The sequence below is a fragment of the Vigna unguiculata genome, chromosome 6, assembly GCF_004118075.2.
Source record: "Vigna unguiculata cultivar IT97K-499-35 chromosome 6, ASM411807v1, whole genome shotgun sequence".
Classification (NCBI taxonomy): Eukaryota; Viridiplantae; Streptophyta; class Magnoliopsida; order Fabales; family Fabaceae; genus Vigna; species Vigna unguiculata.
This window is the reverse complement of record NC_040284.1, coordinates 26286012-26412976: the sequence shown is the minus strand read 5'-3', so window position 1 is coordinate 26412976 and position 126965 is coordinate 26286012. Positions and strand designations below refer to the sequence as shown.

Here is a 126965-nt window from a genome sequence, read left to right as displayed (position 1 = left end):
TTATATGAAAGGTTAAAGATGTCTTTTACTTTTTTATCTTTTTATAAAAATTAGAATTAGTTTCTTCTCGGAATTTTGATCTGATTTAATTTTTTGATTTTATAAATGTGTAAATTTAATCCTTTAATCAAATTTTGTTAAATTTATGTGATATTTCAAATGTGTTTTATGATAGTATTTTGACTTATTTATCCTGTTTGATATATTTATATTTCAATATTAACTAAAAAACGCATGTAAAACGTGGAATAAACTTAACAATTTTTAATTAAAAAAAATAAATTTATACATTTTTAAAGTTGGAGACTAAATTTCTCTAAAATAAAAAAAAACTAATTCAAATTTTTACTAAAAATTAAAAACCAAAAACATATTTAACTTTTATACTAATTTAACCAAAACATTCCATTAACTAAAGTGTTGTAATTTAGAAAAAAAAAACTTTAGGATACCATGTGTCTCCATCATGTCCACTCACTCTTTTAGGCTGCTGTTCTCTTCCGATGATTTATTGTTTTCAAAGATTAGCAAGCGCGGATTTTAAAATATTTTTGTGTTCATTTTGCATCATTTGAGGGAGAGAGAAAGCAAGGAAATGAGAGATGTTCAATCTTTTTAATCTTAGCATCAGTGTGGAGATTTGAAATACATAACACTCCATTACTAAAAGACCTTTTCTTCATGTGCAGTTCTCCATTTTATTTTTTTAGTTTTGTTTTTTTAATTACAACCTGTGTGAGATTGCTCAAAATATATGGTTGGTGGAATTTTTCATGAAAGAGAGTGAAGAACTTGCATTATTGTGCCTATACTATTAAAAGTCATATATATATATATATATATATATATATATATATATATATAATATTAAGTAATAATAATAAATAATTATTATTATAAAAAAAATAATTTAATATAATATATATATATATTTTTTATTTTGTTATTAAAATTTATTAAATAGTATTTTTTACTAATCTAAAAAGTATTTTAAATATTTTTAGCATTAAGGGTATTTTGGTAATCTTCAAAATCTATCTATTAAAACAATTTTTTTAATTTATCACATAACTCAAATCATTCATTAACTTTCACACAATTCATCTTCAAATCCATTCACTTTATTCTCTAAATTCACTCAAAAAAACACATATATTCATCCGCTCAAATTTACACAAATTCATCTTCATACTCTCTCCCAAATTCATCTATCCAAATGAACAAAACCTTAGAGGTGCATCAGACCCAACAATTCTCAATTAACAAAAAATTTGAAACCAACTATATCAATTTATTTAACCAACTTGATCTAGTCCCCATATACAAATTTTGATAACTGATGTTGTATATTTTCACAAGGTTAGAGATAATCAGGGAATTTCACTAATAGTCATACCAATTTAACTAAAACGTTACACTAGTTTAACCAATATATTTTCCAAAAAATAAATAAATAACAGATGGAGGTGTAAAATGAGTGTGCATTACATAGATGTGTACGTTTATATTTTTCTTCTAGAATCGATTATTGGAAACTGAATTTTTGTTAGTTTACAAATCTTATTTTTTTTTATATTAAATAAAAATAAAAATAATAGAATAACATTGATTATAAATGGCATAGTCTTAGAAATTTAATTTTCACAGTATTTTATTTTTGGGCTAAATATGTTTTGGTTCCTTAAGTTTTAGTGAAATTTGAAATTAGTCATTCTTCAAAATTTTTGACCAATTTAGTCATTTATCTTTAAAAATATGTGAATTTAGCCATTTTAACCCAATTTTGTTAAATTTATCTGACATTTCAAGTACATTTCATGATAGTATTTGAATTATTTATATCGTTTGATATATTTTCGCTTCAATGTTAACTCAAATACTATCATAAAATGCGTTTAAAATGTCAAATAAACTTGAAAAACTTTGGTAAAAAAGACTAAGTTCATGCATTTCTAAAGATGAATGACTAAATTGGTATAAAGTTTCGAAAAAGGACTAATTTCAAAATTTACTGAAACTTAAATAACCCTTTATTTTCTTAATTAAAAAACTTTATTTTTCTTCTTTTATTTTTATTTTTGTTTTATTTACTCTCTCAATATTTATTTTCTACAACAGACACATCCTTAAAAACATTAATTAGCATTTAACTTGTAATAAATATATTAAAAAGTCATATATACAACCAATCATTAAATAAATGCAAAAACTGTTTTACACTCTTAACCTTTAATATGTGCATAACTGCTAGTACTTGATTAATTGATTTTATCATCCACATTTATTACTTTCTTTTCGGTTTAAACTTTTTATTAATATAATAAAAGTAACATAAATTTAATTCATTTAATGTTTGTGAAGACAATTACTCCGAGTGTATAATATCATATAATAAACCAATATAAATAAAGGCTTCATTTAATGAGTTTTTGCAATACAATGAACAAAACAAATCCTCAAAAGCATTACAAATTGATTGCTTACAGCATTTTCAATTTGACTGGCCCTCACCGATTACTTCCTTCAACCCAATAACATTAAATTAAAAAAGAATCCTATTTATTGCAATTGCAATAGCACAAGCTCAACCCCACCACTTTCATATTTCACAGAACCACGAACCCAAAACCAAACCAAAACCAAACACGCGTTTGAATCCACCAAATCCAAAATTCGGTTTCAGTGAGTTTGTTTTTTAGTTCACATTTTCCCACTTCTCTCTCCCTTTGCATGCAGATGAGTTGTCATGTGCTTGGCACGAATTCAAGGCTAGCAAAACCATCAGTTACACATATTCTGAGTTTTTTCATTCAATAATACATTTTTTTTTCCTAATTTCTGTAATTTTTGTTTTTTTCTACAGCATATAGCTGTGACTGGGTTGGAGTGATGATGTGTTAGTATGTGGGGTTATACAAGTTAAGACCTTTAATTTCCGTTCATCATTAATCTAAGGAAAAAGGTGGTGAAAATCTCATCATTATTTTCTTTATCAGGTTTTATTTCCTTTGGGATACTCAAATGCAAAGGGTGAGGTCATGCAAATTGGCATCTATAAAGTCCCTTCTTCAGAATTCACATAACTCACCACAAACTCAGAAGTTTAGTCTCTTTTGCAGGTGAATTGAGGAAAAATGGATTTTTCTATGGGAGCTGCAGGTGGTTCTGGAGATGATAAACACAATCACAATCACAAAAACAGTCACAATAAGAGCTCAAACAAAGGGAAAAAGGCTTACCATGGCCACAACTCTGATAGAACATCTAAGCTCGAAGAGTAAGACAGTTTTACTTCCGAACACGTTCTTTGTTTTATTTATTTCAAGTTTTCAATTATGAAAGACGAGTAAAAAGGGCTAATTAATTTTGTTTCGACCTAGATCTACCATTGTTGTTCTATATATCTCTTTCTATATCATAAAACTTTTACAGCAGTTTTGATCCGTTTCGATTATTTACGGTGAAAATTACTATTTTTCGTGACTTGTTCTTGCTTTTATTTTGTTTAATAATTTTAAAGGAAAAAGCTTTGTTTTTCGACCTTTTATTCAATCCACTTTTGTTTTGATTTAAGATCACGACTTGTTTTTCTTTTCTTATTTTTTTATTTTTGTTAATTTTAATTTTAATTTTTGAGTAATATTGTCTTTTCATTTATCGAGAAAACAAATTGATTTCATTTTATTTTTTTTATTTTTGATCTTGTAATAAATGAGAGTGAGTGTGACACGAGTTTAGAAATTTGAAATATAATTCATTTCCTTTGTATTTAAGAAGGTTTAGAAACCTTTTTCTTTTAATCAGGGTGATAAAATAGTTGAATAATATATTAAGCGAATTATCAGTGGAAAGAGATCGGTTCATTGACTAATATTTTAAACATTGAGATTAATTTCCTTTGTATTTGATCACGAGTTTTCTTAATTTAAATTAAATTATCATCCCTCAAGTGTTATATCTTTTCGTTGGAAAAAAAAACATATCTTTTCGCTGGAAAAGAATGTATATATTTTTCCATCTATATTTTTGAATTAGACATATTTTTTAAACATGCTATGGTGTCAACACTTACAATATTCCTATCCTTTGAGTATTTTTAATCTATTTTTAATATGCTATGTTGTAAAAAGAAATTGGATGTCCCAAAAAAGTATTTCAAAGCCCCACTTAAATACACTCCTTCTCATTTTTTGAATATGAAATGGTGTCAACAAAATTCTCTTAGCAAGCCTTGATATTTCATTTTATCCCAATTAATTACAAAAGAATTCTCTCAATTTTTTATTGATAATAAAAAATATATTACTATTTTACATGGCATATTTTCTCTCTAGATTCTTTGTTACTTGTGTGACTTTGTTTAGAGATATTCATCATTTATATTATTCTCTATTAATTGTGATATTTATTATCGTGTTAAAGAATGTTTCGCAAATGTCCACATCCAACTAAAAGCACAAGATGTCAAATAGCAGAAGAACTTGGACTCGAGCCAAAACAAGTAAAATTTTGGTTTCAAAATAAGAGAACTCAAATAAAGGTAGCCTATATTTTTTTTCATGTTTATTATTATTTTTTTAGTAGTAATAACCATTTTACATGTGTTTGATTGCAGACTCAAACTGAACGAACAAATAACAGTATATTTCGTATTGAGAATGAAAAGATACGTAAAGATAACCTCTTATTAAGAGAGGCATTCAAAAATATAATTTGTCCATCTTGTGGAGGTTCATCAAATGTTGATGAAAAGCGTAAACGTTCTCTGGAACAACTTCGTCTTGAGAATGCTTGTCTGAGAGAAGAGGTTTGTTCACTAATTTCCATTCTCGTACAAACTTACATATAACACATTTTTAATATTGTTAGTACAGTATTAATAAAAATATCAAATTTGAGATTTTAGAAATTAGGGGATATAATCCAGACAAATAAAGATTAGGGGATTAATTTGAGATTTTAGAGAAAAATGATAACAAAACATAATTAAACAAACTTTTTACCACTAATATATGATTCATGTTTATTTATGATTTTTGTTTTCAGCATGAGAGGGTGTCTAGTGCTCTTGCAAAGTACATGGGTAAACCAGGATTAGACCTAAACATGAACTCCACTCTTATGAGGGGATCTTCATCACGTGGTCCATTAATACCAAGAAGTTATCTGAAACTAAGTGCTCCATTTCAAGGTGAAGATACCATGTTCAACCCTGGGAGCAGAATAACACAAATGGAAAAAACAATGATGTCAAAAACTGCAGTGGCTGCTAAGGAAGAATTAATTAGACTTATGTGCACCAATGAACCCATATGGGTCAAATCTTCAAACCATCAAAGTTTTGTTCTTCATCTTGAAAGCTACGAAGCATTCTTTCCAAGGATTAATCACTTCAAGAATTCCCAAGCTCGTGTAGAATCCTCAAAACATTCACGACTTGTGAGAATTCAGGCAATGGAATTAGTTGAGATGTTTCTGAATTCGGTTAGTACTCACCACTTTAATGTTTTACCAGCAAATAGTTCCTTTACACAATCATATACATGATTTTTTATCCATTAATAGGAAAATTGGGCAAATCTTTTCTCAACAATTGTTAGAAAAGCACGCACAATCGAAGTACTTGCAAATGGTTCAAACCGAAGCGGAGTTTTGTTGTTGGTATACCTCGTGCAAACCTTGGTCTGTGTACTGAGTTTCTTTGTTACATTTATATAACAAGTGAATACCTTTTTTTGTTTTGCTTATGTAGATGAGCGAAGAGATGCATGTTCTTTCACCTTTAGTTCCATCTCGGGAATTGTGCTTCCTTCGTTATTGTGAACAACTTGAAGAACGTTCGTGGGTGATAGTGGATGTTTCGGTTGACAGCACCAACGGGAACAACAATCCTAAGTATTGGAGGTGCCCCTCTGGATGCATGATTCATGAAGTTTCAAATGAGTTGTGCTGGGTGAGTACATATATATCGATAAATGCATTGGAGAACTAAGTTACCGTATATATATTGCTATTATAATTTATGGTTAGATATAAGGTCATATTAAAGTTTTATATCGAGTGAACAAGTGGATATGCAAATATTATTTTATAAGTCGATCTTATAGGATCGAGTTAAGTTAAAAAGTGTAACATGATATTTGAACTATGTTAGAGTTTGTTGTTTGTTAGGTCTATTGTTTCATTCGCTGATCACTCACTAATGTAAAGTCTCATATCCGAAATGTATATAACTTGTCGTGAGGGAGATGTGATGAAAGTTTTATATATCGACTAGAAATACAGTCATAGTATATAAGTGAGTGCAAATCTCACCTTACAAGTCAGTTTTATAAAGTTGAATTAAACTTAAAGTTCACGTCCCAACCTTACAACCCATTAGTTTATATTTTTTTTTGGTCAATTTTCACTTGAGGATGTTTAACATCAATTAGGTCATCATTTTCATCATGTGGTTTTTATTAGCAAAGTATATATATACTTGAGGGTATACAAAAAGATATGTACAAAGTGTTCTATTATAGGGTCTCCATATAATTCATTGTTTAGACCTCAACAAATAAGATTCAAATATCCCTACCAATCTAGGTATCTAGGTTTTATACATTCAAATACTCATTCTAAACAGAGGATAATAAGCATTATCCTTGAGATATTATTTAAGTCTACTTTTCCAATATGACTACTTTTGCTTTCTGCATTTACACATCAATCTGTACCTAGTGTTTCTGTGGTCATTTTGTAATAGTAAACAACTTTTGTTTTCTCCATCTTCCAATTCATCCTTCTATTTAACCACACCCGCAAACAGAACAAGAAAACAGAACAAGAAAACAGAGCAAGAAACCTGGACTACATATATTAATTAATCCCCCTTACATGCTTCAAGCCAAGCAGGTACCTTCTGATCTATGTAGTCATATACGGTTGTGAATGACTATGATATAGATCTGATACAATGTAAAGGACATATGCACCAATCTGAAAAGGAGAATCTTACCTTTGTATTTTTATGCTTCAACTATGTCCATACTCTTAATTAAGCTATGCTAAATATTTCCTCTGCATTGGGTTTGGTATCATGTGTGTAATATCATATACTTCCTTCTAGATTTCTTGGATTGAACATGTAGAAGTGGATGAGAGGATTGAAACGCATCAACTATACAAAGATATCGTTAATAACAACATTGCGTACGGAGCAGAAAGATGGCTTTTGGAACTTCAAAGAATGTGTGCAAAATTTACAAGTGTTGGAGATGAAAACATGCCTGATTATGACATCAATGGAGGTTCTTATTTCTAGCTTTATTCCAAACCTATTAATATTTGTGCATACCTAATTAAGACTATATGTCATGAATTTTCAGTGATCCCTATTCTCGGAGGAAGGAAAAATATGATAAAGTTTTCTCATCAAATGGTAAAAAACTTCTATGGAGTTTTAAGCATGTCAAGTAAGCCAGAGTACCTTGAACATTTAGCTGAGGAGAATAACAATAACAATATTAGGATCGTTGTTCGTAAATACACAAACCCAAGTCAATCAAATGCCATGATTATATTCATTGCTACGACTTCTTTTCGACTACCATTGCCCTCAGAATACGTTTTTGACTTCTTTAGAGATCCAATAAAACGTGCTAAGGTTCAAAAACTCAACCCACTCTTTTCTTTTTATCAATGTATTATTCTTTGTACTGTTCCATTTATTTGTTATCTTATGTTTTTCAACAGTGGGACGTTATGTGTTATGAGAGTCCCGTGCATGAAGTTGCACGTGTCTCAGCTGGAACTAACCCTAGCAACTACATATCAATTATACAGGTACTCAAATACTATATTATATATTGAAATAATTAGAATAGAAAGTTAATTTGTAACAGCTTTGGTTGAGTTTTAAGAATGATCAAATCCTTAAATTTGTTGTTTTACTTTTTTTGGTATGAACTTGATTTTTTTATTATTATATATGAAACAGCCTCTTCATGGAACTACGAATAATATGGGCATTATTCAGGAGAGTTGTATTGATGATTTGGGATCATATGTTGTGTATTCCCCAGTGAATGTATCTGACATAAAAAGGACTATAAATGGTGAAATGTCCATTTTTCCATCTGGCATTGTGATCTCGAAGGATGTTCAATCTATTACAAATGCTTCTGCATGGAGTAGTGAAAGTGGTGGTTCCAGAACACACAGTACTTTATTGACGGTGGCTTTTCAAATACTGATGAATGGTCCAACAACTATGGTAGCAGAATCCAAGACCGTTGTTAACTCTCTCATGACCTCAACAATACAGAATATAAACTATGCTTTGATGAATGGTTCTAATTTAGAGTTGTAGTGTTTTTTACTTTTTATATGAAAGATGGTACGAATGGAAGTTTTGCTTCCAGAATTTGTTGGACTTGTTGGTTCTTGTTTATGTACCATTTTGCATAATAATAAAACAAATATTTGCTTACATATACTTTAATTTAAATTATTTAACCGTAGTTTTATTTTATACGTATTTTCTTATTAATAAAAATAAATATATTGAAGAGACAATCTAATTATCTCGATCTATCTATAAGAAATAATATACAATAAAGAAAGAAATTGCGACATGTGCAAAGAGTTCTACAACTCTTACCTTTCTTTTCTTCCCCTTAAAAAAATTCTCTGATATAAAAAAACTTTATTATGGGAGTGTAGTTAGTAATTGTTGAATGCAGAAAGTAACATCCATTGGGCCTAGTTTTATAAACTCTCTTTCCTTTTTGGTTTTAACTCCTTCCCTCTCTCATCTACAAGTTTTTCAATTCAAGTATTATTTTTTACAAAATCAAATTCTATCTCAGGGTAGTTAGTATATCAAAGAAAATTTTTCTTTAAATATTTCATATCATTTGTATATTCGTGTTTGAGTACAATATTAATTTGATCAGTTGAAAAAAAACACATTTTTTTTTGGTAATTTAACTTTTGATTGAATTTTGGTTTCAGTTACTGTTTTTTTTTAAGTCTTTAAAATTTTAATGTTTTTCAACCTTCTGTAGGTATTGTTTTAAGTGTAAGTAATTTTTAAGTAAGAAAATACTACAAGTGAGTTAGATCTACAAATTTAGTTGATAATCCTTTGCTGTACGATTTATGAATATCGAATGATTATGGTAAGTTAACTGAAATTAGGTGCATAATTTACTTTTAATTGAGTTTTAAAATTGGATTAAATAATTAAATTAGTTATATTGAATTGTGTTATTTATTGAATATTGAATTATTGATTTAATATAAATAAGGTAATTTAACTTTACATTATCATATTGAGTTGAAACAATTTGAAATAATATGTTCATAATTGTGCATTTGAAATTTGAAATTTGATGAAATATATGGAATGGCAATTTTAGTTTTTTTAGATTATATATATATATATATATATATATATATATTATATAAATTATTAAATATATTTTTTTGAATTCTTTTATTATAGTTATGAATAATAAGATGGCCAAATGTGTATAAATAATTAGTAAGTAATAAATAACTTTATATGACCTAGTAAATAAATTGGTATAATAAAAATAATGATCTAATAAATAAATTTAATACCTTAAATTAAAAGAAAAATATAAATACATCCTTAGAAAATTAAAACTATAATTAAAAAACACAATATATATATACATATATATATATATATATATATATATATATATTTAATTTAAGCAAGCCAAATGATTTAATGACTTTGGTGGTAGCGGAATGGTTAAAAGTTCAAATCTGACTTTTCTAATACTTTTGTTATTTTTTAAATGTTTAATTTTATTTTGAGGCAAAATGTGCCAAGTTTTTATAAGTATGAGATGAGATTTTGGATAAATGTTTTGTTCGATTATCAAATAAAGTATTTTTTTATATACACTGTCAGTAAAACTTATAACATATATCCAATTCCATTATTAGGTAAACTTTAAGTTTGAATAAATTAAGTTACTTTTTAACTGAAAAATGTAAAATTTGATTGATTTGTATAATTTATATCTTATTTTACATGCTACTTTGAAGGTTTTATTAATATAAACAATAAATAAATTAGACAATACATATTATGCACTATTTTGTATATAGTTCTTAACATATTTTAAAAAAAATTACATCACAAAATCGACATGAATAAGTTCTAAAACTATTATAAAATTATGGATGATTTGAGGGATGATAGAGTATATTTAATAAATTTCGTTAAAACAGAATTTGTTTATTTATTAATATTTATGTAAACGGACATATTTAATATTTGTCAAAAGCACGTATATAATTTAAAAAATATAAAGTTCTATCAAGTAAAGTATATAAGAATTCATTATCATTTAATATTTAATATTTCCAACATTAAAATGTCATCTTTGATTAATTAAATTGTCTATATTTTAAAAAAAACTTTGTAATATTTTTCCATGCATACTTTCTATAACTTTTGTTTAAACATACTATAGGATCTATTTTCCCATTATTATATGAGAATATTTAGTAATTAATATTAAATTCATTTGATTTTGGTACAAAAAAAATGGTTAATAAATATGGAAGATCGATAACATTACTTTGTATGAACACTTGTGATTCAATTACAGTAGCACATTCCCAAGAAATAAATATGATCACTTTTCCTTTATTGTTATCTGCATGATAAGATCTTCTTTAGATTTTTATACATATTGAAGCACAGACCATAGATTTATATTGTTACATTCTTCCAATAATGAAACATTGAGAATGATCTTATTAGGGAAGTGATTTCTAACCTTTGATCATGGTATGAAAACTCAACCTGGGTGCAACAAACTTGGTGTAGTTTGGTTGAGGCAGAAACCTCTACTAAAATCTCACAACTTGGAATCTTCTCTAACTACTACAAATTCTTAGACAGGCTAGTTTGTGTGTAAACTTTTGATGGGAAAATCTCAAACATGTGGTGGTTTGTAGCTAAGATCACTAAAGCTGTGGAGGATTTTCATTTAGTTCATTAGCTAAACTTTAAAGAAGGATTGCTACTAAAATGTGAACAAAAGATGTGAACAATAGTGAAGAAACAGTTTTCTTGCTATTTAGTTACTAAATTTTAGATACAAAGTTATGTTTTTGCTTTGTCCTTGTTAATTTTTGTAAAATGATTTTGTGAAACGGGGACTTATTTAGGGATTACTTTATCACAAACACCTTTTTTTTTTTTTTTGTAGTGTGAGATGCATAGTTGGTCAATTATGTTATCTTTGGTATGATGTTCAATAATTTACAAAGATATAAAAAAAATGATAAACATACACCTTTAGAAAATCTATCCTTGGAAGCCTGACTTATGGACTGCCTCTGACCCACTTTAAAACTAGGCCTTATTTTTTGGCCCACTCAACATGGGACATTTCTAAAGTCTCCAAAACCTTGTGTGAAGTGGGTTGGACCAGAGTTAGGGTGAGGTTGATCCTATAACTAATTAGTATAAATTATTTGTTCCTTGTGACTTTGTGAGCTATTGGAGTTTCTGGTGGCATGTTTCTTGTTTGAACCATGTGCAAATTAAGCAACTTACACATCTTCAATTTTTATTTAAACACCAATCTGGATTATCTTGTTAAAAGAAAAGGTCAATCTTTAACAAACCAAAAAGGAAAAAACTTTTTTAATCTATTAACAAGATAAATGGATGATGGACAATTTAAATACTTAATCGATCACTAAGAAATAGACTTTAATTGAAAGAAAGAGCAAGTACATCTAGTTTCCCTTATCAAACCACAACTAGAGAGTCTTTCTCACAACATATCTAAGGTTTACAAGATTTACAAAAACACGTAGAAAATCTTGACTCTAAAACAAGGAAAGGACACAAGTAAGACTATACCACACACTTTGCTTCAAACACAATCATCTTTAGAGTGAATTGCAACATATAACAGTATACAAAATTACAGCTTAGTAAACAAATTGCATACACCTTTGTTCAATTTTGATCTTCCTTCATCTTGTCAAGCCAAAATCCATGTTGTAGAAACCAATCTTGATGAACTTCAAATGAATCTTCCAAAATACTCCAAGAAAGTCTTCTCTGTCTTTTTCCAAAGAATCAAGATTGAGTTGTATGAAACTTAATCACAAATGCTAGATTTTAGGTTTAAATGGTTGTGCTCATAAAATTAATCAACTACACAGTAATTTTCTAATTGATCGTGTCTTTAATGAACTAGATTAATTACCTAATTATTAGTATCTCAGTTTTTTCAGCTAATTTTCAAATTTTTATGCCATATTAACTCATAATAGATTATGCACATGATTAATGAGTTATAATTTGATCTAATTCTAAACACATCTTTCATAATATTTGAACATCATAAAAAACCACCTGATCTTCTTTAATATAATATTATCTCTTTGTTTTCATTTATCATTCTGACTTTTAGGTGTTGCGTCCAAAAATGACAAAATCATAATACTATGTTACATTAATCTGCATATATCTGTGTTACACGTATAGTATAATATATATATATATATATATATATATATATATATATATATATATATATATATATATATAATCTTTAATTTATATAACTATTCCAATGTTATTGTACAACGGGTACAATTCTTTCGTATACAATTTGTTTCAAACAAAAATAGATATATATCGAAACTTTTAACAATATTTATGTCTTTTTTTCTTTTTAGTAATTATTATGTATTATAAATCCTCATAAAATTTATGTTGATGGACATATGCAATTTATATTTCCAAAAAATGCATAGAAGTAAAACCTTATTTTTTTTAAATTTATATTTTTTAAATTTTGAAAAAAAAAAACAACAACATGGTCATTAAACATGTTCCATTATAAAACTGTCTACGTCATTCACTTTTTATCTGATTCCGTGGAAAATTTGATGAGTATGTCCCTTTAATAATATATGCTGCAATTCAAGAATACTCCGTGCACAAAAATATTATCACTCCTATTGAATAAATTATTATGAATCTTCCTGGCTTCTACCACTATACTAATTTTTTTTATCAAATGTAATTTACTTAAGTGCTAGTTTCACTGCAATTAAAATAAAAAATCTGTCATTTTTTATTTAAAAACGGTAAAATTTAAGGTAGTATAAAACACATTAAAACAAAAATTGTCACATATTAAAAATCAATATTTTTTTGTGATAAAAAGAAGGTTCATGAATTAGTTCTAACCAAAAGAATTTTTGTGGATATTTTGGTCCTATGAATTTTTTCAGTGAGTTTTTTTAGTCCTGTGGACTTTTCTAATCTCAACCCATATGGGTCAAGACAAAACCATGTGAAGGAAACTAGATTGATAGATCTACCTATTTTACCCTTTAACATATTCGTTAGATTCGTGTAATTTATTAGTTAAATTATTATAATTATTTGTTAACTTCATATGTAAACTAATATGTAAATTGTAACACATTCAAACATTAGATAATCGTTAAAAGACCTTCATAAATGTCTATAATCATCACCAACTTTGTGATAACATCAAAATATCGATTATCATTTGGTTATGATATAGACACATGACATCCTAATTTTTTTCAAAACAAAAACACTTTGAATAAACAAATGCAATGTTTTGGTTAAATATAATAGTGGATTAAAATCTAAGTAAGTACCGTCAAGTTGGTGTATGCAATTTTGTGATGTACATCTATCATCACACATTTATAAATGGTTGACTTTCTAGGTTAAAGATTTGGAAATTTGGATTCCATATTTTATATGGATTGACTACTTCAACAAAATAAAACTTGTTATATGGTTGTTTCAGAAAATAGTTGAATGTGGCAATGTCATTTGAATTTGATCTCTATATGAATGAAATTAATTCTAAAATGCAAATAAACAATCACAATAAGATTTCAAACAAAGGGAAAAAGGCTTACCATGACCACAACTCTAATAGAACATCTAAGCTCAAAGAGAAAGATGAGTTTTACTTATGAACACATTCTTTGTTTTATTTATTTCAAGTTTTCAATTATGAAGGACGGGTAAAAAAGGCTAAGTAACTTTGTCACAATCTAGATCTGCTATTGATATTTTAGGTATCTCTTTCTGTATCATAAAATTTGTGCAGTTTTGCCAATTATTTAGGATATATATCACTAATTTTCGTGGTTTGTTCATGCTTTTGCTTTGTTTAATAGTCTTAAAGGAAAAAAGTTTGTCGATCAACCTTTCCTTTAACAGACATTTGGATTTAAGATTCCGATTTGTTTTTTATTTATATTTTTATTAATTTTAATTTTAATTTGTGAACAACATTGTCTCATTATTTAATGAGGAAAAATTGATTTTATTTTGACTTTTTTTTTTTATCTCGTGAAAGATGAGAGTGGGCATGATACGAGTTTAGAAATCTGAGATATAATTCATTCCTTTACATTTAGTAAGATTTATAAACATTTTTCTAAAATTAGAGGAGTGATAAAATAGTTGAATACAATGTATCATTGAGTGAAAAAAAAATAGTTCATTGACCCATATTTTAAAAAATGAGATTAATTTTAATGTTACTAATGTTGTTGAAAAAATCTTAATGATTATAAGTATTTTGGTCATGAGTTTTTTTAATTTAAATTAAATTACCATCCTTTGTGTTATATGTCTTCGTTGAGAAAAAAAAAAAAAACTTATATCTTGTCGTAAAAGAAATGTGTCTTTTCTATCTATATCTGAATTAGACATTTCTTTAACATGTTACGGTGTCAACACTTACAATGTTCCTATCTTTTGAGTGTTTTTAATTTTAGTACGTTATGTTGTAAAAACAAATTAGGTGTCCTAAAAAAATCTTTTAAAATCCCACTTAAATATAGTTATTTTCATTCTTTATGCAATGGTGTCAATAAAATTCTCTTAGAAAGCCTTTCATAGTAAGAGATAATTCATTTTACCCCGATTAATTATAAAAGAATTCTCCCAATTTTTTTATTGGTAATAAAAAATATGTTACTATTTTATGTGGCATGTTTTTTCATTCTATTCTTCATTATATGTATCACTCTTTTAAGGGAGGGGTATTTTTCATTTATATTATTCTCTATTAATTGTGATATTTATTATGGAGTTAAAGAATGTTTTGGAAGTGTCCACATCCAACTTAAAGCACACTATTTCAAATAACAGAAGAGCTTGGTTTCAGAATAAGATAACTCAAATAAAGACAATTTATATATTCTTTCATATTTATTATTATTTTTTCTTTGAGCGATAATAACCATTTTACATGTGTTTGATTGAAGACTCAACCTAAGCGAACAAATAACAATATCTTCCGTATTGAGGTATTGAAAATGAAAAGATACATAAGGATAACCTTTTATTAAGGGAGGCATTCAAAAATATAATTTATCCATTTTATGGAGGTCCATCAATTGATGAAAAACGTAAACCTTCTCTAGAATAACTCTTCGCTTTGAGAATGCTTGTCTCAGAGAAGAGGTTTGTTCACCAATTTCATTATTTTTTTATATTAACTTTTTATTTCAGTAACTTTTACGTTTAAGTATGTCATTCATCTCTATTCTTGCACGAATTTACACGTGACACATTTTTAATATTGTTAATATAATATTAAAAAAAATAATCAAATTTTTTATTTAAAAACGTAAACTTTAAGGTCGTATGAAACATATTAAAACAAATTTGGCATGATTCTTTCATTTAAAATTAATATTTTTTTCATGTTAAAAAAAGCTCATGGATTAGTCCTGATCCATGAAGCTTTTGTTGGTATTTTGACCCTATGAATATTTTTATTGGGTTTTATTTTGGTCTTGTTGGCTTTTCTAGCCCTAGTCCATATGAGTCAAGGCCAAATCATGTGAAGGGACCATATTGACATGCCTACATATTTTACACTTTCACATGTTCATTAAATTAGTGCAATTTATTGGTTAAATCATTACAATTATTGGTTAATTTCATATATGAATCAATATGTAAATTTTAACACATCCAAACATTGCATAATCGTTAAAAGACCTTCATAAATGTCCATAACCATCACCAACTTTATCATAACATTAGAAAATCAATTATCATTTGGTTATGATGAAGACACATGACATCCAACTTTTTTCAAGACAACAACACTTTGAATAAACAAATGCAATGTTTTGATTAAATATAATTGTGGATTAAAATCTAAGCAAGTACGTAAAGTTGGTGTATGCAATTTTGTGGTGTACATCTATCATCACACATCTATAATTGGTTGGCTTTCTAGATTAAAGATTTCGAAATTTGGATTTCAAACTTTATATGGATTTGCTACTTCAATAAAATAAGTCTTGTTATATGGTTCTTCCAGATAATAGTTGAACGAAAATGTTATTTAAATCTCATGTCTATATGGATGAAATCAATTCTAAGATGCAACTTTGATAAACAATCACCATTAGAGCTCAAACAAAGGGAAAAAGGCTTACCATGGTCACAACTCTGGTAGAACATCTAAGCTTGAAGAGTAAGGTGAGTTTTACTTTTGAATACTTTCCTTGTTTTATTTATTTCAAGTTTTCAATTATGAAGAATGGGTAAAAAGGGCTAATTAATCTTGTTTCGACATAGATCTATCATTGATGTTCTATATATCTTTTCCTATATCATAAAACTTTTGCAGTTTTGATCTGCTTCAATTATTTACGGTGAAAATCACTACTTCTCGTGACTTGTTCTTGCTTTTACTTTGTTTAACAATGTTGAAGGAAAAAACATTGGTACTTTCAGTATCTCTTTGTATATCATAAAATTTGTACAATTTTGATCTATTCCAATTATTTATAATGAAAATCACTACTTTTCATGGTTTGTTAATGCTTTTATTTTGTTTAATAGTTTTAAATAAAGAAAGTTTGTCGATCAACCTTTTCTTTAAGTGACATTTGGATTTAAGATCCCTTATATATTAATTTTAATTTTAACTTTAATTTGTGAGCAATGTTGTCTCGTCATAAGATGAGAAAAAGTTGATTTCATTTTGACTATTTTGTTTTTGTTTTGTGATTTTGTGAGGATGAGAGTGAGCATGACACGAGTTTAGAAATTTGAGATATAATTCATTTCTTTTGCATTTAATAAGGTTTAGAAACATTCTCTTTTAAATTGGGACTGATAAAATAGTTGAATACAATGTATTTAACGAATTATCATGGAGTGGAATAAATTGTTTCATTGACCCACATTTTAAAACATGAGATTAATTTTAATGTTATTAATGCTGTTGGAAATATCTTAATGACTATAAGTATTGGTCATGAGTTTTCTTAATTTAAATTAAATTATCATCCTTAATTAGTGTTAAATCTTTTTGACGAAAAAAACAAACTTATTGCAGAGAAAAAAGAGTGTATTTTTTCCATCTATATCTGAATTAGACATTTTTTCTAACATTTTATGATGCAACACTTACAATATTCCTATCCTTTGAGCATTTTTAATGTTTTTTATACGTTATGATGTAAAAATAAATTGGATGTCCCGAAAAAGTCTTTTAAAACTCCATTTAAATAGACATCTTTTCATTTTTTGAATATGCAATGGTGTCAACAAAATTCTCTCAACAAGCCTTTAATATTAAGTGATAATTTATTTTACCCCAATTAATTATAAAAGAATTCTCTCAATTTTTTGATTTTTAATAAAAAAATATATTACTATCCTAGTGGCATACTTGCTATCTCCATTCTTCCTTACTTATGTGTTACTTCTTTAGGGGTATTTCTCATTTATGTACTCTATTAACCGTGATATTTAATATATCGAGTTAAAAAATATTTTGCAAGTGTTCACATCCAACTAAAAGCATATGATTTCAAATGGCAGAAGAACTTGCACTCGAACTAAAACAAGTAAAATCTTGTTTTCAAGATTAGAGAATTCAAATAAAGGTAACCTCTCTATATATATATATATATATATATATATATATATATATATATATATATAATTTTTTTTTTCATATTTATTATTATTTATTTAGTGATAATAACCATTTTACATGTATTTGATTGAAGTCTCAAACTGAATGAATAAATAACAGAACAGTATCTTGGTATTGAGATTGAACAAATACGTAAAGGTAACCTATTATTAAGAGAGGCATTAAAAAATATAATTTGTCCATCTTGTGGAAGTCCACTAAATGTTGATGAAAAAGTAAACGTTCTTTAGAACAACTTCGTTTCAAAAATGGTCGTCTTAGAGAAGAGGTTTGTTCACTAACTTCATTATTATTTTTCACTAACTTTTTATTTCAATAATTTTTTGAGTTTAATCATGTCTTTAATATCCATTTTCGTACAAATTTACACGTGACACAATTTTAATGTTGTTAGTACAATATTAACGAAAATAGTCAAATTTTTTATTTAAAAATATAAAATTCAAGGTGGTGTGAAACACATTAAAACAAAAATTGCATGGTTCTTTCATTCAAAATTAATATATATTTTTTTTCATGTTAAAAAGAAGGTCCATGGATTAGTTCTAACCCAAGGAGCTTTTATGGGTATTTTGGTCCTGATTTTTTTAGTTGTTTTTTTTTTCCTATGGATTTTTCTAGTTCCAACCCATAGGAGTTAGGACCAAACCATGTGAAGGGACCAAATTGACAGGTATACCTATTTTACACTTTTACATTTGTTAATTTAGGTGCAATTTGTTGGTTAAATTAACTTCATACATGAACCAATATGTAAATTGTAACACATCCAAACATTACATAATCATTAAAAGACCTTCATAAATGTCCATAATCATCACCAACTTTGTGATAACATCAAAAAATCAATTATCATTGGGATATAGACACATGACATCCTAATTTTTTTCAAAACAACAACACTTTGAATAAACAAATGCAATGTTTTGGTTAAATATAATTGTGAATTAAAATCTAAGTAAGTACCGTCAAGTTGGTGTATGCAGATTTGTGGTGTACATCTATCATCACACATTTATAAATAGTCGGCTTTCTAGATTAGAGATTTGGAAATTTGGATTCCAAATTTTATATGGATTGGTTACGTACTTCAATAAAATAAATCTTGTTATATGGTTGTTCTGATACTAGTTGAATGTGGCAATGTGATCTAAATCTCATGTCTATATGGATGAAATTAATTCTAATATGCAACTCTTACACGACTAAGACACGTCAATTGAAGTTTAACTTAACTTTCACAAGCTTGAGATTGTGTAATTTAAATTTAACTCAATGTTACAAATATAGTTCATTAAGGTGAAGTTTTTGTCGAAAATGATACATCAATAAAATAACTTGTTATAGTGAAAATATACATGCAATCATAAGCATAAAATATAAATAACTTATCATCATGAAAGTTAAATAAAAGCACATATTAAATTTTATTTATTACTTCACTTCAAGGTTTACATCCACAAGTATTCAACCAAAGTATTATTCCATTTGTTCAGACAAAAATTGTAAACTTTCTTGTACAATCTTTCTAACAAAATCTGTAAAATTTTTAGTGTAATTTTTCTATAAGCAATTGTAAATCTTCTCCTTTAATCTTTATTATTGTATTTAATTGCAAACCTTGCTTTCACAACTACAAGTTTCTTATATACTCAAGAGACTCATTAAGTTATGGTGAAAACACAAATCAATTTTCTATTTTTATTATAGCTTCCTACTTTTTTTTTCTTTTTCATATTATTGAATGTGAAACTTGTATGAATACTCACTTGAAAACTAACATATCATCCTTTCTCTAAAAGTCTTAGATATAAAGAGAATAACTCCACAATGAAACTTGAACATCATCTTGTCTCATATATAAAAGAGTAATTCTACAATGAAGCTTCAACATCATCCTTTCTTTTTTTTCGTGCTCTAAAACAAACATTTGATATAATGCTTATGTCAAATTGTTTTTATTCCTTCCTTGGAACCTTAACTTTAATGTCATGGTTAGGAACCACCTAATAGAAAAAATATCACTTTAAATAGAAAAACACCTACATTTAGGTACATAAAATTTAAATAAGAAACAATAAATGTAACTTGGTTTGTCAACTCAAGGTGCCTTCATCAATAAATACTTAACAAAAGTATTCTCTGAAAAAACTATAAATTTTATTGTGTAGTTTTCTTGACAAAATTTGAAAATTTCTTGTGCAATTTTTCTAGCGAAAATTGTAGGTCACACACACTCAATGTGAATACTCAATGTCCTCGGTGTGAGGAGACACACACACACGTCCGATATCCTCAATGTGAATGCTCAATGTCCTCAGTGTAAGAAGATGTGATGAAAATATCGACTTGAAATATAATTATATTATAATATATAAGTGAGTGCGAATATCATCTAATTGAACTAGTGTTGCGAGATTTGTTGGTGGTGTTTTAGTATTTTATGAGTTTGTTTATGACTTATTGATATCAAATATCTTTTGTGTCTTCCCTTAAAGAACTAAACACGTGGTATAAGAGAGTTCATAATTATTTTTTATGATCATTCTAAAATAATACAATATAAAATGAATGATAAATCTTAGATCTTTAAAAAATTAAAATATGAGCTCAAATAATACATGAAAATGAATAATCTATTTAAGTTCAAAGTGGTAGTAAATAATGATTCTAAAATTAGTTTCTAAAAATATATGTAGTGAATCTCCACGAAATGCATTAACATATATTTTTGTCTTTACTTCTTCTTCTTTTTTTATCATATTTTTTAAAATAGAAATTAGGGTCTTCATAGTTGTCAAAATTTTCTTTGATGATATGGTATACCTAGATTGATAGGGTATGCATTTTAGAAATAGGAATGCTCTTTCCATATTCTCCTTTGCTTAATATTAATTTATTTTGTACCATAAATGTTGCCCTTATTATCCTACCCTAATCTATTTGTTAGCTTTTCTTCTTCATATATTTCATTGTTTTTTCTGCCTTTACAAATCATACCTTTTATAAAATTAGTTTGTTAAGGAATAATTAATGACAATAAATTTAATGGTGGAAATATTTGAAGATAACTTTGATTAAGAAACAATTAATTGCATTTTCTATATTATATACTAAATAGTCGGTATCAAATTGACACAAAGATAAAATATATATTAATAAAATATAAAAAAAATTAAACTCTATTAATTACTAGTAAATGATTTTTTTTAAGAATTATATTTTTATTAAATGATTTTTTATATGCATATTATAGGTAAAATAATCGTTTAATTTGTATGGATAATCAATTTAATCCTAAAAAATTAATATAAGGTAAAATAGTTTATCATATTATATTTTTTTAATGGCTTTAGCCCCTAAAATTTAAATGGACAGGGCATTCGATATTTAAAAATGAAAAAATGAAAAAATAATTAAAACTCAAATTATCAATCAATTCAGTCCCTAAAATTATTATAATAGATTAACTTAGTCCCATACCGATTAAAAAATTTAATGAAGTACATTTTTTTTACTGTTTTTAAAATTTTTAAGAATTTAATTTATTTTTCAAAATTTAATCATAAATTTATTTAATAGATTAACTTATTTTTTTACTTGATCATTATTGTTTCTTGGAATTCAAAGTCCTCCTTTCTTCTACAAAATCACTATAGACACGAAATCATTAATATATACCATTAATATATTATTAATTGGACTTTTGATTATTCATGTTTATTTATAATAATGTATACAAATAATAAATGTTAATATAGTACATTTATTTATTAATTATTTGTATTTTAACCATACTAATTTAAAATTACACAAATTTATTTATTAAATATTTATTATTATTTGAGTTATACAACATTTCATACATCTATTTATTTTTAAAATATGGTTAAAATACTTTTTTATCCTAATTTTCGTCAAGTTTTGTCAAATCAGTCCTAATTTTGTTTTTTCTGCTTAAATATAGGTATCAATTTTCTTCAATTTTGTTTAATTTGGTACTAAAATCGTTTAAATCATTAGCAGTTATGAATAGTGACTGTCACGTGTCATTTTGTAATTTTGTAATTTTTAATTATTTTAAATGTTCACGTGTCAACTCAGTAGCGTGCCCTGTGTTATAGTCAATGTTTTATATTCAATCTAGACCCTATATTTTTTTTTATTCAATTGAGTTCCAATTTTGTTTAAAAATGAACAATTTTGTCCTTCTCGAAATTGGGACCAAATTTAATTTTTATATTAAAATTCACATTTTTTAATAAATATTTTTATTAAATATATTAAAATTCATATCATTATAATTTTTATATAAATATTAAATTTTGGTTTCAATTTTAAAAGGGACAAAATTGGTCAATTTTAAATAAAATTGGGACTCAATTGAAAAAATTTACAGATATAGGAACTAAATTGAATATAAAATATTGATCTTGACACGTGATACGTTATTGGTTTAACACGTGAACATTTTTTAAAAATTTTTAGAAAATTAACAAATTAAAAAATATAAAATAAAAAACCACAAAGTGACATTACTTTTTATGGCAGTTAATTATTTGATCAGTGTTAGCAAAAACTGACCAAATTGAATAAATTTGACAAAAAATATGACCTATTTAAGTAAAAAACAAAATTAGGACTAATTTGTTAATGATAAAAATAAAGACCAAAAATATATTTGAACCTTAAAATATTTACATTTCCGAATAACTATTATACCCCACAAATAAAAGGGTAGATGATATACAAATTATTAATTAGCAATAAATGATTTCATATAATTAAGTATAAAAATTATAAACTGAAATAATATTTAATAAATAAATTTGACATCTTAGTTTGCCATAAGAGGTATACATAACTTGCATATAGAAAACTAAAAGTGTAATTAATAGATACAAATAATGATATATATATATATATATATATATATATATATATATATATATATATATATATATTATAATTTTAATATATAAATCAAACAAACTAAAGGATATCCACCGTTCATATACTATTGTCCTTAGAAGTCAAATGAGTAAATATGAAAAAAATTTAATGTGAATATTAAGATTAACAAAATGAATAACACTGATAGTTTCTGTAAAGACGCCCTTGGCCAATAATGTTCTGTTCATTTCAATCCCACCACCTGCATATTTCTTAAACCAAATTAAACCCTAAACTAAACGCGCGTTTCAATTCTCGAACTAAAAGATCCAGTTTTGGTTTGTTTTTTAGTCTGATATTTTCCCAATTCTCTCCCTTTGGCATGTAGAGGACTTGTCATGTTCTGAGAAAAAAAGCAAGGCTAGCAAAAGCATCAGTTACTAATATTCCGAGTTTTTCATTCAATAATAAATATCTTTTATTTTTCTAATTACTGTAATTTGTTTTTTTGTACAGCATATAGCAGTTACTAGGTTGGAGTGATGATATGTTAGTATGGGTTCCGTTCACCATTAATCTAAGGAAAAAGGTGCAGAAAATCTCATCATCGTCATTTTCCTTAGCCGATTTTATTGCTTCTGTGATAATGAAACGCAAAGTGCGAGGTCATGCAAATTGGCATCTATAAAGTCCCTTCTTCAGAATTCACAGAACTCAGAAGTTTAGTCTCTTCTTTTGCAGGTGAATTTAAACAATGGGTCTTGCTATGGAAGTTGCAGGTTGCCATGGTCACAGAGAGGTGATAGAAGATAGGGTTGAAGAGTAAGATGAGTTTTTCTTGTGATCAATTTTTAAGTATTTTATTATAATTTTAATTTGCTAGGTTTTGAAATATGAATGAAGAGGACTTAGATTGTTGTAATTCACAGCAGATACAAGAAGATCTACGATTGATATATATTTGGAGATGTTTTCATTATTGGAGCAAACTGTATCTATCTATGAATAGGTAATTACTGCTTTCTAAGGTTTGGCCACACATACATTTACATACATATGCATTATATTACATAACCAGTTATATATATATATATATATATATATATATATTATCAACTATATAAAGATATATTAACTAAAGAATTCTTAAGGTGCTCTGACTAAAAAAATATAATTAAATGGGAAGTTATAATAATCTATTATGTATAAAATATAATTGATTATACATCAGACATAATCGATTTTTTTTAATATAATTATAATTGTAATTTTTATTAAAATATAATAAATAGTTATTATTAAAAGTATTCAAATAATAAATAAAATATTTTAATTTTGATATTTTTTGAATTAATTTATTTTGAGATTTAATTTTGTTATTTATTGAAATTTTATAATATGTTTATTTTTATTTAACATTTATTTTAGTATTGATTTATATTTAAAAAATATTTTTTACATTAAATTATTTTAAAATTTAATTTATAAATTATTTTTTAAATATGTATTTTTTTTTCTATTACATCAATGAAGTACAAACTTTCATTTTTTTTTTCATTCTTTAAACTTTATTTTCACTCTCTTTCCTGATACAAACCGAAGTTCTTCACTTCTGGAATAATATTATTGCAAAATTTATATTTATATCATAATAGTTTAATACATATTTGTATTACAAACTAACCCAAACAAATCTTCGGACATATAAAGTTTCTTTCGATTTAATTTCTCATGATTGTTTTTTTCTTTTATTAATTTTTTTTAATTTCAGAACAATATCCCTACATTTTTGTTGTATATTTGGTACACTAGATAAATTGAAGTTAATTTGTCCCTTTTTTATTTTTCTATCTCATAAATGTTTTTTTTTTTTAAATGACGAGATGAGTTTGAGGATGGGTTATTAATATACAAACATTTTCTTGAGAATTTGTTAGGGTAATTAATTGTTGATTAGTTAGGTGATTGAGTCAAATGATGGCCAGTGATCCAATTTTTGAAGAGATAAATTTTCTCATTAATGTGCTAATAATTTTTTGAATGTATGAACCAAGGTAGAGATAGATCAAATAATATATATATATATATATATATATATATATATATATATATATATATATATATATATATATATATATATATATATATATATATATATATATATATAGTAATGGAATACAATGAGATTAGATTGCATTGATTTTGGAATACAAATTCAAATAGATTACATTACATATTAGCATGAAACTTCATCTCAAACCAAAAATATCTATGAACTTTGTTCAAGTTAGGATGGAGATATATAATAAAAGCTTATTAAATTATGGAAATTAAGGAAAAAATTTAAAAATGTGAAAAAAGGGTTGTTTATGCAGTGAATGAAGTTGAAGATGAGATCATAAAATTCCTTTCTTGTTTAAATAATACTATCTAGGTAGGCCAAGTCGGTTGAGTGATATTTTTAATGTTAATTATCATATGTTCAAGGTATTATTTGTTTTAGAATATAGAGTTCTGTCACAATTTTATTTTTAAAAAATATTTTTATTTTGGAGGAGTATAAAAAATGGAAGAAAAAAATTGTATTTAAATTGATTTACATCGACTCTTAAACGATATGAGACTATTGAATTAATAAATAATTACCAAATTTATTTATTCTACACAAATTCATTTGTTCCAAACACATCCTTAACTTTATTTTAATGCCACGTTATTCCATTTTGAAGCCATTAGTGCTAATTTAAGCAGACTTTTACTATAATATGATATATACTTTGTTCTTGATTTTCTTAGGTTGAACACGTAAAAGTGGATGAGAAGATCAATACACATTACCTATGTAAAGATCACATGGAGCAAAAAGTTGACTTTGGAACTTCATCAAATGTGCGAGAGCTTTACCAGTGTTGAAGCTCAATGCCACCTGATTATGAAATCGGAGGAGGTTACTCGTTTTAATTTTTACTGCAAAATATATCACTTTTTTTATTCATTTATTTGAATCTCTTTGACCATTAGTTAGATATATGGATATAGATGGCTATTGCAAAATCCAACTATGAAAGGATTTTGAAAAAATATTTTAAAATGTCAATATAGATATATCAAAATTTAGAGGTATTAAATACATAAAATATATTAAAATTAAGAAATACTTTTATTTATATGTATTCAAAAGAAAATAAGTAACAGCCAAGGTCCTGTAGACCTTCTAAGATCCGCACTGATTATATTTTTGGATGTTTTAGTTTAAACCATTAGTATGCACTAAATTTGTATCCCTAACTATGCCAAATTCAGTTCAGGTCTTACGTTGCAAGTTTTCAAATTAAAAAATACAACCTGAAATAATATAGATTAGTATAAAAAAATTTCACTGACGGAAAAAAAGTTGTTTAAAGAACTGTTGTTATTATTTGATGGTGTCAATGACAGTTTTAAAACAACCTTCGTCATAGGACATAAAAAGACTATAAATTACTTTATAATCTTTGTTGTATGATATATTTTAATTAATTTTTTTTACTGTATATTATATTTCCGATGACAGCCGATCAATAACCAGTTTTGGATGTCATTGATAAAAAAAATTGTTCTAATATTATTATATACCTTTTCTCTTTTTAATAACCTACTTATAAGCTTTTTGTGTGAGCAGATAAAACAAGGACGGTGGTTTTTGTGGTTTTATTTTTATGAATTTAAAATTGAATCATTTAAAAAGAAGTGGTTTTGTCTAGAAATTTTTTGTATCATTTCACCAGTCATCTTTTCAATTTATTATATATATATATATATATATATATATATATATATATATATATATATATATTTTATCGGCAAATATAAATATATTTTTATATGAGAACACTTAAGGTGTTTAGATCTATATACAAAATTATGTACTATGTTTCTCAAACAAATTATCCCCATGATATAAGATAATACCTTACATTTGCAATTTAAATATTTCTTTCCTATATATTCCAATCCTGACATTCATGATTCATAATAGATTGATTACACAAGTTATCTTTCTACATAATGTGCTTACTTCAATGACCATGGTCTTGTGCTATGTCCATGCAGTATTTATGTCCAACAAAGTTTTATCAGTACCATCTAACCAAACATGATTTTGGAAATTTGAGTTTCTAGCACGGAACTTTTGCACTTAAAACCTCCTTCTACTGATATTTTTCTCTCATTATGTATTTGATTGGTTTTAGATCTCAAAGGTTTTGACCAGATTTTTCTCCTAGGTAAGTCTCCATTCTCAATTCATTTTCCTGCAAAAACAATCTTCTAGTCCTATTAGTCTTGGTTAATTATTCCCTTTATCCGGTCTTCTAGTTTATTGTCCTATTATTCAAATGTCTACTTATAATTTGTGTAAAGTAGCTTGTGTAGGTATCTTATAACAATGTTTTAATGCAATGCAGATGACATAAATATTAGTTAGACTATGAGAAAAAATGATGTTTTATATTTACTCCTTATCCAAAACCATATTCTCATTTGGATCATATATATGATTTCTTCTTCATCTACCTTTGTTTTTCAAAACAGAATGTTGTTTCTTTGATTCCATATATTCCATATGATAGCTATCCACATCTCCTTTTCCTTTTTTGTTATTAGTTCCATCAAGTGAAAGTGATTAAAATTTATTCTTACTGGTTCTGGTGTACATTACTAACTCCTACCCAAAAATTATACATTTGTCACACTTTAGTTGCTATCATGCACCCAAAAAATAAATGGTTGGTTGTTTCCTCGCTCTCCCCACAGATAAAACACATTCATTTTCAACCTATGTCCCCTCTCCGTTTTAATTGTTCCTTAGTATGCGATTCAAGTATAGTGATCATTAATAGTAAAAGAAGGAAAAGTACGAGGAAATTTTCTCTTCAAATGGTTAAAAATCTATGTTGAAATTTAAACATGATAAGTAAGACAAACTTTCTACAATTTTTAGCAAGAAGGGGAGTGATTATGGCTCTAAATTGCATAAATCCAAGCTAGTCAAATGCTATGATTATATTCATTCCTTGTACCATTTTTTTGGCTTGTACTCCATTGTCAAAAATCTTAACTTCTTTAGAAATCCAATAATATGTTGTGAAGGTCATAAATAGCATCTCAGTCTTTTTATTTTATTTTAGTAACATATAATTAATGTTCTTATTAATTAGTAAATTATACTTTTGCATTGTTGCCCCGTTCATTCACTAGTGGTTATCTTATGGTAGTATATTATGTGTTTTGAGAGTTTTGTGAATTAGATTGCATGTATCTATATTGGAACTCATCCTGGCAACTATATATCAATTACATATGTACTTAATTCCTATATTAATTTCTAAAAGATTATTTTTTTATGTATTGAAATGATAAAGTAATAAAGAGTCATATGTTAAGTCATTATAAAACTAGTAAGTGAATATAATAAACATAGTTTTAATACATAATGATCAAAACCTTATTTTAGAAACAAATATAATATTTATGTACTTAACATGAGCTATATATACATCTTTAGTTGCTCAGTTCAATTAGTATAGACTTATCAAATCTCAAGCACAAAACTGCCATAAAAAATCCAGAAAATAAGAACTGAGTGGATAAGTTTATAATTTCAAAGCATAATTAAATCATTAACAAAAAAATTAATTATATGCCTATATAAAATAAAAGATCCATGTTTTATTTTTGTAAACCTTGGAATGTTTTGTCGGGTTTCTACAAAAGTCAAGTAAAATTTGACTGGGAGTGAAAGATAAAATGAGGTAGTAGTGATGAATGTAATCATGGCATTTGATTGGCTTGGATTTGTGTATTTTCATGCAGTGATCCTAATTATTCTCCTGAACTAAATGTTGCATGAAGTTTATGCAACTTGGCATGTTTAAAATTTCATAGAATATTTTTATCATTGGATTTGAAAGACTACCATATTCTTCCTTTCTCTTAGAATAGTGATCACTATAAAGAAAATGAAATAAATACAGTCTTTACCAAATCTTGCGATCGAGATATTTTTTTTTAAATCTTATAGTTAGACTCGTGAGAATCAATGATTAAGTGTGTAACAAGAGAAATAGAAACATAAAAAGGTCGAATCTGATGAACAGTTGGAAGGTATAATTATATTTTCTTTTATCAGCAATAAAATAAATAAATATAACAAAATATTTGGAATGTCTTAACCTTTTACAAAATTCCAGAAACTATACAATTTGGTCCTATTAAATCTTAAAGTTTGTTGTGGCAGACATTTTTGCCTTGACATTCTAATATTATTCTATTATAATGTTCATATAATATATACCACTATGACATAACTACAAGGTTGAACTTTATTATCATGTCACATCATATCAGGTATATACATATATCTCTCTCATTCCATTTCATTACTAGTTTTCATTTTCATACTTATTCTTATTTTAAATTATCAAAAACATATATAATTTATTAAATAATATAAAAAAATTATATGAGCTTTTATTTGATCTTTTTAGTTTGTAACTTAAAAACTTTTTATTACTTCAGTTTAAAACACACATTTAATTATTTTTATTTTTTATAATTATTTAACTTTTATCTAATATATTATTTTATATTTATATAATTATAATTTTTTATATATACTGAAAAAAACATACCTTTTTTACATTTAATACTCGATAAATATTTGATATTTTATTTGAGTTCATTTGTAGGACACAACTTAATACATGGGCAAGGATTGCAAACAAAGTTTCAAAGACAAATTTTTCATACTCTATATACAAGTCAATAGCAGCAGAAGAGGATGAAACAGGTATATGAAAATACACTACACAATGTTACCACAGGAGAATTTTAATTCTTGTAAGTTAATATATTAAAACCTGTGAGGCTAACATTTTCATCATTTAAGTTTGCTTTCATTTACATAAAAGACAAATATATAAATGAGAAAGAAAATACATTTAGTAAAACAACACTTATTTAACATAAAGTTTTCCATCATGAAAATAATGAAGTGAGATTACATATCTTAAAACTCTTGCTTAAATAGTTAGGAAACCACAATTCAATATTATTTAACAAGCATTCTATAACTTTATACACATATTGTATAAGCTTGATCTTAATATTAGAAGTATAATTTCATTTATTGAACTCATCACTGCCCTTTAGCCTATCATACAAAAGGAAAATAAATAACAAAAGTAATCACCACCATATTAGGTGCCCTTAGATAGATATATTGATTCCTAACTTTATTTTTTTCTCATAAACATTAACACATTCAAAACCGTCTTTTCTTCCTTGACCTTGACCATTGCATCTGCAAAGTGTGGTTAAATTGATTTCCGCTAATTATTTCTTATTAGCGTATTTCCTATTAACCATCGTATCAGTTTTTTTTTTTATTTAAACAATATAAACCAGTATATATAGAACTATTCCTCACTCAACATAATAATTTTGTAATCAAACATATCAAACAAAATATTGACATGATTTCTAAAACTTCTCTCTATGTTTGGTATTTCCCCATTGATATATACTTTTGTGTTGCAAGAAGGCAAATTGTCTCTATACTTCTTCATGAGCTCTCGTCTTGATTATCACTCAATTTTCCCATTATCATTGTATTTATCACATTTTATTGAATTCCAAATCTATTATTTTTACTTAATGTGGTTATTGTTGTTTTTATTATCGGTGTGCACGTTCATATTGATTTTCTCTCTATCTTTGAAATGTATTTGAAGTATTGGGGCACTCTAAGTGCTTAATTTTTATTTTGAAAAAGTATTCATAGCTATATGCATACTCCATTGGTTAAACATTCAAATACTCAACAAAAGGTTGTATATTTGATTTTCTGACATTTTAACACAGAGAATTTGAATAGTTAAATATTAACGAGTTTATGAGTTGTGAGTTGTATAGGAAAAAGTTTTGTTGAAAATCTTACTCATTTTCTCATTGATATCATTAATATGACTGAAAATTTGCACAACTTGTTTGTATATATTTCTCATTCCTATTATTGTTTAGGCAAGGTTTGAAGTTTTGATGGGGGATTCAAGCAACAAAGGTAGGACTATTTACCTAGGATTTTCTCAAGTAAGTATTACAACTCTAAAAAGTGATATATTTGTACATTTTTTTATCGGCAAAAAAAAAAATATTGATTGTGGAATATTTAGGATGCTCTAACTCTTGTGAAAAGAATACGTATCTAGTTTTTCATTACATATCCAAACACAACAAAAACAAATTTATCTATCAAAATTCTGCTAGAGATGAGTGTGGATTTGTGGTGGATAAGAATGAACCATTATAGATTGTGTCCCCTTTTCTAAACTTTAAGCTCTCTGTAAAAATTCTCTTTGAGCATTGTCTTAATCTTAATTGTAAATTATTAATTACATTAGGATTGCATAAACTCAATTGAATAGCTAATATAATTGTCAAATAGATATTAGTTTTTTATTATTTCAGTACAATTAATTTTATTAATGTATGCATTTGATAATATCATAGAGGGACATAATATTTTTATTGCATCATTAAATAAGAATTTTGTTGTTGTGGTTGGAGCTTAGTTCATATTGAGAAGGGCTTTGGTCCCTCGAATTTCTTTTGCACACATATAAGTTAATGTATAAATAAAATTATCCTTTTAATTTTAGTACATTTTATATATTTGGCACTCCAAAATTTTAGAACATATTTCGGTACTTCCAATATCCCTTCAAAATTTACCTCCAATATCCAAAATTTTAGAAATATATTTTGGTACATTAATGATAAATTATATTAACAGAGTATTTTAATTTCCTAAATCCTTGAGAGTTGAATTTCTTAAATATTTTTTGAAATTTTAGAAAAATTGTTTTGTTCAAGTTATCATAGAGGTGTTATGTATTTGTTGCTAAATCCATTTTTCGATGGTGAGAAGTATGTATGGTTAAAATGAAAATCTTACTGAGGCCATCTATACATAAAGGACCATTCATGTCTTTTCGTTGGAAAAAGATTTTAACAATGACAACCTTATTAACATTCTAAGATGTGTTAGTTGGGAATAACAACATTACATATTATCAAAGTGATATAGGTACATCAAAATCTCAAGGAAGAATTCAAATAATTACATGAAAAAAACTTTTGCTTATATATTTCTGGATTGTTACACTAAAATCTCAACTTTATTAAGAAATTATATCCAGATAAAACTAGTATATAAAATTGATTGTATATTTCTTCTCTACACTTTTATCTATCTTTTCTTGATAAGTTATAATTCATGAAATGGCTTCCTAATATATTATCTTTCGTGTAAGTTTTTTTTTTCTTTTTCTTTTTCTTTTGAACTGCAAAGAGTAAATCTGTATTTATAATGGTGCATTTGAGATGATATTTATGTACAAACATAGTCACCCTGCTATATTCTAACTTTTATGAAAACCCAATGAACATAACTCTTCTACACATTCAAATCAAGATCGGTTTTAAAAGTTTTGGGGGAAAAGCTTTTCAAAACTACGTGGTAAACCCTTTTCAAAAGTTTTATTAATCTAATTCATCCAATCGTTTTGGTTACCAACATCTGCTTTAGTTACTAGATTATTCACTATTTTACTCACATGATGTAAGTGTTTTTTTTTTTTTTCTTCATTGATTGATTCAAGAAAATATTTTTGTTGTTGACCAACCTCTATATTTTGAAAGTTTTAAAAAGCTTAGTTATGTCTATAAACTTAAGAAGACTCTATAAGTGAAAAAAAAAAAAAGTTTAAGAGATTTGGTCAACCAATAAACATTTATGTTAATAAACTTATTTACTTCCTTGTGCTTTCTGTTTTATAGATTGTATTTTGACTTTTCAATTCCAAGCCTTAAACTCTATCATCAAGATACAATTATTATCTATTATAACCAATACAATAAACTTATGACATGACCCTTACACTCCAAAACACACAAAACTCCTAAACAAATTAATCATCTTTAAAACAATTCATTTAATTTTATTCTATTATTTTACCAAAAGAAAAAAATGATAAAATTCTTTTTCTCTTAAAGGACATGTTGGTCAAGTTATATTTGGTGCTACTAAACTAATGATTTTGAAAAGTAAATTTGAGGTGTGGATGATAGAAAAATTAGTCTTCCCTGTATTTCAAATCAATCAGAAAGTGACATCTTATTAATAAAAGTGACACATGAGCTCTTTATCTTAACTTGATAAGGTCACATTCTTAATTAATATAATCATTCAAGCTTTTGTGTGTTTGTACATGGGTTAACTATGTTGTTCCTTCGTGTGCTTGATCTTCACGTGCTTGATCCAGTGTTATAGCTCCTCTTCTTTTGTTTCGAGTTCAGATTATGGATCAATTTTTTTTATACGGTCCACTGAACATTAAAAATTTATTGATATTATTGATGTTAATATTTTAAAAAAATTAATATATTTTAAAATATCAAATTCTTTCACTTTGTACTAATCTTTACATATGCCTACCTTTGTGAAACAAAAACAATGATACATGTTATGAATCTTCCATAGTACTAAGCTTTTTTTTATCAGCAAATAATTGTAATAGAGTATTGCCAATAGACAGTATTTACATTAAGAAGTAAGAAGCAATTGGGTGTTGAATTGTGCATTATTCATGGTGAGCATAGCAATAAGTAGTTGTTGCTCGCAAATTATTTTTGGATGACTTCTTAGATGTTTATTATACCAAATATTATCATTTTGTTTGTTTTTGGATGTTTGAACTTAACTGGATTTTATATTTTCATATTTAAACCTATTCTGGTTTTTTCCTCTCTATGTTGTTAGGTCATCTCTTGGGATACAAAAACATGTTTCAGACGATCCTGGTATCTATAGAAAGCATAAAGAAAAATGTACAGTTCCCATGAAGAAGTTGTGGTCGTGAGGTTTAATGTTGTTTGCTAACATGGGTGCAACATTTTGAGCATATCTTGAACTGTAGATATTGGTTCAACACAAAACTGCAAAGCCTTGGGAGCACATATATTGAAAGTCACTAATTATAGAACTCATGCTTCTCTGATCATTCTCACATACGAAATTTATAAATTTTTTGAGAAACATAGATTTGTGTTATGAAATTCTACATAACATTAACTTTCTATATATGAAGGTTTTTGTGATTGATAACACAATATGTGTAGAGAAAGATAAATGGTGTGGAGAATCTTCTTGCAGGGTTGAAGACCTATTTTTAGTATGATTTTTCATAGATTTTATTATGGTTTTGTTAATGGAAACCATTGGTTCAGTAATTTGATGTAACTCTGTACTGGGAGCGAGTATTCTTGGCACAATTTTTCATAGATTTTATGGTTTTGATTGTGGAATCAGTGATGGGGTAACTAATGAGAGTAAACTAATGAAACTTTTGATTTCTTCTTTATTTATTTTCTTCAGCTTAAGCATTACAAAATACAAATTCTAATTCTTGTTTTCAAAATTCGGAAGTATGTAATTTATTGTTCATAAGTGAGTCTTCCTTCTTTAGGTTTGTTGGAATTTTAGGAGGTAGGAATGTTTAGGCTTAGGGATTTTTATCATAGAGAGGCTTTACATTAAAAGGTGTAGTATGGGATAGGAATATGACATTCATGAGTTAGGAAAAATAATATGGTATTTGTAAAGAAATATATTTATCACTTGGACTTTAGTCTAGAGTACTTTGTTTCATTGCAGGTGTAATGTTCAATTTCTATTAAGGAAGACTCACTTATGGATACTTTTCATGGACACAATATCATTCATGTCAGAGTCATGAAGAAAATTGTTGTAGATGTTTAAATAAGATGAAAAGTTCTTTAGATGCATGTATACAAAGACAGATTTTGTAAAGTGAGTTTTTAGTGGAGGATTTGTATTCTCTTATAGTATCTTAAGAGATCAATGTGCTGTATTATCTTTTTGATAGATTATCTGATTATATACTATAGTTTGTAGTAGTTCTGTTACGCAGGCAGTGCAATTTTTGTAGGTTTTTTCTTAAGTACAAATTTTAAAGTCTTTCAAATACATACTATGTATTTGGATATGTACATAAGTGTATAAGGATTAGAGTATTTCAAATATATGTACATATTTTTGTCGATAAAAAAAGAATGTACCGATTGTTTCATCTTAATTATACTAATCGATCCTGAAAAGTAAAAAGATAAAAAAAATCTTGCTAAAGAAAGTTAATTGATTCAAGAAAAATATTTCACCAGAATTTCTGAAAAACCTAAGATGGTTTCGCGTGCTTGATTCTAGTCATCATCTCATCGTATATGCTCTATGTTAAGAAATAAATAAGTTATTCCAATTTATATATAAAGAAATATATACATCTAAGAAAAAAAGGCTCCTTAAACCATTTTTCAACTATGTTCAAATACTAACTTATCAACCATCTCTAAATCAAACATATCATTTTGCCAAAACATCAAGCCTCTCTATTGAATGTGTTAATGCTTTAGAGTGAGAGATAGTTTTAGTCTCTTTTTTAATATATTTGTTATTTTCAAAAAAATATGCCAGTTGTAATACATATATAAATGATCCTTCATCTTTTGCTCAAAAATAATAAGGTAAGATACATTCAAGAAAAAGAATTATACTTTTCTTTCTTTTATCCATCTCTCAATTTTTATTCAGCGGATCAATCAAATGTTTCTGACTTTAAATCATGTGACTTTGTTGATAAATTTACAACAGAAAAGAAAAACACAACCATCAACCACAGCTAGATAAATAAGCAATTTGATTTTCCATATGTTGTGTTTTAGGTGAGTTTTTCCTTAGGATGTTTTTGTTGATTGTTATGTTCATTTAACACTGAACATTGAGGTGTCCCTCTTTCTCAGAAACGTTTGAAGATTTGTGATGTTTAATGTTGATGGTTGAGGTGTCATAAAGATACGATTCTTATTTATTTCTCTCTTATTGCATGACTAGACATTGGTCTCTACTTTTTTCTTCTTTTTTTTCAAGATAATGAGGTTCAATTATACATCGTAAAAGCAAAAGAGAAATTGCAAGAATTTTCGTAAACAAATTAAAAGGGTGATTTTTAAAATTAAAATTAAATTAAATTAGTCATCCGCGTGGAGGGTCGTTTTTACATCATGCAACACCTTCCACTCATCACAATAAATAAAAGAAAACATTTATTACATAAACCAAATGGCATAAGTTATTTAATATTTTGCTTTTAAACTATTATACGTTTAACTTTTCATAATTGCTTATTTATGATATAATTGAGTGAAAAGAGAAGATAAAGAGAATACGCAACATTGACAACGGTACATTTTGTTGTTTAGTTAAAGAAAAAACGAAAAAATAGGAAAGAAATAAAAATATCCTTTAAAAATAAAAATTCAAAAAAAAAACATTTTATTCTCCATTTCAAATTCTAAACTTTCTATCTCGTATTTTTCTTTCCTTTGAACTGAATAGGAGATTATTTCAGTACCCATCTAAATATATTTTTTTAAAATACATATCTATCATACTTTTCATTATTGTGTTGGTTTCAGTAAATAACTTGTGCTTTATTTAACACATAATTAATTCATTTTATGGTTCTCAAATTATATTTCATTCAATTTTTATACGGAAGCCTAAATACACGCTTTTTACAATTTTTATTCCTACCTCGTCAACAATTAATAAAATTATATTACATGGAAAATATTAATATTTTTTTCTATTTATCTCAGACACAAGAATCCAAAAAAACATGTTGCGTAAAAAATAATCAAGTTTTTATTTTTGTTCTTGTCTTTTTTACTTTTGACTTTTAGTAGAGGACAAGTCATACATGCAAAGACATAGAGGGTGTGAATGAGTTAGGGCCATATATAAACAACCTAAAGGCTCATAAATCTGCCATAGTTGTAATTGCAGTTTCTTACTCTGCTTCAGAAATGGATTCTTCCATGGCAAGTGCTGGTGCTTCTGCTGATGAAGGTTCTCAAAACCATAACAATGGAAGGAAAACCTCGTACAAACGTCTTACTTCTTCTCAAACATCGAGACTTGAAAGGTAATTAAAATAACCCTTTAGGTTAAAATTATTTTCTTTCAATTTAATTAATTAATACTTTGATTTGCTTCGTTTTGAGGGAGCATTTTGCTTTTTCGGTGAAACAAATTAAAGAGTAAACACATAATTCCTCTCGATTTAATTCTGCATGTTCGTAAAACTCTTTTGTTTTTTTTTTTAAATCGAGCTCAATAGATCTCTCTCCACATTTAATTCCTCTTGATTTTGCTTTTCTCGGGTTCGTCAATTTTTTTTTTTTTGTGAATTTTGGTTTGATCTATTTGCCCAAGGGTTTCTGTATTAATTTTGGTTTAATGTGTTTTTTATTGTCTCTACATCACGATTAATGGTAGGTACCCATATTAATTTGTACCATGCCCTTTGCTTGTTTGGGTAAATGGTGTGGAAGGAAAATCCACTTTTGCGTTGGGTAGAATCGATTTTGATTAAGAGAAGTGGAAAATCTTTGGGAAAAAAATTGATTTTAGATCGGATTAACAAATTTTATTTTTTATCCTCCGATCTTTATAATTTGTAAATAATTTTCACACTTTTCAGTCTATAGCACACTTTTCAATACAAATACATGACCAATTTAAACATGCATAGCAAGTTTACTAAACCAACAAAGAAAAAGTATTCTTCTCTTTCAAAATATATGAAACCCTAAATCAAAACTAAACCTTTCAAAATAATTTTTATAAAACTCCAAAACATATGAATCCTTAATTGTTTTAAGGAATCACTTTTGGTGCTTGATTATATGATGAATGTCATAATCTTGCACATATTAGATTAAAATACTATTTCACATTTTATTAAACTAACCACAGTGAAATCGATAATGATAAATTATACTATACAATATATTAACCAATGAGTTTTTTTTTTTTTTTCAATCGGCATCTTTTTTTAATATTTTACTATTATTTTGTTAAATTGACTGATGCAGTAAATTTTTTCTATCTATACATGTAATTATAATTATTATATTTAATGAAGTGTATTATCTTTTTAAATGAATTGTTCTCCTCTTTACAAATCAAATTTAATTTGATAATAATAACTTCTTTTTTCCTTCTTACTCAAATTTTCACAGAGAGAAAATAACAAGTTATTTGAATTGAAGAAGTAACATGTTTTGAAATTATTAAAGGCTCTGATTAATTTCTTTTTTATGATTGAACGACAAGACAAAATGTATATTAACATAATCCGGATATATGATACTTTCTATCTTGTGTCTAGCTGAATAGAAATATTACTACTAAATTTTTTATTATTATTATTATTATTTAATATGTATAACCAATTATTTCTGAAGTATAATCATTATACATGTGATGTATCATTTATCTTTTATATCAAAGACATGCGTAATCAGTTATATATATAACTCATAATTAATAATAACATAATTGATTATGTTTTTATAATAATTGATAATTTTTCTGCTCATTTTTTATCATTTCATTCAAAATTGATTTAAGGAGATTTTTTTAATCAACAAGAAAAAAATATAAAACTATTTAATAAAACACATGAAGTACACACTAATCCATATACAAAAGTTTATTATGTACAAATATAAAGCATAAAATACTGTGTTCAAGTCCACTATACAACCACATACAAATCAAAACCCTCCATGCAGCATGTACCTCATTATCATGTATCCAAACCAAGTTAGTTCATGTTAATTTGGTTTGAATCAACTACCTAATAAACTTAAAATAGCCAACTTAATATGTTTTAATTAATTCAGAGGCATATATCTTTTGAATTAAACTGTTACAATACTAATGGTAACTACAAATCTATATAAATTATTATATAGTTGATACTGGTTGTTGAACTGATTTAAGGTCAAGGATCTATAAAAGTCTCAGCACATGTTTTTTTTGGTAATGCATTTCTTAATTATTTATGTTTTCTTCTGATACTCTCCCTATTAGTGGATTAGTGAACACCCTTGCAAGAGAAAACTACATTATATACTACCAGAAGATCATTAAATATTAAGAAATTATTGTCTAAATTAGCCACTAATTTAGAATTAGAGATTAATTTAAAATCAATAACAATAAATAATTAAAATTTTAATAGTTAATATTGTAAACTATTTTAAATTTAAATTTATAAACTAATTATAATCTTTTATTTATAATAGTGAAAACTATTTTAGATGATAATAATTTTTAGTTCATAAAATGATAATTAATTTAATTAATATAATTTTTAATTATTATTATTTAATGATTTTTTTATAGTGATATTTCTTGTATAATGTTTTTTTTCATAGGTTTCTAAGAAAGAACTAACAATTGGGGTTTATTTTTGTTTATTAAAAGGTTCATCAAGGATTGCCCACACCCTGATGAGGCGCAACGACGTCAATTGGCTATTGAGATTGGACTTGAGCCAAGGCAAATAAAGTTCTGGTTTCAGAATAAGAGGACCCAAATCAAGGTATTTATTTAGAAACTATTTAACATTTTGGAGGAAGTGTTGTATAAAACTATGAAGAGAAGAGAGAGAAATATTGTGTTCAAATATATAACTCACCATTTTTTTTTGCATGTTGGCTAAAAGAATCAACACGAGAGAGCAGATAACACTGCTCTTCGAGTTGAGAATGATAGGATACACACAGAAAATGTTACCATGCAAGAGGCTTTGAAGAGTATGCTTTGTCCATCTTGTGGAGGACCACCGTGTCTTGAAGGAGATCGTGAACATGCTATCCATAATATGAAACTTGAAAATATGCACCTAAAGGAAGAGGTGAGTGAACTCGTTAATTGATTATATATATATATATATATATATATATATATATATATATATATATATATATATATATATATATATGTTTATATTTGCTTTTTAAGTTATAATTGACATATATATTCAATTGGTTTTCAGCATGAGAAGGTGTCTCGTCTTCTTTCGAGGTACTTGGAGAGCCAGATGTTACCACCTGATCAGTTCCAACAGGGTTTTTTTCCCATCATAGGATCAAGTTCAAATGCTGTAGCACATGGAAATCCACTGAACCAATCGATTGGTGGAAGTTCAAGTCATGATCCAAATCTTGCTTTGCATATGATGGATGCTGGCCATAACTTATTTGCAAGTGAAAGCATAGAAAAAAACCTTATGAATAAGGTTGCTGCTTCCGCCATGGATGAGTTAGTTAGGCTTCTTCGGATTAATGAGCCCTTTTGGATTAAGTCTTCATCTCAAGATGGCAAGCTCTGTCTGCTGCTTGAAAACTATCAAAAAATGTTCCCAAAGACCAAACATTTCAAAGGGCCAAACGTGCGTATTGAAGCAACAAAAGAATCAGGAATAGTCAACATTAATACCCTTCAGCTTGTTGACATGTTTCTAGATTCGGTGAGCATATTCTGTTCACTAGTTTTCTCTTAGTTTTTATTTAATATTGCAATACTGCTATCGATGTATAAGAGCATGATCATCGATTTCATATGTTTTCAGAACAAATGGGTGAATCTGTTCCCAACAATTGTCTCAAAAGCAGAAACAGTGAAAGTAATTGAAAGAGGTTTGCCAGGAAACCGAAGTGGAGCCTTGCAGCTGGTATATATTTTCATGCAAACCTTGTTTTTGTAATTTTATTTATTTATTTATTTTTTGTAACTAAGTTTTTAATTTGTTGACAATACTTTTATGACAGATGTTCGAGCAAATGCATGTTCTTTCACCCTTTGTGCAACCTCGTGAATTTCAAATCCTTCGTTTCTGTCAACAAATTGAAGAGGGCCTGGTGATAGCAGATGTATCATTTGATTCCTTCCAGCAAAAACCCTCTTTTTTTCAGTCTTGGAAACATCCCTCTGGATGCTTGATCCAGGAACTGCCTAATGGGTGCTCCATGGTTAGTAATTTACATATTACTGAAGTATATACACTTGATGCTAAAACAAATAAAACTTTTTGAGCTTATATTCAGATTTAGAAACTGTGCATCGGTATCTTTATTTTGGGATTCATTCACTGATAACTTCATATCATAAAATAATGTAATGGCAATAGTATTGAAGTATATCACTGAATCATATATTGTTACGTTCTATGTTAGATTACTTGGGTTGAGCATGTGGAGGTGGATGATAAAATCCAAACACATCCACTGTACAAAGATATTATTGCTAAGGGCACTGCATACGGAGCTGAAAGGTGGATTATGGAACTTCAAAGAATCTGCGAGAGATTTGCTGCCTTTTATGTTGAAAAGATACCTGATCATGACTCTGCAGGAGGTCACACTTTCTCATATTTGACTCAAAACCCTTACACTTTGTGATTATACGTATATCTATATATATGTATGTTTTATGATCGATGATTATGTTCTTATAGCTAACTCAAAATGTGTATGACCTTATCCATTGTTCAGTGATCAATTCTCTTGAGGGGAGGCGAAGTATAATGAATTTTTCTCATCGTATGCTGAAAATCTTCTGTGATAGTATAACCATGGCAGATGGGTTGGACTTTCCACTATGTGATCTGATGAACACTAGTGGGGTGAGGGTCTCTATTCGCGAAAGCAAAATCATTGGACAGCCAAGTGGCATGATTGTTGCAGCTGCTACCTCCATTTGGCTTCCTCTCCATTATATGAAACTCTTTGACTTCTTCTTAGACGATAAAAACCGTGCTCAGGTTCACAATAATCTACCTATACACCAATTATTTTTATTAATCTTGCTTTGCAGAATGATTAATGTTTACGTGTTCTTTTTCTTGTATTCTCAGTGGGATGTTCTTACCTGTGGAAATCAGGCACACAAGGTTGCAAACATCTCAAATGGAATTCACCCTGGGAACTGTGTGTCGATAATTCGGGTAATTAATTCCAATCTTTCTTTTTGCACAGTTACATTAAGCAAACACTTTCATAACATAAGGCATTCTTTGTGAAATTACATGGTTAAGGTAAGAACAAGTTTGAATGACTTAAACTTTTCATGTGTAGCCATTCATCCCTAGCGAGAACAATGCACTGATTCTTCAAGAGAGTTTCACAAGCCCGATGGGATCGTATGTTATATATGCTCCAACGGATGTAGCAACCATGACTGCGGCGATAATGGGAGAAAACTCTTCGATGTTACCAGTTCTTCCATCAGGTTTTGTGATCTGTCCAGATGGTGAACCAAATGGAGGTATGGGAGTATTCGATGGTTCAGATAGTGAAAGAATGGGAGGGTCATTGCTCACTGTGGCATTTCAAATACTAGCTAGTGCTGATGGACGCAATATGCCAAATAGAAAAGCTGGAGCAGCTGTCAACTCTCTTTTAACCTCAACTATTCTCAGAGTTAAGGATGCTCTCAACTGCAACAACTTGGACTGATCTTTTGGTTATGGAGTCTTTCTCTACATTACATTGCTCCAGGACAAAACATTGCCTTGTTAAATTTCCTTTGCGTTTCATCACAGACCAGTTTGCTTCACATTTTCACCTTGTTTTTCAACTTCTGCTTCAACTTTACAATGTCTTTGGTGCATTGCTTGACATTTTAGATTAATTAAATAACAATGCTGCTTTATTCCATTTTCCGCCTCTGTTTATGTGTGGTTTGTAATAAATTTTATCCTTCTGGTGCAAATTGTTCTTTCAAGATAAGCTTATCATTTTCTTCTGATAAGCAAAAAAAATTGTTGAAAAGAAAGTCCAAAGGGTTCATGAATATCTTTTCTTCTTATATTTATAGTCTGAATCCTTCCAAACAACCGTCTTATTCAGACCCATTGCAACTTTCTTCTCTACAATTCTTGTTTATTTCATATGCTCCAAATACACTATTACAGAAAGAAATAAACCGTAACTCTTCTGCACATGGAACAAGGTTCTTCTTCGAACACTTTTTACTTAGCTTTTTATGTGTGTAATGGGTTTTGACCTAGTCCTTCTGACTTTCTTTGTTTCTATTTTCTCTGTCTTTTATTTCATTTTTATGTTTTTCCTCGTTATATAGATTAAACAAAATTCAAAGAATAACACATTCTTTCGTTTTTCTAAAAAAACTGTGAAGGGGTTCGTGTATACCAATTTTACGGTTAGACTAATATTTTGATATTGTGGAACCGATGAACTCAGAAAGATCGTAACACTTTTATTTTTAACAATATCTCGATTAATTTGTAACAGAGAAATCATATCAATTAATACTTTTATGAAAATATATATTATAATTCAAATAAAATATCACAAATAAAGAATAACAGTTCAGTTATAAATTTTTATATATATTTTTAATATATATATATATATATATATATATATATATATATATATATATAACATTGTTTTAAAATATGTGAAGAAGTATAATTTATCTTGTTTTCAGTTTCATGAATAGTTTCTCTCTTATTACTTTTAAACAATAAACAATGAATCTATCCTTTTATTTTTCATCAATATTTCTATTTTTTTTAAATAATATTAAAATATTATTTATCATAATATAATAAAAAGTTGAGAGACATAATTATTAAAAAATAAATATATTATACTCAAGTCATAATTAAAAATCAGTTACGAAAATAACAAATTATACATTATTTTCTCTTCTTTAAAATGAATATAAAAAAGTTCATGAGATGAAAAATGATGTTAATTATTAAACTAATTAATTAATATTTCACTATCAAGTGGGAGAAAGGATATTTATTTTTTTTATGTCTAACTTCATTCTTTCTTCAAGAACAAAATGGAACAAGAAGGAAACGTATGAAATTGAAATATGAGTACAATTTATGAAAAACTAAAAGACAATAAAAAAGAAAATAAAAAATATCTTAAAAAATATTTAGTTTAATTACTTTTTTAGTCACCTTTTTCATTCAATTTATTAAAGCAAATTAAGGATTTTTCATCAAAATTAAAATTATTAATAAAAATGCTTCATTGATATAGTTAACATATTCCCGGTATCAATTTTAATGATAATGATAAATCATTGATCTGTTTCAAAAAATTTAACAAAAATAATCTATATAATTTTTTTTGAAAATCAAAATTTTATTGTGACTAAAAAAAACTAAAAGACCAGCACTTTTAGCCAAAAACCAAAATCAAAAAGTAATTAAACCTACATATTTTTATTTTTTATTATATTTAATTTTATGTTGTATTATCTATTAACATTAAAAGTTGTGTTTTATAAAAGAAATTAAAAAACATAATTTAATTTTCATCAATTTTTAAAATATACTACCTATAATTTTTAAAAAATTTTAAAAATTTTCAAATATATATATATATATATATATATATATAAGATATATAAATAAATAAAGATATATAAATAAATAAATAAAAATCCTACGGAGTTATTATTTTAATATATGACCTATTTTCTATTTTCTTAAAAATGGTATAATCTATTTAAAAGAATGACAAGCCAAAAATCATATATATATATATATATATATATATATATATATATATATATATATATATATATATATATATATATATATATATGAAGATAAAGTTTATACAAAATAAAAAAAATGTATAATGCACTTATTTATAGTCTTCTTTTAAAAGATTTTTTTTAATTTTTTTTCATTAATATAATTGCAGGAAAGAATATGGTCAATACTAACATGCATTTGCTTTTCTGCACACACAAAAAAAAATGTTGACTTAAGATATAGGCAAACGGAATGAGAAATTACTTCAAATGAAAGCAGAAGTTGAACCTAGTCACGTATTCAAAACACATAAATTATCAGTTTGTGGATAACCAAAATAATGTAATTGTTTTTCATTTCAATTATTATAATCTATTTCCTTTAGTTCGTTATGAAAAGAGATATGTTTTTTTAATAATATAATGCATACCTGTAAAGTTTGAATTTGAGAACTTTGTTAGCAATTAATAATAATGTATAAATAACATTTTAAAATCAGTTCTTGAAGAGTTTTAATAAATGTTTCTAAATAAAATATAGGTCAATGTTATTCAACTGTCTAATGTTTGGACGTTAGACTAATCAGTTTCTCGAGATTTGCATCAATCTTATCTTAAAAAACATTTCAAAAAATATTGGTGATAACTGGTGAAGGTAGGTATTCTATTTATCATATAAAACTCAGGTTTGATTTAGTTAACATTTGTGAGAGAAAATTGAGTGCCTAGAATTTCTACAACCGTCACAAATTGTCATTTGTCATAAAAAAATATTTAAAAATCTATTTTAGAATTCACACATATATAATTCAATCAAGGATTCACCAAATAATTTAGTTATTGCTTTAATTTTTAAATAAAGATTAGTCTAAGTTAATGTACTCTTTTAATTTTTTTTATAAGATAAGTTTTGTATTATTTCTATTTAATCATATTAAATATTAAACATTTTATTAATTTATTTAGTGATTTTTTATTTAGAATGTTTGTAAAACATTGATAATGATATTCTAAAACTTGTATAACATTTTTTTTATGAGTAAATGGCAAATTTTTTCTCCACCTTAACCATTTAATAGTAAAATTGAACATTTATATAAAATAAATTAAGTGAGTAAAATTCATATTATTTTTTTGAAATATAATTAAATGTGATGAATAAACATGTATATTTAGATATATAAATGAATAGGCTTGGTATTTATTCAGACTAAATATACATTTTAACTTGGACAGAAATATTTTTCAGCAAAAGGAAAATCATATATATATATATATATATATATATATATATATATATATATATATATATATATATATTTGAGATTTTGACTACCAAAATAATTGGTCACTTATATTAACTAGCAAGGTTTTGACTACCAAAATAATTAGTCTATAAATTGGTCTCTAATGTATTTTTGATTACTAAAATTGGTCAGTATTTAAGAGTTTTCCTACCGTGGTACTTTTATTATGACAATAATTTGTATTTTTTATGTTGATAACTTTAGTACATGTATATTTATTATGACAGCAATTTGGATTAACACAATAACAATCATATATTTATTATCTTTTTAAGAATTATTGTACCCATTTTTTCAATATTCATATATCACAAATTTATCATGTATAGTATCCTATTATTTTCAAAATAAACGTATCGATGTATCGGATACGTATCGTATCCGTGCATCATTAGAGTAGGTACTAAATTTGAACGTAAAATTCAAATTTGTTTATGTTTCAAATTTTGATATATTTTGATTTTTGAATTTTTAAAATAAATAAATCATTAAAAGAAAATATCTTATTAACAATCAATTTTATATATCAATTTATAAAATAAAATATTATAATTAGTCGTTAAATTGGTCACTAATTAATTAAAAACTAATCTAGAAATCAATTTTTTTGATAGTAAAAACTTTGGTAACTAATATTTAGTGATCAATTTCCTTTCATAGTTAAAACTTTGGTAACTAAATTTTATAAACCAATTTATATACCAATTATAATTTTTTATTATTATTAGTGACTATTTTAATTATCAATTTTTATTTTTTAAATTGATATATAAATTGATCATTATAGTAACTAATAATATTTCATCATTAAAGTTGATTTTTAATTTATTGTAAAACTTGTTAGTGAAAGATTAGCTACTGGATTGAACCAGATTAGGCCCAACGTCGATTGGATTTATAGCACTCTTACTGATTATAAAGGTAAAGGCTGGACGTGGTCAAGGAACTGATTTCTTAGTCTTAGACCTATTAGACTAAGACTAAAGGAGTTGTGTGGTGTTAGACGAAAAACATACCATACAGAAACAACCTTTTACCTATCTAGATTGGTTCCTACCCAACTTGCTCTCAATCATTTTTAACAATAATTTTCGTCTAATGTCATAGTCATATAGGTTGTATGTATAATATCTCATTAAAGTGTCTAAATAAATACTAGTCCGATTATATATTTCTATATTTCCCTTTCGCTTTCATGTTTTCCTTTTTATCTACGTCATAAGTGATTAACTGGAATTAATTAAAGTCATTCTTTAAAAATTAACCTTAAATACATAAATTAATAAATAAATTATATTAACTATAAATAAATAATTGATAAAATTATAATAGACTAATTAATATAAATAGTCTCACCCTCCGACAGCTCCAAATACATGAAAAGCAAAGTAAAATAAATGTAAAAAAGTAATTTTCATTCGAATTATAAAATACAAGTGCGATTTTAGATTTCACAATGAAAAAATTGAATATATAGTAAAGAAAACCTATAAATACATGGTATACATTTTGATTTATGATAACAACTCCGAGGTTGGGTAACTATGCATTTAAGACATATATAACAATATAATTTTTCTAACAATAAAACAAACATAATTTAAAAATTATTTAAGATTAGTTGTTTAATTAAATTTTGAGTATTGAGATTATTGAAGATAAAGATAACAATGCAGGTTGACCTTTTTGTTTTGTTTTTTGGATTGTCCTTTATTTAGCCTGCAAAGAACATACTAGGTTGATTAATCCAGCATACGAATTGCGGACTAATTTTGTTAGCTCGTGCTCATAATGATTTGCCCACATAAACAAAATACTGAGAAAAAAAATTATACAAACATTATTACAATAATCTTGTTTTAGTGTTTAACATTTTTCTTGCATTCATCTACCACTAATAATAAAATTGAAATAAATTAAGTAAATAAAAGATTAAGATTCACATCAAATAAAATGTCAAAATTAAATCTTTCATGGACAAAGAAACATGAAATTAAATTATAGCTTAAGTTAGAAAAGAAAAATATAGTAATTAATCAATATTAAATGGGAGCAAGAGAATTGACTTAAAAATTCAAAAACATTGAGTGCATGTATAACAAAATAAAATGAATGAACTTTGTTTAATTTAGAAATCAAAATATTATAAAAATAATTTGAGTAAAAAGGTTTTTTGACACTGTTTAATAATTGTTTGACAATTTTTAGAAGAATAAAATAGTTTTAACAAAAAGTTAGTGTGATCAAATAACAAAAGTTAAGGGAGACAAACTCAAATAGATTAGTATTGTCTCGCTTTCACACCCTAAATTGAAGTTAGTGTGACCAAATAAACAATTGGATGGATGTAAAATTCGCATTGAAGTCATATAGAATTATGATTTGATGTATTCAAACTCCTCACACAGTGATGGAAAGTGGTGACCAAAAGAAAGTTAAAGGAAAGTTTGAAAACAAAACAACAAAGCATCCCATATTTTTAGGTGCAACATTAATGGATTCCTTTACGTCATACTAAAGAGATGTCATACTCACTTTTAAAGCCATTCCAAATGTATGTATCATCATGTACAGAACAAAAAGTAATTCCAACTATTTTAATACTTTGTTCTGATAAGAAAATTTTGAGAACAAAATCCGAAACTCGTGGATTTCTAGTCATGTGTACAGCTCTTCAACTCATTAATTTATAGATTTTTGGTGTCTATAAGAGGCAATGCTGATAACATGATATTCTCACACAAACTGAAGAGCTAATAGCTACTTGATCTAAGAATAACAACCTTGAATATGGCTGAAACAATTGTTAAGGTTTTGGTGGGTATCATAGTGGTGGTAGTGGCAGGTGCAGGGGCTACTCCCCCTGGAATTGCCAATAATCCTAGCCATGCCAGCTGCAATATAAAGAAGTACAAGCATTGCTATAATTTAGTGCATGTATGCCCTAAGTTTTGCCCTGATCAGTGTACAGTGGAGTGTGCTTCTTGCAAACCCATTTGTGTTGGGACTGCCAACCCTCCACCTTCATCTCCTTCTACACCACAGAATCCACCACCCTCAACACCTTCTACACCACAAAATCCACCACCTTCATCTCCTTCTACACCACAGAATCCACCACCCTCAACTCCTTCTCCACCACAGAATCCACCACCCTCATCACCTTCTACACCACAAAATCCACCACCCTCAACTCCTTCTACACCACAAAATCCACCACCTTCTACACAAGACAATCCACCACCCTCAACTCCAACAACTCCTTCTACACCAAAGAATCCACCACCCTCTCCTTCTACACCAGAAAACCCACCACCCTCAACTCCTTCTACACCAAAAAATCCACCACCCTCGACTCCTTCTACACCACAGAATCCACCACCCTCATCTCCAACTACCCCTTCTACGCCTCAGAATTCACCACCTTCATCTCCAACTCCTCCTACCCCTTCTCCACCTGAGAACCCACCACCTTCATCTTCAACTCCTACTCCTGCAAATCCCCCACCATCATCATCAACGCCTTCTCCAACAACTCCATCACCATCAACACCTCCCAGTACTAATCCTCCTCCCACGTTGCCAAGAACAGCAACATGCAGGAACAAAAACTACTCTAAGTGTTACAACATGGAACATGTTTGTCCCAACGCCTGCCCCCGTGGCTGTGAGGTTGATTGCGTCACTTGCAAACCAGTTTGCAGTAAGTCTTTTAGTAATACATAACTCTCGATTCTAAAATAAATATCATAATCATACACCTCTTAGTAGTGATTTGTCCCCTTGAAAACAAAAATGGGAGGGGGGGAAAAGGACAACCTTCAATAACAAAAAAATTTATAATAACCATTTAAACCTTAGAGAAAAGTGATTTGGTGAAGAAACAAATTTAAGACAGAACAATGGTTAAAATATGTAAAATATTCAAGATTTAGCAGAGTCAAACCTAATTTATTTTTTTGATATTACACTCACTCGATTACATCTATTTAAATTTGAATCTTTCATATTTGACAACAATGATAACAACAGTGATGAGTTATTAAAAGCTTATTACTAATATTGTGTTGAATGAGTGGCAGAGTGTGACAGACCAGGAGCTGTTTGCCAAGATCCTCGATTCGTTGGTGGCGATGGAATCACTTTCTACTTCCATGGCAAGAAAGACAGAAACTTCTGCCTCGTATCCGATCCCAACCTCCACATAAACGGCCACTTCATAGGCAGAAGAAACAACAACATGAAGAGAGACTTCACTTGGGTCCAATCCATAGCTATTCTCTTTCACAATCACCAACTCTTTGTTGGGGCCCTCAAAACAGCCACATGGGAAGACCACATAGACCGTCTTCAACTCATCTTAGATGGTCAACCCATCACCCTACACCAATCAGAAGGTGCCACGTGGACATCCTCTACTGTTCCTAAAGTCTCCATTGTTAGGACCACTTCTACAAACACTGTCCTTGTGGAAGTTGAAGGGAGATTAAGGGTCACAGCCAAGGTTGTCCCCATAACAGAAGAAGACTCTAGAATCCACAACTATGGAATTACCAAAGAGGATTGTTTTGCCCACCTTGATCTTGGTTTTAAGTTCTTCACTCTGAGCAATGAAGTGAGTGGTGTGTTGGGGCAAACGTACAAAGCTAATTATGTGAGCCGCGTGGATGTTGCGGCAAACATGCCTGTCATGGGAGGTGGGAAAGAGTTTGAAACCACCACCTTGTTCTCCCCAGACTGTTCAGTGTCTCGATTCATTGGTAAAAATGAATTGACTGAAGGAGATAGCTTCATTATTTGAACAGGGACAAGTGCATCGATCATGGGATAACTTTAATCAGAGTTTTTGTTTTCCTTTATATCGTGAATTATTACCAAAACATGAAATAACTTTGATGATGGTGTAACCGTCTCCAATTATGTATTCACCATTGAATTGCCTGAAAGTAACATATATTATATATTCATATCTATCTATCTATATATTTGGATATTTTTGGACTGAAGACCTCTTTAAGTTGAATCATGGTTAACTTGAGAGAAGTTTACAAAACAGAACAACCAAATGTGATGAACAATCTAATTTAAAAAAATAAAGCAATCATTTAACAGTTTGTTTGTATCACAAACTTCCCATTGATCAGAAGGTTACCAGAGGCCGACAAATAACAGAACACATGAAAAATGTATAAAAACAACACACGTGGATAAAATTCAACATGCAGATGAAGCAATTAACCAAATCAAATCTCTCCGATGTTCTTGTCTAGAACTTGGACTGTAGATAGTTGACGGTAGTCTTGTCCAAATGGAAAGCCTTAACAAGAACGTCGGTATCTATGTCAGGCGTAGACCCAAACACTGCATTACCAATGGTGATGACTCCTGGATTCTGGCTGCTAAGTGCTGCAATGGCCACAGCATTGCCGTACCCAACATTTCTCTGGTAATGGACGAGGCCTATCGGGAACACAAACACGTCACCCTTTTGTAGAACCTTCCTGAGGTGACGGTTTTCGGGGTTGGAAGTGATGAATCCAACTTCTAAGGTGCCTTCGAGAACGGTCAACACTTCAGTGGCGCGAGGGTGCGTGTGAGGAGGGTTAATGCCCCATGGGGCATAGTCAATGCGAGCCATTGAGATGCCGAGAGTGTTCAATCCTGGAAGCTGAGTCACAAAAACTGGTGTCACTTTAGACCCAACTGGGTTTGTTGTGTTTCCTGCTATGTGAAGACCACTGAAGAGTAAGTCATTTTCCTCAACAAGTTTTGGATCCTTGCATGCCAAGCCATTCACCAACACTGCCTCAATTGATCAAGTTCCATAATAATGCATTAGATGTCAGTTTTAAAGAAAAAGAAGAAACTGGTAATATAAAAAATTCGTGCTAACCTTGCCCTTTAGGGTCTGCCACACAGAAATCTTGGAGAGCACTGGTATCTGCTGCTAAAGCAACTGAAAGTGAAAGAGACAGAAGTAACATCAACAACGAGAAATTAGTCATTTGACAATAACTCAAGAAGAACTACAGTGGATTTTGCAGTGAAAAAATAAGTATCGCCTGTTTGTACTAATTGATTATTGGTGAATGAATATGGCATTGGGTTAAGGTCTATTTATAAACCAATATTGTAGTACAGAAGATGCGATATAAGAAGAGAATAAATCATGTTTGACGTGGTAAGAGAAAGTGATAAGGGTTTTTCTGAAGGTGGCATGTGGAGATTGTAGAGGGGTTATTTCTTGCTGTGGATATAATGCCGGCAGAAAGTGTCTGCCATTCGGCTAATCATCTAGAAAAGAAGAACAGTATGAACACCAAATTGATGACAACCTCTGTTTTGGTTAAAGGTAATGTAGGGTTACTTCCATCAATTTTTACCCAAGCTATCATAATCCATTTAAATGTATGTAATATACAAAAAATTAGTAATTCTATCTTTAATTATCAATCATGATATAAAATAATATTCAAATTAGTGATTAATATAGTAATACATTTGATCACATTCCAACCAGAGACTATATTAAGATTGACATTTTCAATACATGAGAACAACAATTTCTGCATTAAAAGCAGCAGCAATATGTATATATGCAACAACAACAAATTCTGATTTCTAAAAATTTAGATGTGATATTATAATTTTCCAATAATATAATAAGGCAATGAATGAAAAGTAGCATGTGTCACAACTGCTGCTAGTCATTTTGGAAAGAAAAATTATAATATAACAATTAACTCTGGACAACTTTCTTATACGATCCGAGATATTATTTTTTGAATGATCTTTTCTTTTTCTATTTTCTCCTTCTTCTATATTCCAAACTTGTTTAAAATATGTTAAAAATATGTTAACTCAGGTTTAAAGTGTAGGTTTTAAGAAAATTTTGTAAAAATTTAAGTATTATACTATCATTATCCTATTTATTATACTTTATCATCACAAAAATAGCTAAGTTCCGATTAACAACCAAGCATAATATATTTGACTATCTTAAACAATTTTAAGTACTAAAATGTTTATTTTAATGTAAAGTTGGTATTGTTACAAACCGAAAAAGCCAAAAATCGAATTAAGAAATATTTAAATACAATATATTGCTTATTATGGTTCTATTGTTGGATGAAATATTTTAGATACCAATGTCAAAACCTCGTCAAATTAAACTTCAAAAAGTTTTTTCTTATTTCTTTTCACTTTCATTTTTTATATTAATTTATCCAATTTCACTACAAAAAAAAAATGTTTATCTAAGTCATGATTCTTTTAATAAAGTAAATTAAAACATTTATTTTCCTTTCTTCTTTAACGAAAGATGTATCTTAAACTATTTATGAGATCTGCACTAAAATAATACAACCAATCATTCCATCTAGTTTTAGAAAAACAAAATCATTTAAGTCATTAAAATAGCACGTATGTTTGTTAACCATTAAAATAAGGGATTAACCATTTTTTTTTCTAACACAACTGAACCAAAAGCAAGCACACTATAATAAAGAATTTAAAACAATGTTATTTTTCATGAGGAATGTGCTTATTTTAACTTAATTATGTTAATAATTGTAATAAATATGTATATAATTTATCCAATATTTATGTTATTTTTACTATTACTTATTTAAAAAATTTAGATAAAATATCAAAACAGAATAAACTATAGATAAGTTAACATCTTAAACTCTTATATTATATTAATTTATTTATTTGTTAATTAACATACGTTCTACACTCTCTTAGCATGCTAAACATAATTCACACAGGCATGAATTGATAAATTTATTTAATGGAAAATTAACATGACAATAACCAGGAAAGAAAATGGCAGGAATAATGAGAGAAAACCATGCGAAAATTTGAGGTCTGGAATACTGACATGGGCAATGACAAGAACTTATATGTCAATAGTGAAATAATACCGAACCAGAATAACAAACACAGAAACAGGCCAATCCTATAAATTAATGAAAGAAATGATAGAACTGAATAACAAGAAAAGCCAAATACAAATGGATAATGGACACACACAATTCAACACTCAGAGGAAGCAATAATTAATAAAATTCGATGTCTCCGATGCATGATCTTGTCTAGAACTTGGACTGTAGATAGCCGATGGTAGTCTTGTCCAAATGGAAAGCCTTAACAAGAACATCGATATCTATGTCAGGCGTAGACCCAAACACTGCATTACCGATGGTGATGACTCCTGGATTCTGGTTGCTAAGTGCTGCAATGGCCACAGCATTGCCATACCCAACATTTCTCTGGTAATGGACGAGCCCTATCGGGAACACAAACACATCACCCTTCTGAAGAACTTTTCTCAAGTGACGGTTTTCGGGGTTGGAAGTGACGAATCCAACTTCTAAGGTACCTTCGAGAACGGTCAACACTTCAGTGGCGCGAGGGTGCGTGTGAGGAGGGTTAATACCCGTTGGGGCATAGTCAATGCGAGCTATGGAGATGTCAAGAGTGTTCAATCCTGGAAGCTGAGAAGCAAAAACTGGTGTCACTTTAGACCCAACAGGGTTCGTGGTGTTTCCTGCTATGTGAAGACCGCTGAAGAAGAAGTCATTGGCCTCAACCAGTTTTGGATCTTTGCATGCCAACCCGTTCACCAACACTGCCATAATATTCATCAAAACCATGGTGAACATAAACTCTAAAGTAATTATTACATGTAACTATCATAAAAAAAATAACTTTTGTATCTGCTATTTATACCTTTCTCTTGTGGGTCTGCCACACAGAAATCTTGGAATGTACTGGTAGCAGCTGCTAGAACAACTGAAAGTGAAAGAGCCAAAACTGTCAGAAAAAATGAGGGAATAGCCATTTGAGAAGAATAGCAGAAAAGCACTAGTGGAATTGGTATAGTTGCAGGAGATTTATGTGTGTTTTAGTAATAACTGGTTGTTGGTGATTTATAACATTGTATTGAGGTCTATTTATAAAGAAATGTACATGTGAAGGCACATATATGGCGCCATATTTAAGAACAGAATTGGTCGTGTTTGAAGTGGTAATAGAAAGAATGATGTAGGGTTTTGCTGAAGCTGGTAGAAAGAAATATATTTTATGCTATGGATAATGCCGGCGATGCTGCCATTCGGCTATAGATTACAACAGAAGAATCTCTCAGAGGATTAAATTTTGTTCATAATTATTGATTAATCTAATTGAAGCACCTAACTCTTCCATTTGTAAGGAAAAATATTCTATAAGCAGAAAGTGTGAGTGACCAATAAGATAAGGGTGTTACTGTGTATTCTAAATGCATGGCAACAGTTTCTAATTTGGTTTGGAGCTGTTGTATGTACTATAGTTCTAAGAAATTTCTTGGTCAAGCTTTTGACCAAGAGTATACGAATGGGAGAAGATACATTTCGAGTACATACTTTAGATCTACGACAAACAATCTATAGAAAAAGAAAAGATAGTATAAAGTTTAGAAATATGATTAATCGAAGTAAAGCTCTATAAAAGTTTTTTCACTTTTTCTCTTCTGATTTGAAAACAAGTTCACGGCAATATTTAACATTTTTCTTGATTTTTGTGACAGTTCTTCGGGCTAAATTGCATAAGTTAGTCTAGTCGAAAGTTTATTTTTATTGAATATTTGCATGCGAAGCATTTAGAGATTCACCAAGATGTGGTTATTAAAATAGCTTTCGAAACATGTATCAGATGATTTGAAGTTATTTCCAAAAGGATTAAATATGATTTTAATCTTTTAAGTTTTTAGTGAATTTTGGAATTGATTTCTCTTAGAAATTTTTGACCAATTTAGTACTTCATCTCTAAAAATGTATGGATATAATCCTTTTAACCAGATTTTGTTAAGTTTCAAGCGCATTTCATGATAATATTTAAATTTTTTACATCGTTTGACCCATTTTTGCTTAAATGCTAACTCAAATATTATCATAAAATGCATTTGAAACTTCAAATAAACTTAACAAAATTTGATTAAAAGGACTAAATTCACGCATCTCTAAATTAGTCAAAAGTTTCGATGAGGGACTAATTCCAAATTTCACTGAAATTTGAGAGACTAAAAATATATTTAATACTTTCCAAACAATTGTAGAGTTTTAATTCGAATAGATTTCAATTTCTTTCGAGAAAAAGAAATTATTAAATTCGAAGATTAATTTAGTAAAAAAAATGCCGAATAACTTTGGGTTTTGTTTTTTCGTCCACTCAGAGCTTGGGTTTGGGTTTTAAGGCCATGATTGCCCAAAATAAAAGCCCATCAAATTTACAAAACCACCTTCAACACGATGCCACAGAATGGACACATTTATCTTTGTCCTCTTATTTACACTCCTCTTATTTATCTTTGTCCTCTCTTTCACACACACACACAAATTGAAAGTGACATAATATTAAGAAAAACTTTAATTGAAGAGAAAACTCTAAAAATCAAGTATTTCCATAAAACGGTACCGATCATTATAATTATATTAATTTGTATGCGTGACAGTTGTACGCACGTGGAAGCAGCGAAAAAGATTAAAATGAATGGGCTTTCCCATTTTTTATCAGGAGGGATGCCAAGGAAATTTCCTAGTTATGTCTTTCTTCCTCTTTGTTATTTATTTATTTATTTTTGTTTTCATCACTCATTCTCAATTTTTTTGTTTCATTCCACACCAAACAATTTCATGGCCCAGAGGCCACTTGTTTCTCATATTTTCAAAAGTTAGTCAAATTTTAATATTTTCAGAAACTATATTAAAATTGAAGAAAGTGATTTGAAATAATCTACCAATTTTAGAATATTTTTGCATGAAGAATACGTTGTAGACATTAATTTGTAAAACGATTTAGAGAAGAAAATATAGGATAGAAAAGGAAATATAGGAGATTGCAAACACACTTTTGGGATAAATTCATTACATTTACTTTTTTCTAACTTTGATAAAATTCCATTCAATGTTCTTTCCTTTATTATTAGACAATTTATTTCGATGCATATAAAACACCGTAGTACTATGTATCTTTCTTATGCAGTTATGGAAATTGATGGATGTTAGAAGTTAAATAAAAGTAATTAAAACATATAAAGTATAATTTCGCTAAAACAAGAAAGTGACTATATGTTAATGTTACCCTTGCTTTTGTCTGAAAATACAAATGTTGTTTTGTAATTCACCAAAATAATGAATTTAATAGTTAGCGTATCATTCACTAGTTCGTCGTATTAAAGAGAATATTGAATGATACATTGTTTTCTCAACGATCACACAAATATTCATTTATGTATCATATACTATGTTTTTCTTATACTTTGTACCAGTATTTTAAAAGAAAAAGAATACAAATTGTAACGGATGTTTAAATTAGAATTTCCAAATCTAGTTACTCTTTTAAATACGGTCCCAAGTATTAACTTTATATAAAAATATTTAAAAAAAAAGGACTAATCCATTGTAATATAATGATGTACTTAAATACAATTGTCCCAAAGAAAACTAATCCATCATCCAATGTTCTGTCTAAAAATAAAAGATGTTCATTGATTTATATAAACTCTAACAATTAGAGAATTCAAATCAATCCAATAAAATTAATTTAAATTTTAAACAAAATTGAATATAATACAGCTGAAATCAAATTAGTCATATACAATAATGATTGGTTCAACTATTGAATGTGATTTACGATTCCAATAATCCAAAAAGCAAATAAATGGTATTTTTATTAGTAATTATTATATATCAAATGTTACGAATAATTATATAAGTATTTTGTTTACTATAATTTAGATTATACAAGTCCGTTAATATATAAAAATGTTATTTGACTTTCAATGAAGAATTATAGATAAATTTTTGAATGAAATTGTGTATTTTTTATAAAACATTTTTTTCGTATATTTATATGCAACTATATCCAATTTTTCTAAACATCACCATTTTTTTTTAAGTTAGTTAGATTCAAATTTATTTTCTCAAATGATATGACCCCTTGTATAAACTACCAAATTTTACGGATCAGACATTCCTATTAATAGAAAACATTGCTGACAGTTATAGTTTTCCTTTAACACACAAATGATCATAAAGAATAAGCTAGCGAAAAAGATTAAGTGACAGGAGAATATTATTAAAACTCCATCCATAGACTTTCAGAGACTTAACTTTGAAGAAGGCTTCACAGTTTATAAGTGTACCACACAAATTAACTACATACCGTTGCATTGACATCTTATTCATATAAAAAACAGTATCTTACCAATAAACATATGGAACAGCATGTCAATGAAAACCTAAAACAATTACTGTTTAGTTCGTAGACAGGCAAAAGATATCAAAAGAGGAGAGGTGAAGAGAGAAAAAACATGTCACTAACTATTACAAACATCCAAGACTTGATCTCTCAAAAAACAGAAACATTGTCAAGAGAACCCAGTTTATACAATGTCAACAATCGATAATAAGCATACACATTACGTCAATCTAATTTGACTGCATCACAATTAAAACTTACACCACTCGCTCAAAGCCAATCACATTGATATTTGAAACAATTTTTGATAACCGAAGGAAGTGTCTTAAGCTGGAATTTCCTCTTCTTCCTCGTCCTCGTACTCATCGTCAGCAGTAGCATCCTGGTACTGTTGATACTCCGCAACAAGATCGTTCATGTTACTCTCAGCCTCAGTGAACTCCATTTCGTCCATTCCTTCCCCAGTGTACCAATGCAAGAAAGCCTTGCGCCTGAACATAGCCGTGAACTGCTCACTAACTCTCCTGAACATCTCCTGGATTGAAGTTGAATTGCCAATGAAAGTGGAAGCCATTTTGAGACCCTTAGGCGGGATATCACACACGCTGGACTTCACATTATTAGGTATCCACTCAACAAAATATGAAGAATTCTTGTTCTGCACATTGATCATTTGCTCGTCTACCTCCTTTGTGCTCATCTTACCACGGAACATTGCTGATGCAGTCAAATAACGACCATGACGAGGATCAGCAGCACACATCATGTTCTTAGCATCCCACATTTGCTGTGTTAATTCAGGAACAGTCAAGGCACGGTACTGCTGAGATCCTCTAGATGTCAAGGGTGCAAATCCAACCATAAAGAAATGGAGCCGGGGGAATGGGATAAGATTAACAGCAAGCTTGCGAAGATCTGAGTTCAGTTGCCCAGGGAAACGTAGACAGCAAGTAACTCCACTCATGGTGGCAGAAATCAGGTGGTTAAGGTCACCAACTGTAATCAAAACCAGAAATTAATTAATTAGAAAAATTGAACTTCCAACTAGTCTCCTGTTTGCTTCAAGGCCCCATATAATTTATTCATAAACTAACAGTTGTCGGGTAATATATGGAGGTATCAAAATTGATCCAGCAGTGGCGAAAAATGTACAATTGATTAAGAACTGAAAAATTAAGGTGATCTGGTGGGTTAAATTTTATTCAGGTGAAAGAACCACAAAAAATCTAATCTTCCAAACTTTTGAAAAAACGTCCATAAGAACAACAATTTTAGAAGCATCAATTCTTTCGAAATCGATTGCATAAAAATCTCAAATAAAGTGACCACATGCCATTAGAGATAGTGACTGAAAAGCAAATTGATAGAAGAAGTTAAACAACAACACCCACCAGCAACGAGCAAGACACAAGACCTAACCCTACTTGAATACCCCCCATGGCCCCACTAACACAACGACATTTCATCCCTATTAGAATAAACTTCTCCACAAAACTTGAACAAGATAAAAATAAGATAAATGAAATCAACTTCTCCCACAGGCTAAAACTAGCTTATACAGAACCTAATTGAAAGAAATTCTCTCTTAATATTCCAAAAGGTTGATTTTAACTTACATAGAAGTTAATTTTACTTTGTTTTTATTTCATTTTCCTAGAAGCGTTATCCACTCAGAGACTTAAATCTAATTTAAATCGTGAAATTGAAAGTTAAAAAAAAAAAAGATAACTACAGAAAACATTTACTCATCTTTTCAACACACAACAACAGAACAACACCAACAAAAAGTGATTAAGAAAGAGAGAAACAAGAAACGTACAGGTGGGTGTAGCGAGCTTGAGGGTCCTGAAACAAATGTCGTAGAGAGCCTCATTGTCCAGAACCATGCACTCATCAGCGTTCTCTACAAGCTGATGAACAGAGAGCGTAGCATTGTAAGGCTCCACAACGGTGTCAGAAACCTTAGGAGAAGGGAACACCGAAAACGTCAACATCATCCGATCTGGATACTCCTCACGAATCTTTGAGATCAAAAGCGTCCCCATGCCGGAACCCGTTCCACCCCCAAGAGAATGGCACACCTGAAACCCTGCCACGTCACCACCAGTCCAGTTCCATCAAAAACACGAGCAAATCAATTGAAATTAGTGAGAAACTGGGAAATTAAAAGTTGCGGTGGTACCTTGCAAGCAATCGCAATTTTCGGCTTCCTTGCGAACGACGTCGAGGACTGAATCGATGAGTTCCGCGCCTTCAGTGTAGTGGCCTTTAGCCCAGTTGTTACCGGCGCCGGACTGGCCGAAGACAAAGTTGTCGGGGCGGAAGATCTGGCCGTAGGGGCCGGATCTGACGGAGTCCATGGTGCCGGGTTCAAGATCCATGAGGACGGCGCGTGGAACGTACCTTCCGCCGCTGGCTTCATTATAGTAGACGTTGATGCGTTCGAGCTGGAGCTCGGAGTCGCCGCTGTACTTTCCGGTGTGGTCGATGCCGTGCTCGTCGCAGATGACCTCCCAGAACTTGGCTCCGATCTGGTTACCGCATTGCCCTCCCTGGATGTGCAAGATTTCTCTCATTTTCGACCGCGAGTGTGCAAGAACGTGAGAGACAGGAAATTAGGGTTTGAAGAAACTTGGGATTGGTTTCGAAGGAAATGGAAATGAATGAGAGGGGTCAATGGTGGGGAGAATTTGAAGGACGGGTTTGTTTTGTAATTGTGTTATGTCCTGAGGGCTTTTTCGGAATAGACTGGATTTTTTTTAAATCAGTGCTTTGCTGTGCTGAGCTGTGAATTGCGATAAGGAACCAACCAAACGACACTGTTCTGGAACCGTTTCATCTCTCACCGTTGATGCCACACCAGAGACTGTTACCCTTTCACTTTCTGTTGCGTTGTCTCTTACAAAAAGATGGCATTGTAAAAATTTCTTGCATCTAACCAAATTACAAATCCATTACACTTGCAAAAGTTAACTGTATATTAAATATAAAATTTATATTTTAAAAAAAATTTGTATTAGTTATACAGAAATTTATACAATAATATTTTATGCTTACTATCTCTATCTATCACATTATTTATCGAAGGGTTTTTTCATATAATCAAATCTAGAAAGAACAGTTGGGTTGGACCAAATGAAATTCTTAATTTGAATTTTACAAAAAAAGGAAATGAAACATTAGTTCATTTTGGAAGAATTTAATGGTACGAGAATGGATATTTCGAATAAAAAGATAGGCAAATTGAGTAGGTGATTTCTTTATTTATTATTTATTTATGAATATTCCAATTTGAATTATAATTTATTAAGAACTGTGTTATGGAATATTAAAATGGCAGTTGAATGAGTGAGGTGGGCCGGTGAGAATTGATGGCTTATAGCCCAACCCAGCTGTCAATAATTTCTCCAAATTTTCGATCCAACATTTCAATAAACAGTCACGAGTGGTTGTTGATGAGTTCTACAATAAAATAAAAATTTATCTTTAAATGAGAGAAAAATAGATAGTGTAATTTAAATTTGAATGATGTTAAGTATACCATTAGAGTGGGTGAGTGGACATTGTTGAAAAGATAAGATTTTGGAATGAATCGTAGGTAAAGTGGGAACAATCTAATTCAAATTTTCATTTGTATGTTTCTGTTGCCTGCAACAACTACGACGCTCCTCCCTTTGACTTCATCATCAAACACACATAACACAAAACTATAACCCATCCTCACTTTTCAAATCTCTGTTTCGTTCCGTTTAAATTTTCGAAAATAATCATTCTTATGAAATGCTTTCAAAAGTGTTTTGAAGTTTTGAATGAGACAAACATTAGGTAATGATGAGCATGTACAACTGCACAGACCCAATTCTTGAATCTGAGTGTGACCCCTATTTTTTGACTTCTTGTGATTCAAATAAAAGTTTTCACACTGTGCGACCCCTTTCTAGATTTTCCTCCTTTATTTTCGGCCCACTTTGCTGAAAAAAGTTGCAGTGATTTCATCAGATCGGCCCATATCAAAACAAATAAAATAATTATTAAATGCACTCCCTTAAATGATAAATATACTTTTTGTTATATTTTCATTATTTATTTTTCAAATTTACCTCTTTGTTAGAAACTAATTGAAATGATTTAAAAGTAACAATCTATATAAAAAAAACTACAAATAAGCATAATGGAATAATATAATGTAATTGAATTTGTTTACTTTCAATATTTAATTTTCATATGTCTTCCGAGTAAGAATTTATTACAAAGATATTAGATTATAATATGATTTGAGTGAAACCTAAATAAGAGGTTACTACTATTTTTAATTTGAAATATTAAAATAATGTGCTTAGGAATTTTATTACATGGTACTCAGTTTCTTTTATATAATATAAAATATAGACTCATACTTTGTTTCCAACGTATAATTCACATATGTTATTTTTAGCATCAAATTTTCATTTATTTTTCTTGTTTGATTTTTCACGTTGTCATTTTTTTTCTTTTACTTTTTGATCAAGTTATACTTCAATTCATTATTTATATTGTTCACTCTCTTTGAAAAGATAAAAGAGGTGTATTCATAATGAAGTAGGTGTATTTGGCAATTTCAATAGCATGTGATTTTCTTATCCAAGTCCCCCAACCCTCTCTCTGTTTTCTTTATTTCTTCATTCGATTATTTTACTATCTATTTTACAACTTTTTTGCTTTTCATGTTTTTTTTTTTATATTAAAGATACACCAACGCACAGAAAAAAATAAAAATAATAAACACCTTAATCACTCGTCCCGCCTCAATTTTATATAAAATAATTATTTAATTAACTATTAAGTGTTTCACAAATATTATTTTATTTCGTTGAATATAACTTTACTTTCTAAATATTAAATTTGGGAGCTGAAAATATTATTGAACTTCAGATCTTAAACATTAAAATTAATTCCTAAACCTTACTCAAAAAATTTTAACAACTAATTCCAAAAATAAGCTTTTCAAAATTTGGGGTGCCAAAAGCAAAATTAACACGGACATATGCTAGAAAGAAATTATCAAACATTCAGTTTCTATTGTGATATAGGTTGAGTTCTTATGTGTTGTGTGTGTGTGTTTTCTTGTGACTTTTCTTTTATAAAAACAATTTTATAAATTTAATAATTATATTTTCACATTGTAAAAAAACTTATGTTATATCATTATTATTGATCATTGCATGTATTGTTTCCTTTTAAGTTTATGAGTTTGAGGAAAAGGTAGAATTATCGAAGTGGGTTAAAATCTGTGGGTCAATTGGATTTATTATAGGTTTGGACTGGGTTAGATTGAATTTTATTTTACAAATTTTAGTACGGATTAATTTTTTACATGATCTACGAAGGATCTGACTCATCCAGGTTGAACCTATGGTGTCGAGTTGACTCACTAACCCACCTGCAGATAAAGGGTGATACATTTTTTTGGTATTTAGGTTGGGTTGACTTTTTTTTTTAGTCAACATATTGGGTTGACAATTACAAATATAATATTTTTGTGATTTTAGTTTATATTTAGAGTTGAACATTATTTTGGATTGTATTTGAACTGTATCATGTATCAAAGTTTATTTAGATTTTAATCACAATTATACTTTTTTTTTTGGAACAAAAGAAAAAAAATTATATATTTTTTAATTAAGTAAGTCAATCCGTTTAAAATTTTATTAACTCACTAATGAATGAATCAGGTTTGGTTAACTCACTAAATAATAGATCAGTGATAAACTAGATAACCTGTTTTGACAAATTTAGTCACAGGATGAGAATTATTAACCTCAACTCCTGATAAAATAAAAATTTAAAAGTATTGAAACAAGTTTAAGGGTTATCAATGTTTTCATCTTAAATATTAAGATAGGATCAGTTACTACATCAAAAACTAATAATATACGAGTATAAATTAACATTAACCTTAACTTCTAAGTAATTTGACATGTTTCTTAGTCAAAACAAAATAATATAAAAGATAAAAATATTTTTTTCCTAATATATATATATATATATATATATATATATATATATATATATATATATATATATATATATATATAAATGAAATACTATTAGTCTTGACTTCTAAGTGAAACGAAATTTTGTAATATATTAAAATAAATTTAAACTCGAAATCTTAATAATAAAAAGGGTTAAATATGTTTTTAGTCCCTCAAGTTTCAGCAAAATTTGGAATTAGTCCCTCATCAAAACTTTTGACCAATTTAGTCCTTCATCTTTCAAAATGCGTGAATTTAGTCCTTTTAACCAAAATTTGTTAAGTTTATTTGATGTTTTAAGCGCATCTCATGATAGTATTTAAATATTTACATTGTTTGACACATTTTTGCTTCAATGTTAACTTATATACTATCATGAAATGCGCTTGAAACATCAAATAAACTTAACAAAATTTGGTTAAAAGGACTAAATTTACGTATTTTGAAAGATGAATTACTAAATTGGTATAAAGTTTTGATGAGGGACTAATTCCAAAATTCACTGAAGATCAAAAACATATTTAACCCATAATAAAAGTATCCAAAACTCTCGTGCTGGGCCTAATTTGAAGTGAGCTAAGACAGTATTATCGAAGTTAAATTTTGTATCTCTATAATATTATCTGTTTCAAAGATATCTTTCCTTTATAATTTTATTCTTAGATGATATTTGATAGGATTAAAGAGATAATAATAATATATAAGAAGTACCCTCTACCGACTCCCAAGTAGATTTTGTAGACCCGCGGAATCAATTTCCATTTTCCAACCAATTTTGAATGAATGTTTGATCCTTTTTTTATTTTGGTTTGGTGAGGTTGCCGGTGTCCCTAAGAATGGAGCGTCGGAAATCTCCAAACTTGGTAACTCACCTTGCCCCTTCACCACCAGACATCTACGTGTGCCACATCTTAAACAAAAAAATACCATATCTCCATGCCTAATTCTCTATTCGCAAGGAACCTTATCCCACGTCCACAACACTTTCTTCAACACCCGAAATATTCAAATTATTTTTGTCATTATAACCGATCAATTTCCATTAATTATGTCATTAATGATGTCTCTATCCTTCATTTGATTAAATTAATGTATGAGCAGGGAAGCTGAAGTGACAAGGACATTTTTTTGTTCATTAGTTTGGTATGTTAGTTAGCAGGCTTGATTGACGTGCATTTATAACGTGTGTTATTGCGTTAGGTGATGAAGATTGAAATTTGGGGATAAAAGGTGTCTTCTTTTGTCTGATTGATCACCCCAGTTGCCTTCAGCACAATCAATTTCAACAATCTTGTTCTGTAAAAGTTGTTGATTCAATCTACCAAGGATTTCAAATGTTCCTCTAGCTAAATATCCCTCAAGATGTAACAAAACTAAATGCGAGGTGCTTGCAATGGTTAGTAATGGCTAATTAAGGACCACGGGTGGCCCATAACTTCAGAAGTGACCACTAACCAGAACCAGAAAATCCGTTTCTAATAACATCAGACAAATTATACCTATTAAATGAGATGTGTTGGGGGAAGGTTTATGCATCAGCTCAATGCACCGCACCTCACAATCAATGACTAATACCTGCAGAACTTATTCTAACATTGATAGCAAAAGAGAAAGAAATCTGGTATTCGAGGTACCAGGCCTCCAGAGAGAAAAGAGAATTTCAATGTAAAAATATTCTTCCCCATTCAAAGGTTCATTACACTGCTTTTATTGCATGCATAATGGTTTCCGCATATCACGGTAACCATGTAACAGAAAAGATTCATATTTCATAAAAGACAAAATAACAATTTAACTTTCTCAGTGCACGTAATCCTCCCAATTTGATGGCCGCATAATACGTCTTTTGGGCCTAGTGTTGACAGCTTCAATTGGCCCATTCTCTTCCTCAGTGATTGTTGCATCATTCGTCACGTCAGGCAAAAGAACCTTGTCCTCAAGGTTGAAAGTACGTTTGATATCACCCCAAGGTTCCCACGTAGCTTCCTCGGGGGAGAGTCCTTGCCATTGCACCAGAACTTCTAGTTGAGGTGAGTCATTTGCAGTGGTTTCACGGGTGTCTAAAATAACTAATGGACTAAGTAAGGGTCCATTATTATAAGTACCCAATGGTAGTGTTCCTGGTTCCTGAGGAGGAGAACCACTGTGAGCTTTCAAAACAGAGCAGTGAAAGACCGGGTGAATTTTTGAAGTGTCTGGAAGATCTAAACGATAGGCCACTGGGCCAATCCGACTGAGAATTTGAAATGGACCAAAATAGCGTTTTGCAAGTTTTTGTGGGGTTTTATCCTTAAGCGAAGTTTGGCGATATGGGCGGAGTTTGACGTAAACCCACGCACCTACCTCATACTGAACATCACGACGGTGAGCATCCGCCATTGCCTTCATTCGGGCTTGAGCTTTCTGCAAATTTTGACGTAAGCGAGACAAAATGTGGTCCCGTGAGCTAAGCAAGTGATCAACAGCTTCAACTTGAGAGTGGCCCAAAATATACCCTGGCAAGGAAGGAGGAGAACGACCGTATACAACTTCAAATGGGGTGTAACCGGTAGCCGAATGAATAGTAGTGTTGTAACACCATTCAGCCCAAGGGATGTATTGACTCCATTTTGATGGCTGGGCATGACAAAAAGCACGTAAATATTGTTCAAGAGTGCGATTAAGAACCTCCGTCTGTCCGTCGGTCTGGGGGTGGTAAGCAGAAGACATTCGCAACTGTGTGCCACTGGCTTTGAATAACTCTTGCCAAAATTTGCTCAGAAATAAAGGGTCACGATCGGAAACAATACTTTTGGGCATGCCGTGGAGTTTGCCAACTACATCAAAGAAAAGCATAGCCACTTGATAAGCTGAGAACTGAGTAGGAAGCATGGCAAAATGGGCGGCTTTGGAGAAACGATCAACAACCACAAAAATGGAAGTGTACCCATGTGACGGTGGTAAGCCAGTAATAAAGTCCATGGCCAAATCTTCCCAAACACGATGCGGCAGCGGAAGAGGCTGAAGTAACCCAGCAGGTTTCTGAGGCACATATTTAATCTGTTGACACACCACACATTGACGAATGAAGGTTTTCACATCCTTAGTCATAGAAGGCCAAAAAAAATTTTCTTGCAACCGATGGAGTGTCTTAACAATACCCAAGTGTCCGCCCAAAGGGGTTGCATGAAATTCTTGCATGAGAATCTCACGAAAAGGAGACGTAGAAGGCAGCCAAATGCGATTTTTATACAAAATTAACCCATCCTGCAATGTATAATCAGAGAACGCAATAGGATCTTGATTGATATCATTCAAAAGCTGAGTGTAAGTGTGATCACGTTGTAAAGTGGTGCGCAATTCATCCAAAAATTGGAAGTGAGGAATAGTGAGCACATAGTAATGGCCAGAGTTGTCTTCCTCAGAGATGCGAGAAAGAGCATCAGCAACCACATTAGAATGGCCAGCACGATACTGAATCGTGTAATTATATCCAAGGAGTTTACTCATATAGAATTGCTGCTCCGGAGTCTGGATGGTCTGAGTCAATAATTCCTTAAGAGGTTTGTGATCTGTTTGAATGATGAAAAAATGCCCCAATAAATATTGACGCCACTTTTTAATGGCTGCAACTATGGCGTGCAATTCACGTAAGTAGGTGGATGCTTGCATCATTCTGGAACAGAACTTTTTACTAAAGAAAGCAATCGGTCGTTGATCTTGAGAGAGAACCGCACCCATGGCAATGCCTGAAGCATCTGATTGAATAACAAAAGGTTTTGAAAAATTCGGTAATGCCAAGACTGGGGTTGTGGACATCACCTGCTTGAGTTTGTCAAAAGCGGTTTGTGCCTCTGGAGACCAATGAAAAGCATCCTTTCGAAGCAAATCTGTGAGGGGTCCGGCTAAAGAAGCATAGCCCCGAATGAATTTGCGATAAAACCCCGTTAGACCCAAGAAGCCTTTTAATGTCCGCACAGAAGTAGGGGTTGGCCATTGCAACATGACCTTAATTTTGGCAGTATCAGGTCCCACTGATCCAGCACTTACCACATGTCCCAGATATTCCACCTGTTGTAAAGCAAATGAACATTTGGACAATTTCAAGTAAAATTGGTTAGCACTCAACAATTCAAAAGTGATTTGCAAATGCGATAAGTGATCCTCCCACGTCGTGCTATAGATAAGTATGTCATCAAAAAAAACGATGACGAACTTGCGGAGATGAGGTCTGAATAAGGCGTTCATGGTGGCCTGAAATGTGGCAGGCGCATTCGAAAGACCGAAAGGTAAAACTCGAAACTCAAAATGTCCATCATGAGTGCGAAAAGCGGTCTTATGAATGTCCTCTGGCTTCATCCGAATCTGGTGGTAACCTTGCAATAAATCCAGTTTGGAAAACCAAATGGCAGCACCCAATTCATCCAATAATTCATCAATGGTCGGTATAGGAAAATTATCAGGAACCGTGATAGCGTTCAAGGCACGATAGTCCACACAGAACCGCCAAGTGTTATCTTTCTTCTTAACCAAGAGGACAGGAGATGAGAAAGCACTAGTACTAGGTTGAATCTCCCCTGAAGCAAGCATGCGAGCCACCTGAGCTTCAATTTCTTGTTTTTGCGAATAAGGGTAACGATATGGACGAACTTTAACAGGAGCAGAATTAGGCAACAAAGTAATAGCATGATCAATAGGACGCTCCGGAGGTAAGGTTGAAGGCTCCTCAAATAAGAACTGGAAACGTTGCAGTAAAGCAGATAATTCCATATTATCAGTGGGTATCACACAAAACAGCTCAACCGAGGAAGGCACGATGGGTAGCATAGTGAGATGAAAACATTCGGCAATCTGCCCCCATTGGGACAATCGACGTAAATGATGAACCGAAATGGGTAAAGATGTTGTATTAATATCACCTATCAATTTGACCATTTGGCCGGACCACATAAACTGCATCGTAAGCTTCTCATAGTCCGTTAAAACAGGACCCAAACTGCGAAGCCATTGTACCCCAAGCACGGCTTCAGGTCCACAGAGATCAATTAAATGAAAATCAACCAAAAAGGCGTGATCCTGGATTACGAGCGGAACTTGGGTGCACACCTGAGAGCAAGTTAGAGCATGGCCATTACCAACCATTACTGACAGTGGGGTGGTGGTACTGCAAGGAAGACCCAATGCATGGGCGCGCTTAGACTGAAGGAAATTATGAGAACTCCCGCTGTCAATCAAAACACGAACAGAATGCTCTAAGATTTGTCCAGTAACACGAAACATTTTCGAGTTAAAATGACCCGACAATGCATTTAGACTTAACTGAACGGAGTCAGGTAGAGGTGAAACAGTATTTTCGGTTACAGGAGAATCAGGAGGTATCGTCTCTTCATCGTCATGCACTAGAAGGAAAAAACGAGATTTGCAACGGTGACCAGGACTGTATTTTTCATCACAGTTGTAACATAAACCACGATCACGTCGATTCTGCATTTCCGTAGCGGACAAACGTTTAAATGGGATAGCTGGCGTAACCGATTGGGAAAGCAAAGGTGGTTGTTGAGACGGCGGTAAGGAACGAGACGTCGACGGGGAACGCGACACCGATACAGTGGGATTCCGAGGAGGAGGTACCATGGAATTGAATTTATCCTCCTGAAGTTTGGCCAGCTCCGCCGCTTCCGAAAAAGACACCGGTTGGAATGCGAGAACCTCACGTTGAATGTCCGGACGAAGTCCAGAAATGAAGCACTCAAGAAGAAACGAAGGGGGAACATCCATGATCCTGTTTGCCAGTCCTTCAAAGTCGTTTAGATACTGCAAAACTGACCCAGTTTGAGTAAGCTTACAAAGACGCCCCTTAACATTGTGAAAGCGCGATGGGGCAAAGCGCGTTTCAAGAGACTGTAAGAAATCTGGCCAAGAACGAAGGAGGTGATTCCGCTCCAACCACTGAAACCAACTAAGGGCGGGACCATCCATGTAAAAAGAAACAATCTGGAGACGCTCGAGGTCTGGAATTTGGTGATAGTCGAAAAAACGAGTGACCGAAAAAATCCAATCGAAGGCATTGGAACCATCAAAACGAGGGCAGTCCAACCGAACTTTAGGGGTTTGCTTCGAAAACGATGCGTGGGGGGTTGGTTTATGTTGAAGAGACGCAACCTCTGAAGAAAGGTCGTCAATGCGCGTGGTCAAACGTGAGACCTGCTCAATCAATAGGTCGATAGCAGAAGGCTGAGGTGTCGTCATTGAAAGCACCAAATGATAGCAAAAGAGAAAGAAATCTGGTATTCGAGGTACCAGGCCTCCAGAGAGAAAAGAGAATTTCAATGTAAAAATATTCTTCCCCATTCAAAGGTTCATTACACTGCTTTTATTGCATGCATAATGGTTTCCGCATATCACGGTAACCATGTAACAGAAAAGATTCCTATTTCATAAAAGACAAAATAACAATTTAACTTTCTCAGTGCACGTAATCCTCCCAATTTGATGGCCGCATAATACGTCTTTTGGGCCTAGTGTTGACAGCTTCAATTGGCCCATTCTCTTCCTCAGTGATTGTTGCATCAAACATTTTCAGATAATCCTTGTTATTAATTGGCAGAATTATTAAAGGCTTTCAATCTCGTTTTGCTTGCAATACCAAGCTTACAAAAGCTAGTGTGGACTACTACTTTCTCCTTCGAGTGCAGTGTTCAGGAGAGAATATTTTTTCCTGCTACCATTCTTACATGTATGCTGATATTGGAACAAATCCACTTTGGACTAATGGGAGAGAAAAAGATAACTAGGGATTGAAAAGGGGTTGTTTTAATAATGAGCAGCAACCACATGATTCGAACTTTAGTTGATCACTGGCTTCCAATCTGCATACACACAGACACTTATATATCCATTTGATATGGCTCAAGTTCCTGTAGATGGAACAGATACTATTATGGCTCATTCACTAGCTCAGTGACTTTTTGTAGTGTGATCATGTCCAGAACTTTTTCTTCTTCCATATCTCAATTGCGATGGATCTTGCGAGAAAATTGGAGAATTACTTGGTGTTTCTTGAGAAAATATGAAACTCAAGAACAACATTGAGAATAAATTTCACTTCTTTCTTGATATGGCTTTTCCTTATGCCAGATTAACTACCCTAATCACCTTGATTTGTTTAACTTGGTGCTTCTGCTGCTGATGGTGGCTTAAGTAATTTGTTGTATCAATCTGTGTTCTCTTAGTATTATAGCTACTGTAGTATGTTAAATAAGTAGTTCTTAAGTTGATAGCTTTAACAGATTTATTACCCATTAGTTTTCACGTGAATCATTCAGAAAAGTAACAAAATTTACCAACATTTTAGCAAAGATTTAGTGAAATATATTGTGGATCAAATGTGAACATTATAGTGATTAGCAAATGAAATTAGGCAAGTCAACTTCACCTTTTAGCCGAAACCAGAAATGTTTCATATGCTGATCGTAGGACAAAGATATTTGATTGCATGCTTGTTTTCAGCTTTCTGAAAAGCAGATTCATGCTTTTATGGAAGATAAAGTGAGGAAGTTATAATAGTCGAAGAACAGGGCACTACGTTATCGGTCGAAGGAAAAAAAGGTTCAAGAATTAATATATCATTACACTATTTGGTGTAGTTGGTTTTAAATGAATAGTCAACTATATGTACATGACTTTTAAGAAAATTTTCAAAAGTTACTGGTCATTTCTCAAACTTTAATCTTTATCAAGCATCCAATCTAAGATAACAGGTTTCCATTAAATTTTCCTAGCTTTTGGTAGGGACAAAAGTAATGTAAAAGAAAATATTAGTTGGCTTAGCTGGAATTTTAAGAATAAATAAAATAAAATAATGCAACTATGTTTGAACTCGGTACATGTTTTAAGGATTTGAAGTGTTTGAACTATGCCACGGTCAGCAATTGCAGACAGAGTTAGAGGCTATTATGACAAATCTCTGTTCAAGAAATTCATAAGAAAAAACGTGATTAAGCACTTTATACAAAATGCTGGTAATAAGCATGGCATTTGGTAGGGAAGGAAAATTATGAAAAGGGTTTGAATTGGCGGGTCTGTGAAGGAAACTCCATATCTTGTTGATGATGTTTTGGATTCGAATACCTTTTGGATTAGGCCATGTCTTATTTGTTCAAAGTTGGTCTCCACTTTGCAATAATTGTCGGTGGCACCTTCTCCTTGCGACATTTCCCTCTCACTGTGATACTCTCTCTTTTCCTCCCACTTTGGGGAGGATATTCTTTGTTTCAGACCTTCAAAATGAGATTGCACTGCTCAAAAATTCTTTTATCAATGATTTATTATTAAATTAATGAAGCTTTCACAAATCATTAAGTTTTATTGATTAAAAATTACTTCAGTGACTAAGGTTACTAGTTTATTATTATCAATGATTTAGTAGTGATAGAATCTCTCGTGTTCTGCATAACATTCTGGTCCTGGTGCCGTATGACCAGAGAATCAATTTTTTCTTGGTCCACTAGTTCGTATTCTGTGACACTTCATAGGTAAAAGATCAACCTAATACGCCACAAAACAAAACAATAAATATATAAATAAATAAAGCACTGATTTTAAAGCTTGAAGCGGTGACAGATGGAATATGGAGCTCAGAGGAATGAGAGTGAAAACTTAAGGTAGGGATGAATGGAGTAGACAAGGTGTCACTTTCTCCTTGCACGAGACCAAGAAGAGTCAAATTCCATATGATTCCACGTGCTTCATGTTCTAATGTTCCAAAATGATTCTGACTTGGCATTTACATCTCCTGTTATTGTGCTCAACAAGGCTTGTATTATAAGGTCCAAGAAAACATGCTAAATTATTCGGTTTTGTTTGTGTCTTAAAATGATTCCTTTGTTCTAAGACTCTGCCTGCGTGCCTGGGATACCCACCAACCCCACTGTCACTCACTCACACACAGAACCATAATCATAGTTTTTTTTTTCTTCTTTTTAGCTTGAAGGGTTAACTTTTCTCTTTGGGTCTTATCCCTCTTTTGGGACCCCAAAAGTCAATCTTTTTAGTGGTCCTTTCTTCGAATCCTAAAGCATGCATTTGATTAACAGAAAAATGGCCTAATGGGTCCCTTAAACAGTTATCTAGTGTGCTCCAATTATTAAGGCAGCACCTAGTGTTCATTGTGTAGTGGAAAGAATTATATAGTCAATCACAATCAAGTGATATCTAAAGGCTGCTTAAGAAAAAAAAGATAAACAAATAAAAGTTGTTGGAGTTCACTGTGGCAGCTCCTGTGGGCTACATTTGTATAGTCTTTCAGACAACTTTTCTTTTCTCCTTTTATCTTATTTTGCCAATTAACAATGTAACCTCACATTTCTTTGTGTTCTTGCTGGCAACCAATTAGGATGGAGGAAAGTGATATAATCCATATTATAAAGCTATAAAAGATCGAAAAGGAATGAGTTGTGTTACTGAATCAAGCATCTCATAAAGCGACAAACCAAGTCCATATCAACCTGCTAAATAATTGCAATATCAAAATTAATTCTGATGTTACTTATCCAAAGTTGGATTAACCTCTCTATTCCACACTGTAACTTGTGCTTGGATCACCACGTATTTTCAGATTATTTATTCACAGATTTTTTGTTACTCGTTCATCAACTTCATCATACATAGCTACAATTTCACTTTGGCTTCTACAAGCTACATAGAATTTTGTTAGAGCAGGATCCATTATTGTTGTTGTTATGTCGTCCACGTCCTTAGCCTTTCACTCATAATGGTTGGCAAAGGAGTGCAAAGTTGTAGCAACAATTCGAAATCCACCAACTTATCATAGAGTTGTAGCAAACAAAGTAGAAAAAATACTGCAACAATCATAAGATTTGATTCTGAAATTAATTAACAGCTTCATTAGATCTTGTGATTTTATTAGTATATATGTGTGTGTGGTATAATGTATTAGTTCAGCACTGTTCAAACCAAAATACTTTCTCACGACTTGAATGAAACCAAAGCACTAATCCATTATTGGTTTCCTCTTACTATTTCACCAAACCAAAAACCAACCCACCTTCTCCTAAAAGAAAATATAAAATACTTCAAAAAATAAAAAGGAGAAAGAATCAACAATCCACAAAGAGATACATTCTTCTTCACTAGAAGATAAAAACCAACAGTGAGAAAAAAAAAATACAAATATTAATCATATCAGTTGTTTTCAAGAACAAAAACGCGTAAAGTAAAGTAATAATTAAAACAACCATATCTATTATGTAATGAGCTAAATTAAAGTCAAGTTTACACGTTAGATGCTTGACTTAAATTTTTGAAATGAATAATAATAATAGTAATTCCAATAACTACTGTGCCGTACAACGAATGGCGTTATCTGAAAATAAAAATCATTTAACACACTGTTAATTTACGGAAACCTAAAAAATAAAAAAATAAATGGTAGTGTACTACAACTTGTTGAAGGAACCGACACGCTTATACACGAGAAATATTAAGTTGAAAACGTAGAAAATATGAGGAAATAGAAATGATAGATTCCAAATTTCTAAATATACATGCATGAATAAAAAAGGAAAAGGAAAATTTGGTTGGGACACGGTAACAGTGTTCTCTCACCAAAGAGGTCGCATTCTGGCGTCGCCAGTTTTCAACTCACAACAACCTTCTTTTTAAACAATGGATTGATCCATTGAGAAGCACTCACTCTCACACACTCACGCGCCTTCGCCGTGTTTCTTTCTTTTCTTTCTCTCATTCCGTGGGAACCGCTTCCTTGTCTCCTTCTTCGATTTCTCCCTTACTTGCAGTTTCAATCTTATAATAACAATGTTCCATTATTATTCCTAACCTAAATTAAACCCACTCTTCTGTTCCGTTGCGTTTCACTGCTCACCAAAAACCGCCATGCCGTTTCCCTGGAAGAAGAACCGCGTCCCTCGAATCTCCCAAATCGTCGCGGATCTCCAATCGCCAAAACGCGGCGGCTCCCTCGTCGTCGAGACCGGCTTCCCCACGTCCCTCATCGACCTCTTCGTAAAAAACCGAAGCCGTTTTAGAAAACACCGCACCAAAAAACCGCCACCGCCCGAGGTCCCCGATCCACCGCCGCCGCCTCCCTCTCCGGCCAACTCTCCGCCGCCGTCGCAACCCGATCTTCGCCTCCCAAACCCTCGGACTGGACAGAACGTCGTCGCTTCTGTTTCGGATCAGGTCGCGGAGTGCTCTTTGAACGTTATTTTAGTTGTGAAGATTCTGATGGTGCTAATTGTGGTCGCTAGTGTGAAGAGGCTCACCGTCGGAATCACCGTGTCGACGTTCGCGCTTCTGCTTCTCGAGTACGCTGGGCGACGCGTCGTTTCGGGTTCCGTTGTGGAATCGTGGTTTCAGAAGGTTCGGGTTCTGAAGAAGGAGCGTGTTCGGGGGAGTGGATTCCCTGACTTGAGTCAATTGGCCTTTTCCGAGAGTTTTTTAATTGATGAAATTGAGGTTGTGAGTGATGTGGGAATTTGTTGTGAAATGCGTTCTGTCAGTGGTGACGTGGCAACAGAAATAGTCGAGGATTGTTCTTCACATGTTCTTGAAGTTTCTGAATACAAGATTAAAGGGAGTAGAAGTGGTAGGTTTGGGTCGAGGATGGTGAAGAAGCTTGTGCCGAAGAAGTTTCGTGGCCATAGGAAAGAAAAAAAGGATAAGGGGAATAAGGAGATTGAGGATGAATCGGGTAGTGAAGTTTCAAGCGCTGTGGAAGATGATAAATTACCTATGTTAGAAATTGAAGGGGAAGATAAGAACGAGAATACTGAACAAGATGAGGTTGATTGTGGCATCACTTGTTCCTATAATGGAAAGAGAGTAGCTAGAGTTGGAAATTCAGGTTCTTCCACGGTTATGGTTCTAGTTATGCTTGTTCTTGTTGGACTTCTTCTGGGTCGTTTCCCAGCTTTGATACTTTCAATTTCATGGTGTTGCACGGTGAAAATAGTTAAAACATTACGGAGATCACGCAATGTGTCTCTGAAAAAGTGCTCTGTTTCAAACTCTTGATGGGGATGTTGGGGAAACAAGTTTTTTATTTGTTTTTTCCTCTTTATATCTAGATGATATACTTAGATGGTAAAAATTCATGGTAGTTTAAAACACTGAGGAGAGATCATTCCCGGGAAAGGAACTCCAACCATTTGTTGGGAATCCAACTTCATGCGTTGAACTCTGAAATGTAAATGTATAGATAGATACTACTAATCAAACAAGTTACATTCTTTTCCTTTGTCTATTGTGACTGTTGTGATGTCAATTGTTGTTGTTGTTCTTATGTGCTAATATTCGTTGTTACTCGACTTGTGTCATGTGTGTTTTATTCAGTGTTGTTAAGTGATAACGTTGATTGTTAAAGATGAAAAGATTGAGATGATAGAATAGGATTGTATAGGTGTTCTAGAAGATGCTGATAGGAATGAATGTAACTTCTGGTTTATTCTCCTGATGTTATTAAATAAGGATGACAATGTCTATGAAGTATGTTTTTATTCAGCAGATTTTGTTAGGGTTCATTTGGCTGACACGTTGAAGTACGTGACAAACAGAATATTACAGGATTTGTGATGTGGTGTTCTTGAGATGGAGGTGCCGTGGGAGACCGAAGAATATCTCCATCCATAAGAACCTAAGTGTAAGGGATGTGTATGAAAGATAAAGGCTGAAATGAAATGAGATGGTAAGGAATACAATTTTTTTTAGATGTTAGAAGATGTAGATGGGTTATAATAAAAAATGACAATAAAAACAAACAATGCCGATTGGAAGGAACAGATCTTATGACATTATTCCCTTAGTATTCCCAATAAGGGTTGTTGCTTGTCTTTCAGATTAGGAAATAAGGATGCTAAAGGATATGAAATTATATATATTTTTTATTATAAACTTGTAGTCTTGCCATTTGATTCACTCGAATAAATACTCTTTTTGGCTTACCAACATGTGAAGTGACCTTAATTTAATCAATGTGACCCGTGAATTTCTTTTTTTTTTTTCTTGTTAGGCAAATTAGTCCTGCCATTGGGGTTTTTACTAAGGCACTAAAGGACAATGTGTGATTCCTACATTTGTGAAGTGTCCTGAAGTCGAATAATGGTCAGTAATATTTTCATTTTTTTTTCCATTATGCAGATTAGTCTCCACCACTGAGATGCCATTGTTCGATTAATTTTTATTATTATTTTAGAATATTTTGTATTGTTGTAATGTTTTAGTCTCTCGAGACATTAATGTAGATATGTATTTGACTCTTTAAGAATATTCTCGATAGGAAAAACTAATTTGCATTATAGTAGAAATAAAAAAGTTACTTGACCATTGGATCAAAATGTCTTATAGATCCTTGGATCAAAATGATTTTTTTACGTGACCAAAATAGATGTTTATTATAATCATTAACATTGAATTGTTCAAATACAAAATAAAAAGTTTACTACTTTAGTATATTTCATAAAATAAAAAATAAAATAAAATTTTTATTTTTAGTTGAAAAGAAAAAATATAAGGATGAAAAAAAAACGTTATAAAAAGTAAAGGACTTGGGCCTCTTAGATTTAACGAGGCAGCAACACTGAAACTCGTTTTTTGTGAAATAACTAGTGAAGAAATTTATTTTATTTTTTATATAGTAAGGCATACGCACCTCTTTATGACATGACTAGAAACATTTCATAGCAATTGTTTTAACGGAAATGATATTTGAACATAAATTTCGAACTCAATTTTGACATTGCTGACGTGGTGCCCTTTTTTTATTTTATTTTTAAGTTTTTTAAATCAAAAAGAAGCCATGGTCACGTGAACGTTGGTTCTGTGCGAATAAACAGACATGGAGAGAGGAAGTCACAGAATTGCAAAATTTGGTAGTTTTGGTGAGAGAGGGAGAGAGAAAGACGATCGGAGTTCGCGTGAGAGAGAACGGCGATCGGAGTAGAGGCTATTTTCAGAACTCATCGACGGCGTAGTATTGAGGGTTAGTGCTATTTTCAGAAGACGGCCACTAGGGCTTCCCCAAATCGAACATTTCCGGCAGAGAAGAACGACCACGGTGGGTAGAAACGAGCACGGTGAGTAGAAACCTTTTTCTGCCCTTAATGTATTTGTTAATGGTTGATTTTTTAATACACGCTTATCTGGCAGAAAGTTTGTGATTTCAATTCCGTGTTGGTTATCTTTAGGGTTTCCCAATCATGTATTGTGGTTTTGGTTGAGTATTAAGAAATTTCCATTTGGGTGTATTGCTGCTTTTGATTTTATCAGTGTACAAAACAGGGCAGTTTGGGTGTTGAAATAATTGATTGAGGTGGTAAAATAATTGTTCATTTAATGTATATAATATTTGTGAAAGTCGTAACATTATGATTTTTTACAGATATGTATTTTCATCATTGCTGTAAAGCGAAATTCATTGGTGCTTTGAACGAAAAGTTAACTGTGGCACAAAAGAAGTATATTGCAAGCACCCCGTTTTGGTGGTTTGCGATGTTAAAGCAATCATTGAAGATAAGTAGAAACGTTTTATCTCAGTTATGTAGTAAATGGGTTGAAAGAAGGGGTGGTTTTGATGTTGGTGGTAAAGTGGTTGAGTTTAGTTTATTAGACGTTTGTTTAGGTTTAGGATTGAGGGTGGTCGGTGAAAAAATTGATTTAAATGAGGAAGTTCTGGAGAGTGAGACGTGGAATACTTTTGGGCGTCAAAGAGTTGATGTTAAGTTGATATATGATTTTTTGATGAAATTTGATGATGATGTTGGTGATGTTGAATTATTTTGCAAGCTATATGTTGTGTTAGGAATATCAGAGTTCTTGCTTGCAAGTAAAAAGAGTTATGTTTTCCCCGTTATTTTTAAAGTTGTTGATGACATGGAAAATATTGGGAAATATAATTGGGGTACATTAGTGTATGAGTATTTGGTGTTTAGCTTGTGTAGTGCTTCGTTGGCGTTGCAGAACGAACCAAGTCGATTTGAGTTTTATGTGGTTGGATGTGCGTATTTGCTTGATGTGTTCATTGATCCACGTGCATCTGTAATGAGTGTTGAAAAAGATGATGGTGCACAACAAAGCAATATGTATGACCGTATGAAGGCCCGACCTAGGATGCGGTTCAAGAGTGTTGCCACAAAAACACCATATTCTGTTTATGGAAAGAAGAAGTTGAAATCAATGCAAATTGGTTGATTTTGTTAATTTCAAAACACCATTGGTATTTCATTTAGAGTTATTTAAGAATGTTTGTTTTGGATTGATTTTACAGGACAAAGTATGTCCATGATTCTGTTATGTGTTTTTGTGTTTGAAAATGTATGTTGCAGGTTTTTAGATGTTTTGCATTTATTTTGCGCATGAGTAATATTTTTTTGTTTATTGAGTGGTAGAACCAAATTATATAACACAACACCCCACTTCATTTCCCTTCACTCCCCAATTTGAGTACTTGTACTCCCCACTTGTTAAAGTAACTGATACTTTAAAGAACAATTTATTTCGTACATAAAATAGAAGTTGTTGTTATAACTGTTTTTCGTATTTTGGGTTGGTCATAATAAAATTTAAAAATTAATTGCTTAACATAATTCAGAAATTTAAGATGATTACTAAAGCTGTTAGTGTGAACCAGAATATATAACACCACTCCCCATGTAGTATAGTTTTACTCCCCACTTTCTAACGCAATTGAAAGTTTAAAGAACATTTAATTTCTTTCCTAAATTGAAATGATATTAAAACTGTTATTCTAAATTTAAATTGGTCATAATTAAAAATAAAATACTTAATTGGTTAACAAAATTCAGAAATTTGAGATGGTTATTAAACCTGTACTGTGAACCGGAATATATACCACCACTCCACATTTAAAATACTTTCACTCCCCACTTTGTAACGGAATTGAAAATTTAAAGATCATTTTCTGTCCTTCCAAAATTAAAATGCTATTAAAAGTGTTATTCTAAATTTAAATTGGTCATAATTAAAAATAAAATAAATAAAAATAAGATATTTAATTAGTTGAGAAAATTCAGAAATTTCTGATGGTTATTAAACCTGGTACTGCGAACCAGAATGTATAACACCACTCCCCATTTTGGAAAATTTTACTCCCCACTTTGTAACGCAATTGAAAGTTTAAAGAAAATTTTATGTCCTTCCTAAATTAAAATGATATTAAAACTGTTATTGTAAATTTTAATTGGTCATAATTAAAAATAAAAAATTTAATTATTTAACAAAATTCTGAAATTTCAGATGGATATTAAAACTGATACTGTGAACCAGAATATATAACACCACTCCCCATTTTGGAAACTTTTACTCCCCACTTTGTAACGCAATTGAAAATTTAAAGAACATTTAATTTCCTTCCAAAATTAAAATGATATTAAAACTGTTATTATAAATTTTAATTCGTCATAATTAAAAATAAAATATTTAATTGGTTAAGCAAATTTAGAAATTTCAGATGGTTATTAAACCTGGTACTGCGAACCAGAATGTATAACACCACTCCCCATTTTGGAAACTTTTACTTCCCACTTTGTAACGCAATTGAAAATTTAATGAACATTTAATTTCCTTCCAAAATTAAAATGATATTAAAACTGTTATTCTAAATTTAAATTGGTCATAATTAAAAATAAAATATTTAATTGGTTAACCAAATTCAGAAATTTTAGATGGTTTTTAAATCTGGTACTGTGAACCAAAATATATAACATGTATAACAACACTCCCCATTTTGGAAACTTTTACTCCCCAGTTTGTAACGCAATTGAAAATTTAATGAACATTATATTTTCTTCCAAAATTAAAATGATATTAAAACTGTTATTCTAAATTTTAATTGGTCATAATTAAAAATAAAATATTTAATTGGTTAACCAAATTAAGAAATTTCAGATGGTTTTTAAATCTCGTACTACGAACCAGAATTTATAACATCACTCCCCATTTTGGAAACTTTGACTCCCGCTTTGTAACGCAATTGAAAATTTAAAGAACATTTAATATTCTTCCAAAATTAAAATGATATTAAAACTGTTATTCTAAATTTTAATTGGTCATAATTAAAAATAAAATATTTAATTGGTTAACCAAATTAAGAAATTTCAGATGGTTTTTAAATCTGCTACTGCGAAACAGAATGTATAACACCACTCCCCATTTTGAAAACTTTTACTCCCCAATTTGTAACGCAATTGAAAATTTAATGAACATTTAATTTCCTTCCAAAATTAAAATGATATTAAAACTGTTATTCTAAATTTTAATTGGTCATAATTAAAAATAAATTATTTAATTGGTTAACCAAATTAAGAAATTTCAGATGTTTTTTAAATCTGGCACTCGAACCAGAATGTATAACCTCACTCCCCATTTTGGAAACTTTGACTCCCCGCTTTGTAACGCAATTGAAAATTTAAAGAACATTTAATTTCCTTCCAAAATTAAAATGATATTAAAACTGTTATTCTAAATTTTAATTGGTCATAATTAAAAATAAAATATTTAATTGGTTAACCAAATTAAGAAATTTCATATGGTTTTTAAATCTAGTACTACGAACCAGAATGTATAACACCACTTCCCATTTTGGAAACTTTGACTCCCCACTTTGTAACACAATTGAAAATTTAAAGAACATTTAATTTCCTTCCAAACGCACAACATTGTCACACACCACAAAATCAAGACTACAAAACCACACCAAAATGCAAACCACAATATACCAACGACTCTGTCAAACAATGTTGCAAACCACAATATACCAACGACTCTGTCAAACAATGTTGCAGCAAAATCCAAAATAAATGAAACATTTTCTCCCAAAGATTAAACCTTTTCGATTGCTGAAGAAAAAAACACGAACCTTACACTAAAACAGTGTTGCGGAACGGCTTCCGGTAGGTTGGTTGTCATTGTCGTCGACTCGCTTCCACTGGATTCGATCCCCTCCACTATCGTCGCTGTCACAGGTGTGTCCTCTCACGGTGACCGCCTCTCGCCTCGCTTTTGTAACACCACAACTTCTCTGTATCGACTTGCTCCGATTATCGCACTCTCTCTCGGCGGTTTCACCGACTTCTTCACGCTGGCTTCACCTTTCCACACACTTGAGCACCCTTCTCCGCCTTTTCTTCGAGTTGCTCACCCTGTCGCCGTCTTTCCGCCGACTTTCTCATGCTGTTTCCGCCTCTCCTCCGACTTCCAGAAAGTGTCTCCACTTCCTCCGACTCCCTCCCTCCCTGTCTCACGAACACCCTACCAATTTTGCATTTTCGGACACTTTCTCTCTCCACGTTTGTGGCAAAAAGAATTTGCTGCACATAACCTCGCGCACGTGACCATGACTTCTGTTTTATTTAAAAAACGTAAAAAATAAAATAAAAAAAGGGCGTCACATCAGCAATGTCAAAATTAAGTTCGAATTTTATGTTCAAATATCATTTTCGTTGTTTTAAATGGTGGAAGTTGGATTGTAGTGGATGACAATAACATTCACTTTTTGGAGACAAAGTGATTGTCACAGCTTCCATTAGATACAAATATATGGTTCAACTTTCTTAACATTTAATTTGTGGCCCTTTTGTTGCACGTGTTCTTATATCAATTTTTAATATTCTTATATCAATTTTTAATATTCTTAAGAATTTTAATAATATTATGTATAAATAAGAATTTATTTTTTTACTGTGATAAAGTGCTAATTATATTGTGTATTATTATTATTATTATTATTATTATTATTATTATTATTATTATTATTCGCATACCTATTCCTCAGAATTAAGTAAGATTTATGAAGATACTATAGAAGGATTTTTCAAAGAATATAGTAGGAAACATTATTAATCTTATTTCTATTGGTAAAAATAATTGTTAATGGTAATCAAGAAGTCCTTTATAAATGTGTAAAACGTGAAATTCTATAACTAAACTAATTATATTTAGATAAATATTTACAATGATTATATTTTAGATTTGTATATTAAACGAAAATAATATATTTAAAACAATAAAAACTTCTATTGTAATATTAAGATTGATCAGTCATGAACAAACTCAAAATTAATATATCTCATTCAATCCAAAACTTTAATAAATATATATTTTTAATACACTATTAACTTAATGACAACTTCTTTGGACCGTCATTCTACAATAAAACACATACAGAAAATTTTCAATATAACAAATCTTCCTACTTTCAAACTTTTCACCTACTTTAATCATATTCTTTTGAATTGTCACCAAAATAATTCATAATAAATATTACTAAAAAAGTTATATGACCATTGAGTGGGAAGGAGGAGAGAGGATTCAAAATGATTTGTTTTTTTTTTTATTTTATTTGTTGGAAAGAAAAAAAAGTGGTTGGTTTAGGAAGCAAGACTCAAGGGGAAGATTGATGGCATCTAGAAACGAAATAAAGAGGAGATTGAAGTTTGTGTGAAAGAGTGGAATAAAAGGGTAAGTTTGGGAGTAGGTGATTCTCGTGAAGATGAGTGAATTACCTCTTGAGTTGGGTATATTTAATGGAGAGGATAAGGCATAAGGCCTCCAATAAGTGAAGTGCATTGTTGGTGGGACAATTTGCATACTTTTCTCAAACTCTTTGCCATTTCCAATTCTAAGCATACCATTTACCCAATACTACCCTACTTATCTTCTGCCTTCTACTATCCCTATTCTCATAATAACTTTCTCACATGTAGATAACGTTTTATTAACAAAAGTAGTTGAAAAGTTAACACACATGTGATCAACTTTTTAAATATAAATAACATTTAATTTTTTGAAAAATACAATTTTTTTTTAATTTTGATTATAGATTTGTTTTTAGATATTAACGTTTTTACCTGTGATGTACAGATACGATACGTGTATCGTATACGACATGTATCCGATACGTCGATACGTTTATTTTAAAAATAATAGAATATGATGTGTGATAGATAGATGATATATGTATATTGAAAAGTGTACAACAATTGTTAAAAACATAATAAATATATTATTATCATTGTATGAATCCAAATTAAATCATTTATAGTTAATGTTAGCGACCACTTTAAAAATCAATTTATAATATAAAATATTTTAGTTATTAATTTAGAGACCAATTATAATTTTTTGAACTATTTTAGTTACCAATAATGTTTGGTTTATAAATTTGTACCTAAATTGGTCACTACTGTGACTAATTATTTTTTGTCACTAAAATTAATTATTATTCAAAAAATTTCTTGTAGTTTATTACAACTTCATGAATTAGATATTTCATTGATAATATCGATAAAATATCCTAAAGTGTCATACGCGAATATGTGTCGGACATGGATACATGATTCAGATTGAAGTATCGGCCATCATAGGTTTTTACTAAACCTTTTATCATTTTTTTATTATTTGTAAAAGTTGAATTTTATCCAAAGTAACAAAAGCAAATAAAATACAGAAATATAAAAGGGCATATATAACTTTTTTTATCATTAAATGCTATACAATTTTAAACAAAAATATTAAAATTATGGTCAATTCTTAAAAGGACAAAAATATATGTTTGAAATATAGACGTATTTCAATTTTGTATCAAAGTTCAAGAACTACAAATATATTAGCTTAAAATTTTTTTAGTCCCTATTTTTGTCATTGTTTTTAATTTGATCGTCATCTTGATTCATATTCATTTTGGTTATAATTTTTATCATTTTTTTTAATTTGATTATTTTTGCTAATAACATTTAAATCATTAAAGTCTGTGAACAGTACATATCACGTGTCAATTTTTGATAACTTTTTATTTTTTTTTTAAAGTTTTTTAAAATTTATAACTTTTTAAAATCAAAAAAATTCTTCATATATCAAGTTAGTATCTCCCATGTCAATATGAGTGTCACATGTCAATTCTAAAATAGAATAATTTTGTCAATTCAGAATTTAAGTCAAATTTAATTTTGGCTTAAAATATTATATTAATATTTTTATTAAAATTGATATTTTTATTATTTTTTCAAAATTCAATTATAAATTATTGAATTTAATTATAATTTCAATATAATTCTTAGATTCAATTATTAAATAAAATATAAGTATTATAACAACACAAATTTAATATTTCTAAAATATTTATAGTATTTTTAATATTCTCAAATGTCAAGTAAAACATAAATTTAATATTTTTAATAATTTTAAACGTTAACTAAAACATAAATTTAATATATTTAAAATTTATAATAGTTATAATATTTTTAAATGTCAGTTTTATAAATGTTAATATTTAGAATATAATTACTAGAATAAAACATTAAATAATTATATTCTAATAATATTCTAATAATTATATTTTATTTAATAATTAAATCTAAAAATGATATTTTATTTATAATTGAATTTCGAAAATAATTAATAAAAATATTAAATTTAATAAAAATATTAATATAACATTTATATAAAAATTAAATTTATTATCGGTTTAGAGTTGGCAAAATTTTTCTATTTTAACAATAAATAGAAATGAATTGAGCGGAAGACACTGACATAATCATGAATTGACATGATTCTAACTTAACACATAAACAATTTATTTTTTAAATTAAAAAATAATAACATATTTTAAAAAATAAAATAAAATACCGGAAATTAACACATGACATGTACTTTTCACACATCGTACTCCTACTCATATCCATGTTGATACCCACATATTTTTTTTAATATCTATGAGTATTTACAAAAGAAAATTTTAATATTAAACAACATATTTTAATTATAAATTCAAATAAAAATATAATGCATAGCATTCATAAATTTTAAACAAAGTGCAAATAACCTATTTAAATAATGTTGAATGACAATTTTAAAAAAAAAAGTTTTTTCTAAAATAACTCATTCAAGATTGATGTGTTAATGTTTTAGTCATGTTTTTTTTTTTAATTTAAAATCAAGTATAGCGGGTACGGGTATCCACCAGCCAGACCCGTCTCGTTAACATACGGATATAAAAAATACTTATAAATGTTACTTGTCGGTATCTATTTACAATATTAATTTCCTACCTATTGCCTGTTGCGGGTTTTATTCGCGGATACTCGCGACTACGAATTTTTTTGACATCCTTAATATTAACTATTTAAACGCCGTTAGAAAAAGGACTAAATTGACAAAAAAATGACAAAAATTATGACATAATTGAACATGAAGGAGAATGAGAACCAAATTGGCTAAAAATGATAAAAATAGAAATAAAAAAGTATTTAAGCTAAACAAATTTAACCTTTAGAATTAGTTAAGCTTCACCCAAATTGGATGGGTTTTATTTTTGATGAATTAAATGGAGGGTGATTCTTAGTGCACCTCCCTATTTATTTCTACACCTCCATAAACAAAGTAAAAAGACAAATTTATTCTCATCTTCTCCATTCCTCCTTGCCACCTCCATGTTTTCTTCCATCTTCCTCTTCCACTAGGCCCGTTCTTCCATCTCCACAGGCACCCCATCTTCTTTCTCACTTTCACTCTATTTTCTTCCTGCACCTCCATCCCATTTTCCCCATCTTCTTCTGCAGCCCCTTCATTCATTCAATCAACCACCAATAATCCAATATATTTTTTATTTTGTATTTTGGATTATATAATTTGAAATATAACTTTTTTTTATTTTAAATTTTAAATTTCAAAACATTTCTAAATCTGTAATCTGGAGCACAACAAAAATAAATTAAATAATGAGGACAAAATGTAGTGGCAAAAATAAAACCAACCATATCATTAAATCTTTCTTAGTACAAAAATTCTTTCAAAGCAGCCACAACATATAGATTCCAATGATAAATGAACCCATGACTTAAACCCAGTACCAAAAAAACAATAGTTCGCATATGAAGTGTACTTAGACCATATCCGATCTCCATGCTACGGTAAATAATGTACCATGTACACCAATATAACATGAGGAGAATTCAATTAAATAAAGAGTTAAAGTACGTTTTTAGTGGTTAAATTTAACGCTAAATTAAAATTTATTTTAATCAAAATTTTAATACATTTTTATTATTAAAATTTAAAATGAATGGATATAATTATTTTAATTTAATTACATTAATTTTTTAACGTTTGATAAGTTAATAAAATTTAATGTAATTAAGTTAAAAGATTTATATTCATTTATTTTAAAAATTTTATAACAAAAAAATAAAATTTTTTAGATATAAATGAATTTCAGTTTCACATCAAATATTAAAAATTAAAAATATATTTAATCTTTAAATAAATATTATATAAACATGTTAGGTTGCTAATGTTGTTTTAGACATTTTACTTTAATTACATTAAAGCAAAACATAGTTAAATTGTTGGAAGTACCGCAAATGAAACCGATCTACAGTATATAAATATAAATATATACAAACACCACTTCAAACAATTTAGCAAAGTTAATGTGTTTCAACACCTAGAAAACCTTTAATTTCAACATAAGTTTTTATCAAATTAAAAAGCTCACAAGTAAGTATACTAATGGAGAGAAAATCAATGTTTTAGAGGTTGAGAAAGAATAAATTAGGGTATAGAAAGAATGAGCCTTGATCAGTTACGCCGAAAGCTATTGGCGTGGGCTTAGAACCCAGCTAACGAAACTCTAGCCCATTTGGTCTGAACTAAATCAGAACATATAATTCTTCCTACACCTTCAAATTTTTTTTTGCATTTCCAAAAAAATTTAAAATCCAAAACTATCATTTTGACCATTTGAGAAAATATATTCAGATTCCTCAAATTTACTTTCGAATGTCAACTATTTAACAAATTATATTAAAATAAATTTGAATTTAAAAATATAAAAAATGTATTATTTAAAAAATTAAGAAAATATAATTAAAATTAAATATTCAAATTCTAAGTAAAATTAAAAAATTCAAATAAAATATAAAATATTATACTCATTAATTATATAAATACAAATTATATATATATATATATATATATATATATATATAGGGTTAAATATGTTTTTGGTCCCTCAAGTTTGAGCGAAATTTGGGTTTAGTCCCTCATCAAAACTTTTGACCAATTTAGTCCTTCATCTTCCAAAATGCGTGAATTTAGTCCTTTTAACCAAATTTTGTTAAGTTTATCTGATATTTCAAACGCATTTCATGATAGTATTTAAATTATATATACTGTTTGACACATTTTTGCTTCAAATGTTAACTTAAATACTATCATGAAATGCGCTCGAAACGTCACATAAACTTAACAAAATTTGGTTAAAATTACTAAATTCACGCATTTTGAAAGATGAAGGACTAAATTGATCAAAAGTTTTGATGAGGGACTAATTCCAAATTTCGCTGAAACTTGAGGGACAAAAACATATTTAACCCATATATATATATATATATATATATATATATATATATATATATATATATATATATATATATATATAATTTTTTTTTTCTTTTGACATCCAGAATTCTAAATTTTAATCGGATGTCGAGAAATATCTATTATTGAATGTTGATTTCTAGAAATATTTTTGTGACTTTGTTCAAATAGTCAATGGGTATTTTTGAGATCTTAAAAATTTTTGGAGGTGTAAAAAAAATCTTTGGAGGTACAGAAAGAAAGACCCATGAGAAATAATCAAAATATTATGTATTTATAAGCAGTCATGTATTTCTTTCTGCACTACTTGGAAATATATAGTAGCATTATTCATCTTTACATAAATAAGTTGAAAATAGCTTTTCTCTTAAATAATATTTAATTTTCGTTAACAATTGGTCGTGAAACATGGTATTTTATTTAAGACAACTTCTCTGTTAGAACTGAGTGATCATAAATTACTAAATCTTATAGAATAAGTTGTTATAATTTGCATTCATTCGGTGTTGTTTGTACTTGTTGATACTTTATCTTAAACTGATTAGTTCAATAATATTTTCTTTGATACGATCTAATTCGATTTTTGTTTCATTGCTTTCATGATGAAAGATAAATTTATCTTGGTTTAATATTACTCCTGGAGAGGGGTTTTAGGATGAAACAATAAACTAAGTGCAAATTCATCTTATTTTATTTTGTTGACTCTTATTTATTCTTTATTATACCACTTTAAACATGTAACGTGTTGAACGTATAATAAGATTTTGATTTTTTAAAAACTATTATATTTAATATTTAGGAAAGGTGTTTATTCCGAACTAGTATTGCAAGCAACTTCAAAATATCTCAGATCACATTTACATTTACATGTTGAGTTGAGATTCGTCTGGTCCCACCAAAAAGACCAATAAGGTCTCTGAAACAGACTAAGATATTTTACACCTACGTTTAAACTGCACAAATGTTAAACTTTTATTTTATATTAAAATAAAAAAATGAAACTTGACTGTTAAAATTTATCCACCGTTAGATCTATAATTGCATCACATGAAGTTCAGTGAACAACTGCGGATATTCAAATCCAAAGAACACCTTTAGTCCCAAACTCCACTCGTTGACTCCAATAGCATATCGCCACGTTATCCAAACACAGTACAACTGTGTAACCCTCAAGTGAGCCTCGCCACAGGTGATTCTGCCACAGTGCCAGGCTGTCACGTGCTAGAATCCAACGCTAGAAGAGATATTCGTTGATGCCGTGAAAACGAACGGTTAAGATTCCCTCTCCCACGCTTTACAACTCAGTAGTACAACAACGCGCCTTCTCCTCCTTCACTATCCCTTTCCGTTGCTCGACGTGGAGAAGGGTAGGGTGTGGTGCGGTGCTGGTGCTGCTTGCATACGGCGTCCCTCTCCGGTTAGGTTCCATTCCGATCTCACCGCATTGCCTTCTGCTACCAGGTTTGTTTTCTTGATACACGTGCGGTTTCTGGATCTGGAGTTGATTTAACGATTTCGTTTCTGCATTGCGAAGTAAATGCGTGTTTATAGAGTTATCATGTGTTATTTGATAGATATGAATTCCAAGGCTTTTGTTTATGATGATTTTTTAGGTTTTTTTTGCTTGAATTTGCTACTCAATTGGATCCGTACATTAGTAGATACATGTGAATTTGTTGGCATTGTTATGGTCTGTTGATTAGAGTTCAGTTCCGCTTTTTAGTGTACAGACGTGGCAGTTTTGGAAATTTGCTTATGTTCTACAGCTAATTCGAGTATATTGCGGGAAACGATGATTGTTGAGGAATAGAAAATGTTTATTACTTTTTTTATTTTGTTTACTTCTTGTTTTTATTAGTTTTACTTTTACTTTGTAGAATATAAATCTTGGCGGTATTTGTGCATGTGAAATTATTGCTTACTTTTTCTTTGACGTTGATGCTCCGTTGTTTTGCATGATTCTAGTTGGATGAAAACGACGCTGGTCGTTTCTGGTAGCTATAGGGGTGTACGTTTCCTTCTCATTTTATAAAAAGAAGGTGCGGCTTATCATTGTATTGCAAGTTTGCACCGTGAAATAGTCCTTAGAGAAAAGACCACGCAAACTTTGGCCTTAAGCAATGATGACTAGAACCTTTTTGCAATATAAATCTACAACATTGTGATCAAATAAGGTTATTAAAAACGAATTGTTTCCTTGTTCTTTTTGGCAACTCGCCTTCCTAACTTGTTCCCTACAATAAAGGTTAAAATCAATGCCGTCAGGAAGGTAAAATAAACCAATACTTATGAAGTTTCCCCGACCCCATGTGGCCTGTAGTGAGCGGTGCATGATATGCTTTTATACACGACGTTGTTGTTTTTCATCATTGAACCTACTCCTATTTGGGTCTTAACATTTTTGTTTCGGTCTTTGAACTCAGTCCCAGGATGGTTGTGCAGAACTTTGAAGTTGATTTGAACAAGGCCCTTGTTTTCCAGGTAAAGGCAAAACCCTTATAGTCTTTTAAAACGTGTTCTCGATACTCCATCTTCGACTGGTTTTCAACTTTCATATAGGCCCAATTTCTGTTTATGTGGGTAGTTTGTAACCAAGTGATCTCCTGTTGAATATTACTGAATTCTCAATGTTTTTAAAGGTGGGACATCTTGGGGAAGCTTATGAAGAGTGGGTTCACCAGCCAATTGTTAGCAAGGAAGGCCCTCGGTACTTTGAAAATGAAATTCTGGAGGTATGCCTTTTAACTACAGACAAAACTACAACATCCAAGCCTGGACTAATTGATGCCATTGACTTTATCTAAAACCAAGGTTGTGGTAAAACAATTTAGAGCAAAGTTCTTTTCAATGGTTTCTCATAGCTACTCTGCCTTTTTAATTTGATCATCTTCCACTTGATCTTCTTTGTGTCACGAATCTTCGATTGATTTTCTACATAAACCTTATCAGGCGAGTTTAAGTCATCTTGTGGTGAGTAGTTGCTAATCTGAGTTTCTCCGTGACTATTCACTCATAATCTTATTTTTCATTTGTTTTATGTCTACTTTTCAGCTCATTCGTTCACCTCAGCATTCCCATCACTTGAGTTATGTTTTACTTTTGTTAATGCTCAATGCTCTACATTTACTAACATAGACAATTTCTGCTTTCATAGTTTTTCGACATTGATTGTTAAAATATAGAAACGAGAGACATAATGCTGAAACCGTTATTGTTTAGTAATATGATCAATTTAGTATCATGCCCAAGTTATGCAATAGTGTCATTATAATCTTTGTCATAGATTTGTGTGCATCGAGCTTTATAGCAAATCATTTTACCGTAAGTTGTTGTTTTAAGAGTCTATAACTACTAATACCTTACAATTGAGCGCCAATTGGAAGACGAATTAACTCTCAGACCACTACTTTGAAGGCCACATATTTCATCGATCATAGCTTGTCACCACTCTAGGTGGGTTTAAACTACACTTGGAGACTTATGAATAGGAACAAAAGATAACAAGGACAAACAAGTATGATGTATGGTGGAAAGTTGATGATAACTAAGCTTAGTATACTGGAGAGAAGGATTACGGTACAAGTAGATTATTTACTTTTTCAAATAGCAGTTGCCTTCATTTTTAGAGGAGACTAGATCCAATATGTTAGATAGTGTTGAGATAGGATCAAACATGACCTCTATATCATTATCCATCGAAGATAGGTCGGTCCCATACACATGAAGAGCGGTCAAAAGAGCATCTCGAGTTGTGACAAAGTCATGTGGTAGTGATGAAGGAAGATTGGTAGTGTGAGAAAGTAAGTACATGTCATCATTATATGTGTATTACATAACAGACTCAAAGAAAGAGAAGCCGATAGACACAAAATATCGGTCAAGATAAGGAGAGAAACATCAATACCTTTTTGAGAGAAACATCAATACCTTCTTTTGAGAACGATGATGTCCCATGAAGGCAAATTTGAACAACCAATTAGGAAGTTTGTCTTGACTAGGTGTGAGGTTATGTACAAAACATGTGGTACCAAAACAAGTGGAGGAAGACAATATAGACGGGAATGAGGAAAAGGATAGAGTGAGATACTTGATCATTAAGGAAAGATGATGACATTCAGTTAATGAGATAGTACATAGTAATGACAACATCCCACCATAAACAGTGAGGAAGATGACTATGAAGAAGTGTTCATGTAATTTCAATCAGATGTCTGTTTTTGTGTTCAACTACTCCATTTTGTTGAAGAGTATGAGGACACAAAGTTTAATAAATGATACCGTTAGATGGCATGAACGGCCGAAATTGTTGAGATAGATAATCTTGGACATTGTCACTATGAAAGATATACAAAATTGTGTTTTGATTTCAGTAAATTCTTTTGAATTATAGACATTCTTCTGATAGATTCTTCGTTAACTAAATTCTAGAACATGTATATTAATTATCAATAAAAGTAATAAAATATTTAAAACAGAAGAAGTAAGAGTACGGGAACAACCCCAAATATTAGGGTGAACTAAAAAAGAGAGATAAAACTTGATTACTAAGGCTATTAGGAAAAAAGTGATGAATATGTTTTTCTAACTGACATGATTCACACCTTAAACTAATCACATGCTTTAAACCCAACACCATTTTCTGCAAGTTTTTTCGATCTGAGATATATGAGGTAAATTAGCTAACAGTGTCGAAGCAACGAGTGACTCAAGAGTAGATGTATGGGCAATATTGGGTGAATGATAGGATTTCTCATACAACTTCCAAACACTTCAATTATATGCACAATGCAGTGCCAGTGTTCACATTTTGGACGATATTTAGAATTATGTGAAATTGCCTAGAATACACGCTTTTATGATACAAAGGCAATATTTTCTCCTGCGGATGAAGTACATGTGTCTCCGTGTTTATTTGCCAAAGTATACGAATGAACACAGATGATGTGGAATTCATAGTAGGGTTTATTGGTGATCCTAAAATTTGATCGCAACATACTTGTGGAAAACCGAACAAGTTCAAGGTCATAAAAACGTATGATTGTTCTTGAGTTCCTTCTTTGCATTTACAGATGGTACACAAGAAGTTCATTAAAAATCATGTAAGGAATGTGAAGCCGCCCAAGATAAGCACACATAGGGCCCTCAAATCGATGTGGAGTTAGAAGTGTTGAGGTTTTGATACGAGCCATGCCATACAGATACTGGATGTCATTGGCATAAAGTGCACGAACCTCACTCCGAACTGCTGTACAAGACTCATGGGGACGAAGAATAGATTTGAGTGAGGTGCGAATACTGGATTTAATAACATTACATAACTGAGCATTAATCTTTATACATTTTCCATGTTGTGTAGGAACGGATTTAACATTGTAGTGGGATGAGATTCGTAATCCAAAACCCACTTAACCATATTCAATAGTTATACGTGTTCATCTTATCAATACTAATATTAAGGTTAGAAAAAATAGGAGAGTTTGTTCTGGATATTGATGGGGGCGCCGGAAGACATTTTTTTTTCGTTGAAGTATGGGAAAAAATTAATAAAATAATCCTAGGAGAGAGAAAAGTTGATCCAACCACCAAACAAACTTTGATGGTGTACATGCAGGGGCATCCTGGGCATAAGGCCATTAGGTGTTGACGCACGTTCCGTCAGGCGTCAGTTGCAACAGTAGAGAAGATGGTCGTGGATGGGTGGTTTTGCGTTGGTGTTTTGACCATTGGATAAATTGGCACTACGCGATCCCAACCCTGTGTCGATTGGAGCAAATGGTTGCCGCCTAAAACTTGTTGGAAAACTCGCTGAAGGCATCGCTAGAACACTGCACGTGAAGCCTTAGAGAATGGTTTGCAAAATACAAAATATCCTCATGAGACAATGGCTCTACCGAATCAACGCGATTTTGAACCCAACCCAGTTCTTGATTCTTTGTTAAATTATAGGAAAGGAAGGGACATTGACCTAAAACTGTGTGCCTGTGAGACAACATGAATGCTTAATTTATATTGAAAAAACGGAATCAAAATAATACATAAAATGATTTAATATTCTCTAATAATAAGATATAATATGAGAATAAATCATATTATATTTTTATTAGACGATCTACTAATTATATAATTATGATTATAATGTCATGTTCAATTCTTCTACGGATAAGAATTTAAAATTTATGTTCTGGAAATATATTGAGAATTTGATGTGATCTTGACTTATTACATGAAACAGTTCCTGACGCGCACAGTCTGGTGGGCAATACCAGTCATTTGGCTTCCAGTTGTATGCTACTTTGTGTATAGCTCTGTACTTATGGGCCTCAGTTGTCCTCATTTGGCTCTACTGGTGGTTGTTGGCATTTTTATTTGGACATTACTTGAATACTCATTGCACCGATTTCTTTTTCACATCAAAACAAAGACCTACTGGTTAGATCTTTTTCTTTCCCTTTCCTTTCCATAGTGTGAAATAATATTCTTATTTTTGCTTGTAATTGTGTTTAACTACATTCATTTTTATTTTTTTTGTTAGAATAACACTAAATGTTTATTTGCTTTTTATTTTGTGGGTATTGAATGCTGCTTTAGGGGAAATACCTTGCATTATCTACTCCATGGCTGCCACCATAAGCACCCAATGGATGGCTTGAGACTCGTTTTCCCCCCTGCTGCAACTGCTATATTATTGATGCCGGTATCTCTTCTCTGACTTACTATTTAAAACATTTTCCCATACTTATTTGGTTGGGAGGGAATTGTGGGATTTAAATTTTCACCGGTTTTACTTTTCACATGCTTGCTTCCTATTATTGGACAGACCGAGAGAGTAAATTTCTAATTTTGTTTTTCTTGTTTCCTATGCTATCTAGATCTCTCTTTTAAATAGTTAAGTGTGTCACGTCGATTTTTTCTTTTATCAACTGGTCAAATACTATTGATGAATTAGTTTTAGGCGACGGTATATCTCTATTGTTACGCGGTATAACATATCAAATGTAATAGTTTTGACGGAACCAATAGGACAAACATTGGATTAAGTGAAACAGTTTCAGGTACGAAAGGGAAATACAAGAGATGTTGATTGGATTTTCATTATGTTTGAATAGATGTTTTAATCGTTCAGTGATGTTTATACCCTTATTTTGTGATAGTAATTTAAGAAAATGTTAAAAAGAAATTATTGCTTATTGATTGGCTCTCTGAAATCACGACATATGTATACTACAATCTGTAGCTACCTTTTGAAAATGGTCAGAAAAGACTTTTGACGATTAATAAAATTGTCCGATTAGTCTGCAACACAGATGTATCAATATTGATAAACATAGGTTGGAGGTTTCCTGAAGTGATGTTTGTCTTTGTATGCTGTGTCCAGTTTTGGAACTTAGTGAAGCTCATGGCAACCCCTTCAACAGCTCCTGCTTTATTTGGTGGCGGTTTATTGGGTTATGTAATGTATGATTGCACCCATTATTACTTGCACCATGGTCAGCCGCAGACCGAAGTGCCCCGAAATCTCAAGGTTAAAATCCTTCAACTGTGGGTCACGATTGCATTGCTTTGATATTTGTTGCCAAACAAAATAATCTTTTTTTTCGTTGTTTTCGCAGAAATACCACTTGAATCATCACTTTCGGATCCAGGATAAAGGCTTTGGTATCACTTCATCGCTATGGGATAAAGTTTTTGGAACACTTCCTCCGTCGAAAATAGATGCCAAAAGTATGTAAATTATTGTCAAGGATAGCATAATTCGTTGGTGAAAATAATAGCAAATTCATGAAGTCTTGCTTTTATTTATCTTAATTTATTTGACCCCCAAAATTGATGTTTATTGGGTGTTAGCGTGCCATCGTTTGTCAATTTTTGTGGTGCCAAAGTTCTAGAAGTAAACATTTTGTATAAATTGATTTGTTGTATCAGATTGATTTATGATGGAAAGCTCACTTTGTGCATGTTCCTTTCTGTTGTTGTAGTTTCGGTACTTTTATCTTACGGTACTTTAATCTTCTTTCTCTTTTATCACCGCACTTCTCTCACTCCTTCATCCTCTACCAGTGCACCCTTCTCCCCTATTCATCACCTTTTACTTTTACAGCACATATATCTTACGGTACTTTTATCTTCTTTCTCTTTTATCACTGCACTTCTCTCACTCCTTCGTCCTCTACCAGTGCACCCTTCTCCCCTATTCATCACCTTTTTTTTTCTTCTACCGGTACCCCTCTCTTCCTCACTCGTCACCTTCTTTGTTGACTAACACTCCATTACCTTCAATCTTCACCTTCTTCTTAAAAATACATTTCAAATATAGCAGTCTAGAATCTATTTTTTATTTACTATTTCGAAATGCATGATTTAGAATGAAAAATTTACATTCTGAAACGTGCAATTTTATATTTTGAGTATGTTGAATCGTGCATTTCAAAATATAAAATAAAAAAATCTTGAGTTAGAAGTTTTTTTTTTTTTATCTCAATTTATAAAATAACATTGTAGTTATTTTATTAAGAAATCCCACTTATCATCTCAAAATAAAGATGACAAGTACACTTCAATTTATTCAATCCCAGTATATTCAAGTAAAAATGTATTATATTATAAATATTAAAACATGTTCAAATTTTTTTTTGAAAGATAAAAATAAGAAAAAAAGACTAAAACTAATTTGTATGTAAGTAGAAATATGATTTAAAAAAATGACAGTTTTTAAAAATGACTTTATGTATAGTTAATTTTATCTTAAAAATACATTATTTTATTTTTCTTTTATTTTTTCCCTAAATATTTGGTAAAAGATTCTTCGTGTATTTTGGAAGTAAAATAGCACTAGCTTGGTGAGATTGTTCTTGGAAAGGGATTCAGTAACTTTAAAACGAGAGAAGCCACATGACTTTACACTTAAAAATAGATGATCAATGGATTATATTTTAACAATCTTTCTTAATATTGAATAAAACTTATTTTGATAACACAAAGTCACATTACTTTTCTCGGTTGTTTTTGCGCTTAAAAATGTGCATTCCATTTGTCACTTGGGTGCCATGTTCAAAAGAGTGGATGGATTCTTACAAGCTACAGGATTCTCGCCAGCAGTGATACAACACTTGTTACTTGCAATATTGTCACAGGCACAACCACATGGATAACAATGATTAAGCACTTCAACAGTGTTTTATAACATTAAAATGGCCAAAAACACAACAAAATCCAAACATATCCTTTATTCATCTAAATTTGCTAATCAAACCCACAACAAATTTACAAGACAGTGCCTCATTCCAAAGTTTTGCTTTTCATGTCTTGTAGCTTCATACCTGAAACTGGAAGTGGTGGGATACTCTGCTCATGCCTGAACACATTATCAGGATCCACTTTGGTCTTTACTTTCACCAACCTGTTGAAATTATCCTTGAAATACATATTGCCCCAAGAAGTTGCCTGTATGTAACTTGTGCTGTTCTTTTTGTTCATTCCCAAATCAAGATCTCTGTAGTTCACATATGCCTCCCTTGGGAACTTAGAAACATAAGGAGTCATGTAGTTGTAAAGCTTCCTAATCCAGTCTATATGCTTTGTGGCATTCTTATCTCCATCTTGCCAAAGAGACAAATACTGGATTTTGTAAAGTGTTCCATTCCTGTGAGGAAAGGGAATATCAGACTCTGAAAATTTGCTCATCATTCCACCATATGGGTTCCAAATCATCAAGGGACTATCCTCTTCTAGCAATCTTTGCCAGAGTCCCTCAAGCCCAGTTTCTGGTATTGCTTCTCTCACAAAATCTGACTTGGCTTTGAAGTAGTTCTTGAATGTTGACTTTCCTTGAAGCAGAACTTCAGGAGGAGTGCCATTTGGATAACCAGCAATATACAGCACAGACTTGATCCAACTAGTTTCAAGTAAATCTTTTCTTGTCAAACCCAATTCAGGAAAGCTTTCCTTCATCACTTGGAGGAGTCTCTCAGCCCCACCAAGAAATTGAGCATTGTAAGATGTTGTGATGGTTCTCCCAGTTTTGTTCCCAACAGTGGCTGGTTGAATGATGACTCTGATGAAGAGATCCTCATCAATAGCGGGTGCCACTTCCTGCCATCTATGGAGAATCTTTGTTGCATCTTGCTCTAGGCTCCTTGTAACTGTAAAAACTGTCACAGTTTCTGGCACAGGAACCAGCTTTATCTTCCACCAGAGAAGGATACCAAAGCTTGCTCCTCCACCTCCTCTAATTGCCCAAAATAGGTCCTCCCCCATGGCTTCCCTATCAAGGATTTGGCCATTTGCATCAACCAGTTTTGCATCAATAACATTATCAGCTCCAAGACCATACTTTCTCATCATGGATCCATATGCACCTCCTGTGATGTGCCCTCCAACACCAAGGCTTGTGCAAAGGCCTGCAGGGAAACCATGAACTGAACTTTTCTCATATATTCTGTAATATACTTCTCCAATAGTGGCACCAGCTTGAATCCAAGCGCTGTTGTCTTTTATATCAACATCAATGGCGCGAAGCTTGGACAGATCAAGAATCATGAAAGGGGCCTCGACTTCAGAAACATACGAGAGTCCTTCATAGTCATGGCCACCGCTACGAATTCTCAGATGAATACCAAGTTTCTTTGAGCAAGTCACCGCCACTTGGACATGTGAATCAGACAAGGGTGTGAATATAAACTCTGGTTTTGGCGCTGAAGGCACCAAATACCTTAGGTTCTGTGCAGAGGATTCGAGGATGTTGGAAAATGAAACATTTTTTGGAGTGTAAATTAAGGCATAAAATGGAGCTGCTTTGTCTGAATAGAAGCTGAGACATTGGACAAAGTTTTCATCGTATGGAGCTGACGCTGCTAAGGAAACTGATAATAGGAGGATTAAAATTGCCAAGTGTGAGCTTGGTGACAGCATGGTTTTGTGTTTCTGAGGTTTGTGTTTCTATATTTTGTGCTTAAGGAGGTCATCGCATGTTATATTTATAAGACCAACAATGTGTTATACTATAGTTTACGTATAATTGAGCTAAGAAAAACGTCACAATACAGATGAAGAGTGTAGGCATTATCTTGCAGTTAATGTTCTATTCTTAATTATGAAAGTGTGGAACATGAGCTTTCTGATATATCTTTGATTGCAAGAACATCGACCACTTCCACATTTAAGATAATCTGAAAGGACATCCCTATGCTTCATAGTTCCTAAAAAGAATGGTATAAGCAAAGCAACAGTCTTCGATGGCCCCACTACTTTCAAAATATTTTTTAATAACTATAGATAACTTTGTCTGCATTCTTGCAGCATTTTATGATCATGCAACAACTAAAGAAAATTCTACATAATTTTTTAATTAGATTCTACATATTTCATAATACTCTCTATTCATTTTATGGCTTTTGCATTGGAGACATACATAGACATAGACAGTAGATCCACAACATAATATCATTAAGATGAACATATGATCCACTTTTGAAATTTAGAATTTTGTCACCGTTTTGTTCTTAAAAGACATACAGAAGGGTTGAAGGAAGAAGGATAATTGAAAATAGAAGATTATCCTTATCATTGATCTCTACTCATAAATAATGTGAAACTATTATAACAGTGGAACAATTTATCTTCTAGATTAGCTGGACTTTGTTTATGAATGTTTATGAATGCGTTAAACAAGCGTTGGACAAGTGTACCAAATCACACAAGTAATAAAGTGAAAAGTTCAAGTATAATTTCCTAAGAGAATTCTACAACATTTGACAATTTTTGCAATTCACAAATTAGACAAAATTTCACACAAACAACAATAAAACTTCTTTTATATTTTTATCACACATATGATGTGCAACAATATATGATAAAGACTTTAGTGAGAATGGGTTATGATTCAATTCAGAGCAAAAACACCAAATAATGTACTTCTAATTCCTTTTCTACGATTCAGACCTATTTTAACAAGTTGTAATGTCTTATTGACAAATTTAAACTAATAATAAAAATCTTATGCCTAATAATTTTTATTATAAGTTTGCATTGATGATGAAGATTTTGATATTATGAATGACTAAATATTTCACTTCTATATCTAGCATGTGAAATCTATTAGTTGTTCTAGCATAATCAAATTTCTTAAACTATCGCTCAATCAATAGGTATTCCCACATCTGCAATCAATTCAGAATATGCAGTTAAACCAGAAATAGAACATAGGATGAATGCCCCCAACTTTCAGAAGATGAATGTCTCAAACCTTCAGAATGCGTTTCTACGCCAAGTATTATTCTTCCCAAAAGAATTAATTTTTCCTCTCTTATTTCTAAGAAGGGTTGTTGTCTTTGAGCTTTGTCAAACTCTTTATTTATAGATTTTTGCTATGTGAGTGACTCGAATTGAACTAGACTGTAGTTTTGTATTTGATTTTATATTGGAATAACCAATTTTATCATATCTGATTTTGTTAATATTTTTTTTTAATTTCTTTTATATTATAACTATTTGGTAAAATATTAAATATGTAAAACAAATACTTATTTTTTTGATTTTATTAAATAAAGCTTAAAGTATCTAGAAAAATAATAATAATAAAATAAAAGATAAAAATTAAAAAAAATAAAATAGCAATTATCATCGTCAAATTTAATAATAATAGTTTTCAAGTTGAAGAATCTTTGTAATTATGTATAAACTTTCCGATGAGCGTAATTTCTAAATGTATGGAGAACTAAAAAAAGAACCTTATAGTGATATATATTTGTTTATATTTATTGTCTAGATTATTTGGAAGGTAGATGAGAAGTTAATTAGGTTGGAAAAAAAAAGTGTTTTATAAAAATGTGCAATATTCCAATTTTGGAGGCATAAGAATGTTTTTGGTTAGAATGCATTTCTTGAATTGGAGTGGGGGAATATTTGTTTGGTTAGTTGTTAATGGAAAGTATTATTATAGTGGAATGTTGACAAGGTAAATATTTATATATGAAAAGCAGTTTTTCCATTTTGATAGTGAGGTGAGAAAAAGAAGAAATAAAAGCTTAAAGAAAGGGAAAGTGAGAGGTTCATCTTCCTTTACGAATCCGTGTAGCATGCGTAACACATTAATTCTGCATAAGAAATTGCCAATTTCATCAAACGCGTAACGTTAACATTTTATATAATTTTCTTAATGCTTCTAAAAATAACAAAAATTATGATACCAAATCAATTATAATTGTATAGTTTTTAGTAAATTTTAATTATAATTACGTTGGCTTCCAGACTTAACATATTTAAAGTATAGAATGTCACTTTCAATTTTCTTTTTCTCCCAATTGGACCAAAATGTAAACCAATTGCTTCAATAAACTTTCTGATCATTAAATGAACTTTTTTTTTTCTGATCTTCATAAATATCACTTAATTTCTACATATTGGCTCGGAAGCTAATTTCTATATATATATATATATATATATATATATATATATATATATATATATATATATATATATATATATATATATATATATATATATATATATATATATATATATATATATATATATATATATATATATATATATATATATATATATATGGACATTTTCTACATATTCTTATATTGTCTAATTTATTTATTCTTACGGTACCACCACAATTAGTTTTATCTTTGAGATGAAAGGTTATGCTTTTTTATGTATTGAATGATAAAATTGATTGTTTGTAATTTTGTTCAAAGAATTAAATTGGTAGTTCCTAATTAATCCCTAATGAAAGATGTAATTAAAAATGATGATAAATGATCTCTAATAAAAGAAGTCATTACAATTATTATTTCTTAATTATTTCATATGTAATTAAAATTAATTTATATGGTATATTATCATTAGGTACTAATTTAAACTTAGAGTATTAATGCATAATTCAATTTTCATATACTATTATTTCGAAATAAAATACTTAGTTATAGTGACTACTGGAAATGTAATAATTCTTATAATTGTTTTATCTTTTTTCTTTATGTATTATACTTTTACAATTTTTTGTTATAATTTACCTTTTATAATTTTACTTTTAACTTTTTGATTCTTGATCATGGGAATATATCATCATCGCACACAATCTTTTTAAGACAACTATCAAGATTAATGATCTTTTATATAATCTAAACAAAAACAAAGGTAAAGGAATAAAAGTTTACACAAAAAGAAATTACTGAGTTAAGGCCAAAAGATATAAATTATATAAATAAAAAACCAAAATTTTAAAAAATATAGAATTCAAAATTGAAATTAACTATGAAGTTATTTTTTTTTTACAAATAATAATTTAAAAGGAAAACCTCCTTATCAACACTTTTGTCCATTTTGGTAACATGAAATAATAAAAAAAAAAACAATAGAAGAAGAAGATAAGAGAAAATGTCAATTGTTTTTTAATAATGATAATGGTAATTGTTTGATTGAATAAAATTCAGATAGAAAACAGAATATAATTTATTGATTAAAAAGGGCGACACAGAGAATGTCATGAAAAAAAAAAATGGACAAAAGTGCGTGGCTAACATAATAAACACCTACAAAAGTGGTCGAGAACTATATACTCACAAAACTGAGTAATCGCACTAAATTATAGAAAAAAAAAATTATCGTAAAAATTCTTCAGACCTATTAACTTTTAAGAACCACTTCTCCGAAAATTAAACTCCTTACATGTAAGAAGAATGTAATAAAGCAGATTCTATATGAAGAATTCTGAATCAATATTTAACATATCTGTGGTAGGAATTAACGTAACAATGAATTGAAACAACCAAAGGAAAATTCAGAATTGGCAAACATGGAATGCTAACAAATGCTACACAGAAAACTGATCCAAACTAAAATTCAGTGACAAACTCACAAACATTAAAGAAAACATAGCAAAATGGAATGTATGTGGAATTAAAGGTACAATGCAACTAAACAACTCATAATCCAGAATTCAAAAAAAAAAAAAAAAGCTTGTTTTTATTGGCATATTGAGTCAAAAACTGTCTGAAGAAGACATCTTGCAACATCCAAGCTCACTTTGGGGTCTTATAGGTCTCAACAAAAACCAAACAGTGCAGCTTTTAACATTCAACACTCCAATTAAATTAGGACTTCAGAATCTAAATGAAAAGAACACGTACCATGAACAGAACCTAAAAGGCACGATACACATGCTATAGAAATTCAAGGGAAACGAAAACAATGTAGGGAATTAAAGTATGTAGAATTGTAAACAAGAGTAATTGAAAATTTAAAACAGATTTAGACGACAAAATAAGAAAGAAAGCAGAAAGATTCCCAAGAATTAAATAAGAATGAAAAGAAAAAGCTGAATTGAATTGTATTGTATAACAAAGGTTACTATAAAACACTCAAGGTGACTTTGCACTCTTTGATGTGTACAATGGTCCGCTTCTTTACACGGTAACGCAACCCTTAGGTAGAGGTTATTTTGCACTCCCTTCCTTGAACTCTCATTTCTTACAATGTTGAACTCAATGCTACCCAATCTCTCATTCTTCCCCCGTTCTATATTGTTTTTGTTTTGCCTTGTTGGTAGAAGACTAACTGTATCAAAGTTAATCAAAACCAATTTCAGAAATTCATAAAGATCGTCGAGAATGTAAATTGTAAAAAAAAGAAGAAATCAAGAATAAGAAAGTCACAAGAACAGCAAAGGAACTTCATAAACGAAGTAAAAAAAATACAAGATTCATAAAAGAACGAAAATTTGCAGAATAGAGATTGATTGAGAAATGTGCAAAATCAATTAGCCGTAGATTCGAGAAAAGAAAGGTATAAACTACCTCAGAGCGTCTTACCGTAAAATCTATCTTTATGAATGACTACTTTGTGCACATTGGGTATCAAATTTGCCCACTACAGAGACTACGAATAGAAGAAGGAACGAATCAAAGAAGAAGAATCGTCTCTAATTCTTTCTAACCCTAACAAGTAAGAGAACCTCGGTCTCATCCACGCTTGTTAACGTCTTCGACTTCCACTAAATTCGTTCAACGTCAGCCCTCTTTTGATTGTTTTGTCCAGTACTACTTCGCTCGAGACCTCCAAATACCTTGGTTCAACAATGGTTTTCTTCCTCCCTAGGCTAGCATTAGGTCGAACATTTTAGTGCGCTTCCACATAAAGAAAACTAATGAATTAAATAAACATCTTAGGCTCAAACATTTTATTGTCTATTTCTACCATGATGATAATAGTGCTTGAAAAAAAGTTTATATGTTTTACTATTTTATTTTTATAATATATTAGTAAATAAATATAATTTGTGTGAAAAATTACAATATTATTTTTATTTTAACTACTTATCATTTCATACTTTAACCAGACATAGTAAATAACAGTCTACTATATCACTTTGCTTAATTATACATAAAGAAAACTAGAAAATAATAAGAAACTTTACCATTAGCTAAAATACATTATTAGTCCCCTTCTTATTTGGTGAACAGGTTAGTTAGTAACCCGCAGATCTAATCAGATGGGTTAAAATGATATCAAAATACTAATAATCTTGCTGTTTAAATATACCTGTGTTTTTGGCCGATCCTAATTAACTTAATGTACAAATTAATTAAATGTCTATAGACCTACTTTTGAGTTTTTTTTTTCTCAATGTAAAGTATTTACTTTATATGTAATTTGTTTTCATGTTTAATTATTTTTTGTTATCACTATTTTCATTTAAAAATGTCAAGTTAGTTTTACAATTTTTTTAGTTTGAACTTTAATTTGGTCATGATTTTTTTGAAAAAATTGATGCAATTTAGTGTTTTTTTGATAAAATTTTGGTAGTGAAGTAATGATCTTACATTAAACCAACAAATCAAACCATTCTTATTATAACCTTTAATTTTGATAAAATATTTTTGACTCATTTCAAAAAATTTAATGAAAAGTACAAAATTGTATCAATTTTTTAAAAGTTTGGACAAAATTAAAAAAAAAAAAATTCGAAAACCAATTTGACATTTTTAAACGAAAAAATGAATTAAAAGAGTAATTAAACATTTAAAAAAAATTGAGTTTTTCTATTCCTGATTGTCAGTTAACTACATATTTATTAAGAGGCTAATGATATTTTGAAAAACAAAATTTTAACAAAATTGGACACATTATCTTTTTAGATAAAAAAGGTACTATTTTATTGTTTCATTTTGATTAAAAAATAAAAAAATTAATCTATTTAATTTTGTTTATAAAAAATTTCTTAAGTTTGTAAAAAAAAAAAATTGTAAACAAATAATTTTCCTTATGAAAAAACCGACAGTTTCAAATAACTAATATTTTGATATGATGTAACATTTCAGGAAAACACTGAAGAGATATAAAGGAAAATATATTTTTTTCTATTTTAAAATGAATATTAGGAACTAACAATAGTTACTTGAAATTAAGAAATGATTATATAATATATATATATATAAATTCATATGCTTTGTGTAAACTAAAAAAAATAGTTATTTCATATTTTATAAAGATTTAAAACAAAAATATTTTTAATAAAAATTAAAATTTGCTAATTTTACATGAATTAAACGGGCTGAAAGCTTTCAATAGTACTGTTTTTAGTTACTTTCTTATCCGAATATATATTTTTCTTAATTCATGGAAAAGATGGAAATTCTGAAACTAAAATTAAACAATAAAGTTTTTGTGATTATATGACCCAACCTATTTGTTGCAACATGGAATTAAGAGTTGGATGACTCTGACTTTTTCAACGTACCAAATAATGAGGAAGGTTTGAATCTAATGACCAGCAATAAGTCAATTTATTTAAAAAGTTTGATATAACTCTAACTCTCAAATTTTAAGATAAGGATTTTATTAGTTTTTTTTATATATATATTATAATGTTATGAAGATTAATTTTAATAATAGTTTTGAGATCAATTTATTCTTAGGATTGAAGTTTTGTCTTTCCATTAGCGATATAGTACTTAATAAGCAAGAAAGTATTGTCTTAGCTTACTTTGAGATACTGGTATATTAGCTTCCAAGCTTCTATCATCTTGCTCATTACACAATACCCTCAAACATCTTTTAACTATTTAACATCTATCTTTATTATCATAATTCACCATATAAATAAATCATTGACTTATTAAAAATAAAAAAAATGATTCCTCTCTTTTCTCTATCTTTTCCTTATTATTTTATATGGTTGATATTGTTATACAGTGACGTTGAACAATTTTGATACAGTACTTGTGACTGATGAATCTAATTACACATATTCTACTAATCATCTCTAAAGTTCTGTGAAATTCATAAACATTACACTTAGATTAAAAAGCAGAACCTGGAAGACAAACATTGTTTGACAAGTTGAGATGCACCCATTCATGTGTTGATGCACCACTTAAGAATCCACTAATTAGTGGTCAATCTTTGAAAACTTCTGGTTCATAATGGAAATGGAGCACCAACTTCAAGTAAACCACTATGGCAAATTAATTATCTGGGCTGTAACATGGCCACCAAAGAAGAACCAAAATATTCTTAGAAATTTTGAATTTTGAGTGGATCATAACGTGCCATTCAATTCGGTAGTGGATTATGTTCTAACACCGACCCTATCAACCGAATATGTACACTTTCATAGGAACTTCCATCTAATTGGAAGAATGTGAAGTCCACTTCTTCTCTGTCTTAGGAACTGTGTTAGGTACCTTTCATTCTTTTTATTTTTTTATTTTTGTCAAAATTATCAGTCAGAAATAAAAATGGAGTCTAGAATTTAAAGATTTTGATATGAGATAAATTCGTGAAAATGAAGATAATTTACTAGTTTTTTTTTTCACTTATATGTTCCCTTTTAAATATCTATAGTGACCTAATATTTAATGTTAAATTTTATTATTTTAACTATAATTTATTTTAGATATGTTATACATTAAATTATCTTATCCAAATAAATACCTTTTTAATTCCATAGAAATGCATGAAATCACTAACTCAACTAAAACTCCTACCAGATTTCTTTTTTTTTTTAAAAAAAAAAACTCCAACCAGATTGGTTATTGTCTCTATCTCTCTCTCACACACAATATTATTATATTGAGTTGTCAAGTGGATATATTTTATAGGGTAGATTTGAAAATATCAGCATCACCTAAAAAATAAGATCAATTTAAAATATATATATGTATATACAAAACTTGGCTTATACGTTGATTTTTGTGAGATCTTGTTAGACAAGTTTACTTCTTATGTTTCTTAACGTTGCTTCATATAATCATATGCTCAAAACCATGTATTATAAAGATTTGCAAAACTTTTTGGGAAGAGTTATATATTTTTTTAATATTAAATTAATTATTCTTGATTTCTGATCGATCTATCGTTTTTAAGAGAAAAATAAAATAGTTTCATAATCACTATATTTGTTGTTGTAGGCCACGAGTTAATTTTTTTAAATGTTTGTTAACTGGTTTTAACTATTAAACATTGCATTAACTCTTAAAAGTTAGAAGTTGCTTTTTGAGGCCGAGAACCAGTAATAGATTTAACGGAGTACAAATAGTAAAGGACATTCAAATATAACTTGGGGTAAAAGACTGTTTTTTTTCTTTCTCACAAACATAGTACTTTGGACTTATACCAAGCCCAATTGGTTTAATAACTCCCTTTAATTTAAAATACAAAAAAGAAGTCAGCTTATGATACGAGTGTTCTCCCCATAAAATAAATATATATTACTTTTACAAATTAAAATTTAATCTGCATATGACCCACTGGATATAAAATGAAAGATTAATTCTCTCAAAGCAAAAACCTCAATAGCTTCAATGACTAAAGGATAATAATATTTTTCACTAGTAGCGTTTATAAGAATTTACAGGACTAATTAATCATTTATAGCCATTAATGATGAGTTATTCCTAGATTTCCTAATAGATTATCATTTATCCGAATAACTTGCTAATTAATTTCTCAAATTTCATTTTCTATTGAACAAAATGATTGATTCTTATTATTACCAATCATGAATTCTTTCAAAATCAAAGAAAATTACGTATGGTTAAGAAATAATAGAATATTTACTTGTGTTAATAATCCGTATATTATTGTATTAAAATAAAAACATTGAAAATAAAATATTCCTTTTACTTTTGGAAACCCTTTCATTACAATAAAAATAGAATATGTATTTTAAAAGGTCCTTCGTTTATTTATTTAATTTTTTTAATAATAGATATAATTATTTATGTTATTTGAAATGTAACTTTTACCTCCCATACTTTATATTCATTTTTTTTTTAATTTAATAAAAGTTTATATAATAATAAATGATTAATGGACTTTAATGTACTAGTCTGGTTGATATGTTAAAAACACAACATAAACTTATTTGAAAAAGGTCATAATGTTTTTATAAAATTTAACGTAATAATTATTAAAATAATAAAAATAATTCAAGAGTTAATTATACATACATATGTATAAGTTTTTAAACTCATCTATATATAATAAGATAAGACTTAAAAGTTTAATTAAGTTAAAGCTGTTGATAAATTTAAATATTTTTAATTAATCATTAACTTTTTAATAAGTTTAGATATTTTAATTGACTTTTTTTTATTATGATTTGTTTTCTATTGAATACTTTTATTGATTATATTTTTTAATCATTTTCTTTTGTTTGATTTCTCAATCAACTATACCTGGTTTTATTTTTTTATATGAAAAATAAAGATAGTGCAATTTGATTTTAAATTTCTTATAAATTTAAATATTTTTAATTTAGTTTTTATTAAAAAATTAAAATTTGTTATATTGAATATACATACATACATACATATATATATATATATATATATATATATATATATATATATATATATTTGAATGGAGTTCTTATTATCAATTAAGTCACATATATAACACTACGAACTTAATATTAAAAAAATTCTAAAAGTTTAATTATTTTTATAAAAAAAATAACATAACATTGTTTATAAATTAAATATTAAAACAAAAATCAAACCAAATCAAACAAATACAAAACAAACAATTACATTAAGTATAGATAATTATTTGACATCATCATAAAAGTTATGATTTTCTTTTTGGTGGATTTTAAGAATTTTAATCATACATATTTCTTCCATTTTGTTTTCTTTAATTTGAGGTTTACTAATAGTTTTTTTTTTTTTTTGGAATTTAGTTTATAATTTTTAACATTACGGTTAAATTCGTTTATTTATTTTCTATGAAACTCTTCATTTTTTTAAATTAATACTAAGGCAATTAAACTATTTTAAACCACTCCTGGGGTGAAAAACTCCAAATAATTTGTTGAAAATAATAAAGAAATTATTTTTTCTTCCCGTGAAGAACATCTTAAGCCTTTTATCGGACTAAGAAGTAAAAAACACTTTAAAGTTATATTTTATGAAATTCTTTACATTTCATTAAACTTTTTACCATGACTTTATATTTTAATTTGTTTAAAGTATTTTATATTTTAAATTCACTATAAAATTCCAATATTTTTTAAACTAAAATAAAGAATAGGAGGCTTTTAAATAAAGAATAATATACAAAAAAAAAACTTAATTATAATAACTATTTTTTAAAGGATTACCATTTTACACAACCCCTTGATTGAGAGAAAACTAAGGCAAGAAGTTTCGGATACACTATGCTTTAATATTATTGATAAACGTCAAATTGGGCATATTAAGTCATCCCACAAAAATATCAAACAGAGAGCTACTTATACTTTGCGTTTAAAGACTTTTACAAAGTCAACAATTTTATTATTCAAGAATAGATATATTACCTTGACATTATTTTATTTGTTGAAACTTGGTACTATTGTACCAGAAAGAACCAACGTCTTTTACTTTTTCTGTGTAAAAGCGCAATTTGTCAACGAAGATAAGTCACAATTCTTGCAGGATCACATACCAATCATACAGTCCTAATGAGTAACGTAAGACACTTTTACCGGTTCTCTTATATATATTTTTTATTTTATAAATAAAATATTGAATATAAACTAAATGTATTTATTATTTTAAAAATATAAACATACAAATAAAATAGGATTGTTGACCAAATAGTTACAAATAGAAGGATTTAAAATTACTTATTTCTATGAGACGTCAACAGTTACCAAACAAAATTAGCTCTCTGTTTGATATTTTTATGGGATAAATTAATCCCCAATTTGGCGTTTATCAATAATATTAAGCATTGATTGGTTCATGATTCATAATTGAAAACCCCTGATCCCAAAAGATTTATTTTTTTCAACTTTTGTGTATGCAAAGGAGCGTGGAGAAATGATGCATGAGAACAGGAAAATCACAAGAAGATTCCATAAAAAAAGAAAAACCCGTGCTTTTGAAAATTCTCACGTTCTCTTAGGCGCAAAGGTGGACTAAGGCCAACACGTCCCAAACACTCCCCACTTGTGGTGTATATAAAAACCGCACTCACCCTCCCCAAAGTCACTAACTCAAACATCCACAACCGACAATGGCAAAACCTTGTTTGGCATATTTCTCTGCCGCTTTTCTTCTTCTACTTGTCTTCACTTTGTCGTCGGCACAAACCCCCGATTCCTCAATCTACGACACTTTCCTTCGCTGCCTCACACAACGCACCAATTCCTCAACCCAACTCTCCAACATAGTCTTCGCCCAAACCAACCCTTCCTTCCCCACCGTCCTCCAAAACTACATCCGAAACGCGCGTTTCAACACTTCCCAAACGCGAAAGCCGTTACTCATCGTCACTCCCCTCCGGGAATCGCACGTCCAGGGCGCTGTAATATGCGCCAAAAGCGTCAAAGTTCAACTCAAAATCAGGAGTGGAGGTCATGATTACGAGGGTATCTCCTACATCTCCGATGAGCCCTTTATCATCCTCGACATGTTCAGCCTTCGCGCAATCACGGTGGACATAAAAAACGAGGTTGCAGTTGTCCAAGCTGGTGCCACGCTGGGAGAGGTTTACTATAGGATCTGGGAGAAGAGTAAAGTTCATGGCTTCCCTGCAGGGGTGTGTCCCACTGTTGGTGTCGGTGGCCATTTCAGTGGAGGAGGGTACGGTAACATGATGAGAAAATATGGGTTATCTGTGGATAATGTGATTGACGCTCAGATTGTTGATGTGAAAGGAAATGTTCTTGATAGAAAATCCATGGGGGAGGATCTTTTCTGGGCTATTAGAGGAGGTGGGGGAGGGAGTTTCGGTGTCATATTATCCTTTACTATCAAACTAGTTCCGGTGCCTCAAACGGTTACCGTTTTCCGTGTTGAGAAGACTTTGGAAACGAATGTGTCTGCAACTGACCTAGTGCTGCAGTGGCAGCAGGTGGCGCCAAATACCGACGACAGGCTTTTCCTGAGGCTCTTATTGCAGCCAGTGAGTTCCAAGGTTGTGAAGGGGACCAGAACTGTGAGAGCCTCGGTTGTGGCCTTGTTTCTGGGAGGGGCTGATGAGGTTGTGTCGATTTTGGAGAAGGAGTTTCCGCTTCTTGGGTTGAAGAAGGAGAATTGTACCGAGGTGAGTTGGATTGATTCTGTTCTGTGGTGGAACGATGATGAAAGTTTGAAAAACGGTGACAAACCTAAGACCCTACTGGACCGGAATCTGAACTCTGCTGGTTTTCTGAAAAGAAAATCCGATTATGTTGAGAACGCCATTTCAAGAGACGGGTTGGAATGGATATTCAAGAGGATGATCGAGTTGGGAAAAACGGGGTTTGTTTTCAACCCTTACGGAGGGAAAATGGGAGAGATTGCTTCTGATGCGACACCATTTCCTCACCGCAAGGGGAATCTCTTCAAGATTCAGTATTCTGTGAACTGGGACGATCCTTCAACTGGTGCGGCTCAGAATTTCACGAATCAGGCTAAGAGGCTTTACAGTTACATGACCCCTTTTGTGTCTAAGAATCCCAGAAGGGCTTTTTTGAATTATAGAGACCTTGATATTGGAGTGAACAACTTCGGTGAGAATAGCTTTCAAGAAGGGCAGGTTTATGGGAGCAAGTACTTCAATCAGAATTTGGAGAGGCTGGTGAACATTAAGACCAAAGTGGATCCTGAAAACTTTTTCAGGAATGAACAGAGTGTTCCTGTACTTATGAGCAGAGCATAGGGAATCATACAGTGAAGAATATCGATAACATTTTAGTTTAATTTTTGTTCCTGTAGTTGTATTCTAATGGTTGGCATGTAGGCCCCTCGTATATTGCCTGTAATTGATTCGATTATACATCATTGAATTTCAGAGCTTTCATTTACGTTATTTCTTGTGTTCTTTCTTCTTTCCATTTCTACTTGCTAATATGCATCACATGCTTGTGTCGGAGCTTAGAAAAATCCGTTATATCCCACTGTGAATGTAAAGAAGTTGGTATTGGCTCAATTTTCCCAACTAAACTCTTTGCGTGACTGGTGGATCTCTTCCTTTTGATGCTGACCACATTTTGAGTGGTTATTTGGTCTTAGTCGATTTTGTCTTTAAATTTCTCGTGACTTTTGTCCCCTCTTTCTTTTAATGCGTGATGTTCTCTAATAGAATTTTAACTTCTCCATTTTTTATTTTATTTTTATAATTCCTCCTCTTTTAGTTTAATCCAGACATACCAAATTATGAAGACATTTCCTTGGAATGTTTTTATGAAATGGAAAATTAATTAATTTAGTTAATACAAATATTAATAATGATATTTATATTCCTTAAGCGAGTAGTACAGCGCCAACCAAGCCTCCAACAACGTCAACCACAAACTCAAACTCTAAGAATCTACCAACTGGTGTGTATATAGACGATAAAAAAACAAAAATGGTTTTTTAACAAACAAAATTGTCATTATGAGAGACGCGTTACACTCTATTGTTTTAAAATTTTACCATATGTATGTTAGACAACTACACCTTTGAATTCTAATATGACCCTCGGACAATTTATAATCGCTGTTTGTCAAATGAAGTAAGTCAAACTTCGAAATCTTGTAAAAGCACGAACGTCAAGTTTTACGTATTAGAACGCGTTTGTTTAAGTTGGATGGTTAGGTTTGACTGAACTTCTATCAAGATAATTATAACTCATACTTCAATACATATATAGTTCTTCTCTACATCCAATAATCTTAACATCACTCAACTCAAGTTTAATGATAATTTAAATATTTCTCCTTTCACCGGTTAATGAATAATTAATGTGAATGAGTTTATTATTTTTACTTTGAAAACCGAAATAATTAAGTACATTAATTAAAACAGTATAAATATATAATAGATTTTATAAAGACAAGAGTATCCTTTTAAATTTTTAGACAATAACTTTCTGGTACATAACAAAGACTTTAAAATTTTTAAAATTTCTACTAAAATTGATACTTTAGTTTTTTTTTCTGTAAATTTTTTAGATGTTTGACATTATTTTTTTAATAATTTGTCTGTTAATTTAAACTTTCTTATGTTTAATTATATTTAATTTTTAGCAACCTTAAAATATAGTTATTTTATTATTTAATTGTTTTTAAACTTTTATTGGTGAGCATTAAATAAAATATTAAACAAACATATACAATATTTATGAACATTTTTGTCCTTCAAATAAAATAAAATTGCATTAATTGTTATTAAATCAGATATTATTTAATATCACATTTAACTATGTATAAGAATTCAATGCATATTAATTATCCTTAACTAATATCCTTAAAACACTGGTTAACAAGACCCTTAGTATAATGCTTCAAAAAATGACTCTTCTAAATGAAGAATCAAATCATTAGATTGGATCATTAATATAATGTTTTGAAATATGTGAAGAAGTAAGATCTATCTTGTTTTCATCTTCACCAATAACTTATCCTCTATCACTTTAAAAAACAATCTATTATTTTATTCTTCATTGATATACTTATTTTTTTAAATAATATTAAAAAAATTATTATAATTTAATAAAAAATTAGGAGACGTAATTGTTAAAAGAAAAATATATTATAGTCAAGTCACAATTAAAATAGATTATGAAAAAAGTACATAATACATTAATTTTTTCTTCTAAATTTATAAAAAATGAATATATGAATATATAAAGACTCATGAGATAAAAAATAATGATAATAACTATTAAACTAATATTATATTATCATGTGAGACATGAGAGGGTTACCTTTCTTTTTTCAATAAAAGAAGAGAACAAATGACAAATGAGAATAAAAATAATGAGTTTGTGTCTAACTTCGTTTTTTATTCAAAAGCAAAAAGAAAACATATGAGAGTGAGAAAGTGGGTACAATTTTGTCAAAAACTAACAAGACCAAAGGTTGGGACAAACCAACCTTGACTTAAGATCGAGACAAAGCTTAAAGTCAGGACGTATTGGTCCGAGACAAATGTCGCGATAATCCGATTTGTCCCTAATGTCGAGACAGATATGCTCAAGATGAAATCTAGAGTAACTAGCCTAAGTCAAGGGTTGATATGGGCCAACCCCCATTGTCAAGATAGGTTAAACCAAGAAGAAAGTTAAAACGAGTCAACATTGATTGAAGTTTGAAATGTTGGTATGGGTCAAAGATAAGGTCGAAAGTAGCTGACATAGGCATGAGATCGAGATGAGTTGGGCTACAAGTGGGGACGAACTGATACGGGTTGAAGAGTGAGACGATCTGGTCTAGATTGAGGGTTAAGATGGACCGACTCAAACCAAGAATCCAAACAAATTGGGTTGGACGGATGACACAAAATTTAATTTAAATTACTTTTATAAAAAAATAGATTATAGATTTTAAACTTTATCCAAATATTTGAATCTATATTTAAAAAAAAATTAAATTAATTTTGTAGTAAAAATAGATTAGATTCAAAATCTAATCTAGTTATTTAGATTTTATTTGATCTTTAAAACTTCATGTCCACCCCTATTTTAAGCTGATTTTTTTTTTTGCATGTTACTTTTTCATTTTGTTTTGAGTTTATTTAAGGTTTATGAATATGATTAAGTTAGTATTTAATGTGTTTTACAATTTTAAGTGCAGGTTGAAAAGTTTTTTAACATCTACATAATATTATTTTGATTTGATATGTGGATTAAGTTTTATGATATGTCAACGTTTTATTTGTTGCTTTCTGATTCCTTATGCCAATATTTTTTAATATATACGGTCTAAGTTGTCTATATTTACGTATACTTTTGTTTAAAAAGTTTTAACCTCAACTTCAATTTATTCTAATCTTGATTTTGAATTACTTATTTTATGTGTATAATATTTTTATTTAGAATATTTTAAGTTCAACTTCATTTTGTAAGATAATATTTTTTGAATATATGTTTGAAACTATTTATGTACTTACGTTGAAAGATTCTATAAAATTATAAAAGTAGTAAAATAACAAATGTTATTATAATCAATTTAGTTAGTCCACCAATTTAAAATCAATATATGTATTTGCTTAAATATGTTATAAATGTTAAAAATATTATTCCGACTTATTTTATTTTATTTATTTGTAAATCTTTGATATTTTGGCAATATTTATAGTACTTATTATTAATCGTAATTGATTTAACAAAAAAATGTAAAATATTAAAGCATCTAGATAACTTTTATGTGTATATTTCTTTAAGTAATATATTTAGTATTTATAAAATAAATAATTAAAATAATCAATCTAATAAAACTTATTTAGATTATTTTTAGGTAGTTATTTCATTAAAATTATTTACTATTTTATAAAATAAGTAATTATATATAATTTACCATGTTCATATTTGTTTTTTAAGTTTAGTATCAGCTATAGTTTTTGGTGTCGTTTCTACTTAGACACCAACAAATTGGACACTTATAATTCAAATTTAACATATTTTATATTAAATTATTAACTTTATTGAATGTAATGGAATTTAAATTTTAAATACTAGTGATTTTCTCTGGAAAGATAAATACAATAAAACTATTAAATATATTTTATACTTTAAAAACCATTGGCCATAATTTTTATAAAATTCGTAAAATATAAAAATAATATCATTTTGCCTTTTTTTATTATTATGCAACTGAAATGTAATCATTGTTATGTTTCATATATGAAAAATTATACTATAATTTTCATTTGATAACTTTTTTTATTTGTTTGTGAATCATTATTTTTTTAAAAGAAAAAATAATAATACATTAATCGATCACTAACTAATTAAAGAATAAAAGTAAAAAGTAATAAAAATTTTAATATCATTTCTCTCTCGTATATACAATTATAAACACATAATTTATTACGTTATTTTATAATTAAATAACTTTATGTATTTTCTTAAAAAAAAACTAAGGTTACAGAATATTTTTTAAAACAATGAATGAGTGTTTAACAAAGTAACAATATAATATTACAATGCATAATGGAAGATCTTCCTAAAATGTTGTAGTGAGATAACATAAATCTAAAAAAGGATCAGTATTATTGGTGATAATGTAGCTTATACCTTTGCACTGCCAGGTTCAGGTAAAGGAAAGGTGAAGAGATGGTTAATTATAGTTTAGATAAGATGCTATGTGTTCCCTTTGTATAGTTTCTATTATTTGTCTTTTAACACAGAGGTACAGAATCAGTTAAGGATTAGAGAAGCATGTAAAAGCTTTGGTTCTAGTTGTGAGGCTAATAGCAACATTATAATTTCCACCAATTCTCTTTCTATTTTTGTTGCTTTCTATTTTCTATTGCTCTGTGTTTCTATAGATATATGGGTTTGCATTGCTCTGTATTCATGATACTAAAAACATAGATGACAATGACAATGGCGAAACCTTGTTTGGGTTATCTTTCTTTTGCCGTTCTTCTTCTAGCTGTCCTCACTTTGTCGGTGGCAGAAGCCGCAGATTCTGCAATCCACGACACTTTCCTTAAATGCTTCGCAGAGAACACAAAAATCGCTTCAGCGGAACTCACGAAGATAGTCTTCGCCCAAAACAACCCCTCCTTCGCCACCGTCCTCTATAACTTAGCCAGGAACAAGCGTTACAGGACCCCACTGACGTCGAAGCCGGTACTCATAGTCACTCCTCTCAAAGAATCGCACATTCAGGGCGCTGTACTCTGCGCCAAAACCGCCAATGTTCATATCAGAACGCGAAGCGGTGGCCATGATTACGAGGGTGTCTCCTATGCCTCCAAGGAATCCTTTATCCTCCTCGACATGTTCAACCTTAGAGAAGTCACCGTGGACGTAAAAAATGAGGTTGCAGTGGTCCAAGCCGGTGCCACGTTGGGAGAGGTTTATTACAGGATCTGGGAGAAGAGTAAAGTTCATGGCTTCCCCGCGGGGGTGTGTCCCACAGTTGGTGCCGGCGGACATATAAGCGGAGCAGGATACGGTAGCATGGTGAGAAAATACGGTTTAACCATTGACAATTTGGTTGACGCGAAAATTGTTGATGCGAAAGGAAATCTTCTGGATAAAAAAGGCATGGGGGAGGATCTCTTCTGGGCAATCAGAGGAGGTGGAGGAGGGAGTTTTGGTGTGATAGTGTCGTTTACGATAAAGCTAGTTCCCGTGCCTGAAAAGGTTACCGTTTTCCGCGTTGAGAAGACTCTGGAAACGAAAGTGAGTGCCGCTGACCTTCTGGTGCAGTGGCAGAAGGTGGCGCCGACCACTGACAACAGGCTTTTCATGAGGGTGTTATTGCAGCTAGCGAATTCAGAGGTTCAGAAGGGAAAGCTGACTGGCCAAGCCTCGATCGTGGCCTTGTTTCTGGGAGGGGCTGATGAGGTTGTGTCTCTTATGGGGAAGGAATTTCCGCTTCTTGGATTGACGAAGGAGAATTGCAGTGAGGTGAGTTGGATTCAGTCTGTTCTGTGGTGGAACAATGGTAAGAGTTTGGAAAACGGTGACAAACCTGAGATCCTACTGAATCGGAATCTGAACGCTTCGAGTTTTATGAAAAGAAAATCCGATTATGTGGAGAAAGCAATTTCAAAAGAAGGGTTGGAGACGATATTCAAGACGATGATTGAGTTGAAGAGCATAGGGCTTGTTTTCAACCCTTATGGAGGGAAAATGGATGAGATTTCTCCTGATGCAACGCCTTTTCCTCGGCGTAAGGGGACCCTCTTCAAGATTCAGTATTCTGTGAGCTGGGACGATCCTTCGCCTACTGCGGCTCAGGAATTCACTGGTGCTGCTAAGCAGCTGCACAGTGTGATGACCCCTTATGTGTCTAGTAATCCCAGAGGTGCTTATTTGAATTATAGAGACTTTGATATCGGGATCAACAACTTTGGTCAGAATAGCTTTGAAGAAGGGAAGTCTTATGGGACCAAGTTCTTCGGCAAGAACTTTGATAGGCTGGTGAATATCAAGACCAAGGTTGATCCTGATAACTTTTTCAGGAATGAGCAGAGTATTCCAGTACGTCCCTCCGGAGAATAAGGGAATCATAGTCTCATTGTTAGATTCTAGTGTCCCACCGCTCTTCTTCCTATAATCTTTCAACTTTCTTAGATTTTAACCACAATTTTTACAATCTTTTTTTCCTTACACTATCTTTTGTTCAATATCTAATAAATTCCTCAGATGTAATAATAAATAATGTATATAAAGTTTCCTAGTTGAGGATTATCAATCTTTCATATCTCGCCTCCTTGCCTAATTCCTATTGCCTTCTTTACTTATTTTTAGTTCATTTATTTTAAAAAAAGAAAATGTCATTCTCCCTGAATCAAATATAACATCCTGATATATAAGTGTTTGAGTGTTACTGACTAATTATTCTAATTAAGTCCAAATCATTTCTTAATTAAAGATTTTGTAAAATGAATAGAATATAATATAAACAAGAACTTGTTGTACATTGCACATTTGGCAGAGGTTTATTAAGAGGTGTAAGCAACAATATAACTTGGACATTTTCTAGCTATTTCAAGTATTTTCCTGCGGCATTCTATTATATATTCTTCTAGAATTTGGCAGCAATTCCAACAGTCCTGTGTACTTGGTGCATGAAATTGTTATAAATATACGAGAAAACGACTTCAATAGCTCCCAATAAAATGTAATAGATTGCAGTATATAAACGTTCAGGTTCCCTGTGTTTTTTAGTTGTTGTTAAACTTCAGCTAAGGAATATTTTAACCAGCTTGTTCTGCATGCGCCGGCTGAACAAAACGGCAAAGCTTAAAGATGAATCTTCATCACTCGCTAGTTTCCCTCCAGAAATGTATGGTCACAAAATTTCATCGTCAAAAATTATGAAACAGTGATGCTAAAAAAACTATTCAAACATTTAATACCTTGTTCTAATGCCTTCCAAATCCTAACTTTGTGTCCCTTTCGATACAGCCATACTTAGCCTGTACTATTTCATTTCACCTACACTTCAGAAACGTATGAAACACCACCATGGAAAAGCCAAGTCCTTTGGCTATTTCCATGGCTTCCATGCTTCCTTTTGTTATTGTTCTTTTGCTTTCACACGCCTCGTGTGCTTCCCTGACAGACTCAGTATATGGAGCTTTTGTTGATTGTCTAAGAAACAATATTCACTCTACCAACATCTCTGGTATAGTGTTTGCTCAAACCAACGCATCATATACTTCCCTTCTCCGTGCATACATTCGTAACGCCCGGTTGAACACCAGCTCTACACCAAAACCCTTAATCATTGTCACACCATTGCAAGAATACCATGTCCAAACAGCAGTGATTTGTGCCAAAAGCATCGATATTCAACTCAAGACAAGAAGCGGTGGCCATGACTTTGAGGGTCTCTCATACATCTCCGACGAACCTTTCATCATGCTTGACATGTTCAACTTCCGCAACATCACAGTGGATGTGGAAAAAGGTGTTGCTGTGGTCCAAGCCGGTGCCACGCTTGGAGAAGTTTATTATAGGATATGGGAGGAGAGTGATGTTCATGGCTTTCCTGCAGGTGTTTGTCCCACGGTTGGTGTTGGTGGTCATTTTAGTGGAGGAGGGTATGGCAACATGATGAGAAAATATGGGTTATCTATCGATCACATCATCGATGCTCAGATTGTTGATGTCAAAGGTAGGATTCTCAACAAGGAGTCTATGGGGGAAGAACTATTCTGGGCCATTAGAGGAGGTGGAGGAGCAAGTTTTGGAGTCATATTATCATACACTATTAAATTGGTTCCTGTGCCAGAAGTTGTTACTGTTTTTCGAGTTGAGAAAACTTTGGACCAAAATGCCACTGATCTTGTTGTCCAGTGGCAACAGGTTGCACCACACACGGACGAAAGGCTTTTCATGAGACTGGAGTTGCAGCCTGTGAATTCCAACGTTGGAGGGAGGCACAGAACTATTAGAGCTCAGGTTGTGACTTTGTTTCTAGGAGGAGCAGATGAGCTTGTGTCGCTTTTGGACAAGGAATTTTCAAGTTTGGGTCTAAACAGAGAGAATTGCATCGAAATGAGTTGGATTGAATCTGCACTTTGGTGGGCTAGTTTTCGAAATGGTACCCACCCAAATGCTCTACTTAACAGAAAGCTCAACTCAGCAAAGTTCCTCAGAAGAAAATCTGATTATGTGACGACTCCAATTTCCAAAGATGAGTTAGAATGGGTATGGAAAAGGATGATTGAATTGGGAGAAACAAGTATAGTTTTCAACCCATATGGTGGAAGAATGAATGAGATTTCAGCAGATGCTACAGCATTTCCTCACCGTGCAGGAAATCTGTTCAAAATTGAATATTCTGTTAATTGGAATGAACCGGGATACGCTTCAGACAAGAACTTCACAACACAGATTAGAAGGTTACACAGTTATATGACCCCCTTTGTGTCCAAAAATCCAAGGAGAGCTTTTCTGAACTACAGGGACCTTGACATTGGTATCAATCATCATGATAACAATAGTTACCGCGAAGGAGAGGTTTATGGTATTAAGTATTTCCATAACAACTTCTATAGATTGGTGAAGATTAAAACTGAGATTGACCCCGAAAACTATTTCAGAAATGAACAGAGTATCCCTAAATTATGATGCGAAGAACCAGATGGATGAAATATGCATTCACCTTGTAGTTTTCCAGATGTTTGTTGGTAGCAGTAATCGAGTTGATATCGAATAGAAAATGTTTTATGTTTGATAGATGGTTTCGCAGGAATTGCTATTAATAAAGAATTTCGTTAAGAATTTAAAATAACAAAATTTGGTATGAGAAAGTTAATGTGTATCATTAATTTAGATGTCAGTGCATATATGTAGTAAAATAATTGGTAGAATTAGTTACAATTGTTTACAAATAATATATGTGAAAATGAAAATGAATTTTCACATTCTATATTAAGATTTAATAAAATACAAAAAAGAAATTGGGATATTAAGTACAAAAAAATGAAAAATAAATAAAAACTTTATACGTGATAAGATATATACAAGGAGTGCATGGATACATTGGCATTAAGCACAGGGATGCTCTGTTCATTCCTGAAGAAGTTTTGAGGATCAACCGCAGTCTTAACCTTAACGAGCCTCTCAAAATTAGAACCGAAGTACTTGGTCCCATAAACCTCTCCTTCCTTGTAACTATTTTGACCAAAGGTGTTCACTCCTGTATTAATGTCCCTGTAGCAGAAGAAGGCTCGTCTGGGATTCTTTGAAACATAGGGTGTCATCACATTGAACAGCTTCTTAGCCTGTTTCGTGTAATTCTTATCAGCGTCAATCGAAGGATCAACCCAGTTCACATTGTACTGAAGCTTGAACATGTTCCCCTTACGGTGAGGAAACGGCGTCGCATCAGGAGCAATCTCGTCCATTTTCCCTCCGTAAGGGTTGAAATGAATCCCCGTTTCCCCTAACTCAACTACGCTCTTGAATATCGTTTCCCAACCCTCTTTTGAAATACCCTTCTCAACAAAATCAGATTTTCTTTTCAGGAAAATACCGGTGTTCGGTTTCCGATCCAATAGGGTCTCAGGTTTGTCACCATTTTCTAAACTCTTGGGATCGTTCCACCACATAACAGATTCTATCCAACTCACCTCACTGCAATTCTCCTTCTTCAACTCCAGAAGGGGAAACTCCTTCCCCAAAAGCGACACAACCTCATCAGCCCCTCCCAGAAACAAAGCCACAATAGTGGCTTTTAAGGTTTTCTGTTCTGGCAGCAACATTAACCTCATGAAAAGTCTCTTGTCGGTCACTGATGCAACCTTCTGCCACCCCAACACAAAGTCAGCGGTCTTACTATCCCAACTCCTCTCACTGCGAAAAATTGTAACCTTTTCAGGCACAGGAAGAAGCTTAATGGTAAACGACACTACCACTCCAAAACTCGCTCCTCCGCCTCCTCTAATCGCCCAGAACAGATCTTCTCCCATGCCTTTTTTATCAAGAAGATTTCCTTTCACATCAACAATTTTCGCGTCAATCACATTGTCCACTGTTAAACCAAAACTTCTCAACATGTTACCGTACCCTCCTCCGCTGATATGCCCACCGAGCCCAACAGTGGGACACACCGCCGAGGAGAAGCCATGAACTTTACTCTTCTCCCAGATCCTATAATAAAGTTCTCCCGTGGTGGCTCCGGGTTGGACCACTGCAACCTCATTTTTAACGTCGATGGTGATCGCGTTAAGCTTGGACATGTCGAGGACCATAAAGGTTTGCTTGGAGACGTAGGAAATACCCGCGTAATCATGGCCACCGCTTCGGATTCTTATTTCAAGTTTGGCGGTTTTGGCGCAGATTACGGCGCCCTGCACGTGTGATTCTTCGAGGGGAGTGAAGATGAGTACTGGCTTTGGCGTCATGGCCGTCACGAAACGCTTGTTTCGAGCGAACTTTTGGAGGACGGTGGTGAAGGAGGGGTTGTTTTGGGCGAAGACTATCTTGGAGAGTTCCCCTGAAGCGGTTTTTGTGTTCTCTGTGAGGCATTTGAGGAAAGTGTCGTGAACTGCAGGATCTGCTGCTTCTATCACCGACAAAGTGATGACAGTTAGAAGAAGAACATAACTACCAAAACAATTTCCCACTGTAATTGTCATTGTTGTCTTTATTGTCATGGACACATGCCTACACAAACCAAGGTATCTATAGAAACACAGAAGAATAGAAGATAGAAAATAATAAAAATAGAAGGAGAATTGGTGGAAATGTATGAGCTCTCTATCAGCCTCACAGTTAGAACAAAGATTTTACTATGCTTATCTGAACCTTAACTAATTATGTAACGTTTTGTAGAAACTTTGCAGGGAACCTCGTAAGCCATAAAAAGTAAACTATATAATTGACCATTTCTTCACCTTTGCTTGACTTTTATCCTTCTCCACATATGGAATCTTAAAAAAGTTCGGACTTAGAACCTGCAGTGCAAAGTTCCTACGTAAGCGCAAGCTCAATTATCTATAACAATATATAAAGAAGATTTTTCTTTTTATGTCCACTTTTCAAAATATCAATTTTACCTTTTAAATATAATAATTTATTAAAATTTTGTCACGACCACGAAACGTTTGTCTCTACTTCTTCTCTTCTTCTTTATTTATTAATGGTTATTTTTTTATTTGTTCTGATATATTTCACTTTATTTTTAATAAATATAATTTTAATATATATATTAACTTAATAACATTATAATATTATCACCTACTAATATAATATCACGCATATTTAAAAAATACATAGGCGCGATAGCGCCTGTGTTACGCTAGTCATCAATAATGCTGATCTTTTCTATATTTATTTTCTCTCACTTGTCAATTATTTCAATAAAAATATGGAGCTTCACCTTATTATATAAGTTAAATACAAATAAAATTATTTTATAGTTTTTGAAAATTTTAACATATTACACTCATTAAGTATTAAGTTTTGACTTAGTAAGAAAAAGTTTGTTTGCACTTATATATCATAGATGTTAGTTTTAATTATGTGTGGAATTTCTCATACCCTAATGATAATATTTATAAGGAAAATAATTTTTTAAAAACTGAATTTTATAACAGACTGGAATTTTGTCATTTTTAGGTGATTTTTCTCATTTTCTATTTTTTCATTTTTTTTATATTTTTAAATCAATTTACATTCAAATTTTGATTAAAATAAATTATAAATTATGAAGGTAGTCCGACATGATCCAAATTTTGATTAAAATTCAATATACCTTTTTCACATTGAGAACATTGAGAACATTCAGTTTGAGATAAAATCCAATAACATATAACAATACGTTTAAAATTACTTTTATTTTATATACATACATGAATATATGAATTTTATATTATAGTTTTGAAGTTTTGATCCAGCAAGATAAGGTTGTTTTGCACTTATATATCATAAAATTATTTCATCTCTAATTAATGTGTTGGAATTTTAATATACTTTTTCGTAATGATAATATTTGTGAATATTGAAATAGACGGATATAAGTGATGCAAATAGATTTAAATATCGGTTAAAATAAATTATGAATGTATAATGTCACATCAAGGTAGTTAGGAACGACAAATTTAAATTTCAATTAAAATTCAATATACCTCCTCAAACCGAGGATATTAAATTTGAGAATTGAGAAAAATCCCATAACACAATAGGTTCAAAATTCCTTTTGTGTAATATACATATATAAAAATATGAATATCAGAAAACAAGACAGACGAAAAAAATGTTTATTGGAAAACAATTACCTAATGGCAAAAAAAGTTTAAAATTTTCAACTTGCAAAGAAACTCACCATTAACTATGAGAGTTGAGATAAATGAAAATTATCTAAATTATGTTATATTTTTACTATTGACATATTACTATTTAAGATTATATAAAATTTATTATTGTTATTATCGTACAAGTTTATAAAAAAATTGTTATAAAATTGAGATAATAAGAAAGAGCTACCATAATTGCAAGAAATTTATATAATTGATAATTTTTTTTATAATATCAAATACAATCACAGTTAACATTTCATATATACAAAAACATTGTTTTTGTAATTGTCAATGCAAAAAATTACTTTTATATTTCTAAAATTGTTTACATTCTTTGTCAGCATACTACAAATTGTCCACTATTTATTGGATTTTCAAAACGAGTTATTAGTGTAGTCTGACGTGGTCCATTGGTTATTTAGCAGGCCAATCTATTATGACTTAATTACTATTCTGACTTAATTACTAGTGAGTTTTCAAAAATTAAATCTTAATCAATCCAATATGAGTAAGTTGCATTTAATTTAAAGAAAATGTAATCTATAGTTTTTTTTTCTTATTTGAAAACTAGTAATCTTTTTAAAAGATACTATGAATTGATGGATTATATGTATAGATGAATTAAATGGGTCAATTCACATAATTTAAAGAAAAATAAAATTTTTTAGTTTTTTTCATCAACATACTTAATTTTTAAATTATCGAAGTAAACATGACGAAAAAATTATCATATTAATATACATATACCGACAAGAACATATCGGCTAATATATATATATATATATATATATATATATATATATATATATATATATATATATATATTAATTGATATAAATTTGATAATTCAAAATACTATATTTGATGATTCTAAATTTATTTTAACATATTCTTCAAATAACTTATACATTTTTCTTTTAAGATAAACATTAATTTTTCCTTTTTATAATAATAGGTCAATCTTTGAATAACATGTCAAACATTTCGAACTTCACACCCGTAATAACAAAAATATCATGATCCTAATATTTAATAAACTTTCTCCTCATATTTAATTTTATTTCTTTAATTATGGGATCATCACATCTTTTTATAGATTATAATTCTTTGAAAACTTTTATTTTTTTATAAAATTTGACAAAATTTGTTTTTCAACGTATTAAATTGTTTCCTTCTTTATTCAAGTAACATCACATCTTTCTTTCATTTTCTAAGATGTGATCATGTGTGCATTATAAAAAGTTTGTCAACAAAAATTTGTTAAAAAGTGATTTTTCTTTTAAATTAATAAGAAATTTTTTAATTTATTTATCCAAATTCAACTATATGATAGACTCAATTGAGATAAAAGAAGTCGATAAACGAGTCAAAATTCTCTAATGATTATTTTGTGCTGTCTTCTAGTGAACATTAAAAATACATTATATTGGTGTTTTAAATATTTTTTTAATATATTTTAAAACGTCAAAATTAGTGATAATCAGTGTATTATGAAGACACAGCACAAAAACAACACAGAAAACTCAGCAAATCCAAATTCGTCGATAAACTTTATATGAAAGAAAATTAATATAACATTGTTTACATGTCAGAATTGAATTTTATAATTATTATAATGTAATTAAAATCTGATAAAATGATTAAACTTTTTATTTAATTAAAATTATACACCATATATTTATTATTTTAGAGTAAAATATGTTAAATTTATGTTAAAAGATGAATAAGAAAATATAGAAGAACGAGATACATTGCGGATTTTTTCCAAAAAAAAAAAAGAAATGAGAGATTTAAGACTTGAAGAAAAGCAATTCTTTATAGCTGAAAATACAAAAATGACATAA

General features: G+C 30.2%; 14 protein-coding genes and 1 long non-coding RNA gene across 19 annotated transcripts; 10 read left to right on the top strand and 5 right to left on the bottom strand.

Annotated features, from left to right (window-relative positions):
* Nucleotides 1–2485: 2485 nt before the first annotated feature.
* LOC114187695 (homeobox-leucine zipper protein HDG11-like) lies at nt 2486–8433 on the top strand. 3 transcript variants are annotated; one of them, XM_028076009.1, is made up of 11 exons: nt 2486–3030; nt 3120–3277; nt 4423–4540; nt 4616–4807; nt 5047–5484; nt 5566–5661; nt 5753–5953; nt 7112–7292; nt 7371–7648; nt 7738–7827; nt 7982–8433. In XM_028076009.1, exons 2-11 carry the CDS (start codon nt 3135–3137, stop codon nt 8351–8353), a joined length of 2109 nt encoding a protein of 702 aa, XP_027931810.1. In that variant the 5' UTR covers nt 2486–3030; nt 3120–3134; the 3' UTR covers nt 8354–8433. The 3 variants fall into 3 exon arrangements, with proteins under 3 accessions (XP_027931810.1, XP_027931811.1, XP_027931809.1); XM_028076010.1 differs by having other exon boundaries at nt 3108–3277; XM_028076008.1 differs by lacking the exon at nt 2486–3030 and having other exon boundaries at nt 3045–3277.
* Nucleotides 8434–36868: 28435 nt separating this feature from the next.
* Nucleotides 36869–42589, top strand: LOC114189144 (homeobox-leucine zipper protein HDG11-like). Its single transcript, XM_028077850.1, has 10 exons — nt 36869–37018; nt 39370–39487; nt 39611–39802; nt 39944–40417; nt 40520–40621; nt 40719–40919; nt 41124–41304; nt 41442–41710; nt 41804–41893; nt 42024–42589. Exons 1-10 carry the CDS (start codon nt 36900–36902, stop codon nt 42402–42404), a joined length of 2127 nt encoding a protein of 708 aa, XP_027933651.1. The 5' UTR covers nt 36869–36899; the 3' UTR covers nt 42405–42589.
* Nucleotides 42590–48569: 5980 nt separating this feature from the next.
* Nucleotides 48570–50685, top strand: LOC114189022 (mucin-5AC). Its single transcript, XM_028077721.1, has 2 exons — nt 48570–49482; nt 49862–50685. Exons 1-2 carry the CDS (start codon nt 48570–48572, stop codon nt 50578–50580), a joined length of 1632 nt encoding a protein of 543 aa, XP_027933522.1. The 3' UTR covers nt 50581–50685.
* Nucleotides 50686–51045: 360 nt separating this feature from the next.
* LOC114189023 (putative germin-like protein 2-1) lies at nt 51046–51784 on the bottom strand. The gene is made up of 2 exons (XM_028077722.1): nt 51673–51784; nt 51046–51581 (listed from the first exon to the last, which is right to left on the bottom strand). Exons 1-2 carry the CDS (start codon nt 51782–51784, stop codon nt 51046–51048), a joined length of 648 nt encoding a protein of 215 aa, XP_027933523.1.
* Nucleotides 51785–53875: 2091 nt separating this feature from the next.
* LOC114189197 (putative germin-like protein 2-1) lies at nt 53876–54624 on the bottom strand. Its single transcript, XM_028077912.1, has 2 exons — nt 54513–54624; nt 53876–54411 (listed from the first exon to the last, which is right to left on the bottom strand). Exons 1-2 carry the CDS (start codon nt 54622–54624, stop codon nt 53876–53878), a joined length of 648 nt encoding a protein of 215 aa, XP_027933713.1.
* A 3494-nt stretch (nt 54625–58118) lies between these two features.
* LOC114187461 (tubulin beta chain) lies at nt 58119–60700 on the bottom strand. The gene is made up of 3 exons (XM_028075722.1): nt 60205–60700; nt 59842–60111; nt 58119–59018 (listed from the first exon to the last, which is right to left on the bottom strand). Exons 1-3 carry the CDS (start codon nt 60596–60598, stop codon nt 58348–58350), a joined length of 1335 nt encoding a protein of 444 aa, XP_027931523.1. The 5' UTR covers nt 60599–60700; the 3' UTR covers nt 58119–58347.
* A 13868-nt stretch (nt 60701–74568) lies between these two features.
* LOC114188109 lies at nt 74569–76298 on the top strand. The gene has a single exon (XM_028076636.1). It carries the CDS (start codon nt 74930–74932, stop codon nt 76067–76069), a length of 1140 nt encoding a protein of 379 aa, XP_027932437.1. The 5' UTR covers nt 74569–74929; the 3' UTR covers nt 76070–76298.
* Nucleotides 76299–76564: 266 nt separating this feature from the next.
* LOC114188110 lies at nt 76565–79426 on the top strand. 2 transcript variants are annotated; one of them, XM_028076638.1, is made up of 3 exons: nt 76565–77155; nt 77828–78126; nt 78432–79426. In XM_028076638.1, exon 3 carries the CDS (start codon nt 78434–78436, stop codon nt 79238–79240), a length of 807 nt encoding a protein of 268 aa, XP_027932439.1. In that variant the 5' UTR covers nt 76565–77155; nt 77828–78126; nt 78432–78433; the 3' UTR covers nt 79241–79426. The 2 variants fall into 2 exon arrangements, with proteins under 2 accessions (XP_027932439.1, XP_027932438.1); XM_028076637.1 differs by having other exon boundaries at nt 77828–79426.
* A 10300-nt stretch (nt 79427–89726) lies between these two features.
* On the top strand, nt 89727–96405 carry LOC114187828 (dihydroceramide fatty acyl 2-hydroxylase FAH1-like). 2 transcript variants are annotated; one of them, XM_028076206.1, is made up of 7 exons: nt 89727–89905; nt 90868–90925; nt 91084–91176; nt 94677–94873; nt 95033–95138; nt 95820–95966; nt 96055–96405. In XM_028076206.1, the coding sequence occupies exons 2-7, from the start codon at nt 90875–90877 to the stop codon at nt 96172–96174; spliced, it is 714 nt and encodes a 237-aa protein (XP_027932007.1). In that variant the 5' UTR covers nt 89727–89905; nt 90868–90874; the 3' UTR covers nt 96175–96405. The 2 variants fall into 2 exon arrangements, with proteins under 2 accessions (XP_027932007.1, XP_027932006.1); XM_028076205.1 differs by lacking the exon at nt 89727–89905 and adding an exon at nt 90646–90713.
* LOC114187829 lies at nt 91183–92706 on the top strand. The gene is made up of 2 exons (XR_003605349.1): nt 91183–91414; nt 91496–92706. It is a non-coding gene; the product is annotated as an uncharacterized LOC114187829 (long non-coding RNA).
* A 962-nt stretch (nt 96406–97367) lies between the features above and the next one.
* Nucleotides 97368–99409, bottom strand: LOC114189164 (berberine bridge enzyme-like 13). Its single transcript, XM_028077870.1, has one exon. The coding sequence runs from the start codon at nt 99350–99352 to the stop codon at nt 97721–97723; it is 1632 nt and encodes a 543-aa protein (XP_027933671.1). The 5' UTR covers nt 99353–99409; the 3' UTR covers nt 97368–97720.
* An 11506-nt stretch (nt 99410–110915) lies between these two features.
* On the top strand, nt 110916–112732 carry LOC114187936 (berberine bridge enzyme-like 21). Its single transcript, XM_028076364.1, has one exon. It carries the CDS (start codon nt 110954–110956, stop codon nt 112580–112582), a length of 1629 nt encoding a protein of 542 aa, XP_027932165.1. The 5' UTR covers nt 110916–110953; the 3' UTR covers nt 112583–112732.
* A 4295-nt stretch (nt 112733–117027) lies between these two features.
* Nucleotides 117028–119003, top strand: LOC114189005 (berberine bridge enzyme-like 21). The gene has a single exon (XM_028077699.1). It carries the CDS (start codon nt 117224–117226, stop codon nt 118865–118867), a length of 1644 nt encoding a protein of 547 aa, XP_027933500.1. The 5' UTR covers nt 117028–117223; the 3' UTR covers nt 118868–119003.
* An 833-nt stretch (nt 119004–119836) lies between these two features.
* LOC114188565 (berberine bridge enzyme-like 21) lies at nt 119837–121447 on the top strand. Its single transcript, XM_028077139.1, has one exon. The coding sequence runs from the start codon at nt 119837–119839 to the stop codon at nt 121445–121447; it is 1611 nt and encodes a 536-aa protein (XP_027932940.1).
* A 313-nt stretch (nt 121448–121760) lies between these two features.
* On the bottom strand, nt 121761–123459 carry LOC114189122 (berberine bridge enzyme-like 21). Its single transcript, XM_028077828.1, has one exon. It carries the CDS (start codon nt 123457–123459, stop codon nt 121822–121824), a length of 1638 nt encoding a protein of 545 aa, XP_027933629.1. The 3' UTR covers nt 121761–121821.
* Between the last annotated feature and the right edge of the window lie 3506 nt (nt 123460–126965).

Excerpts from the sequence above, each read along its gene's own strand:
- LOC114189023 (XM_028077722.1), bottom strand. The coding sequence starts at position 51,784 with ATGACTAATTTCTCGTTGTTGATGTTACTTCTGTCTCTTTCACTTTCA. Across the intron at positions 51,582-51,672 it reads GGCAGACCCTAAAGGGCAAG|TGTTGGTGAATGGCTTGGCA; the intron begins GTTAGCACGAAT and ends CAATTGAGGCAG.
- LOC114187828 (XM_028076205.1), top strand. Across the intron at positions 91,177-94,676 it reads TTGAAAATGAAATTCTGGAG|TTCCTGACGCGCACAGTCTG; the intron begins GTATGCCTTTTA and ends TACATGAAACAG. Across the intron at positions 94,874-95,032 it reads ATCAAAACAAAGACCTACTG|GGGAAATACCTTGCATTATC; the intron begins GTTAGATCTTTT and ends ATGCTGCTTTAG.
- LOC114189144 (XM_028077850.1), top strand. The coding sequence starts at position 36,900 with ATGGATTCTTCCATGGCAAGTGCTGGTGCTTCTGCTGATGAAGGTTCT. Across the intron at positions 39,803-39,943 it reads ATATGCACCTAAAGGAAGAG|CATGAGAAGGTGTCTCGTCT; the intron begins GTGAGTGAACTC and ends ATTGGTTTTCAG. Across the intron at positions 40,418-40,519 it reads TTGACATGTTTCTAGATTCG|AACAAATGGGTGAATCTGTT; the intron begins GTGAGCATATTC and ends ATATGTTTTCAG.
- LOC114187936 (XM_028076364.1), top strand. The coding sequence starts at position 110,954 with ATGGCAAAACCTTGTTTGGCATATTTCTCTGCCGCTTTTCTTCTTCTA.
- LOC114189005 (XM_028077699.1), top strand. The coding sequence starts at position 117,224 with ATGACAATGACAATGGCGAAACCTTGTTTGGGTTATCTTTCTTTTGCC.
- LOC114187695 (XM_028076009.1), top strand. The coding sequence starts at position 3,135 with ATGGATTTTTCTATGGGAGCTGCAGGTGGTTCTGGAGATGATAAACAC. Across the intron at positions 4,808-5,046 it reads ATGCTTGTCTGAGAGAAGAG|CATGAGAGGGTGTCTAGTGC; the intron begins GTTTGTTCACTA and ends TTTTGTTTTCAG. Across the intron at positions 7,293-7,370 it reads TGATTATGACATCAATGGAG|TGATCCCTATTCTCGGAGGA; the intron begins GTTCTTATTTCT and ends ATGAATTTTCAG.
- LOC114188110 (XM_028076638.1), top strand. The coding sequence starts at position 78,434 with ATGTATTTTCATCATTGCTGTAAAGCGAAATTCATTGGTGCTTTGAAC.
- LOC114189022 (XM_028077721.1), top strand. The coding sequence starts at position 48,570 with ATGGCTGAAACAATTGTTAAGGTTTTGGTGGGTATCATAGTGGTGGTA. Across the intron at positions 49,483-49,861 it reads CACTTGCAAACCAGTTTGCA|AGTGTGACAGACCAGGAGCT; the intron begins GTAAGTCTTTTA and ends AATGAGTGGCAG.
- LOC114189122 (XM_028077828.1), bottom strand. The coding sequence starts at position 123,459 with ATGACAATTACAGTGGGAAATTGTTTTGGTAGTTATGTTCTTCTTCTA.
- LOC114188565 (XM_028077139.1), top strand. The coding sequence starts at position 119,837 with ATGGAAAAGCCAAGTCCTTTGGCTATTTCCATGGCTTCCATGCTTCCT.
- LOC114189164 (XM_028077870.1), bottom strand. The coding sequence starts at position 99,352 with ATGCTGTCACCAAGCTCACACTTGGCAATTTTAATCCTCCTATTATCA.
- LOC114187461 (XM_028075722.1), bottom strand. The coding sequence starts at position 60,598 with ATGAGAGAAATCTTGCACATCCAGGGAGGGCAATGCGGTAACCAGATC. Across the intron at positions 60,112-60,204 it reads AAATTGCGATTGCTTGCAAG|GGTTTCAGGTGTGCCATTCT; the intron begins GTACCACCGCAA and ends GTGACGTGGCAG. Across the intron at positions 59,019-59,841 it reads CAAGCTCGCTACACCCACCT|TTGGTGACCTTAACCACCTG; the intron begins GTACGTTTCTTG and ends TTTTGATTACAG.
- LOC114188109 (XM_028076636.1), top strand. The coding sequence starts at position 74,930 with ATGCCGTTTCCCTGGAAGAAGAACCGCGTCCCTCGAATCTCCCAAATC.
- LOC114189197 (XM_028077912.1), bottom strand. The coding sequence starts at position 54,624 with ATGGCTATTCCCTCATTTTTTCTGACAGTTTTGGCTCTTTCACTTTCA. Across the intron at positions 54,412-54,512 it reads GGCAGACCCACAAGAGAAAG|TGTTGGTGAACGGGTTGGCA; the intron begins GTATAAATAGCA and ends ATATTATGGCAG.